Here is a 144,179-nt window from a genome sequence, read left to right on the forward strand (position 1 = left end):
GCGTATTGTTTCTGATTTCAGTGATCGACAGCCAACTGTGCCATTGTGGGGAAATGGTGATGAGGTCAAATACTGCAGCAGTTATCAAGCTTGGCTGTGTTAGACTTGGTAAGATAGTTGGGTTGTTTTTGTTTGTTTTGTTTTTTATAAAAGATTAAAATAAAATTATGGCTAAACACATTTTTTTTAAATTGAAAAAGATTGTAAGAAAGATTGGAATCAAGGTCTTAACTTCAAAATGCAACACAAAACTAAATTTGAATAATTTTAAGATATATAGCAGGATCAACACTGGAATGTTGATATCCAAATATTCAAATGTTAATTTATTACTTGAATGCTACTTTTAAATGTATTAACAAATATTCTCTGACTTTTGATAGTTATGATTAGTCTTCTCTGGGTATAACAGCTGTGGTATTTGGTGCCTTAATGATGAACCCTCTGTTACATTTTAAGTTTCTGAAAGAGAATTGTCAAATACACAAAAAAAAAAACAATTGAAAAATAGACCTTCATTCATTTTTTGTGAGGTTTAATGAGCTCCTACACTACCAAAAGATAGTTCACAGAAAACTAAAAGATTACCTAAACATGTATGGGTCAGAGGAGCCTGACTTTGTTGAAATAAGAAAGGGGGGATTTATCCGCAAGAGGCTTTTTTAATAAATATATCAGATTTCTTAAAAATTTTATATTTTGAGGGAAACTGTCATCAAGTATTTTCATGTAGTGAAATATGATTTTATAAATGGTTTATAAGAATAATTTCATAATGTAGATAAAAATAGTTTTTTGAAGGTTTATATTTAAGGGAATCTGACAAAGAACCCATAGCAGCTAGCTTGAGAAAGAGAACAGTTACAGAATATTACAATTCAGCAAAGCCTGGGCTGCTTAGAAATTGGTTGTTTTATTTTCTAATTGGTGTTGGAATAAATGAATATGCTGATATATAGTAAGGAGAGATCATGTATAATATTTCATTTTATGTCATTAATAAAGTATATAATTTATTGCATGTGAAGTACTAGTATGACAAACTGCCTATGAAACCAACTTCAGCTTTTTACTATGAGCATATGCCATGAGTGAAACAAATTTTTATAGTTATCTAGCTGTAATAAGCTCTAAATATATACCTCAGCTTAGTCTATACCACTAGCTATCTATTGGGAAAAAAATACCAATATCATTATAATCTGGTCTATTTGTTATAGCTGGATTATTTGTAAAAATGACTACTATCAACATACAGTAAAGGGTAAATACCATTTTATTTGTATTGCGATTATTAGTTGTACTTTATTAAGGTTTCTCTTTGCAGCACGCCAATGTTTAACAGTGCCAAGAGGTACCTATAATACCATAGATTTGGTGTCAGAAGAAAATCCTGTCAAACTATTTTTTTATTTTATTTAAATGGTCATGGATTTCTGGCACCTTGCCATCCTTGCATAGTATAATGAGGACATTTTGTGAATATAGTGAGCAGGGCAAGCATCCAGCATTGTAATTGATGTCTTAGAAAATGTATTCATTTATATTAATCTATATTACATTATACTTTATTTGATGTATTTTTATTCAAATTAAATATGCCTTCTATGAAATTAATTTCCATTTGTATATTTTTACTTTTCTGGGGAAAAAAACCTACTAAATATACCAATGCAACATTTAGAAATAGAATAATTGTTAATTTTATAGTTTAGTTTGTTTTCTTACAGTAGATATAGCAATCAATTATTGCTAATATCTCTATCTGCAATAAAGTGACATGGCATATCTACAATATCTCTATTTGCAATAAAAGTGACTTGGCATATCTACTCAAGAATTACATTAACAATAATTTGGAAATATCAATTTAATATATTTTTATGCATTGTTCCTTTCTATTTACACAAATGTCCCATTACTTAATATTTATGTCAAGAAAAATAATGAAAAATGCAGTAGATTCATTTAAATAATTAAACATAATAAAAATGTTTTTTGTTGTAAGGAGTCCCAGAATTTTTACATATTTTAGCATTCATTTACTTGTCTTTATTTAGTGATATCAGCAGATTTCAAAACATATTCTTAAATGTATATTTTATGCCAGTTCATAAATGATCAAATTCAACAAATTATTATTATTCAAAAATGATTTTAAAGGGACGAGATGGTAAAAAAAATGCATGAGCGCAGTTTTGAATAAGATCATTTTTGCCATATACTTCCATTTAATAAAATAGATTATAGTAAAAGCCATCACTGCAAAACTTTTTCTGCTCAAACTGAAATGTTCTCATGCATAACTTTTACCACTTCAACCATGTCTAACTAAGCTCACAGTAATGAACACTATGGGCGCCATGTACTAAGGCGTCAATTTTTTTCACACAGACCGTATCAAAATAACCCGCCGGCATTCGCACCATGCGGATGGCACTTCGTTACATGAATGTACTAAAAACCAAGCCGTAAAATTTTGCGTCTATTGTATGTCGAAGACAATCGGATTATTGATAACTTTGAAGCTTTGTTCGGCACGAAAGAGCAAAGTTAAGAAGCAGTCTGCAACCTGATTGGTTTAGTTCTTTACCCACGTGACGATCTCGGTGTCATAATCATCAGACAAGTGGCAACGTCTGGCTGCTGACATGTATAAGAATGTGCATTTTCCCAGAAATCTTAGAATATTGTTTATTTACTTTTCGGTATTCACTTTGACAAAATGGCTTGCTCCGGAGATTCTGCTACTTCTAAGAAGACTCGCAACCCTAACTTCTCGCATCAACAGAATGTTGTACTTGTTGATCTAGTACTCGAATATTATGACAATATTTATGGTAGTCGAGTCAAGCAAACCCCAGGCGCTCGTAAGAAGATTATTTGGGAGAAAATTAGTGACGTAGTGAGTGCTCAAGGACCCACTAAAAAAGATATCGAGTCCTGCAAAAAAAGGTTCAACGATATCAAGCGTCAAACAAAATCCCAAATTGCCAAAGAAAAGCAATATGCTCGAGATACTGGAGGCGGACAACTTTATGTCGCAGATTTGACAGACTTTGAAAGAAAAGTTTTACAGAGGCTTGGCACGGAGGTCATTGAGGGCATAACCGATGACTGTGATAGCGATATTCGTGGTAATTATAATTTATAAATTAATATTTATATTGTTTACTTGTCTGCTCCAAAATTGTTTCTCTTCCGTTCATGTTTTATTAAATTGGATTCTGTTAACGGAATCTTGATTGTACAATTTCTGGTTTACCGTTCCTTTAAAATAGATTTATGAATTAAATTACTTCTCTCTGTATCTATTTTTTTAAAGTTCCAGTGAACGAAAAATAAAGCATTCATGATGGAGCATGAAAAACATTTTCAATTATCTAATATACTCCATTTTTTTTCCTATTGCTTAATGTATTTTAAAAAAATAAGGCCTACATGGCACAGTAAAATGAAACCCAAATGTTTGATTTTGAAAGGGCATGCAATTTTAACCCACTTTTTTTTGTCTTTTTCATTATCTAAATTGCTTTATTTTGTATATATTCTTTGTTGAATAACATATATTGATATTGAAATACTCGGTAGCTGCTATTTCTTCAATAAAGGAGAACTAACGAATGAAGCAAATTAGATAATAGTAGTAAATTGTAATTTCTTTTTTAATGTATTCTCTATTGGAATCATTTGAGAAAGATGTTTTTAGAGACCTTTCAATTTGTGTATATTAAAGCAAGATACAAATCATAGGTAGAAAATTTTATAATGGGAGTACATTTAACTTTTAATTAGCATTTCATAAATTGCACATAAACTTTTAATTTTATTGATTGTATTAATTTCAATTTGTATTTACTAACTCCTAGGTGGTTCAGTTAGAGCGTCAACCTCTGCATCTGTCCATACCTCATCTACCTCTTCATCAGAGAGACCACATCCTTCAACTTCTCAGCCTCTGAACGTAAGACAACAACAACATGGGCAATATTTACGGTCAACTACAAATACCAGCCACAGCCTATCGTCTGCAGATACTATTCCAGATGTAAGGAGCAGTACACCAGATACAGCTGTTGGAAGAAGCTCTGGTATGTATCTTTAAACCACTTATATATACACCTTCTAAATTTTTGTTTATAAATTAGATATTAATGTTTAATTTTAATTTTTACAGCAGATGTTGGTTGTTTCTTCAGAGCCATGGTGACCGAATCAGCACCACTTTTCGATGGTAAGTTACTTTTTTAAAGTAAATATAGGATGACAAGACAAATAATTTTGTTAGAAACAAAATTTAACTTTTTAAACTTTGATAGTTATTCAAACTGTAATACTGTGAGATTGATGTATTTTATATGCAAACAGTTGTTGTAAGGAAGGCATTTAATCTTATTGTAAGATTCCAACATGACAGTATAACATGACACTATAAATTTCTCTTGTATAGTCACCCCTCTAACCATTAATGTTGGAATAAATTTCGATCTGCATCTTTTTTTTTTTTTAAATTAATGATAAATTGTTTTGGGGTTTTTTAGATATCGCTGAGGAGGATGATTCATCAAGAGAGGTGATTCTGAATCTTGTTCCAGTTCCAGCACCAGAGGGTAGATCGCCAGAAAGTGGAAGCCTGACTCCTGACCTAACACAGATGGCACAAGATCAGGATTTGGATATACATGAGCCTGTTATAAACCCTCGTAGTGATGAGGAAAATACAAATTCACCACCTGATCATGGAGTTCAAGCACAGGGAATTGAACCATTGGAACAACCACAAGCTATTGTCAAAGAGCAGGCACCTTTGGAAGATGCAGGTCTTAACGAAATGTTAAATCTTGCCAGAGGATATAGAGCAGACAGTAGACAGGTCCAGGAAATTTTGTCTGGACATTTAGAAAGATTTGACACTTATAACCAGCAACGGTTGGAACTGGACCGTGAAATCTTTAACTGGCAAAGAGAAATGGACAGGGAAAGGAACCTACATATAAACAGGGCCTTGACAATAGCTGAAAACAACATGCGAATGGCTCAAAATACTATGCAAACTTTGTTAGAATTGATTAGAGATAGACAGCAGAGCCAAGAGTCGCCAGATCCAAAAAGACCACGGTTTAATTAGTGCATTGTAATGGACAATTTTAAAGTTATTATTATTGTTTTTTGTTGACGAAGAATATATTGTTATTTGTACATAGTTTTATTAAACATTCCAAAATATGACAATTTTAGTGGCCTCAAATAAAAAAAATAAAAAAAACATTGTTTTTAATTAAAATGCAATCATTGATTATCTGTTTTCCACTACATAAGTATTGTAGAGATTCTGAACCTGTGTATTTAAATTCATCCATTATTTGTTTAATATCTTCACAGACAGAGGATTGAAGTTGTGATACAACTGGTACACTGGAATCTAGAGAAGGGACAAAAATTAGAAAATAAATTAAGGATTATGAGAACATGTTTAAAATAAAAACAGATTATTAATAAGCAGGTAACAAAATTGTATTACCAATTTGGTTAGAGGCGGAATTATCCATAGATGTACTTGTCTGTGTAGATTCTGTGTAGATCCTTTCAGGAGCATTATTTGCTTCATTGTCACTATCTATGAAAGATTAATAATGAATTCTATATAAAAAATTCTAAGTAGAAAAATGCTAATGGTACAAAATAGAAGAAAAATACCTTCTGTAGAAGATATTTGTATTATTCTTGTGAACCTTGTTTTCTTCTTTTTCATCACTCTTTTATTGGTTTCTGTAAATAACACAACAAGCTAATCATGATTAAATTTAACAGTTGTATAACTATAGTTATGTAAACCATGGTTCTATTGTACCTTGAGGTGTATGAACGACAGTTAGGCGCCTGACACCTCCTTTCTGTGGGGACAATTGTCTGTCAAGCAAAGACAGTGGCAAGGGTGGGGATCTAGCCTCACTTCTAGGTGTCAAATTTAGAATAGGCCTTGCATAACGTGGAGGAGGAGCACCACAAATATTTTCTTTCTTCTTATCTGAAATAGAAAATTTGTACATATGTTTGTTTAAAGTTTCTTAGTTTTAAAATGTGTTATATAATAAAGTTTTCAATTTTCGTGTGTTAGAATGTTTATAGTGTTTCAATTTGTTTTAAATTAGAATGGACATGAAAGTGATATGGTACACCTATTTATTCTTTCAGTTCTCATATTGATGATGAACTTTGCATAGAATTTATAATGAAAAGAATAACTAAATTATATAACAGTAAGAAACAGTATGGACATGAAAGTGATCACTATGGTACACTGAAACCTAATTATAATTTCAGATCTCATATTGATGATGAACTTTGCATAGAATTTATAATGTAAAAGAATAACTAAATTATATACCAGTAAGAAACAGTATGGACATGAAAGTGATCACTATGGTACACTGAAACCTAATTATAATTTCAGATCTCATATTGATGATGAACTTTGCAGAGAATTTATAATTTAAAAGAATAGCAATTTTATAAACTTACATGTCCTTAAAAGGCTCCTAATAGATTGGTAATATAGTGGTTCTCGACGTTAACATCACTGTATCGTCTCAAACATTGATGCCTGGTCCTTTTAATTTTTGATACACAATACATTCTGCACATGATTTCATAAATAGTTTTGTCCCTTTCATCTTGAATGACCCCCCCGGACACCCCCTAAGCGTTTGGGAAAATATCTATCCATTACATACACTAGAATTATCATTTCCCCAGATGTGAAAGGTGCAATTCTCTTCATCCTCCCTGGTCCCATAGCAACTTTCTAGATGGGTGTGTCAAATCCCAAAATGTTCTCAATATCGCGTTATTCACTGTCTCTATGCAACATTATTGTATATTTGATAAATTGTTAGAATTATTTGGATACAATTATAAAAAAGTTGTATTATTTATTGCCATTCTCAAGTAATGATAAATGTAAATGAAGTTTGATGTATATATTTTATTGTGTAATATAGTTATCAATAGTGTAGTGTAGGTTTTTTTTGTTATGTAGGACAGTCATATAATTATAGATCTTTATGATTATTTGGTTTATATAGTTATTGTGCAATATGTTGGTTTTAAATAAAAATTAAAGTTTTATTAAAAAACAATATCCAATGTGACCGTTTATTATAATTTGTTAACTTACAAAAATAAAAACAAATACAAAATCACACAAGTATATGATGAAAAAAAAAAAAAAATATTCAGAAAGTGAAAATTTATTTTTTTATTCAAAAGACCAAAAAATAGAAGTCCTGTGATTACAATCTTTTGTTGAAATCAATCCTTAAAATAGTGCTCTGCGACATAATTTTTGGCATTAATGGCCTGTCTTGTTGGTGCATCATTACAGATGACCTCAGGGAAGTTCTCAAATGATATTTCTTCTTCATTATCAATTTCAATTCCTCTTCTTATTGCAATGTTATGGAGAATGCAGCATACAAGAATAATTTTTGCAACCTTCTTGGGAGCATACTGCATGACACCACCTGAGTGGTCAAGACAACGAAAGTGCATTTTTAACAATCCAAATGCTCTCTCGATGATTCCTCGGGTGGATCTGTGTTCCTCGTTGAATTTCACCTCACATCTTCTTCGAGGATTGTTATAGGGTGTGAATAACCATTCTCTACTGAAATAACCAGCGTCCCCTATGAAAAAAAATTAAAAAGGATTAACATTTCAAAGATGATAAAGACGATAATTTCAATGAGAATTAACTCTGTTTTTTAGTTAAATCTATCATCACAATGCATGACATAAACTACGTTTGACAATTATATTAATACTGTAACATAACATCACAAAAATATAATTACCTAACAGCCATCCTTCAGGCATCTCTCCCTCCTCAAACTTCCGATATAACCCAGACTGACGCAAGATATACGAATCATGGCAGGATCCAGGGAAGTTGGAACGGACACTGATTATTTTCATGTTATGGTCACACACCATCTGAACATTGAGGGAATGGTACTGTTTTCTGTTCTGGAAAACTTCCTCACGTTCTCGGGATGGTTTGACTGCAACATGGGTGCAATCGATGGCTCCAAGTACATTGGGCATTCCGGCCATTCTATAAAAATTAGACTTCACAGATTGCCACTCTTCTGGAGTCGCTGGAAGGCACACGTACCTTGGAAAGACGACCATCAAAGCATCAATAACTTTGGTTAGGTGCCTCGAAAAAGCAGACTGGCTGATGCCAGTTATAACGCTAGACACAGCTTGGAATGAACCGGTGGCAAAAAAGTGTAAGGCTGCCAACAGTTTTAATAGTCCGGGTATGGCTTGTGAACGCGCTGTCATAGGTTCCAGGTATTCTGCTATTTCATTGTAAAGTTCCATAATAGCTTCTCTGTCCAAACGAAATCGCTGGATAATCTATCGATCAGAAATGCTTTCCAAACCCATACGTGGAAGGAAAACTCTAGGGACTCTGATTCTTCTACCTCTCCTTCTTTGCAAGTTGTCAACCGGTGCCTGTATAGCCCTTCTTCCTCGTAATTGAATTAATTGGAAAAGAAACATGTGTAAAAGTGTCTCCATCTTCATTCAGTGATCCAAAAACCAATAATGCTACAATAGTAGTCTAGTCCTTTCTCTTAAGTACTTCTACCTGGCGTCAGGTTGATACGCCCTATAGTTTTCTATTGTATTCGCTACCTAAATGGTCGCAAAGCAAATCACGCAAAGTTACAGTGAAAGTTGGAGCGGACGGATTAGTTGTAACATTCATAATTTCCGATTACAGCAAATTTACGTGCGATCGAACATGTAGTTAGTGGAAAAAGGCTTCGGAACGATCAGTTGCGTAAAATTACGATCGCTGATGAAAATAGTGGTTTTTCGACCAGATCGCAGATTGGTACATACGAGAAGCAGATCGTGAGCGAATTTTGACGCGGAAATACAGACGGACGGTCACTTCGAAGCTTAGTACATGGCGCCCTATGATGTGTTACCCTCCCTTCCAATGGGGGCCCTTTGTTTGTGTGAACAAGGAAGTTCCTGCTGATGCAGAGATTTCATTGCAAGTGAGTCTGCAGTTCGAGACGAGGGTTTAAAAACCCCTAGCTCAGTCATAATGAGGTGCTTGTTGTTCCATTTAAGCAACATTCTGAAAATCTTTTGGAAAAGTTGAGAAGATCAACTAGTTTAAGGATCACCTAGGAAGATATATGTGAGATTTTAAATGTAACTTTAGAGAATATAGTCTGTGAAGCAATGTCAGAAAATAGTTGCTGATATTAAGCATAACATTTTTTGTAAGAATGAATTTATATAGAAATGAAGGTTGACCTTAATAGAAAGTTAAAAAGGAAGAGTCATTATGGTCAACTTTCATTTCTGAGATATGAGGAAACATTTTTACAACTACTTAAAACAGACATTTTAGCATGTGGACCCTATCTCCCTTTATTCATTATTCTTCTCCATGCTTCCCCTTGACTTTAAATATTGTCACATCTCCTCAACGCAGTGATCAGGAAGAAATATGCCCACATGCTGCTGAAACTGCAGGTACTTTTGCATATAAATAGTGATGTCGCGAATAGTTCGCCGGCGGATGTCGCATGTTCGCGTTCGGCGTGGCGGGCGAACATATGCAATGTTCGATCCGCCCCCTATTCTTCATCATTGAGTAAACTTTGACCCTTTACCTCACAGTCAGAAGACACATTACAGCCAATCAGCAGCAGACACTCCCTCCCAGACCCTCCCACCTCCTGGACAGCATCCATTTTAGATTAATTTGGAAGCTGCATTCTTAGTGAGAGGAGGGACAGTGTAGCTGCTGCTGATTTAATGGGGAAATCGATAGCTAGGCTAGTGTATTCAGTGTCCACTACAGTCCTGAAGGACTCATCTGATCTCTGCTGTAAGGACAGCACCCCAAAAAGCCCTTTTTAGGGCTAGAACATCAGTCTGCTTTTTTTTTTTCCTGTGTAATCTAATTGCAGTTGCCTGCCTGCCAGCGTATGTGTCAGGCTCACAGCGTATACTGTGACCACTTGCCCAGTGCCACCACTCATATCTGGTGTAACAGTAGTGTAGATTTAAAAAAACAACACTTTTTTGACTGTGTTAAATAATAGCAGTCAGTTTCCTTCACACGTGTGCGTTTCAGGGCCTGCCTGCCAGGGCACAGTGTCACCCCAATGCAACTCATATCTGGTGTAACAGTAGTGTAGATTTAAAAATAAACAACACTTTTTGGACTGTGTTAAATAATAGCAGTCAGTTTCCTTCACACGTGTGCGTTTAAGGGCCTGCCTGCCAGGGCACAGTGTCACCCCAGTGCAACTCATATCTGGTGTAACAGTAGTGTAGATTTAAAAAAAAACAACACTTTTTTGACTGTGTTAAATAATAGCAGTCAGTTTCCTTCACACGTGTGCGTTTCAGGGCCTGCCTGCCAGGGCACAGTGTCACCCCAGTGCAACTCATATCTGGTGTAACAGTAGTGTAGATTTAAAAAAAACAACACTTTTTTGACTGTGTTAAAAAATAGCAGTCAGTTTCCTTCACACGTGTGCGTTTCAGGGCCTGCCTGCCAGGGCACAGTGTCACCCCAGTGCAACTCATATCTGGTGTAACAGTAGTGTAGATTTAAAAAAAAACAACACTTTTTTGACTGTGTTAAATAATAGCAGTCAGTTTCCTTCACACGTGTGCGTTTCAGGACCTGCCTGCTAGGGCACAGTGTCACCCCAGTGCAACTCATATCTGGTGTAACAGTAGTGTAGATTTAAAAAAAAAAACACTTTTTTGACTGTGTTAAATAATAGCAGTGAGTTTCCTTCACAAGTGTGCGTTTCAGTGCCTGCCAGGGCACAGTGTCACCCCAGTGCAACTCATATCTGGTGTAACAGTAGTGTAGATTTAAAAAAAAAACCACTTTTTTGACTGTGTTAAATAATAGCAGTCAGTTTCTTTCACACGTGTGCGTTTCAGGACCTGCCTGCTAGGGCACAGTGTCACCCCAGTGCAACTCATATCTGGTGTAACAGTAGTATAGATTTAAAAAAAACAACACTTTTTTGACTGTGTTAAATAATAGCAGTCAGTTTCCTTCACAAGTGTGCGTTTCAGTGCCTGCCAGGGCACAGTGTCACCCCAGTGCAACTCATATCTGGTGTAACAGTAGTGTAGATTTAAAAAAAAAAAAACACTTTTTTGACTGTGTTAAATAATAGCAGTCAGTTTCCTTCACATGTGTGCTTTTCAGTGCCTGCCTGCCAGGGCACAGTGTCACCCCAGTGCAACTCATATCTGGTGTAACAGTAGTGTAGATTTAAAAAAACAACAACACTTTTTTGACTGTGTTAAATAATAGCAGTCAGTTTCCTTCAAACGTGTGCGTTTCAGGGCCTGTCTGCCAGGGCACAGTGTCACCCCAGTGCAACTCATATCTGGTGTAACAGTAGTGTAGATTTAAAAAAACAACACTTTTTTGACTGTGTTAAATAATAGCAGTCAGTTTCCTTCACAAGTGTGCGTTACAGTGCCTGCCTGCCAAGGCACAGTGTCACCCCAGTGCAACCCATATCTGGTGTAACAGTAGTGTAGATTTTAAAAAAAACAACACTTTTTTGACTGTGTTAAATAATAGCAGTCAGTTTCCTTCACACGTGTGCGTTTCAGGACCTGCCTGCTAGGGCACAGTGTCACCCCAGTGCAACTCATATCTGGTGTAACAGTAGTGTAGATTTAAAAAAAACAACACTTTTTTGACTGTGTTAAATAATAGCAGTCAGTTTCCTTCACACGTGTGCGTTTCAGGACCTGCCTGCCAGGGCACAGTGTCACCGCAGTGTAACTCATATCTGGTGTAACAGTAGTGTGGATTAAAAAAAACAACAACACTTTTTTGACTGTGTTAAATAATAGCAGTCAGTTTCCTTCACACTTGTGCGTTTCAGTGCCTGCCTGCCAGGGCACAGTGTCACCTCAGAGCAACTCATATCTGGTGTAACAGTAGTGTACATTTAAAAAAACAACACTTTTTTGACTGTGTTAAATAATAGCAGTCAGTTTCTTTCACACGTGTGCGTTTCAGGGCCTGCCTGCCAGGGCACAGTGTCAACCCAGTGCAACTCATATCTGGTGTAACAGTAGTGTAGATTTAAAAAAACAACACTTTTTTGACTGTGTTAAATAATAGCAGTCAGTTTCCTTCACAAGTGTGCGTTTCAGTGCCTGCCTGCCAGGGCACAGTGTCACCCCAGTACAACTCATATCTGGTGTAACAGTAGTGTAGATTTAAAAAAAAAAAAACACTTTTTTGACTGTGTTAAATAATAGCAGTCAGTTTCCTTCACATGTGTGCGTTTCAGTGCCTGCCTGCCAGGGCACAGTGTCACCCCAGTGCAACTCATATCTGGTGTAACAGTAGTGTAGATTTAAAAAAAAAAACACTTTTTGGACTGTGTTAAATAATAGCAGTCAGTTTCCTTCACATGTGTGCGTTTCAGTGCCTGCCTGCCAGGGCACAGTGTCACCCCAGTGCAACCCATATCTGGTGTAACAGTAGTGTAGATTTTAAAAAAAACAACACTTTTTTGACTGTGTTAAATAATAGCAGTCAGTTTCCTTCACACGTGTGCGTTTCAGGACCTGCCTGCTAGGGCACAGTGTCACCCCAGTGCAACTCATATCTGGTGTAACAGTAGTGTAGATTTAAAAAAAACAACACTTTTTTGACTGTGTTAAATAATAGCAGTCAGTTTCCTTCACACGTGTGCGTTTCAGGACCTGCCTGCCAGGGCACAGTGTCACCGCAGTGTAACTCATATCTGGTGTAACAGTAGTGTGGATTAAAAAAAACAACAACACTTTTTTGACTGTGTTAAATAATAGCAGTCAGTTTCCTTCACACTTGTGCGTTTCAGTGCCTGCCTGCCAGGGCACAGTGTCACCTCAGAGCAACTCATATCTGGTGTAACAGTAGTGTACATTTAAAAAAACAACACTTTTTTGACTGTGTTAAATAATAGCAGTCAGTTTCTTTCACACGTGTGCGTTTCAGGGCCTGCCTGCCAGGGCACAGTGTCAACCCAGTGCAACTCATATCTGGTGTAACAGTAGTGTAGATTTAAAAAAACAACACTTTTTTGACTGTGTTAAATAATAGCAGTCAGTTTCCTTCACAAGTGTGCGTTTCAGTGCCTGCCTGCCAGGGCACAGTGTCACCCCAGTACAACTCATATCTGGTGTAACAGTAGTGTAGATTTAAAAAAAAACAAACACTTTTTTGACTGTGTTAAATAATAGCAGTCAGTTTCCTTCACATGTGTGCGTTTCAGTGCCTGCCTGCCAGGGCACAGTGTCACCCCAGTGCAACTCATATCTGGTGTAACAGTAGTGTAGATTTAAAAAAAAAAACACTTTTTGGACTGTGTTAAATAATAGCAGTCAGTTTTTTTCACACATGTGCGTTTCAGGGCCTGCATGCCAGGGCACAGTTTCACCCTAGTGCAACTCCTATCTGGTGTAACAGTAGTGTAGATTTAAAAAAAAAAACACTTTTTTGACTGTGTTAAATAATAGCAGTCAGTTTCTTTCACATGTGTGCTTTTCAGAGCCTGCCTGCCAGGGCACAGTGTCACCCCAGTGCAAGTCATATCTGGTGTAACAGTAGTGTAGATTTAAAAAAAAAAAACACTTTTTTGACTGTGTTAAATAATAGCAGTCAGTTTCCTTCACACGTGTGCGTTTCAGGGCCTGCCTGCCAGGGCACAGTGTCACCCCAGTGCAACTCATATCTGGTGTAACAGTAGTGTAGATTTATAAAAAAAAAACACTTTTTTGACTGTGTTAAATAATAGCAGTCAGTTTTCTTCACACGTGTGCGTTTCAGGGTCTACCTGCCAGGGCACAGTGTCACCCCAGTGCAACTCATATCTGGTGTAACAGTAGTGTAGATTTAAAAAAACAACAACACTTTTTTGATTGTGTTAAATAATAGCAGTAAGTTTCCTTCACAAGTGTGCGTTTCAGGGACTGCCTGCCAGGGCACAGTGTCACCCCAGGGCAACTCATATCTGGTGTAACAGTAGTGTAGATTTAAAAAAAAACAACACTTTTTTGACTGTGTTAAATAATAGCAGTCAGTTTCCTTCACATGTGTGCGTTTCAGTGCCTGCCTGCCAGGGCACAGTGTCACCCCAGTGCAACTCATATCTGGTTTAACAGTAGTGTAGATTTAAAAAAAAAAAAACACTTTTTGGACTGTGTTAAATAATAGCAGTCAGTTTTTTTCACACGTGTGCGTTTCAGGGCCTGCCTGCCAGGGCACAGTGTCACCCCAGTGCAACTCATATCTTATGTAACAGTAGTGTAGATTTAAAAAAAATAAACACTTTTTTGACTGTGTTAAATAATAGCAGTCAGTTTCCTTCACAAGTGTGCGTTTCAGTGCCTACCAGGGCACAGTGTCACCCCAGTGCAACTCATATCTGGTGTAACAGTAGTGTAGATTTAAAAAAAAAACAACACTTTTTTGACTGTGTTAAATAAAAGCAGTCAGTTTCCTTCACACGTGTGCGTTTCAGGGCCTGTCTGCCAGGGCACAGTGTCACCCCAGTGCAACTCATATCTGGTGTAACAGTAGTGTAGATTTAAAAAAACAACAACACTTTTTTGACTGTGTTAAATAATAGCAGTCAGTTTCCTTCACAAGTGTGCTTTTCAGTGCCTGCCTGCCAAGGCACAGTGTCACCCCAGTGCAACTCATATCTGGTGTAACAGTAGTGTAGATTTAAAAAAAAAACAACACTTTTTTGACTGTGTTAAATAATAGCAGTCAGTTTCCTTCACACGTGTGCGTTTCAGGACCTGCCTGCTAGGGCACAGTGTCACCCCAGTGCAACTCATATCTGGTGTAACAGTAGTGTAGATTTAAAAAAAAACACTTTTTGGACTGCGTTAAATAATAGCAGTCAGTTTCTTTCACACGTGTGCGTTTCAGGGCCTGCCTGCCTGCCAGGGCACAGTGTCACCCCAGTGCAACTCATATCTGGTGTAACAGTAGTGTAGATTTAAAAAAAATAAACACTTTTTTGACTGTGTTAAATAATAGCAGTCAGTTTCCTTCACAACTATGCGTTTCAGTGCCTGCCAGGGCACAGTGTCACCCCAGTGCAACTCATATCTGGTGTAACAGTAGTGTAGATTTAAAAAAACAAAACACTTTTTTGACTGTGTTAAATAATAGCAGTCAGTTTCCTTCACATGTGTGCGTTTCAGTGCCTGCCTGCCAGGGCACAGTGTCACCCCAGTGCAACTCATATCTGGTGTAACAGTAGTGTAGATTTAAAAAAAAAAACACTTTTTGGACTGTGTTAAATAATAGCAGTCAGTTTCTTTCACACGTGTGCGTTTCAGGGCCTGCCTGCCTGCCAGGGCACAGTGTCACCCCAGTGCAACTCATATCTGGTGAAACAGTAGTGTAGATTTAAAAAAAATAAACACTTTTTTGACTATGTTAAATAATAGCAGTCAGTTTCCATCACAAGTATGCGTTTCAGTCCCTGCCAGGGCACAGTGTCACCCCAGTGCAACTCATATCTGGTGTAACAGTAGTGTAGATTTTTAAAAAAAAAACACTTTTTTTGACTGTGTTAAATAATAGCAGTCAGTTTCCTTCACATGTGTGCGTTTCAGTGCCTGCCTGCCTGCCAGGGCACAGTGTCACCCCAGTGCAACTCATATCTGGTGTAACAGTAGTGTATATTTAAAAAAACAAAACACTTTTTTGACTGTGTTAAATAATAGCAGTCAGTTTCCTTCACACGTGTGCGTTTCAGGGCCTGCCTGCCAGGGCACAGTGTCACCCCAGTGCAACTCATATCTGGTGTAACAGTAGTGTAGATTTATAAAAAAAACACTTTTTTGACTGTGTTAAATAATAGCAGTCAGTTTTCTTCACACGTGTGCGTTTCAGGGTCTACCTGCCAGGGCACAGTGTCACCCCAGTGCAACTCATATCTGGTGTAACAGTAGTGTAGATTTAAAAAAACAACAACACTTTTTTGACTGTGTTAAATAATAGCAGTCAGTTTCCTTCACACGTGTGCGTTTCAGGGCCTGCCTACCAGGGTACAGTGTCACCCCAGTGCAACTCATATCTGGTGTAACAGTAGTGTAGATTTAAAAAAAAAAAACACTTTTTTGACTGTGTTAAATAATAGCAGTCAGTTTCCTTCACACGTGTGCGTTTCAGGGCCTGCCTGCCAGGGCACAGTGTCACCCCAGTGCAACTCATATCTGGTGTAACAGTAGTGTAGATTTAAAAAAAAAAAACACTTTTTTGACTGAGTTAAATAATAGCAGTCAGTTTCCTTCACAAGTGTGCGTTTCAGTGCCTGCCTGCCAGGGCACAGTGTCACCCCAGTGCAACTCATATCTGGTGTAACAGTAGTGTAGATTTAAAAAAAAAAAAAACACTTTTTTGACTGTGTTAAATAATAGCAGTCAGTTTCCTTCACATGTGTGCGTTTCAGTGCCTGCCTGCCAGGGCACAGTGTCACTCCAGTGCAACTCATATCTGGTTTAACAGTAGTGTAGATTAAAAAAAAAAAAACACTTTTTGGACTGTGTTAAATAATAGCAGTCAGTTTTTTTCACACGTGTGCGTTTCAGGGCCTGCCTGCCAGGGCACAGTGTCACCCCAGTGCAACTCATATCTTATGTAACAGTAGTGTAGATTTAAAAAAAATAAACACTTTTTTGACTGTGTTAAATAATAGCAGTCAGTTTCCTTCACAAGTGTGCGTTTCAGTGCCTGCCAGGGCACAGTGTCACCCCAGTGCAACTCATATCTGGTGTAACAGTAGTGTAGATTTTAAAAAAAAAAAACACTTTTTTGACTGTGTTAAATAATAGCAGTCAGTTTCCTTCACATGTGTGCTTTTCAGTGCCTGCCTGCCAGGGCACAGTGTCACCCCAGTGCAACTCATATCTGGTGTAACAGTAGTGTAGATTTAAAAAAAAAACAACACTTTTTTGACTGTGTTAAATAATAGCAGTCAGTTTCCTTCACACGTGTGCGTTTCAGGGCCTGTCTGCCAGGGCACAGTGTCACCCCAGTGCAACTCATATCTGGTGTAACAGTAGTGTAGATTTAAAAAAACAACACTTTTTTGACTGTGTTAAATAATAGCAGTCAGTTTCCTTCACAAGTGTGCGTTTCAGTGCCTGCCTGCCTGCCAGGGCACAGTGTCACCCCAGTGCAACTCATATCTGGTGTAACAGTAGTGTAGATTTAAAAAAAACAACACTTTTTTGACTGTGTTAAATAGTAGCAGTCAGTTTCTTCACACGTATGCGTTTCAGGGCCTGCCTGCCAGGGCACAGTGTCAACCCAGTGCAACTCATCTCTGGTGTAACAGTAGTGTAGATTTAAAAAAACAACACTTTTTTGACTGTGTTAAATAATAGCAGTCAGTTTCCTTCACAAGTGTGCGTTTCAGTGCCTGCCTGCCAGGGCACAGTGTCACCCCAGTGCAACTCATATCTGGTGTAACAGTAGTGTAGATTTAAAAAAAAAAAAAAAAAACACTTTTTTGACTGTGTTAAATAATAGCAGTCAGTTTTTTTCAAACGTGTGCGTTTCAGGGCCTGCCTGCCAGGGCACAGTGTCAACCCAGTGCAACTCATATCTGGTGTAACAGTAGTGTAGATTTAAAAAAAATAAACACTTTTTTGACTGTGTTAAATAATAGCAGTCAGTCTCCTTCACAAGTGTGCGTTTCAGTGCCTGCCAGGGCACAGTGTCAACCCAGTGCAACTCATATCTGGTGTAACAGTAGTGTAGATTTAAAAAAAACATCACTTTTTTGACTGTGTTAAATAATAGCAGTCAGTTTCTTTCACATGTGTGCTTTTCAGTGCCTGCCTGCCAGGGCACAGTGTCACCCCAGTGCAACTCATATCTGGTGTAACAGTAGTGTAGATTTAAAAAATAACAACACTTTTTTGACTGTGTTAAATAATAGCAGTCAGTTTCCTTCACACGTGTGCGTTTCAGGGCCTGCCTGCCAGGGCACAGTGTCACCCCAGTGCAACTCATATCTGGTGTAACAGTAGTGTAGATTTAAAAAACAACACTTTTTTGACTGTGTTAAATAATAGCAGTCAGTTTCCTTCACAAGTGTGCGTTTCAGTGCCTGCCTGCCTGCCTGCCAGGGCACAGTGTCACCCCAGTGCAACTCATATCTGGTGTAACAGTAGTGTAGATTTTAAAAAAAAAAACACTTTTTTGACTGTGTTAAATAATAGCAGTCAGTTTATTTCACACGTGTGCGTTTCAGGACCTGCCTTCCAGGGCACAGTGTCACCCCAGTGTAACTCATATCTGGTGTAACAGTAGTGTAGATTTAAAAAAACAACAACACTTTTTTGACTGTGTTAAATAATAGCAGTCAGTTTCTTTCACACGTGTGCGTTTCAGGACCTGCCTGCCAGGGCACAGTGTCACCCCAGTGCAACTCATATCTGGTGTAACAGTAGTGTAGATTTAAAAAAAACAACACTTTTTTGACTGTGTTAAATAATAGCAGTCAGTTTCCTTCACATGTGTGAGTTTCAGTGCGTGCCTGCCAAGGCACAGTGTCACCCCAGTGCAACTCATATCTGGTGTAACAGTAGTGTAGATTTTTTAAAAAAAACACTTTTTGGACTGTGTTAAATAATAGCAGTCAGTTTCTTTCACACGTGTGCGTTTCAGGGCCTGCCTGCCTGCCAGGGCACAGTGTCACCCCAGTGCAACTCATATCTGGTGTAACAGTAGTGTAGATTTAAAAAAAATAAACACTTTTTTGACTGTGTTAAATAATAGCAGTCAGTTTCCTTCACAAGTGTGCATTTCAGTGCCTGCCAGGGCACAGTGTCACCCCAGTGCAACTCATATCTGGTGTAACAGTAGTGTAGATTTAAAAAAACAACACTTTTTTGACTGTTTTAAATAATAGCAGTAAGTTTCCTTCACACGTGTGCGTTTCAGGGCCTGCCTGCCAGGACACAGTGTCACCCCAGTGCAACTCATATCTGGTGTAACAGTAGTGTAGATTTTTAAAAAAAAAAACACTTTTTTTGACTGTGTTAAATAATAGCAGTCAGTTTCCTTCACAAGTGTGCGTTTCAGTGCCTGCCTGCCTGCCAGGGCACAGTGTCACCCCAGTGCAACTCATATCTGGTGTAACAGTAGTGTAGATTTAAAAAAAAAACACTTTTTTGACTGTGTTAAATAATAGCAGTCAGTTTTCTTCACACGTGTGCGTTTCAGGGTCTACCTGCCAGGGCACAGTGTCACCCCAGTGCAACTCATATCTGGTGTAACAGTAGTGTAGATTTAAAAAAAAAAACAACACTTTTTTGACTGTGTTAAATAATAGCAGTCAGTTTCCTTCACACGTGTGCGTTTCAGGGCCTGCCTACCATGGTACAGTGTCACCCCAGTGCAACTCATATCTGGTGTAACAGTAGTGTAGATTTAAAAAAAAACAACACTTTTTTGACTGTGTTAAATAATAGCAGTCAGTTTCCTTCACACGTGTGCGTTTCAGGGCCTGCCTGCCAGGGCACAGTGTCACCCCAGTGCAACTCATATCTGGTGTAACAGTAGTGTAGATTTAAAAAAAAAACACTTTTTTGACTGTGTTAAATAATAGCAGTCAGTTTTCTTCACACGTGTGCGTTTCAGGGTCTACCTGCCAGGGCACAGTGTCACCCCAGTGCAATTCATATCTGGTGTAACAGTAGTGTAGATTTAAAAAAAAAAACAACACTTTTTTGACTGTGTTAAATAATAGCAGTCAGTTTCCTTCACACGTGTGCGTTTCAGGGCCTGCCTACCATGGTACAGTGTCACCCCAGTGCAACTCATATCTGGTGTAACAGTAGTGTAGATTTAAAAAAAAACAACACTTTTTTGACTGTGTTAAATAATAGCAGTCAGTTTCTTTCACACGTGTGCGTTTCAGGGCCTGCCTGCCAGGGCACAGTGTCAACCCAGTGCAACTCATATCTGGTGTAACAGTAGTGTAGATTTAAAAAAAAAACACTTTTTTGACTGTGTTAAATAATAGCAGTCAGTTTCCTTCACAAGTGTGCGTTTCAGTGCCTGCCTGCCAGGGCACAGTGTCACCCCAGTGCAACTCATATCTGGTGTAACAGTATTGTAGAATTAAAAAAAATAAACACTTTTTTGACTGTGTTAAATAATAGCAGTCAGTTTCCTTCACAAGTGTGCGTTTCAGTGCCTGCCAGGGCACAGTGTCACCCCAGTGCAACTCATATCTGGTGTAACAGTAGTGTAGATTTTAAAAAAACATCACTTTTTTGACTGTGTTAAATAATAGCAGTCAGTTTCTTTCGCATGTGTGCTTTTCAGTGCCTGCCTGCCAGGGCACAGTTTCACCCCAGTGCAACTCATATCTGGTGTAACAGTAGTGTAGATTTAAAAAAAAAACAACACTTTTTTGACTGTGTTAAATAATAGCAGTCAGTTTCCTTCACACGTGTGCGTTTCAGGGCCTGCCTGCCAGGGCACAGTGTCACCCCAGTGCAACTCATATCTGGTGTAACAGTAGTGTAGATTTAAAAAAACAACACTTTTTTGACTGTGTAAAATAATAGCAGTCAGTTTCCTTCACAAGTGTGCGTTTCAGTGCCTGCCTGCCTGCCAGGGCACAGTGTCACCCCAGTGCAACTCATATCTGGTTTAACAGTAGTGTAGATTTAAAAAAAAAACACTTTTTTGACTGTGTTAAATAATAGCAGTCAGTTTCTTTCACACGTGTGCGTTTCAGGACCTGCCTGCCAGGGCACAGTGTCACCCCAGTGTAACTCATATCTGGTGTAACAGTAGTGTGGATTTAAAAAAACAACAACACTTTTTTGACTGTGTTAAATAATAGCAGTCAGTTTCCTTCACATGTGTGCGTTTCAGTGCCTGCCTGCCAGGGCACAGTGTCACCCCAGTGCAACTCATATCTGGTGTAACAGTAGTGTAGATTTTTAAAAAAAAAACACTTTTTGGACTGTGTTAAATAATAGCAGTCAGTTTCCTTCACATGTGTGCGTTTCAGTGCCTGCCTGCCAGGGCACAGTGTCACCCCAGTGCAACTCATATCTGGTGTAACAGTAGTGTAGATTTTTAAAAAAAAAACACTTTTTGGACTGTGTTAAATAATAGCAGTCAGTTTCTTTCACACGTGTGCGTTTCAGGACCTGCCTGCCAGGGCACAGTGTCACCCCAGTGTAACTCATATCTGGTGTAACAGTAGTGTGGATTTAAAAAAACAACAACACTTTTTTGACTGTGTTAAATAATAGCAGTCAGTTTCCTTCACATGTGTGCGTTTCAGTGCCTGCCTGCCAGGGCACAGTGTCACCCCAGTGAAACTCATATCTAGTGTAACAGTAGTGTAGATTTAAAAAAAAGAAACACTTTTTTGACTGTGTTAAATAATAGCAGTCAGTTCCCTTCACAAGTGTGCGTTTCAGTTCCTGCCAGGGCACAGTGTCACCCCAGTGCAATTCATATCTGGTGTAACAGTAGTGTAGATTTAAAAAAACAACACTTTTTTGACTGTTTTAAATAATAGCAGTAAGTTTCCTTCACACGTGTGCGTTTCAGGGCCTGCCTGCCAAGACACAGTGTCACCCCAGTGCAACTCATATCTGGTGTAACAGTAGTGTAGATTTAAAAAAAAAACACTTTTTTGACTGTGTTAAATAATAGCAGTCAGTTTTCTTCACACGTGTGCGTTTCAGGGCCTGCCTACCATGGTACAGTGTCACCCCAGTGCAACTCATATCTGGTGTAACAGTAGTGTAGATTTAAAAAAAAACAACACTTTTTTGACTGTGTTAAATAATAGCAGTCAGTTTCCTTCACACGTGTGCGTTTCAGGGCCTGCCTGCCAGGGCACAGTGTCAACCCAGTGCAACTCATATCTGGTGTAACAGTAGTGTAGATTTAAAAAAAAAACACTTTTTTGACTGTGTTAAATAATAGCAGTCAGTTTCCTTCACAAGTGTGCGTTTCAGTGCCTGCCAGGGCACAGTGTCACCCCAGTGCAACTCATATCTGGTGTAACAGTATTGTAGAATTAAAAAAAATAAACACTTTTTTGACTGTGTTAAATAATAGCAGTCAGTTTCCTTCACAAGTGTGCGTTTCAGTGCCTGCCAGGGCACAGTGTCACCCCAGTGCAACTCATATCTGGTGTAACAGTAGTGTAGATTTTAAAAAAACATCACTTTTTTGACTGTGTTAAATAATAGCAGTCAGTTTCTTTCACATGTGTGCTTTTCAGTGCCTGCCTGCCAGGGCACAGTGTCACCCCAGTGCAACTCATATCTGGTGTAACAGTAGTGTAGATTTAAAAAAAAACAACACTTTTTTGACTGTGTTAAATAATAGCAGTCAGTTTCTTTCACACGTGTGCGTTTCAGGGCCTGCCTGCCAGGGCACAGTGTCACCCCAGTGCAACTCATATCTGGTGTAACAGTAGTGTAGATTTAAAAAAACAACACTTTTTTGACTGTGTAAAATAATAGCAGTCAGTTTCCTTCACAAGTGTGCGTTTCAGTGCCTGCCTGCCTGCCAGGGCACAGTGTCACCCCAGTGCAACTCATATCTGGTTTAACAGTAGTGGTTTGGAGGGGGGTGAATTTCTACAGTGTGGATGTCTTGCATAGGGGGATAATTTTCTATTATTCGCCTAGGTGCTAAGTTATGCTGGTTGTTAGTGGCCTGGTCTATAGCTGGGGAGGGAGGTGTTTCCTCAATTATTTGAGAAAGGGGGGTAATTTGGTCAGCCTCAGTAATACTTAGCTGCTGCTCTTGTAATCCACGCCTAGTAACAGGAACTTTTCCCTCCCTAAATCTCAGGGGAGGAGCGGATGATCTTCTGGAACGCCTCATGATGAAAGGATTGAAGAATGGAGAAGTAATCTGCTTCTGTGAAGAAGGATCAACTTGTCAGCTTCTTGTCCAAGGTCAAAGAGGAACAGGAAATGCAGTGAATCAGCATAAGAAAGGTAAGCCACTCCCTACACCTGCAACATTGTTGCAAACACCAGTAACTCCCTCTAACTTCACTCTCCCAGACAGCCTTAACCCTTATGTCGCTGCAAGCCTAATTGGCTCTACACTTACTTTTTTGACTGTGTTAAATAATAGCAGTCAGTTTCCTTCACAAGTGTGCGTTTCAGTGCCTGCCAGGGCACAGTGTCACCCCAGTGCAACTCATATCTGGTGTAACAGTAGTGTAGATTTTAAAAAAACATCGCTTTTTTGACTGTGTTAAATAATAGCAGTCAGTTTCTTTCACATGTGTGCTTTTCAGTGCCTGCCTGCCAGGGCACAGTGTCACCCCAGTGCAACTCATATCTGGTGTAACAGTAGTGTAGATTTAAAAAAAAACAACACTTTTTTGACTGTGTTAAATAATAGCAGTCAGTTTCTTTCACACGTGTGCGTTTCAGGGCCTGCCTGCCAGGGCACAGTGTCACCCCAGTGCAACTCATATCTGGTGTAACAGTAGTGTAGATTTAAAAAAAACAACACTTTTTTGACTGTGTAAAATAATAGCAGTCAGTTTCCTTCACAAGTGTGCGTTTCAGTGCCTGCCTGCCTGCCAGGGCACAGTGTCACCCCAGTGCAACTCATATCTGGTTTAACAGTAGTGTAGATTTAAAAAAAAAAACACCTTTTTGACTGTGTTAAATAATAGCAGTCAGTTTCTTTCACACGTGTGCGTTTCAGGACCTGCCTGCCAGGGCACAGTGTCACCCCAGTGTAACTCATATCTGGTGTAACAGTAGTGTGGATTTAAAAAAACAACAAAACTTTTTTGACTGTGTTAAATAATAGCAGTCAGTTTCCTTCACATGTGTGCGTTTCAGTGCCTGCCTGCCAGGGCACAGTGTCACCCCAGTGCAACTCATATCTGGTGTAACAGTAGTGTAGATTTAAAAAAAAAACACTTTTTTGACTGTGTTAAATAATAGCAGTCAGTTTCTTTCACACGTGTGCGTTTCAGGACCTGCCTGCCAGGGCACAGTGTCACCCCAGTGTAACTCATATCTGGTGTAACAGTAGTGTGGATTTAAAAAAACAACAACACTTTTTTGACTGTGTTAAATAATAGCAGTCAGTTTCCTTCACATGTGTGCGTTTCAGTGCCTGCCTGCCAGGGCACAGTGTCACCCCAGTGCAACTCATATCTGGTGTAACAGTAGTGTAGATTTTTAAAAAAAAAACACTTTTTGGACTGTGTTAAATAATAGCAGTCAGTTTCTTTCACACGTGTGCGTTTCAGGGCCTGCCTGCCTGCCTGCCAGGGCACAGTGTCACCCCAGTGAAACTCATATCTAGTGTAACAGTAGTGTAGATTTAAAAAAAAGAAACACTTTTTTGACTGTGTTAAATAATAGCAGTCAGTTCCCTTCACAAGTGTGCGTTTCAGTTCCTGCCAGGGCACAGTGTCACCCCAGTGCAATTCATATCTGGTGTAACAGTAGTGTAGATTTAAAAAAACAACACTTTTTTGACTGTTTTAAATAATAGCAGTAAGTTTCCTTCACACGTGTGCGTTTCAGGGCCTGCCTGCCAAGACACAGTGTCACCCCAGTTCAACTCATGTCTGGTGTAACAGTAGGGTAGATTTAAAAAAAAAACACTTTTTTGACTGTGTTAAATAATAGCAGTCAGTTTTCTTCACACGTGTGCGTTTCAGGGACTGCCTACCATGGTACAGTGTCACCCCAGTGCAACTCATATCTGGTGTAACAGTAGTGTAGATTTAAAAAAAAACAACACTTTTTTGACTGTGTTAAATAATAGCAGTCAGTTTCCTTCACACGTGTGCGTTTCAGGGCCTGCCTGCCAGGGCACAGTGTCAACCCAGTGCAACTCATATCTGGTGTAACAGTAGTGTAGATTTAAAAAAAAAAAACACTTTTTTGACTGTGTTAAATAATAGCAGTCAGTTTCCTTCACAAGTGTGCGTTTCAGTGCCTGCCAGGGCACAGTGTCACCCCAGTGCAACTCATATCTGGTGTAACAGTATTGTAGAATTAAAAAAAATAAACACTTTTTTGACTGTGTTAAATAATAGCAGTCAGTTTCCTTCACAAGTGTGCGTTTCAGTGCCTGCCAGGGCACAGTGTCACCCCAGTGCAACTCATATCTGGTGTAACAGTAGTGTAGATTTAAAAAAAACATCACTTTTTTGACTGTGTTAAATAATAGCAGTCAGTTTCTTTCACATGTGTGCTTTTCAGTGCCTGCCTGCCAGGGCACAGTGTCACCCCAGTGCAACTCATATCTGGTGTAACAGTAGTGTAGATTTAAAAAAAAACAACACTTTTTTGACTGTGTTAAATAATAGCAGTCAGTTTCTTTCACACGTGTGCGTTTCAGGGCCTGCCTGCCAGGGCACAGTGTCACCCCAGTGCAACTCATATCTGGTGTAACAGTAGTGTAGATTTAAAAAAACAACACTTTTTTGACTGTGTAAAATAATAGCAGTCAGTTTCCTTCACAAGTGTGCGTTTCAGTGCCTGCCTGCCTGCCAGGGCACAGTGTCACCCCAGTGCAACTCATATCTGGTTTAACAGTAGTGTAGATTTAAAAAAAAAACACCTTTTTGACTGTGTTAAATAATAGCAGTCAGTTTCTTTCACACGTGTGCGTTTCAGTGCCTGCCTGCCAGGGCACAGTGTCACCCCAGTGTAACTCATATCTGGTGTAACAGTAGTGTGGATTTAAAAAAACAACAACACTTTTTTGACTGTGTTAAATAATAGCAGTCAGTTTCCTTCACATGTGTGCGTTTCAGTGCCTGCCTGCCAGGGCACAGTGTCACCCCAGTGCAACTCATATCTGGTGTAACAGTAGTGTAGATTTTTAAAAAAAAAACACTTTTTGGACTGTGTTAAATAATAGCAGTCAGTTTCTTTCACACGTGTGCGTTTCAGGGCCTGCCTGCCTGCCTGCCAGGGCACAGTGTCACCCCAGTGAAACTCATATCTAGTGTAACAGTAGTGTAGATTTAAAAAAAAGAAACACTTTTTTGACTGTGTTAAATAATAGCAGTCAGTTCCCTTCACAAGTGTGCGTTTCAGTTCCTGCCAGGGCACAGTGTCACCCCAGTGCAATTCATATCTGGTGTAACAGTAGTGTAGATTTAAAAAAACAACACTTTTTTGACTGTTTTAAATAATAGCAGTAAGTTTCCTTCACACGTGTGCGTTTCAGGGCCTGCCTGCCAAGACACAGTGTCACCCCAGTGCAACTCATATCTGGTGTAACAGTAGTGTAGATTTTTAAAAAAAAACACTTTTTTTGACTGTGTTAAATAATAGCAGTCAGTTTCCATCACATGTGTGCGTTTCAGTGCCTGCCTGCCTGCCTGCCAGGGCACAGTGTCACCCCAGTGCAACTCATATCCGGTGTAACAGTAGTGTAGATTTTAAAAAAAACAACACTTTTTTTGAATGTGTTAAATAATAGCAGTCAGTTTCCTTCACACGTGTGCGTTTCAGGGCCTGCCTGCCAGGGCACAGTGTCACCCCAGTGCAACTCATATCTGGTGTAACAGTAGTGTAGATTTAAAAAAAAACAACACTTTTTTGACTGTGTTAAATAATAGCAGTCAGTTTTCTTCACACGTGTGCGTTTCAGGGTCTACCTGCCAGGGCACAGTGTCACCCCAGAGCAACTCATATCTGGTGTAACAGTAGTGTAGATTTAAAAAAACAACAACACTTTTTTGACTGTGTTACATAATAGCAGTCAGTTTCCTTCACACGTGTGCGTTTCAGGGCCTGCCTACCAGGGTACAGTGTCACCCCAGTGCAACTCATATCTGGTGTAACAGTAGTGTAGATTTAAAAAAAAACATCACTTTTTTGACTGTGTTAAATAATAGCAGTCAGTTTCCTTCACATGTGTGCTTTTCAGTGCCTGCCTGCCAGGGCACAGTGTCACCCCAGTGCAACTCATATCTGGTGTAACAGTAGTGTAGATTTAAAAAACAAAACAACACTTTTTTGACTGTGTTAAATAATAGCAGTCAGTTTCCTTCACACGTGTGCGTTTCAGGGCCTGCCTGCCAGGGCACAGTGTCACCCCAGTGCAACTCATATCTGGTGTAACAGTAGTGTAGATTTAAAAAAAAAAACATCACTTTTTTGACTGTGTTAAATAATAGCAGTCAGTTTCCTTCACATGTGTGCTTTTCAGGGCCTGCCTGCCAGGGCACAGTGTCACCCCAGTGCAACTCATATCTGGTGTAACAGTAGTGTAGATTTAAAAAAAACAACACTTTTTTGACTGTGTTAAATAATAGCAGTCAGTTTCCTTCACACTTGTGCGTTTCAGTGCCTGCCTGCCAGGGCACAGTGTCACCCCAGAGCAACTCATATCTGGTGTAACAGTAGTGTACATTTAAAAAAACAACACTTTTTTGACTGTGTTAAATAATAGCAGTCAATTTCTTTCACACGTGTGCGTTTCAGGGCCTGCCTGCCAGGGCACAGTGTCAACCCAGTGCAACTCATATCTGGTGTAACAGTAGTGTAGATTTAAAAAAACAACACTTTTTTGACTGTGTTAAATAATAGCAGTCAGTTTCCTTCACAAGTGTGCGTTTCAGTGCCTGCCTGCCAGGGCACAGTGTCACACCAGTACAACTCATATCTGGTGTAACAGTAGTGTAGATTTAAAAAAAAACAACACTTTTTTGACTGTGTTAAATAATAGCAGTCAGTTTCCTTCACATGTGTGCGTTTCAGTGCCTGCCTGCCAGGGCACAGTGTCACCCCAGTGCAACTCATATCTGGTGTAACAGTAGTGTAGATTTAAAAAAAAAAACACTTTTTGGACTGTGTTAAATAATAGCAGTCAGTTTTTTTCACACATGTGCGTTTCAGGGCCTGCATGCCAGGGCACAGTTTCACCCCAGTGCAACTCATATCTGGTGTAACAGTAGTGTAGATTTAAAAAAAATAAACACTTTTTTGACTGTGTTAAATAATAGCAGTCAGTTTCCTTCACACGTGTGCGTTTCAGGGCCTGCCTGCCAGGGCACAGTGTCACCCCAGTGCAACTCATATCTGGTGTAACAGTAGTGTAGATTTAAAAAAACAACAACACTTTTTTGACTGTGTTAAATAATAGCAGTCAGTTTCCATCACATGTGTGCGTTTCAGTGCCTGCCTGCCAGGGCACAGTGTCACCCCAATGCAACTCATATCTGGTGTAACAGTAGTGTAGATTTTAAAAAAAAACACTTTTTGGACTGTGTTAAATAATAGCAGTCAGTTTCTTTCACACGTGTGCGTTTCAGGGCCTGCCTGCCTGCCAGGGCATAGTGTCACCCTAGTGCAACTCATATCTGGTGTAACAGTAGTGTAGATTTAAAAAAAATAAACACTTTTTTGACTGTGTTAAATAATAGCAGTCAGTTTCCTTCACAAGTGTGCATTTCATTGCCTGCCAGGGCACAGTGTCACCCCAGTGCAACTCATATCTGGTGTAACAGTAGTGTAGATTTAAAAAAACAACCCTTTTTTGACTGTTTTAAATAATAGCAGTAAGTTTCCTTCACACGTGTGCGTTTCAGGGCCTGCCTGCCAGGACACAGTGTCACCCCAGTGCAACTCATATCTGGTGTAACAGTAGTGTAGATTTTTTAAAAAAAAACACTTTTTTTGACTGTGTTAAATAATAGCAGTCAGTTTCCTTCACATGTGTGCGTTTCAGTGCCTGCCTGCCTGCCAGGGCACAGTGTCACCCCAGTGCAACTCATATCTGGTGTAACAGTAGTGTAGATTTGTAGTAGTGTGAGATTGTGTTAAATAATAGCAGTCAGTTTCCTTCACATGTGTGCGTTTCAGGGCCTGCCTGCCAAGGCACAGTGTAAACCCAGTGCAACTCATATCTGGTGTAACAGTAGTGTAGATTTAAAAAAACAACACTTTTTTGACTGTGTTAAATAATAGCAGTCAGTTTCCTTCACAAGTGTGCGTTTCAGTGCCTGCCTGCCAGGGCACAGTGTCACCCCAGTGCAACTCATATCTGGTGTAACAGTAGTGTAGATTTAAAAAAAAAACACTTTTTGGACTGTGTTAAATAATAGCAGTCAGTTTTTTTCACACGTGTGCGTTTCAGGGCCTGCCTGCCAGGGCACAGTGTCACCCCAGGGCAAATCATATCTGGTGCAACAGTAGTGTAGAATTAAAAAAAATAAACACTTTTTTGACTGTGTTAAATAATAGCAGTCAGTTTCCTTCACAAGTGTGCGTTTCAGTGCCTGCCAGGGCACAGTGTCACCCCAGTGCAACTCATATCTGGTGTAACAGTAGTGTAGATTTAAAAAAAAACATCACTTTTTTGACTGTGTTAAATAATAGCAGTCAGTTTCTTTCACATGTGTGCTTTTCAGTGCCTGCCTGCCAGGGCACAGTGTCACCCCAGTGCAACTCATATCTGGTGTAACAGTAGTGTAGATTTAAAAAAAAAAAAACACTTTTTTGACTGTGTTAAATAATAGCAGTCAGTTTCCTTCACACGTGTGCGTTTCAGGGCCTGCCTGCCAGGGCACAGTGTCACCCCAGTGCAACTCATATCTGGTGTAACAGTAGTGTAGATTTAAAAAAACAACACTTTTTTGACTGTGTTAAATAATAGCAGTCAGTTTCTTTCACATGTGTGCTTTTCAGTGCCTGCCTGCCAGGGCACAGTGTCACCCCAGTGCAACTCATATCTGGTGTAACAGTAGTGTAGATTTTTAAAAAAAAAACACTTTTTTGACTGTGTTAAATAATAGCAGTCAGTTTCCATCACATGTGTGCGTTTCAGTGCCTGCCTGCCAGGGCACAGTGTCACCCCAATGCAACTCATATCTGGTGTAACAGTAGTGTAGATTTAAAAAAAAAACACTTTTTGGACTGTGTTAAATAATAGCAGTCAGTTTCTTTCACACGTGTGCGTTTCAGGGCCTGCCTGCCTGCCAGGGCATAGTGTCACCCTAGTGCAACTCATATCTGGTGTAACAGTAGTGTAGATTTAAAAAAAATAAACACTTTTTTGACTGTGTTAAATAATAGCAGTCAGTTTCCTTCACAAGTGTGCATTTCATTGCCTGCCAGGGCACAGTGTCACCCCAGTGCAACTCATATCTGGTGTAACAGTAGTGTAGATTTAAAAAAACAACCCTTTTTTGACTGTTTTAAATAATAGCAGTAAGTTTCCTTCACACGTGTGCGTTTCAGGGCCTGCCTGCCAGGACACAGTGTCACCCCAGTGCAACTCATATCTGGTGTAACAGTAGTGTAGATTTTTTAAAAAAAAACACTTTTTTTGACTGTGTTAAATAATAGCAGTAAGTTTCCTTCACACGTGTGCGTTTCAGGGCCTGCCTGCCAGGGCACAGTGTCACCCCAGTGCAACTCATATCTGGTGTAACAGTAGTGTAGATTTGTAGTAGTGTGAGATTGTGTTAAATAATAGCAGTCAGTTTCCTTCACATGTGTGCGTTTCAGGGCCTGCCTGCCAAGGCACAGTGTAAACCCAGTGCAACTCATATCTGGTGTAACAGTAGTGTAGATTTAAAAAAACAACACTTTTTTGACTGTGTTAAATAATAGCAGTCAGTTTCCTTCACAAGTGTGCGTTTCAGTGCCTGCCTGCCAGGGCACAGTGTCACCCCAGTGCAACTCATATCTGGTGTAACAGTAGTGTAGATTTAAAAAAAAAAACACTTTTTGGACTGTGTTAAATAATAGCAGTCAGTTTTTTTCACACGTGTGCGTTTCAGGGCCTGCCTGCCAGGGCACAGTGTCACCCCAGGGCAAATCATATCTGGTGCAACAGTAGTGTAGAATTAAAAAAAATAAACACTTTTTTGACTGTGTTAAATAATAGCAGTCAGTTTCCTTCACAAGTGTGCGTTTCAGTGCCTGCCAGGGCACAGTGTCACCCCAGTGCAACTCATATCTGGTGTAACAGTAGTGTAGATTTAAAAAAAAACATCACTTTTTTGACTGTGTTAAATAATAGCAGTCAGTTTCTTTCACATGTGTGCTTTTCAGTGCCTGCCTGCCAGGGCACAGTGTCACCCCAGTGCAACTCATATCTGGTGTAACAGTAGTGTAGATTTAAAAAAAAAACAACACTTTTTTGACTGTGTTAAATAATAGCAGTCAGTTTCCTTCACACGTGTGCGTTTCAGGGCCTGCCTGCCAGGGCACAGTGTCACCCCAGTGCAACTCATATCTGGTGTAACAGTAGTGTAGATTTAAAAAAACAACACTTTTTTGACTGTGTTAAATAATAGCAGTCAGTTTCTTTCACATGTGTGCTTTTCAGTGCCTGCCTGCCAGGGCACAGTGTCACCCCAGTGCAACTCATATCTGGTGTAACAGTAGTGTAGATTTTTAAAAAAAAACACTTTTTTTGACTGTGTTAAATAATAGCAGTCAGTTTCCATCACATGTGTGCGTTTCAGTGCCTGCCTGCCTGCCAGGGCACAGTGTCACCCCAGTGCAACTCATATCCGGTGTAACAGTAGTGTAGATTTTAAAAAAAACAACACTTTTTTTGACTGTGTTAAATAATAGCAGTCAGTTTCCTTCACACGTGTGCGTTTCAGGGCCTGCCTGCCAGGGCACAGTGTCACCCCAGTGCAACTCATATCTGGTGTAACAGTAGTGTAGATTTAAAAAAAAAAAAAACACTTTTTTGACTGTGTTATATAATAGCAGTCAGTTTTCTTCACACGTGTGCGTTTCAGGGTCTACCTGCCAGGGCACAGTGTCACCCCAGAGCAACTCATATCTGGTGTAACAGTAGTGTAGATTTAAAAAAACAACAACACTTTTTTGACTGTGTTAAATAATAGCAGTCAGTTTCCTTCACACGTGTGCGTTTCAGGGCCTGCCTACCATTGTACAGTGTCACCCCAGTGCAACTCATATCTGGTGTAACAGTAGTGTAGATTTAAAAAAAAAAAAACACTTTTTTGACTGTGTTAAATAATAGTAGTCAGTTTCCTTCACACGTGTGCGTTTCAGGGCCTGCCTGCCAGGGCACAGTGTCACCCCAGTGCAACTCATATCTGGTGTAACAGTAGTGTAGATTTAAAAAAAAAAAACATCACTTTTTTGACTGTGTTAAATAATAGCAGTCAGTTTCCTTCACATGTGTGCTTTTCAGGGCCTGCCTGCCAGGGCACAGTGTCACCCCAGTGCAACTCATATCTGGTGTAACAGTAGTGTAGATTTAAAAAAACAACACTTTTTTGACTGTGTTAAATAATAGCAGTCAGTTTCCTTCACACTTGTGCGTTTCAGTGCCTGCCTGCCAGGGCACAGTGTCACCCCAGAGCAACTCATATCTGGTGTAACAGTAGTGTACATTTAAAAAAACAACACTTTTTTGACTGTGTTAAATAATAGCAGTCAGTTTCTTTCACACGTGTGCGTTTCAGGGCCTGCCTGCCAGGGCACAGTGTCAACCCAGTGCAACTCATATCTGGTGTAACAGTAGTGTAGATTTAAAAAAACAACACTTTTTTGACTGTGTTAAATAATAGCAGTCAGTTTCCTTCACAAGTGTGCGTTTCAGTGCCTGCCTGCCAGGGCACAGTGTCACCCCAGTACAACTCATATCTGGTGTAACAGTAGTGTAGATTTAAAAAAAAACAACACTTTTTTGACTGTGTTAAATAATAGCAGTCAGTTTCCTTCACATGTGTGCGTTTCAGTGCCTGCCTGCCAGGGCACAGTGTCACCCCAGTGCAACTCATATCTGGTGTAACAGTAGTGTAGATTTAAAAAAAAAAAAAACTTTTTGGACTGTGTTAAATAATAGCAGTCAGTTTTTTTCACACATGTGCGTTTCAGGGCCTGCATGCCAGGGCACAGTTTCACCCCAGTGCAACTCATATCTGGTGTAACAGTAGTGTAGATTTAAAAAAAATAAACACTTTTTTGACTGTGTTAAATAATAGCAGTCAGTTTCTTTCACATGTGTGCTTTTCAGAGCCTGCCTGCCAGGGCACAGTGTCACCCCAGTGCAACTCATATCTGGTGTAACAGTAGTGTAGATTTAAAAAAAAAACAACACTTTTTTGACTGTGTTAAATAATAGCAGTCAGTTTCTTTCACACGTGTGCGTTTCAGGGCCTGCCTGCCAGGGCACAGTGTCAACCCAGTGCAACTCATATCTGGTGTAACAGTAGTGTAGATTTAAAAAAACAACACTTTTTTGACTGTGTTAAATAATAGCAGTCAGTTTCCTTCACAAGTGTGCGTTTCAGTGCCTGCCTGCCAGGGCACAGTGTCACCCCAGTACAACTCATATCTGGTGTAACAGTAGTGTAGATTTAAAAAAAAACAACACTTTTTTGACTGTGTTAAATAATAGCAGTCAGTTTCCTTCACATGTGTGCGTTTCAGTGCCTGCCTGCCAGGGCACAGTGTCACCCCAGTGCAACTCATATCTGGTGTAACAGTAGTGTAGATTTAAAAAAAAAAAACACTTTTTGGACTGTGTTAAATAATAGCAGTCAGTTTTTTTCACACATGTGCGTTTCAGGGCCTGCATGCCAGGGCACAGTTTCACCCCAGTGCAACTCATATCTGGTGTAACAGTAGTGTAGATTTAAAAAAAATAAACACTTTTTTGACTGTGTTAAATAATAGCAGTCAGTTTCTTTCACATGTGTGCTTTTCAGAGCCTGCCTGCCAGGGCACAGTGTCACCCCAGTGCAACTCATATCTGGTGTAACAGTAGTGTAGATTTAAAAAAAAAAAAACACTTTTTTGACTGTGTTAAATAATAGCAGTCAGTTTCCTTCACACGTGTGCGTTTCAGGGCCTGCCTGCCAGGGCACAGTGTCACCCCAGTGCAACTCATATCTGGTGTAACAGTAGTGTAGATTTAAAAAAACAACAACACTTTTTTGACTGTGTTAAATAATAGCAGTCAGTTTCCATCACATGTGTGCGTTTCAGTGCCTGCCTGCCAGGGCACAGTGTCACCCCAATGCAACTCATATCTGGTGTAACAGTAGTGTAGATTTTAAAAAAAAACACTTTTTGGACTGTGTTAAATAATAGCAGTCAGTTTCTTTCACACGTGTGCGTTTCAGGGCCTGCCTGCCTGCCAGGGCATAGTGTCACCCTAGTGCAACTCATATCTGATGTAACAGTAGTGTAGATTTAAAAAAAATAAACACTTTTTTGACTGTGTTAAATAATAGCAGTCAGTTTCCTTCACAAGTGTGCATTTCATTGCCTGCCAGGGCACAGTGTCACCCCAGTGCAACTCATATCTGGTGTAACAGTAGTGTAGATTTAAAAAAACAACCCTTTTTTGACTGTTTTAAATAATAGCAGTAAGTTTCCTTCACACGTGTGCGTTTCAGGGCCTGCCTGCCAGGACACAGTGTCACCCCAGTGCAACTCATATCTGGTGTAACAGTAGTGTAGATTTTTTTTAAAAAAACACTTTTTTTTGACTGTGTTAAATAATAGCAGTCAGTTTCCTTCACACGTGTGCGTTTCAGGGCCTGCCTGCCTGCCAGGGCACAGTGTCACCCCAGTGCAACTCATATCTGGTGTAACAGTAGTGTAGATTTTAAAAAAAAAAACACTTTTTTGACTGTGTTAAATAATAGCAGTCAGTTTCTTTCACACGTGTGTGTTTCAGGACCTGCCTGCCAGGGCACAGTGTCACCCCAGTGTAACTCATATCTGGTGTAACAGTAGTGTAGATTTAAAAAAACAACAACACTTTTTTGACTGTGTTAAATAATAGCAGTCAGTTTCCTTCACATGTGTGCGTTTCAGTGCCTGCCTGCCAGGGCACAGTGTCACCCCAATGCAACTCATATCTGGTGTAACAGTAGTGTAGATTTTTAAAAAAAACACTTTTTGGACTGTGTTAAATAATAGCAGTCAGTTTCTTTCACACGTGTGCGTTTCAGGGCCTGCCTGCCTGCCAGGGCACAGTGTCACCCCAGTGCAACTCATATCTGGTGTAACAGTAGTGTAGATTTAAAAAAAATAAACACTTTTTTGACTGTGTTAAATAATAGCAGTCAGTTTCCTTCACAAGTGTGCATTTCATTGCCTGCCAGGGCACAGTGTCACCCCAGTGCAACTCATATCTGGTGTAACAGTATGACACACACATTCGGCACTCTTCTTGTGAATCAATAACCAAACATGACAAAGTTTTGGGTACAAAAGGCCGCAGCCCGCATTTATTAAGCAAACAAGTGTTTACAAATAACACAACCACCTAACCAATGTGGTTACAAAAACTCTGGGGTGCTGTCCATCATCCACCACACGTGCCTTCCACTGGCTGTTGCCAGGCACGCCCCCTTTTCTTAAACTCTCCCCATCGTCCGATGAGGTACCATTACCACATAAAACTCGCCTGATAAGGCCAGCACCCGCCTTTATCTGCGACTTCCAAATTCTTAAAACAGGGAGGGAGGGAGGGAGCTTTTCCCGCTTCACAAGGGAAATGATGCTGGCTTCCGCCTCACAACCCTCAATATTTATACTCGCTCCTGCTCCTTAGAATTCTGCCTAGCAACCCACTGCTATTGGCCTGTAGTGTGGTCACATGCCCCTGCTCTCAATTCATTCCTTCCGGGGCTTCTTTGACACACACATTCGGCACTCTTCTTGTGAATCAATAACCAAACATGACAAAGTTTTGGGTACAAAAGGCCGCAGCCCGCATTTATTAAACAAACAAGTGTTTACAAATAACACAACCACCTAACCAATGTGGTTACAAAAACTCTGGGGTGCTGTCCATCATCCACCACATGTGCCTTCCACTGGCTGTTGCCAGGCACGCCCCCTTTTCTTAAACTCTCCCCATCGTCCGATGAGGTACCATTACTACATAAAACTCGCCTGATAAGGCCAGCACCCGCCACAGACCGACCTACCGTCGGACACCGCCCAACCGGGCTAAGGCCTTCTGTACCCCTTCTTTTAGGTTAAAATTAAATAAGTGCAACCCCACTTCATTGAGATGCACCCCATCCTTAATAAAAAAGCATCTGCCTGATTCCCCTTCGAATTCAACATGGCGAATGCCAAAACCCCCCAACTGAGCAACAAAACCTGATAGAGTCCTGTTAACCTTTCTCCTGGATAAATCCAGCCTCCTGACATCCCAAGCTGAGCGCCATTCCAACCTTGTCTCAATTTCTGACCACACAATTAACACCTTCGGGAACAAAACCTTCAACCTACGCATGCCACCCTTCAACTGGTCAATCAAATCTTTTTGAGCCATAAACCCTAAGTCATTTCCTCCAGCGTGTAACACCAAAACGTCAGGAGGCTTGTACAGCCTGGCAAACTTACTCACTGTACTCACTACCCCTTCCCATTTGAGACCTCTTACCCCAAACCACTTTACCCCAACCTGTTCCCGAGGAAGGCCCAACTGGATTCCCCCTTCCTTTGTTGCTGCAGCTTTTCTCGCCCAGTAAATGAAAGAATGTCCAACTATCCAACACTGAACTGGACCTGTTAAGAAAAACAAAACTATACTATCATGTTAGGACGAACATAACGCTTAAAACACCCCGACTTCCACCTTCCCACCTTTTTCACAACTTCCTCACTCAAACCCAATTCATGCGCTTCAGTTGCCGCGCCTATTCTAAACGAATGGCAACCAAAATCTTTAGGGTCCACCCCAGCCACGGACAAAGCCCTTTTAAGTACCGCCCCAAACTGATATTTTGACAATGCTCCTCCATCCTCGTGCCTCAAAAGAGGGCCCTCACCACAAGGCCTGATCCTAAGATAATCCACCAGAGAACCTACCGGGCAACAAACACCCCCGATAGCAAATAACTTGATTAAGCGGCCCATACCCTCCTGATCTGTCTTAGATTTTCTAAGCCAAATGGACACTTCCTCCCTTGATATCACCACATCACCAAACCCGATACCGCCATTGTCCTTTCTATTAGCCCCAACCAATTCCAACACTCTAAAAGCCCCGAAAAAGGCTAAAACAAAAGCCACCCGGAACAAATAATACTCAAACTTAGAATTGCACACCACCTCCAAAGCCCCAACTACCTTTAATAGTAAACTAAATACAAGTGGACGTCTTTTGTCCCCCCTAGCTCCACATCTACAAACACCTCTAACCGCCAATTTTACCCAAAACTCCTTTGTTAAATCAACCCATCCCATCAGCTTAAACAGAAAGGCTAACGCCGCCACCTGACGATTCACCATGGATTTTGACATCTTCGCCTCTTTCCATTCCTGCACCCAATCAACCAAGTACCACACCCAATCCTCTTTTGATAGCCTGATTCCATCCCTGTGCAGCCTACAAAACCACCGTTTCCATACTGGCACGTAAGCTCTTAACGTACTCTGGGCTAAAGCCCCTCTCGCCAATTTCAATCCTTTAAGAAGTCTATCTGCCACAAAGCCCTTGGGCATTCTTCCCCATCCAACTTCGCCTCCGGGGCTGCTTCCCGAAACTTCTGCCACTGCAACCGGGAAAGAGAGTCAGCAATCACATTTTGCTTCCCGGGTACATGCACCGCCCTAAAAAACACATTCCCGCTCAAGCATTCCAGGACAAACACTCGGAGAAGCCGAATCACCGGCCTCGACTTCGCTGACAACTTATTAATCGCAAATACCACTCCCAGATTGTCAGAGTGGAAAGTCACCTTCCTATCCCTCAGCTCACCATTCCAAACCATAACAGCCACCACCAACGGAAACAATTCTAGAAACACCAAGTTCTTGGTTAAACCTTGTTCCTTCCATTCCTCAGGCCATGTATCCACGCACCATCTGCCATCAAAATATGCCCCAAAGCCATGTGCTCCTGAAGCATCTGTGTATAGGTGCAACATCTCATCCGATACCGGCCCCTCCTGAATGAGCGACCGCCCATTGAACTCTTCCAGAAAAATCAACCACACTCTAAGATCCTCCTTCAACTCCTTTGAAAGCCGGATCCTGTGGTGTGGTTCCTTCACCCCAACCGTAGCCAATGCCAGGCGCCTTCCAAAAACCCTTCCAACTGGGATCACACGACAAGCAAAATTAAGCTTGCCCAGTAGCGATTGCACTTCTCGCAACGCCACTTTCCCCTTCCCAAGCATCTCAGTTATGACCTTTCTCAGATCTACCACCTTATCCCAAGGTAACGAGCACTCCATCAATACTGAGTCAATCTGGATCCCCAGAAAACTCAACTTAGTCACCGGCCCTTCCGTCTTTCCTGGTGCAATCGGAATCCCGAATTGCTCAGCCACTTCAACAAATGTTTTCAACAACATTTCACAAACTCCAGAACCAGCTTCCCCCACAAACAGGTAATCATCCAAATAATGGACCATCGATGACCTGCCCGCCTTTTTCTTCACCACCCATTCCACAAATGTACTAAATTTTTCAAAGTACGCACAGGATATGGAGCATCCCATGGGTAAACACAGATCAACGAAAAATTCCCCTTGAAATTGGCAACCCAATAAATGATGACACACCGGATGGACTGGTAAAAGCCGAAAGGCTGCCTCCACATCCACCTTTGCCAACAATGCTCCAATCCCCGCTCTCCTGACCACACTCACCGCCTTATCAAATGAAGCATAACGTACTGCCGTCAAAGACGGGTCAATCCCGTCGTTAACAGACGCGCCCTTAAGATGAGACAGGTGGTGAATCATTCTAAATTGTCCCTCCGTCTTCTTTGGGACCACCCCAAGTGGGGACACCCTCAAATTCGGGAATGGAGGGTCCTTGAAGGGGCCCGCCATTCTCCCCAGTGCCACCTCCTTTTCCAACTTAACTTGAACCACCTCTGGGAATTGCTCAGCCGATTTTAAATTCCCAGGAACTCCCGAACCCTTTGAACCCTCGAACGGGATACGAAATCCGGAACTAAATCCCGTCAGTAACAGCTCCGCATCCCCCGCTCTGCCCTTTGTCTTACCGTATTGGCTTAGCCACGGGGCCATCTCTCTTACCCTCACCGGGGTCCGAGCCCGTAGCAGCACCCTCACCTCCTTTACCATTCCCCTTTCCTTTTCGGAAACATTTTGCCCCAGAGTGCGCACCTCCGCATCCTGAGCACTCGTGCTTGTATTTGCACGCCCCTCCGAACCTACACACCCCTTCATTAAACTGGAAGCAGAGGCCTTTTTTAATTGCCACCGATGTGGCCCCCACTGTCGTTCCACTAGCCCCCGTTCCTCCACTCCGAAAGGACTGCCCCCTCAAAGGAGTCATTAACTCCAGCCACACCCCCATCTCTCTGTCGTCCCACCGCATCTCTGGTCGTACCGCCAGCCTCTGGCGGAACTGTTCATCGTACCGCCACCAGGCAAGACCCCCATATGTCCTCTGAGCCCCTGATATTTCATCAAAATAGCAAAACATAGTCGAGCTCTGCTCGGGGAATTTCTCCCCGATCACGCTGGCTAATATGCAAAAAGCCCTCGTCCAGTTTGAAAAAGTTTTAGGTAATTTCCTCCACTTTTTCTTTCTCTCCTCCTCTTACTTTTTGCCCTGTTCCCCTTTTGGATCTTCCTTTAACTCAATAAAGTGGTCCAACGGCAACAATGAAAAGATCTCTACAAACTCTCGTTTCCATATCTTTTCTTTAACCTCTTTACTCAGATGGATCCCAAGTGGTCCAATCGAGCACAAGCAAGGCCTACGCAAAGGCTTGATCTGCCACAATTAACACTTCACCGCTTGTAACCGGCACCGACCCTCCTTTTTCTACCCCACTCCCCGAAGGGGTTCCAACCATCGGTACACTACCCTCCTTCACTGCCGGTACCCATGCTCCTGCTACTGTTCCTACATCACCCCCAACTTTCCTTTTGTCTTCTAATTGAGCCACCAGCTCCTTCAGACCTTTCATCACCGTCTCATACACTCCCCCCGACTCTTCTTTTTCCTTCCCCCCCTGCAGGGAACCCGCCGTCTCACCTGGCGGCCTTGACTCAGGCTCCTGCACCACTATTGTATCCTCTCTTCTCCTTTCCGCCCTGTCACCTGCAGATCTTCTCCCCCTATCATCAATGTTATAAGACATAGAGCTTTCCCTCCTACGTGTGTGTTCTCGATCTCTATCCCGCCTGTCCCATGTGGGGGACGTATGCCTTTCCCGCTCCCTGTAGTCTATCCTTGGTGTCCGAGATCTCTCCCTCCGCCGTGTCCCTCTGCTCCTGCTCCTGTCCCTTCTGCTCTGACCACCTGAACCTCCACCTGATCTCTGTGGAGAATGATTAACATAATGTCTCTGCCTCCTAGTGTCTTCCTTCTCTCTTCCCCTGCCCCTCTCTCGTTCTTCCCTCATTCCCCCAATTTGTCCTTCACTCTGAGTTACGTGTCCCCCCCCAGGCACCAGAGAATTGAGCAGCTGCATTAAAGTAGCCATCTCTCCTACCTGTGCCTAACTCTCCGGTTCCGTCTGCTGTCCCAATTGCAATTCTTCACCAGCGAAGTCACTGTAAGATTCGTTCATCCACAGGACGTCCTCCTCCAGCTCCTGTAATGAAGACTGCACCGCAGGCAACCCCGGCCTTTCCACCGGGACGCCGTCCGACTCCTCCGGTTCTGAAACACAATCATTAACTTCCAAATTATTCCTTTTCTCAGTCCTTTTACCCCCACTCCTGTTCTCCCTGCCCCTCTCTGTCTCTGTACCCCTATTCTCCCCATCCCCCCTACCCCCTGTAACCCTATCCCTTTCCCTTATATCCTGTACCAAAACCTCAACGGCCTCTCCAATCCCACTTGATATCCCTCCTGCACTATGCCTGCCGTCCCTATTCGCCTCAGCTCCCCTTTCTCCACCTACCTCTTTTCCCTTTTTTCCTCTCGCCTTAGCTTGCCCCTTCCCAAAACCTCCTCTTCCCCTACCCAAACAACGTCCACTATTCTCCCTCATGTTCCCTCCAATTCCTCCGCTGCCACTCGCAGCACCTACAGTTACCTTATCCCTCCTCTCACTGCTCCTTAAGTTTACACCTGTTCCTCCAACGCCCCTACCGCTTCTCTCATTCCCACTCATCCCCTCCCCCCTTCTCCTTCTATCCACACTAGCTCCCTCAAAGCCCGAGCCATCCCCTCCCTTCTCAGCCCCCTGTTTACTTATACAGCTCCTGGCGACTGCCACCTCACCCTCCCTGCTCCCCGCACAAACCTCATGTGTCACCATTACTCCCCCCTCCACGCTGCCTACGCTCGTCCCCAGCAACCTAGGCCTCAGTGTTCCCCTCCTACTACCTGCTGACACTTGAGATGTACGCAGCTCCTCCATAGCCCTTCTCTTGCCTCCCGACTTTCCGCTAACCTCACCCCTGGCCGTATCAGGCCTCCCTTGACCCAAAGCTCCCCTCCTGTCATCCGGACTAAGCCGCACCGGCGGCTTCGTCCGCCTCACCGGCCGACCGCACCGCTCCTGACCTGATGTTCCTGCTGGCTCGACTGTCAACGACCCTGCACCAGAACCGCTGTCCTCTGAAAAGAGCCTCTGCTGGAGCCAGGTAACACCTTTTTCCGCTACCAAGGTTTTACCTGTTCCAGCAAAAGGCTCACACTCTCCATTCTGCCTGTCAGCTTTTCCCACTTCACAAGGGAAATGATGCTGGCTTCCGCCTCACAACCCTCAATATTTATACTCGCTCCTGCTCCTTAGAATTCTGCCTAGCAACCCACTGCTATTGGCCTGTAGTGTGGTCACATGCCCCTGCTCTCAATTCATTCCTTCCGGGGCTTCTTGTGTAGATTTAAAAAAACAACCCTTTTTTGACTGTTTTAAATAATAGCAGTAAGTTTCCTTCACACGTGTGCGTTTCAGGGCCTGCCTGCCAGGACACAGTGTCACCCCAGTGCAACTCATATCTGGTGTAACAGTAGTGTAGATTTTTTAAAAAAAAAACACTTTTTTTGACTGTGTTAAATAATAGCAGTCAGTTTCCTTCACATGTGTGCGTTTCAGTGCCTGCCTGCCTGCCAGGGCACAGTGTCACCCCAGTGCAACTCGTATCTGGTGTAACAGTAGTGTAGATTTAAAAAAAAAAAACACTTTTTTGACTGTGTTAAATAATAGCAGTCAGTTTCCTTCCCACGTGTGCGCTTCAGGGCCTGCCTTCCAGGGCACAGTGTCACCCCAGTGCAACTCATATCTGGTGTAACAGGAGTGTAGATTTAAAAAAAAACAACACTTTTTTGACTGTGTTAAATAATAGCAGTCAGTTTCCTTCACAAGTGTGCGTTTCAGTGCCTGCCTGCCAGGGCACAGTGTCACCCCAGTGCAACTCATATCTGGTGTAACAGTAGTGTAGATTTAAAAAAAAAACACTTTTTGGACTGTGTTAAATAATAGCAGTCAGTTTTTTTCACACGTGTGCGTTTCAGGGCCTGCCTGCCAGGGCACAGTGTCACCCCAGGGCAAATCATATCTGGTGCAACAGTAGTGTAGAATTAAAAAAAAAAAACACTTTTTTGACTGTGTTAAATAATAGCAGTCAGTTTCCTTCACAAGTGTGCGTTTCAGTGCCTGCCAGGGCACAGTGTCACCCCAGTGCAACTCATATCTGGTGTAACAGTAGTGTAGATTTAAAAAAAAACATCACTTTTTTGACTGTGTTAAATAATAGCAGTCAGTTTCTTTCACATGTGTGCTTTTCAGTGCCTGCCTGCCAGGGCACAGTGTCACCCCAGTGCAACTCATATCTGGTGTAACAGTAGTGTAGATTTAAAAAAAAAACAACACTTTTTGACTGTGTTAAATAATAGCAGTCAGTTTCCTTCACACGTGTGCGTTTCAGGGCCTGCCTGCCAGGGCACAGTTTCACCCAAGTGCAACTCATATCTGGTGTAACAGTAGTGTAGATTTAAAAAAAAAAACACTTTTTTGACTGTGTTAAATAATAGCAGTCAGTTTCCTTCACACGTGTGCGCTTCAGGGCCTGCCTGCCAGGGCACAGTGTCACCCCAGTGCAACTCATATCTGGTGTAACAGGAGTGTAGATTTAAAAAAAACCAACACTTTTTTGACTGTGTTAAATAATAGCAGTCAGTTTTCTTCACACGTGTGCATTTCAGGGTCTACCTGCCAGGGCACAGTGTCACCCCAGTGCAACTCATATCTGGTGTAACAGTAGTGTAGATTTAAAAAAAAAAACAACACTTTTTTGACTGTGTTAAATAATAGCAGTCAGTTTCCTTCACACGTGTGCGTTTCAGGGCCTGCCTACCAGGGTACAGTGTCACCCCAGTGCAACTCATATCTGGTGTAACAGTAGTGTAGATTTAAAAAAAAAAACAACACTTTTTTGACTGTGTTAAATAATAGCAGTCAGTTTCCTTCACACGTGTGCGTTTCAGGGCCTGCCTGCCAGGGCACAGTGTCAACCCAGTGCAACTCATATCTGGTGTAACCCAAACAATGTAATTGAAATCCAGCACTCAGACCCAAGGTGTGTGCAAGCTAGCATAGGATCACTGCAAGGATCCAAACAGTATCCAAAATCTTCAAAGAATGCAGCAGCACCACTTCTCATATAAAAAGTTCCTTTATTAAACACATAGTAGGAGCAGGTAAAATAGAACGACGTTTCGGGTGGTTATCCCTTAGTCATGTTCACATACTGTTTGTTAGACTTAATCACCTTTAAATAGCCATCAGTCAGGTGAGACCACACCTTTCACCTTAATTACTTAGATATACATTTTACTTAACCTCTATTGCCATCTAGTGGTCTAACCCATATCAAACATACAATTTTATTATATAAAAAAATATTTTTTAAAAAAAGAGAACAATCACATTTGTTGAAGAGCAGATATCAAAAATGTCAAAATTTAAAGTTATAAAATTAAATACCAGAAATGGAATTGTATAAAGATAAAGATATTATACTTTACAGGAATATACTTAAATCAAGTTCTCTATTCATACCATTGGGGATTAAGCAATCTAATTTATTAATCCAAAATGCCTCACGTTTTTTGAGAAGCAGTTCTCTATTGCCGCCACGCCTAGGGCTCTGTATATGATCTATTATTTGAAATCTTAGTTGTGCAATAGAGTGACCTTTACTCAAAAAATGGTGGGCAACTGGGGCCTTTAAATCTCCTGTCCTAATATTTGATTTATGTTGAATTATTCTATCTCTCACCCTCTGGGTCGTCTCTCCGATATAAATTAACCCACACGGACATTTAATTAGATATATAACAAAATTAGCATTACAATTGTAGTAGCCCTTTATTTTAAATTTCTGTCCCGTAAGGGGGTGGATGAATATATCAGATTTTATCATGTTATTGCAACTGGAGCAATTAAGACAAGGAAAACAGCCATTATTCTCTGAAGTAATGTACCCCAATTAGGATTTCTTACTAGAACCCACGTCAGCCTTAACAATTTTGTCTTTTAAACTAGGAAGTCTAGTATAGGCTGGCATAGGTGGTTGGCGGAATGCTAGTACTTCAGGATTACACTCACTCAAAACATGCCAGTGTTTCCTAATGATCCTTTGTATTTCTGAACTGCAAGAATTGTATTCAGACACAAATACCATCCTATCAGGGTCCTTTCTCTTATTGGTATTTCCAATATTAACCCTTTCGTCAGGTAGTTGTATCACCTTATCAATCGTCTCCTGGATCAAATCAGGGGGATACCCACGTTGCACAAATCTAATGCCCATCTCCTGTAGTCTTTGCAAAGCCAGAGTTTTGTCTTTCACTATTCGCTTTACTCTTAACATTTGGCTGTAAGGCAAAGATCTCACCAAAGCAGGTGAATGGGCACTAGAGAAGTGCAGGAGGCTATTCCTATCAGTGTCCTTTCTAAATATATCTGTTTTTAGAAGGGAACCATCTTTATAGATTTTTGTATCAAGGAAGTTAATAGATTCTTCACTCCAAGACATTGTAAATTTAATGCATCTTGATGCCCTGTTCAATTCACTCACAAATTGTTGTAGGGATCCAACGTCACCCCACCAAATGCCAAATATGTCATCTATGTAACGCCACCAGGTGGCGCCACATAGAATGAAGAGCTCATTTTCATATACAAATTTCTCCTCGAAAATATTCATAAAAATATTGGCATAGGTTGGGGCGACGTTGGACCCCATAGCAGTTCCTTGTTTTTGTAAGAAATAACAATCCTCAAAAAGGAAATAATTGCAGTGCAGAATAATTTCCATTAACTCTATGATAAATTGCTGTTGCATAGCAGTGAACCTATTACTTTTACCAATAACATATCTGATAGAATCTAAACCACTGCTATGTGGTATGGACGTATAGAGGCTAACAATGTCCAAGCTATACAAGATGCATCTATCCATATTCCCTGGCAAACCTTCAATCTTAGATAAAAAATCATTAGTGTCTTTAATAAAAGACATAGCCTGAGCTACAAATGGTCTCAACAGTCTGTCAAGATATATGGATATATGTGTAAAAATAGAGTCAGAACCCGCCACTATGGGACGTCCAGGGGGGGTCCCTAGATCCTTATGAACCTTTGGGAGAGTGTAAAGTACTGGTATAGTGTATTCCTCTTTAATTAAATAATTTTTGGTTTCATTATCAATAATTCCATTCTGGAATGCTCTCTGAATGCATCTTTTTATGTCTACTGCAATTTTAGATGTGGGGTCTGAGGTTAATAGCATATATACATCAGTGTTAGCTAATTGAGATTTAATTTCACCAATATAATACCCCCTATCTAAAATAACTGTGGCACCGCCCTTATCAGCTTGCTTGCAAATCAATTCTTTATTATTGCAAATTGCTTGTAGGGCTTGACTATCTTTTTTAGACATATTAGGCAAAAATCGTAATTTCTTCTTACAACATTTTTTCTTAAGGTTATCTAAATCAGACTTAACCAATTTCATGAAAACATCAACACTTGAATCATAGCAAGTTGGAACAAATGCACTCTTATTTTTGAGTCCAAGACTCTTAATAGCTAAATCATCAGGGGTAGAACCATTTTTCAATTGACTTTTAAACCCATCATAAGTCACCTGACTGATGGCTATTTAAAGGTGATTAAGTCTAACAAACAGTATGTGAACATGACTAAGGGATAACCACCCGAAACGTCGTTCTATTTTACCTGCTCCTACTATGTGTTTAATAAAGGAACTTTTTATATGAGAAGTGGTGCTGCTGCATTCTTTGAAGATTTTGCATATCTGGTGTAACAGTAGTGTAGATTTAAAAAAACAACACTTTTTTGACTGTGTTAAATAATAGCAGTCAGTTTCCTTCACAAGTGTGCGTTTCAGTGCCTGCCTGCCAGGGCACAGTGTCACCCCAGTGCAACTCATATCTGGTGTAACAGTAGTGTAGATTTTAAAAAAAAACACTTTTTGGACTGTGTTAAATAATAGCAGTCAGTTTTTTTCACACGTGTGCGTTTCAGGGCCTGCCTGCCAGGGCACAGTGTCACCCCAGGGCAAATCATATCTGGTGCAACAGTAGTGTAGAATTAAAAAAAATAAACACTTTTTTGACTGTGTTAAATTATAGCAGTCAGTTTCCTTCACAAGTGTGCATTTCAGTGCCTGCCAGGGCACAGTGTCACCCCAGTGCAACTCATATCTGGTGTAACAGTAGTGTAGATTTAAAAAAAACATCACTTTTTTGACTGTGTTAAATAATAGCAGTCAGTTTCTTTCACATGTGTGCTTTTCAGTGCCTGCCTGCCAGGGCACAGTGTCACCCCAGTGCAACTCATATCTGGTGTAACAGTAGTGTAGATTTAAAAAAAAAAAACACTTTTTGACTGTGTTAAATAATAGCAGTCAGTTTCCTTCACACGTGTGCGTTTCAGGGCCTTCCTGCCAGGGCACAGTGTCACCCCAGTGCAACTCATATCTGGTGTAACAGTAGTGTAGATTTAAAAAAACAACACTTTTTTGACTGTGTAAAATAATAGCAGTCAGTTTCCTACACAAGTGTGCGTTTCAGTGCCTGCCTGCCTGCCAGGGCACAGTGTCACCCCAGTGCAACTTATATCTGGTGTAACAGTAGTGTAGATTTAAAAAAAACATCACTTTTTTGACTGTGTTAAATAATAGCAGTCAGTTTCTTCACATGTGTGCTTTTCAGTGCCTGCCTGCCAGGGCACAGTGTCACCCCAGTGCAACTCATATCTGGTGTAACAGTAGTGTAGATTTAAAAAAAAAAAACACTTTTTGACTGTGTTAAATAATAGCAGTCAGTTTCCTACACAAGTGTGCGTTTCAGTGCCTGCCTGCCTGCCAGGGCACAGTGTCACCCCAGTGCAACTTATATCTGGTGTAACAGTAGTGTAGATTTAAAAAAAACATCACTTTTTTGACTGTGTTAAATAATAGCAGTCAGTTTCTTTCACATGTGTGCTTTTCAGGGCCTTCCTGCCAGGGCACAGTGTCACCCCAGTGCAACTCATATCTGGTGTAACAGTAGTGTAGATTTAAAAAAACAACACTTTTTTGACTGTGTAAAATAATAGCAGTCAGTTTCCTACACAAGTGTGCGTTTCAGTGCCTGCCTGCCTGCCTGCCAGGGCACAGTGTCACCCCAGTGCAACTTATATCTGGTGTAACAGTAGTGTAGATTTTAAAAAAACAACACTTTTTTGACTGTGTTAAATAATAGCAGTCAGTTTCTTTCACACGTGTGCGTTTCAGGACCTGCCTGCCAGGGCACAGTGTCACCCCAGTGTAACTCATATCTGGTGTAACAGTAGTGTGGATTTAAAAAAAAACAACAACACTTTTTTGACTGTGTTAAATAATAGCAGTCAGTTTCCTTCACATGTGTGCGTTTCAGTGCCTGCCTGCCAGGGCACAGTGTCACCCCAGTGCAACTCATATCTGGTGTAACAGTAGTGTAGATTTAAAAAAAAAACACTTTTTGGACTGTGTTAAATAATAGCAGTCAGTTTCTTTCACACGTGTGCGTTTCAGGGCCTGCCTGCCTGCCTGCCAGGGCACAGTGTCACCCCAGTGCAACTCATATCTGGTGTAACAGTAGTGTAGATTTAAAAAACAACACTTTTTTGACTGTGTAAAATAATAGCAGTCAGTTTCCTTCACAAGTGTGCGTTTCAGTGCCTGCCTGCCTGCCAGGGCACAGTGTCACCACAGTGCAACTTATATCTGGTGTAACAGTAGTGTAGATTTTAAAAAAACAACACTTTTTTGACTGTGTTAAATAATAGCAGTCAGTTTCTTTCACACGTGTGCGTTTCATGACCTGCCTGCCAGGGCACAGTGTCACCCCAGTGTAACTCATATCTGGTGTAACAGTAGTGTGGATTTAAAAAAAAACAACAACACTTTTTTGACTGTGTTAAATAATAGCAGTCAGTTTCCTTCACATGTGTGCGTTTCAGTGCCTGCCTGCCAGGGCACAGTGTCACCCCAGTGCAACTCATATCTGGTGTAACAGTAGTGTAGATTTTAAAAAAAAACACTTTTTTGACTGTGTTAAATAATAGCAGTCAGTTTCTTTCACACGTGTGCGTTTCAGGGCCTGCCTGCCTGCCTGCCAGGGCACAGTGTCACCCCAGTGAAACTCATATCTGGTGTAACAGTAGTGTAGATTTAAAAAAAAAAACACTTTTTTGACTGTGTTAAATAATAGCAGTCAGTTCCCTTCACAAGTGTGCGTTTCAGTTCCTGCCAGGGCACAGTGTCACCCCAGTGCAACTCATATCTGGTGTAACAGTAGTGTAGATTTAAAAAAACAACACTTTTTTGACTGTTTTAAATAATAGCAGTAAGTTTCCTTCACACGTGTGCGTTTCAGGGCCTGCCTGCCAGGACACAGTGTCACCCCAGTGCAACTCATATCTGGTGTAACAGTAGTGTAGATTTTTAAAAAAAAACACTTTTTTTTGACTGTGTTAAATAATAGCAGTCAGTTTCCTTCACATGTGTGCGTTTCAGTGCCTGCCTGCCTGCCTTCCAGGGCACAGTGTCACCCTAGTGCAACTCATATCCGGTGTAACAGTAGTGTAGATTTTAAAAAAAACAACACTTTTTTTGACTGTGTTAAATAATAGCAGTCAGTTTCCTTCACACGTGTGCGTTTCAGGGCCTGCCTGCCAGGGCACAGTGTCACCCCAGTGCAACTCATATCTGGTGTAACAGTAGTGTAGATTTAAAAAAAAAAAACTTTTTTGACTGTGTTAAATAATAACAGTCAGTTTTCTTCACACGTGTGCGTTTCAGGGTCTACCTGCCAGGGCACAGTGTCACCCCAGTGCAACTCATATCTGGTGTAACAGTAGTGTAGATTTAAAAAAAAAAACAACACTTTTTTGACTGTGTTACATAATAGCAGTCAGTTTCCTTCACACGTGTGCGTTTCAGGGCCTGCCTACCAGGGTACAGTGTCACCCCAGTGCAACTCATATCTGGTGTAACAGTAGTGTAGATTTAAAAAAAAACATCACTTTTTTGACTGTGTTAAATAATAGCAGTCAGCTTCCTTCACATGTGTGCTTTTCAGTGCCTGCCTGCCAGGGCACAGTGTCACCCCAGTGCAACTCATATCTGGTGTAACAGTAGTGTAGATTTAAAAAAAAACAACACTTTTTTGACTGTGTTAAATAATAGCAGTCAGTTTCCTTCACACGTGTGCGTTTCAGGGCCTGCCTGCCAGGGCACAGTGTCACCCCAGTGCAACTCATATCTGGTGTAACAGTAGTGTAGATTTAAAAAAAAAACATCACTTTTTTGACTGTGTTAAATAATAGCAGTCAGTTTCCTTCACATGTGTGCTTTTCAGTGCCTGCCTGCCAGGGCACAGTGTCACCCCAGTGCAACTCATATCTGGTGTAACAGTAGTGTAGATTTAAAAAAAAAACAACACTTTTTTGACTGTGTTAAATAATAGCAGTCAGTTTCCTTCACACGTGTGCGTTTCAGGGCCTGCCTGCCAGGGCACAGTGTCACCCCAGTGCAACTCATATCTGGTGTAACAGTAGTGTAGATTTAAAAAAACAACACTTTTTTGACTGTGTTAAATAATAGCAGTCAGTTTCCTTCACACGTGTGCGTTTCAGGGCCTGCCTGCCAGGGCACAGTGTCACCCCAGTGCAACTCATATCTGGTGTAACAGTAGTGTAGATTTAAAAAAAAACAACACTTTTTTGACTATGTTAAATAATAGCAGTCAGTTTCCTTCACACTTGTGCGTTTCAGTGCCTGCCTGCCAGGGCACAGTGTCACCCCAGTGCAACTCATATCTGGTGTAACAGTAGTGTAGATTTAAAAAAAACAACACTTTTTTGACTGTGTTAAATAATAGCAGTCAGTTTCCTTCACATGTGTGAGTTTCAGTGCGTGCCTGCCAGGGCACAGTGTCACCCCAGTGCAACTCATATCTGATGTAACAGTAGTGTAGATTAAAAAAAAAAAAAAACTTTTTGGACTGTGTTAAATAATAGCAGTCAGTTTCTTTCACACGTGTGCGTTTCAGGGCCTGCCTGCCTGCCAGGGCACAGTGTCACCCCAGTGCAACTCATATCTGGTGTAACAGTAGTGTAGATTTAAAAAAAATAAACACTTTTTTGACTATGTTAAATAATAGCAGTCAGTTTCCTTCACAAGTGTGCGTTTCAGTGCCTGCCAGGGCACAGTGTCACCCCAGTGCAACTCATATCTGGTGTAACAGTAGTGTAGATTTAAAAAAACAACACTTTTTGACTGTTTTAAATAATAGCAGTAAGTTTCCTTCACACGTGTGCGTTTCAGGGCCTGCCTGCCAGGACACAGTGTCACCCCAGTGCAACTCATATCTGGTGTAACAGTAGTGTAGATTTTTTAAAAAAAAAAACACTTTTTTTGACTGTGTTAAATAATAGCAGTCAGTTTCCTTCACATGTGTGCGTTTCAGTGCCTGCCTGCCTGCCTGCCAGGGCACAGTGTCACCACAGTGCAACTCATATCTGGTGTAACAGTAGTGTAGATTTAAAAAAAAAAAACACTTTTTTGACTGTGTTAAATAATAGCAGTCAGTTTCCTTCACACGTGTGCGTTTCAGTGCCTGCCAGGGCACAGTGTCACACCAGGGCAACTCATATCTGGTGTAAAAGGAGTGTACATTTAAAAAACAACACTTTTTTGACTGTGTGAAATAATAGCAGTCAGTTTCCTTCACAAGTGTGCGTTTCAGTGCCTGCCAGGGCACAGTGTCACCCCAGTGCAACTCATATCTGGTGTAACAGTAGTGTAGATTTAAAAAAAAACATCACTTTTTTGACTGTGTTAAATAATAGCAGTCAGTTTCCTTCACACGTGTGCGTTTCAGGGCCTGCCTGCCAGGGCACAGTGTCACCCCAGTGCAACTCATATCTGGTGAAACAGTAGCGTAGATTTAAAAAAAAAAAAAAACACTTTTTTGACTGTGTTAAATAATAGCAGTCAGTTTCCTTCACAAGTGTGCGTTTCAGTGCCTGCCAGGGCACAGTGTCACCCCAGTGCAACTCATATCTGGTGTAACAGTAGTGTAGATTTAAAAAAAACAACACTTTTTTGACTGTTTTAAATAATAGCAGTAAGTTTCCTTCACACGTGTGCGTTTCAGGGCCTGCCTGCCAGGACACAGTGTCACCCCAGTGCAACTCATATCTGGTGTAACAGTAGTGTAGATTTTTAAAAAAAAAACACTTTTTTTGACTGTGTTAAATAATAGCAGTCAGTTTCCTTCACATGTGTGCGTTTCAGTGCCTGCCTGCCTGCCTGCCTGCCAGGGCACAGTGTCACCCCAGTGCAACTCATATCTGGTGTAACAGTAGTGTAGATTTAAAAAAAACAAAACACTTTTTTGACTGTGTTAAATAATAGCAGTCAGTTTCCTTCACACGTATGCGTTTCAGGGCCTGCCTGCCAGGGCACAGTGTCACCCCAGTGCAACTCATATCTGGTGTAACAGTAGTGTAGATTTAAAAAAAAAAACAACACTTTTTTGACTGTGTTAAATAATAGCAGTCAGTTTCCTTCACACTTGTGCGTTTCAGTGCCTGCCTGCCAGGGCACAGTGTCACCCCAGAGCAACTCATATCTGGTGTAACAGTAGTGTACATTTAAAAAAACAACACTTTTTTGACTGTGTTAAATAATAGCAGTCAGTTTCTTTCACACGTGTGCGTTTCAGGACCTGCCTGCCAGGGCACAGTGTCACCCCAGTGCAACTCATATCTGGTGTAACAGTAGTGTAGATTCAAAAAAAACAACACTTTTTTGACTGTGTTAAATAATAGCAGTCAGTTTCCTTCACACGTGTGCGTTTCAGTGCCTGCCAGGGCACAGTGTCACACCAGGGCAACTCATATCTGGTGTAAAAGTAGTGTACATTTAAAAAACAACACTTTTTTGACTGTGTGAAATAATAGCAGTCAGTTTCCTTCACAAGTGTGCGTTTCAGTGCCTGCCAGGGCACAGTGTCACCCCAGTGCAACTCATATCTGGTGTAACAGTAGTGTAGATTTAAAAAAAACATCACTTTTTTGACTGTGTTAAATAATAGCAGTCAGTTTCCTTCACACGTGTGCGTTTCAGGGCCTGCCTGCCAGGGCACAGTGTCACCCCAGTGCAACTCATATCTGGTGAAACAGTAGCGTAGATTTAAAAAAAAACAAAAAACTTTTTTGACTGTGTTAAATAATAGCAGTCAGTTTCCTTCACAAGTGTGCGTTTCAGTGCCTGCCAGGGCACAGTGTCACCCCAGTGCAACTCATATCTGGTGTAACAGTAGTGTAGATTTAAAAAAAATAAACACTTTTTTGACTATGTTAAATAATAGCAGTCAGTTTCCTTCACACGTGTGCGTTTCAGGGCCTGCCTGCCAGGGCACAGTGTCACCCCAGTGCAACTCATATCTGGTGTAACAGTAGTGTAGATTTAAAAAAAAACAACACTTTTTTGACTGTGTTAAATAATAGCAGTCAGTTTCCTTCACATGTGTGAGTTTCAGTGCCTGCCTGCCAGGGCACAGTGTCACCCCAGTGCAACTCATATCTGATGTAACAGTAGTGTAGATTAAAAAAAAAAAAAAACTTTTTGGACTGTGTTAAATAATAGCAGTCAGTTTCCTTCACAAGTGTGCGTTTCAATGCCTGCCAGGGCACAGTGTCACCCCAGTGCAACTCATATCTGGTGTAACAGTAGTGTAGATTTAAAAAAACAACACTTTTTGACTGTTTTAAATAATAGCAGTAAGTTTCCTTCACACGTGTGCGTTTCAGGGCCTGCCTGCCAGGACACAGTGTCACCCCAGTGCAACTCATATCTGGTGTAACAGTAGTGTAGATTTTTTTAAAAAAACAACACTTTTTTGACTGTGTGAAATAATAGCAGTCAGTTTCCTTCACAAGTGTGCGTTTCAGTGCCTGCCTGCCAAGGCACAGTGTCACCCCAGTGCAACTCATATCTGATGTAACAGTAGTGTAGATTAAAAAAAAAAAAAAACTTTTTGGACTGTGTTAAATAATAGCAGTCAGTTTCTTTCACACGTGTGCGTTTCAGGGCCTGCCTGCCTGCCAGGGCACAGTGTCACCCCAGTGCAACTCATATCTGGTGTAACAGTAGTGTAGATTTAAAAAAAATAAACACTTTTTTGACTATGTTAAATAATAGCAGTCAGTTTCCTTCACAAGTGTGCGTTTCAGTGCCTGCCAGGGCACAGTGTCACCCCAGTGCAACTCATATCTGGTGTAACAGTAGTGTAGATTTAAAAAAAACAACACTTTTTGACTGTTTTAAATAATAGCAGTAAGTTTCCTTCACACGTGTGCGTTTCAGGGCCTGCCTGCCAGGACACAGTGTCACCCCAGTGCAACTCATATCTGGTGTAACAGTAGTGTAGATTTTTTTAAAAAAAAAACACTTTTTTTGACTGTGTTAAATAATAGCAGTCAGTTTCCTTCACATGTGTGCGTTTCAGTGCCTGCCTGCCTGCCTGCCAGGGCACAGTGTCACCACAGTGCAACTCATATCTGGTGTAACAGTAGTGTAGATTTAAAAAAAAAAAACACTTTTTTGACTGTGTTAAATAATAGCAGTCAGTTTCCTTCACATGTGTGCGTTTCAGTGCCTGCCAGGGCACAGTGTCACACCAGGGCAACTCATATCTGGTGTAAAAGTAGTGTACATTTAAAAAACAACACTTTTTTGACTGTGTGAAATAATAGCAGTCAGTTTCCTTCACAAGTGTGCGTTTCAGTGCCTGCCAGGGCACAGTGTCACCCCAGTGCAACTCATATCTGGTGTAACAGTAGTGTAGATTTAAAAAAAAACATCACTTTTTTGACTGTGTTAAGTAATAGCAGTCAGTTTCCTTCACACGTGTGCGTTTCAGGGCCTGCCTGCCAGGGCACAGTGTCACCCCAGTGCAACTCATATCTGGTGAAACAGTAGCGTAGATTTAAAAAAAAAAAAAACACTTTTTTGACTGTGTTAAATAATAGCAGTCAGTTTCCTTCACAAGTGTGCGTTTCAGTGCCTGCCAGGGCACAGTGTCACCCCAGTGCAACTCATATCTGGTGTAACAGTAGTGTAGTTTTAAAAAAAAAATCACTTTTTTGACTGTGTTAAATAATAGTAGTCAGTTTCCTTCACACGTGTGCGTTTCAGGGCCTGCCTGCCAGGGCACAGTGTCACCCCAGTGCAACTCATATCTGGTGTAACAGTAGTGTAGTTTTAAAAAAAAAAAAACACTTTTTTGACTGTGTTAAATAATAGCAGTCAGTTTCCTTCACACTTGTGCGTTTCAGTGCCTGCCTGCCAGGGCACAGTGTCACCCCAGAGCAACTCATATCTGGTGTAACAGTAGTGTACATTTAAAAAAACAACACTTTTTTGACTGTGTTAAATAATAGCAGTCAGTTTCTTTCACACGTGTGCGTTTCAGGACCTGCCTGCCAGGGCACAGTGTCACCCCAGTGCAACTCATATCTGGTGTAACAGTAGTGTAGATTCAAAAAAAACAACACTTTTTTGACTGTGTTAAATAATAGCAGTCAGTTTCCTTCACACGTGTGCGTTTCAGTGCCTGCCAGGGCACAGTGTCACACCAGGGCAACTCATATCTGGTGTAAAAGTAGTGTACATTTAAAAAACAACACTTTTTTGACTGTGTGAAATAATAGCAGTCAGTTTCCTTCACAAGTGTGCGTTTCAGTGCCTGCCTGCCAAGGCACAGTGTCACCCCAGTGCAACTCATATCTGATGTAACAGTAGTGTAGATTAAAAAAAAAAAAAAACTTTTTGGACTGTGTTAAATAATAGCAGTCAGTTTCTTTCACACGTGTGCATTTCAGGGCCTGCCTGCCTGCCAGGGCACAGTGTCACCCCAGTGAAACTCATATCTGGTGTAACAGTAGTGTAGATTTAAAAAAAATAAACACTTTTTTGACTATGTTAAATAATAGCAGTCAGTTTCCTTCACAAGTGTGCGTTTCAGTGCCTGCCAGGGCACAGTGTCACCCCAGTGCAACTCATATCTGGTGTAACAGTAGTGTAGATTTAAAAAAAACAACACTTTTTGACTGTTTTAAATAATAGCAGTAAGTTTCCTTCACACGTGTGCGTTTCAGGGCCTGCCTGCCAGGACACAGTGTCACCCCAGTGCAACTCATATCTGGTGTAACAGTAGTGTAGATTTTTTTTAAAAAAAAACACTTTTTTTGACTGTGTTAAATAATAGCAGTCAGTTTCCTTCACATGTGTGCGTTTCAGTGCCTGCCTGCCTGCCTGCCAGGGCACAGTGTCACCACAGTGCAACTCATATCTGGTGTAACAGTAGTGTAGATTTAAAAAAAAAAACACTTTTTTGACTGTGTTAAATAATAGCAGTCAGTTTCCTTCACATGTGTGCGTTTCAGTGCCTGCCAGGGCACAGTGTCACACCAGGGCAACTCATATCTGGTGTAAAAGTAGTGTACATTTAAAAAACAACACTTTTTTGACTGTGTGAAATAATAGCAGTCAGTTTCCTTCACAAGTGTGCGTTTCAGTGCCTGCCAGGGCACAGTGTCACCCCAGTGCAACTCATATCTGGTGTAACAGTAGTGTAGATTTAAAAAAAAACATCACTTTTTTGACTGTGTTAAGTAATAGCAGTCAGTTTCCTTCACACGTGTGCGTTTCAGGGCCTGCCTGCCAGGGCACAGTGTCACCCCAGTGCAACTCATATCTGGTGAAACAGTAGCGTAGATTTAAAAAAAAAAAAAACACTTTTTTGACTGTGTTAAATAATAGCAGTCAGTTTCCTTCACAAGTGTGCGTTTCAGTGCCTGCCAGGGCACAGTGTCACCCCAGTGCAACTCATATCTGGTGTAACAGTAGTGTAGTTTTAAAAAAAAAATCACTTTTTTGACTGTGTTAAATAATAGCAGTCAGTTTCCTTCACACGTGTGCGTTTCAGGGCCTGCCTGCCAGGGCACAGTGTCACCCCAGTGCAACTCATATCTGGTGTAACAGTAGTGTAGATTTAAAAAAAAAAAAACACTTTTTTGACTGTGTTAAATAATAGCAGTCAGTTTCCTTCACACTTGTGCGTTTCAGTGCCTGCCTGCCAGGGCACAGTGTCACCCCAGAGCAACTCATATCTGGTGTAACAGTAGTGTACATTTAAAAAATCAACACTTTTTTGACTGTGTTAAATAATAGCAGTCAGTTTCTTTCACACGTGTGCGTTTCAGGACCTGCCTGCCAGGGCACAGTGTCACCCCAGTGCAACTCATATCTGGTGTAACAGTAGTGTAGATTAAAAAAAAAAAACACTTTTTTGACTGTGTTAAATAATAGCAGTCAGTTTCCTTCACACGTGTGCGTTTCAGTGCCTGCCAGGGCACAGTGTCACACCAGGGCAACTCATATCTGGTGTAAAAGTAGTGTACATTTAAAAAACAACACTTTTTTGACTGTGTGAAATAATAGCAGTCAGTTTCCTTCACAAGTGTGCGTTTCAGTGCCTGCCAGGGCACAGTGTCACCCCAGTGCAACTCATATCTGGTGTAACAGTAGTGTAGATTTAAAAAAAACATCACTTTTTTGACTGTGTTAAATAATAGCAGTCAGTTTCCTTCACACGTGTGCGTTTCAGGGCCTGCCTGCCAGGGCACAGTGTCACCCCAGTGCAACTCATATCTGGTGAAACAGTAGCGTAGATTTAAAAAAAAAAAAAAAACACTTTTTTGACTGTGTTAAATAATAGCAGTCAGTTTCCTTCACAAGTGTGCGTTTCAGTGCCTGCCAGGGCACAGTGTCACCCCAGTGCAACTCATATCTGGTGTAACAGTAGTGTAGATTTAAAAAAAATAAACACTTTTTTGACTATGTTAAATAATAGCAGTCAGTTTCCTTCACAAGTGTGCGTTTCAGTGCCTGCCAGGGCACAGTGTCACCCCAGTGCAACTCATATCTGGTGCAACAGTAGTGTAGATTTAAAAAAAACAACACTTTTTTTACTGTTTTAAATAATAGCAGTAAGTTTCCTTCACACGTGTGCGTTTCAGGGCCTGCCTGCCAGGACACAGTGTCACCCCAGTGCAACTCATATCTGGTGTAACAGTAGTGTAGATTTTTAAAAAAAAAAAACTTTTTTTGACTGTGTTAAATAATAGCAGTCAGTTTCCTTCACATGTGTGCGTTTCAGTGCCTGCCTGCCTGCCTGCCAGGGCACAGTGTCACCCCAGTGCAACTCATATCTGGTGTAACAGTAGTGTAGATTTAAAAAAAAAAAAAACACTTTTTTGACTGTGTTAAATAATAGCAGTCAGTTTCCTTCACACGTATGCGTTTCAGGGCCTGCCTGCCAGGGCACAGTGTCACCCCAGTGCAACTCATATCTGGTGTAACAGTAGTGTAGATTTAAAAAAAACAAAACACTTTTTTGACTGTGTTAAATAATAGCAGTCAGTTTCCTTCACACGTGTGCGTTTCAGTGCCTGCCAGGGCACAGTGTCACACCAGTGCAACTTATATCTGGTGTAACAGTAGTGTACATTTAAAATTTTTTTTTGACTGTAATAGATTGAATAGCAGTTAGTTGTCTGCAAGCGTGTGTGTCAGGCCTACAGCGTCTACTCTGCCAACTTCTGCCAGTGCACAGTGCTACTCATATCTGTTGTCACAGTAGCTTGCATGCATAGTACCACCAATCGAAAAAAAATGACAGGTAGAGGCAGGCCACCCCGCAGGGGTCTTCATGTTCGTGGTGCTGTGATTCCCTTTGGCCCTAGAATAATGCCCAGTGTTCAGAGGCCACGTACCCCGAACTCGAACATTTCTGAGGACATAGTTGACTGGCTAACACAGGACACCCAATCTTCTACAGCTTCCGTTTGGAACCTTGACGCACCATCTTCCTCCAGCTTAGCTTCGGGCACCTCTCAAGTTACCACTCACCCGCCTGCCGCCACCACCAACACTAGCACCACAGCCGCTTCACTTGATCTGTCAGAGGAGTTATTTACACATCAGTTGGAAGAAATGGAAGATAACAGGGATATGTCTCAGTCAGGCAGCATTACACACATGGACGTACGGTGTGATGATGATGATGTTGTACCCGCTGCGGGAGTTTGGTCTGTCACTGTAAAGCGGGCGTAACCCTTACACTACCTGATCGATACAACATCATACCTGATGTTTGAAAGCACGTTATTCAAAACAATTTAGGAATGTTAGGTGATTTATGCCCTTTATGGCTTAAAACCAGACTCTGCATCAACTATGTAATTTTCCATGGGAGTTTTGCCATGGATCCCCCTCCAGTATGCCACAGTCCAGGTGTTAGTCCCCTTGAAACAACTTTCCCATCACTATTGTGGCCAGAAAGAGTGCCTGTGGGTTTTAAAATTCGACTGCCCATTGAAGTCTATGGCGGTTCGCCCGGTTCGCGAACTATTGGGGAAATTCGCGTTCGCTGTTCGCGAACCCAAATTTTTAGGTTCGCAACATCACTACATATAAATGTAGTATATTATATGTACTGTATATATATATATATATATATATATATATATATACAGGGAGTGCAGAATTATTAGGCAAGTTGTATTTTTGAGGATTAATTTTATTATTGAACAACAACCATGTTCTCAATGAACCCAAAAAACTCATTAATATCAAAGCTGAATAGTTTTGGAAGTAGTTTTTAGTTTGTTTTTATTTATAGCTATTTTAGGGGGATATCTGTATGTGCAGGTGACTATTACTGTGCATAATTATTAGGCAACTTAACAAAAAACAAATATATACCCATTTCAATTATTTATTTTTACCAGTGAAACCAATATAACATCTCAACATTCACAAATATACATTTCTGACATTCAAAAACAAAACAAAAACAAATCAGTGACCAATATAGCCACCTTTCTTTGCAAGGACACTCAAAAGCCTGCCATCCATGGATTCTGTCAGTGTTTTGATTTGTTCACCATTAACATTGCGTGCAGCAGCAACCACAGTCTCCCAGACACTGTTCAGAGTGGTGTACTGTTTTGCCTCCTTGTAAATCTCACATTTGATGATGGACCACAGGTTCTCAATGGGGTTCAGATCAGGTGAACAAGGAGGCCATCTCATTAGATTTTCTTCTTTTATACCCTTTCTTGCCAGCCACGCTGTGGAGTACTTGGACGCGTGTGATGGAGCATTGTCCTGCATGAAAATCATGTTTTTCTTGAAGGATGCAGACTTCTTCCTGTACCACTGCTTGAAGAAGGTGTCTTCTAGAAACTGGCAGTAGGACTGGGAGTTGAGCTTGACTCCATCCTCAACCCGAAAAGGTCCCACAAGCTCATCTTTGATGATACCAGCCCAAACCAGTACTCCACCTCCACCTTGCTGGCGTCTGAGTCAGACTGGAGCTCTCTGCCCTTTACCAATCCAGCCACGGGCCCATCCATCTGGCCCATCAAGACTCACTCTCATTTCATCAGTCCATAAAACCTTAGAAAAATCAATCTTGAGATATTTCTTGGCCCAGTTTTGACGTTTCAGCTTGTGTGTCTTGTTCAGTGGTGGTCGTCTTTCAGCCTTTCTTACCTTGGCCATGTCTCTGAGTATTGCACACCTTGTGCTTTTGGGCACTCCAGTGATGTTGCAGCTCTGAAATATGGCCAAACTGAAACTGGTGGCAAGTGGCATCTTGGCAGCTGCACGCTTGACTTTTCTCAGTTCATGGGCAGTTATTTTGCGCCTTGGTTTTTCCACACGCTTCTTGTGACCCTGTTGACTATTTTGAATGAAACGCTTGATTGTTCGATGATCACGCTTCAGAAGCTTTGCAATTTTAAGAGTGTTGCCTCCCTCTGCAAGATATCTCACTATTTTTGACTTTTCTGAGCCTGCCATGTCCTTCTTTTGACCCATTTTGCCAAAGGAAAGGAAGTTGCCTAATAATTATGCACCCCTGATATAGGGTGTTGATGTCATTAGATCACACCCCTTCTCATTACAGAGATGCACATCACCTAATATGCTTAATTGGTAGTAGGCTTTCGAGCCTATACAGCTTGGAGTAAGACAACATGCATAAAGAGGATGATGTGGTCAAAATACTCATTTGCCTAATAATTCTGCACTCCCTGTATATATACATATACATATATATGAACAAATACATACTATATATATATATATATATATATATATATATATATATATATATATACTGTATATACATATACATATATATATATATATATACACTCATATATTATTATTATTATTATTATTATTTATGCAAAATTCTAAACAGTTTTATCTTAAAAATGACTTGCTTAATCAAGCCCTTCTCTTCCCTTTGACTGCAGGTTCACACAAGAGAACCTGCGGTCAGGATTTATCAAGCAGTGGTCATCAGACCTTTGATTACTACCCTGTTCTCCACCTCTCATCCGACTGTGAAGATTGACAACTCCTGCCCTCACGTGATTGGCTGTGCACGGGCAAGGGGCGGGGTTGCATTCGAGCGCAAAGGAGTACTCGTGTGCAATGTTAAATTCAGGCAGCGGATTGCTGCTCACCAGAGGAGAGATCGGGCGGATAGTGGATAATAAATGTCTCTCTTTTTACAGGGTCATAAAGAGGTGTATATTATTTCTTTACCAAACGTTGAAGCTATATATTTATTTTCACATGGAAAACAATAATAGTGACATTATTTTTACAATTGAAGGATATCTTATTGAGATTCCAGAACATGAATAATACAATTAGAGATTATATACTTATGTGGTGAATGACAAATCTTTTCTAAAAAATATGCTATACCTACTACACTATTGCATTTGTTTTAGTAGATAACATACTTGTTAAAAGTAAAGGACTTACCTTTATTTTATATCTTATTATATTTAGAAAACAAGGATGAACCCCAAGCTATGCAAACTAATGAAGATATAGAGACAGAAAAGCTTGCAATTATTTTTATTTACATTTATGTTAAAATAAAATGTTGCAGCCAAAATGCATTACTAATAAATATAATACAATAATATATTTTCTATTTGAATCTGACATATAACTTCTGTAATTACAAAAATCAGCTATGAAAGAATTTTTTCAAGATATTACTGAACTATATAAAAGGTATATTTTTCTAATAAATTCTATAATATACTTATGTATTTATGGTCATGGTCTAAAATGTGCAGTTTATTACATAGTAATAGTATTTTTTTCTTCATATATTTATACAGATAACTTTGGCTTAGACATCAAGAAAGTGAAACAAAATAAAACAGGAGATAAAATTATCAATCACCTTATTTTATTAAGAAATTGCATGAAAGATCACAAAAAGAAAATAATTAAAAATCAAAGCAAGCAAAATGCATCCCAAATGCATTTTACTCTTTTTATTTTTATTTTTTATAAAAAAAAATGAATATATACATATTTACACACACACATATCTTTAGGTGGCCAAGTAATGTAGCCATCTTGCATTTTACGAAAATGTTTAAACATCTTCTCCTCTTAAACTGCTTAGTGCAATAAAGCTTGATTTTGCACATATGCTCCTGGCAAGGTCTTCTACCAAGTTTGTTCAAACTGCGATTTTTCCATAATCAACATGGCTGCTGTGATACATTAACCTTTTTATTGACATTTAATTGCGTAAATTGGCACTTTATGCATTAGTTTTACAATGTTTACCAATATTACAGAGGACCAGGAATAAGGCAAGTTCTGTTTTAATACTGAGTTTTATACACTGTTTGACTATTTTGTAAAAATGCTAAATATCTTCATATTCCTTCTTACCACCTTTTGTCTGTTTAACAAACTACTTTACTCAATTATTTCTTACCCCTCACCACCTGCACTGCTCATTAGCCCATCTCTCTTAACCTCACCTTACTTTTGTATTAATGAACTTCACACATTCCTAAAGACTCTCTCTCCCCCTTGCAACTCATCACAAAAACAGTCTCACTACTGCAAATACTAGCTGCTGGCGACATCTCCACTAATCCTGGTCCCCCACAAATTTAGCTTTTTTTGCCCCTGTTACAGAGGATGAAGTTTCTGCCCTTATAATATCTACCCTTACCCCTATACTCACACACATCTTCAACCTCTCCCTCAGCACTGGTATAGTTCCCACATCTCTTAAGCATGCATTAGACACACCTATCCTCAAAAATCCTTCTCTCGATCCAACCTCCCCATCCAACTACCGTCCTATTTCCCTACTACCTCTTGCCTCAAAGCTTCTTGAAAAGCTAGTATATGAACGTCAATCTCATTTCCTTACACTAAACTCCCTCCTTGACCCACTGCAATCTGGTATAGTTCCCACATCTCTTAAGCATGCATTAGTCACACCTATCCTCAAAAATCCTTCTCTCGATCCAACCTCCCCATCCAACTACCGCCCTATTTCCCTACTACCTCTTGCCTCAAATCTTCTTGAAAAGTTAGTATATGCACATCTATCCCATTTCCTTACACTAAACTCCCTCCTTGACCCACTGCAATCTGGATTTTGCCCCCTTCACTCAACAGAAACAGCAATTGTTAAGGTTACCAACAAACTACTTACAGCAAAATCAAAAGGCCACTTCTCTCTACTTATCCTCCTTGATCTGTCTGCAGCCTTTGATACTGTCAACCACCCTCTTTTGCTCCATACCCTCCAATCACAGCTCTCTCTTGGGTCACTTCCTATCTGTCTAATAGCACCTTTAGTGTAGCCTTCTCTGGGACATCCTCTGCCCCGTTACCTCTTTCTGTTGGGGTACCGCAAGGCTCTGTCCTCGGTCCCCTTCTCTTTTCAATCTACACGTCCTCACTAGGTTCCTTAATAAAATCCCATAGGTTTCATTATCATTTGTATGCCGACGACAGCCAAATCTACCTCTCTGCAGATAAATAAATAGGGGGCGCTCTAAGGAAAAGCACTCAGATAATCAAATAATGTAAAGGTAGCAAATAAAGACCACATCTTAGGTAGAACAAGATATATAATGAGACATAACAATATTGATATGAACGAAATAATAAAAAATGTAAGTCTATTGCTATAATCAGTCCCAATGGTAATCCAAACCAAGATTGATCACAAGAGATGTTCAGTGGATAGAAAGCAGCAGCAGCACTCTCCTCACATCAGCTGCGCAAGACGTCTATGCAGAAAAGAAAGAGAACAGAGAGAGGCGCTTGTGTGTACCAGTAGAAGCAATAGAAAGGAGTAAAAACACCCACAGCAGGGTACTCACATTTGGTAGAAGCACTCAGACAATGCTATTAGGTGCGGACTGGGTACTCAACAGCAACCCAGCTTGCTGATACTTCCAGCGTGTCACCAGGAACACCTTAGGATCTCCCTTCTTGAACTGGAAAAACAGACTGACCAAAACAGCAGCTTCACAGCTCAGGCAGGTGATGATGGTAATGTCAGGGACTCCCACACAGAGCAGAAACAATCCCAATGTAGATGGTTGGAAAGAGGTGGTGTGATTAGTAGAAATGATCAGTGACAGTTCCAATGTCAGATGAAAAGTAGGATTTATTAAAAAGTAAAAAAAAAAAAAAAACTGGAACAACAGGATAGGGCAAACATGCACCCTCCTATTAACATGCGACGCTTTTCTCAGCTGTAATGCTGTTTCATCAGGCATATATGGCAAACTGATCATAACTCTACTATATATACACACACACCAAACATATCCATTAAACAATATAACACCTGGGGTTCTCCATCAGGGGGAGGAACCACAGTTTATTAACCCTTCATCTATGGCATATACTTCACATTTTTGAAATAAACATAAATATTTATGTGCATGTATATGTTAAAAATCTAATATTATGAATTTGGGATGTTAAAGCCAAATTACAAGTGTACTTCAATTACATACCTTTGCAGGGTGATCAATGGTTATCATATATAAATATATATAAGATCGATTTAAAATTCAAACCAGTGTCATGAGGATGGGGAATAAAGTGCTTAAATAGATACTAAAAGAGTGTATCAAGTTGTATCGCAAGATGCTATATGCATGTGTATGTTTCCATCGGTATTAGAAAACATTAGTGCTCAACATGACGTAGGCGCTTCCCCTACCAATAGAATTCCTTTGCGTATAATACTAACTACAACAGATGACAAGGAAGTGCCTCCTACCAATAGCAATCCTTAGTGTAAGTCATCTTGGATGTCCTCTCACTACCTCAAGCTAAATCTCTCCAAAACTGAGCTCCTTATTTTCCCCCCTTCTTCAAAAATCTCCACACCCCATGTCTCTATAACTGTTGATAACTCCATCATTACAAGACAATGTGGAAATACTGGCGCTGAAGCTAGGGTATTGACTGAAATAAATTGAGGGTACTCACAAGGGAAACCCAATAAAATAAATAGGCTAAAATATCAAAATCGAATGATTAAAATGATAAAATGTACCGTACTATTATAAATAATATTAAGAAAATTTAAATAATTTAAAAAACATATTTATTGATACCACATAAAAAGGCAATATAGATATATAAAATCAAACACTGAATCGTTAAGAAATAATAAATAAATAAATAAAACCTAATTAGTAAAACTGAGCAAATCGGATACTAGAGGCTGTTAATAATATATATATAAAACTCACATGTACTTAATGATGCCCTTTGAGTTAGCTCGTAGAAAGCATATGTTTTTCATTAACACTAACACCCACCTTGTCTTCACCATACCAGGTTCACCGATCCGTCCTGGCTCCAAAATCTTTATCCAACCCAAGCGGGGGCTGGCGATCCATCTTCCGGCGGCTGAAGAGGTACAGAAGAGGCTCCAAAGTCTTCATCCTATCCGGGAAGAAGAGTAGATCCGGACCGGCAACCATCATCTTCCAAGCGGCATCTTCTATCTTCATCCGATGAGGACCAGCTCCATCCTGAAGACCTCCACCGCGGACCCATCTTTATATGCTTTCTACCAGCTAACTCAAAGGGCATCATTAAGTACATGTGAGTTTTATATATATATATATATATTATTAACAGCCTCTAGTATCCGATTTGCTCAGTTTTACTAATTAGGTTTTATTTATTTATTATTTCTTAACGATTCAGTGTTTGATTTTATATATCTATATTGCCTTTTTATGTGGTATCAATAAATATGTTTTTTAAGTTATTTAAATTTTCTTAATATTATTTATAATAGTACGGTACATTTTATCATTTTAATCATTCGATTTTGATATTTTAGCCTATTTATTTTATTGGGTTTCCCTTGTGAGTACCCTCAATTTATTTCAGTCAATACCCTAGCTTCAGCGCCAGTATTTCCAAATTGTCTTGTATCTTACTCCCTCAGGGTTTTCGAGAGAGGAACCCTTTTATACTTGGCATAGGGTTGGTATTAGCGCCAGTTCTCACCTTCCCTTCACAACTCCATCATTACCCCAACCTCACATGCCTGATGTCTTGGGGTCACACTGGACTCAGATCTTTCTTTCACTCCTCACATTCAGTCCTTGGCTAAAGCCTGCCGCTTCCACCTTAAAAACATTGCTAAAATTAGACATTTCCTTACACAAGACACAGCAAAGATTTGAATCCACTGTCTCATCCTTTCCCGCCTCGACTACTGCAACTCTATCCTCTCTGGTCTCTCTAGCTGCCGCCTAGTTCCTTTACAATCCATAATAAATGCCTCTGCCAGGCTCATCTTCCTTGCACGTCGCTCTTCATCTGCCGCACCTCTCTGCCATTCCCTTCACTGGCTTCCTCTTGCCTCCAGGATTAAACACAAAATTCTCACTCTGACACACAAAGCCCTCAATTGCAGTTTCCCCCTACATCTCACACCTTGTCTCCAGATACTCTCCCTCCCGTCCCCTTCACTCTGTTAATGATCTCCTACTCTCCTCCTCTCTTGTTACCTCCTCACATTCCCGTCTACAAGATTTCTCCAGATTGGCTCCCATCTTATGGAACTTTCTGCCTCGCTCCACAAGAATCTCCCCTAGTTTTAAAAGATTCAAGTGCTCCCTGAAGACTCTGCTATTCAGGGACGCTTACAACCTACACTAACCTTCCTATCTCCACTGCTATCCCCTAAAACCCCATAGCATGTAATCCTATGAACCCAGCTGTTTGTAGTTCAACCTGATAAGAGACGACTACAACAGTGCAACTCTCGGCAGGACCCTCTCTCCCCATTTGATACCTGTAATCATTTTTTTATATTCCACCTATGATAGGATTCTATCAGCCAATCAGAATTCAAGGGACACCATCTTGGATGACGTCATTAAAAGGACCAGTCATTCAGTCGTCGGCCGTCGGATGAAGAGGATGCTCTATGTCGGATGTCTTGAAGATGGACCCGCTCCGGAAGGATGAAGATAGAAGATGCCGTCTGGATGAAGCCTTCTGCCGGTCTGGATGTCCTCTTCTGGCCGGATAGGATGAAGACTTCGGGCCCTCTGTAGGACCACTTGTGCCCGGCTGGGTGAAGACAGCTCAAGGTAGGGTGATCTTCAAGGGGGTAGTGTTAGGTTTTTTTAAGGGGGGATTGGGTGGGTTTTAGAGTAGGGTTGGGTGGGTGGGTGGTGGGTTTTAATGTTGGGGGGTATTATATTTTTTTTTACAGGTGAAAGAGCTGATTACTTTGGGGCAATGCCCCGCAAAAGACCCTTTTAAGGGCTATTTGTAATTTAGTATAGGGTAGGAAATTTTATTATTTTTAATTTAATAGGGGGATTAGATAAGGTGTAATTAGTTTAAAATTATTGTTATTCTTTTTTTTCTGTAAATTTAGTGGGTTATTTTTCATAATTTAGTTTATTTAATTGTAATTAATTGTAGGTAGTTTAGGTAATTAGTTTAATTATAGTGTAGTGTTAGGTGTAATTGTAACTTAGGTTAGGGTTTATTTTACAGGTAATTTTGTACTTATTTTCGCAAGGTAGTTATTAAATAGTTAATAACTATTTAATAACTATTCTACCTAGTTAAAATAAATACAAAGTGGCCTGTAAAATAAATATAAAGCCTAAGCTAGCTACAATGTAACTATTAGTTATATTGTAGCTAGCTTAGGGTTTATTTTATCGGTAAGTATTTAGTTTTAAATAGGATTAATTTATTTAATTATGTTAAATTTATTTCATTTAATTTAAATTATATTTAAGTTAGGGGGGTTAGACTTAGGGTTAGGGGTTAATAAATTTAATATAGTAGCAGCGACGTTGGGGTCGGAAGATTAGGGGTTAATTAATGTAGGTAGGTGTCGGCGATGTTAGGGATGGCAGATTAGGGGTTAATAAAATTTAACTAGTGTTTGCGAGGTGGGAGTGCGGCGGTTTAGGGGTTAATATATTTATTAAAGTGGCGGCGATATCCGGTCGGCAGATTAGGGGTTAAACATTTTAGTTAAGTGTTTCCAATGTGGGGGGTTTAGGGGTTAATAGATAGTTTATGGGTGTTAGTGTACTTTTAGCACTTTAGTTAAGAGTTTTATGTTACGGCGTTAGCCCATAAAACTCCTAACTACTGACTTTTAAATGTGGTAGGAGTCTGGACAGGAGAGGGTCTACCGCTCACTTTTTCAGGCGATCGTAATACCGGCGTTAGGCAAATCCCATTAAAAAGATAGGATACGCAATTGACGTAAGGGGATTTGCGGTAAGCTAAAATCGTGGAAAAAAAGTAAGCGGTAGACCCTTTCCTTCCTGACTCATAATACCAGCGGGCGTTAAAAAGCAGCATTGGGACCCCTCAACGCTGCTTTTTAAGGCTAACGCAAGACTCGTAATCTAGCCGATTGTGAATTAGCTGCTATGCCATTGCAAAGACGATGCGCTTGACCACCTCTATTGCTGCTTGCATTTATATTTATTATTAATTAATATTTGTATTATTATTATTATGCCAAACTTATTCTATTGCCCAAAACTCTTGAACTGCTAATGCAAAGCTCTTGAAATCAAGTATGCTGGTACAGCCTATTGCTCTGCTACATCTCATGCAATATTGGGCTCATAGGTCACATGCTCTAACATCCATATTACTGTTTGCAACTAATTTTGACAAGCGCTTAAAAATTTTCAGCTCTTAAACTGCTTATGTTACAACTTTGAAACTTGCTGTGCTTAGTGCTACTAAGACCTAGATGTGCTATTGCTCAAGAGAAGTGCCTTGGTCACATGATGTGGCAACCATCTTGCATTTTGCAAAAATCTTCAAACATCTTCTCCTCTTAAACTGCTTTGTGCAATGAAGCGCAATTTTGCACATATGCTCCTTGCAAGGTCCTCTACCAAGTTTGTTCAAACTGCAATTTTTCCATAATCAACATGGCTGCCGCAAGACATTAACATTTTTATTGAATTTAATTGCGTAAATTTGCAAAGTATGCATTCGTTTTACAATATTTAACTATATTACAGTACAGTACACACATAATTATACATACAGACAAAAAAGAAACAGTTCTCCAAATATATAAATAAAGTTCAGGTGTATTTATATAAACTGTCAACACTGGATCAAAGCGTGTAGAGATAATGGGCATTCAGTTCTCACTGTGCCTGACTCACCACTACAAGGAAGCTTGCAAAACCCAGGCCAGCGGGAGACTGTGGCAAGTAGTCAACCCTACCCCTTACGCTCCGGTCTTTCGGGTCCAACTGTGATCATTGTGTTCAACCACAAACAGCGTTGAACCTTCTCTGAGGGTATACACCACGTGTGATTGTTGCTTCCGGGTGACATCATCAACCAATCGCTGGTTGGCTATCAGTGGTGTATACGCCTACTCTGTCTTCCTACTTTCAATGGATCCAGGATAAGAACTTTCACCCAAGGCTGATAGGTAGGTAGTATAGAGGATAGGAGGGCTCCTCTCCCCCCTACATAAAGTAGCAACAAATAATCCAAGACAAACCACCTCTTCAATTACGATAAAACCAAGGCTTTATTATGTTCAGATTAAAAAGTACAGGGGTACCAAGGCATAGGGAAAGAGAGTAGAAACGGTCTTATGCGTTTCGGCAATGCGCAGCCGTAATCATAGACCATAAATTCTTACAGGTGTCACACTTATTTAAACTATACATAAGTTACCCATTGGTGGATAAAAACACACACACACCCTTTCCTTCGCTCACATGATAAAGAAAACAGAGTTAACCCATTCAATGCACAGCTGTGGAAAAACCCAGCATCATGGATTTCATTTAAATTAAAATCATAGTAAAATACATATATACAAACTCATATATATACAGTACATAGAATAAGAGTTTATCAAATAGCAATATATACGTTTAAATAACAGGATTAACATATATCATTTTGGCTGATGATTATTCAATTGCATAAGTATAAACATTGACAACAATAAATCAAATTATGGCATGAAGTCCAAACAAGCCTCTTGTTAAAACACGTAGCACTTAATTTGTAAATCTTAAAAATAGTAAGGAGGAAATGGAGTTGAATCCATAATTAAGAGCCAGTAAACAGTCTGACTGGTTTCGGTCCCAGAGACCGTAATCATAGACTTAAACTAAACCATCTGTTCATACCTTATAAAAAAAAGAAACACTCTGATTGATTAAAAAACACATTAGCTCAATAATTACACAGAATTAAAGGGGAAAACCCCAGTTATAACACAGTATATGCTGGAAGTATAGTTGCAATTTAAACATGCTTAAAAATAACATGCAAACATAGTATAATATATGAATCAGTCTCCATGAGAATAAGATGATATAAATTTATAGCAGTCTAGCTAACCCAATTGATTAAAAATGGAGAACAAAAGGCCAGGGGGCCTAGTTATCAAGCCGTCAACCTCAAATACGCTGGAATTCCGCAGCGTATTTGTGGCGAGGCTGATTCGCCTTAGTTATCAAAGGCTAGAGACCGGCAAAAATAGAATTTTGTGACGTAAACTTCGATCTGCCGGACTCAGTCCGACACAGATCGATTCTTACGTCACTCCAGATGTTCCGCACACAAGTGAGGCACAATCTGACTACTTTTGCTAGTTATCAAAAAACTAGCAGGTACGCTCGGCACTTTTCCGGCCCAGCGTACCTGGTTTTCAATCCGCCACCCTGGAGGTGGCGGATCCCATAGGAATCAATGGGAGTCTGACCATAGCGAAAGTACAAGTTTGCTGCTCACAGACATCCCATTGATTCCTATGGCAGATGTCTACACCTAACACCCTAACATGTACCCCGAGTCTAAACACCCCTAATCTGTCCCCCCTACACTGCCGCAACTAAATAAAGTTATTACCCCCTAAACCGCCGCTCCCTGAGCCCACCGACACTATAATAAATATGTTAACCCCTAAACCGCCGCTCCCGGAGCCCACCGCAAGCTACTCTATACATATTAACCCCTAAACCGCCGCACCCGGAGCCCAACGCAAGCTACTCTATACATATTAACCCCTAAACCGCCGCTCCTGGAGCCCACCGCCACCTACATTATACCTAGTAACCCCTATCCTGCCCCCCTATACTGCCGCCCTCTATAATAAAGTTATTAACCCCTATCCTGCCGATCCCGCACCTCGCCGCAACTAAATAAATAGTTTAACCCCTAAACCGCTGCTCCCGGACCCCCGCAACCTATATTAAATTTATTAACCCCTATCCTGCCCCTTCTACACCGTCGCCACCTATAATACATTTATTAACCCCTATCCTCCCCCCCCCTACCCTGCCGCCACTGTAATAAATTTATTAAACCCTAAATCTAAGTCTAACACTAACCCTAACACCCCCTAACTTAAATATTAATTAAATAAATCTAAATAATATTTCTATTATTAACTAAATGAATCCTATTTAAAACTAAATACTTACCTTTAAAATAAACCCTAATATAGCTACAATATAAATAATAATTATATTGTAGCTATCTTAGGATTTATTTTTATTTTACAGGTAACTTTCAATTTATTTTAACTAGGTACAATAGCTATTAAATAGTTATTAACTATTTAATAGCTTACCTAGCTAAAATAAAGAGAAATTTACCTGTAAAATAAAAACTAACCTGTTACAATTACACCTAACACTACACTATACTTTAATAAATTATTCCTATTTAAAACTAAATACTTACCTGTAAAATAAACCCTAAGATAGCTACAATATAATTAATAATTACATTGTAGCTATTTTAGGATTTATATTCATTTTACTGGTAACTTTGTATTTATTTTAGCTAGTTAGAATAGTTATTAAATAGTTATTAACTATTTAATAACTACCTTGCTAAAAGAAATACAAAATTACCTGTATAAATAATAAATCCTAACCTAAGTTACAATTAAACCTAACACTACACTATCATTAAATACATTAAATAAATTACCTACAAATAACTACAATTAAATACAATTACATAAACTAACTAAAGTACAAAAAAAAAAAAAAGCTAAGTTACAAAAAATACCTATCCTACCTTTAGTCGTCTTCACTCAGCCGAGCAGCGATGGAACCGGAGAGGATATCTGGAGCGACAAAAGTCATCATCCAAGGGGCGCTGAAGAAATCTTCCATCCGATGAAGTGATCCTCCAGTCGGCGCTGAAAAAGCCTTCCATCCGGGCGATGTCATCTTCCAAGAGGCGCTGAAGAAGTCTTCTATCCGGGCGATGTCATCTTCCAAGCCGGGTCTTCAATCTTCATCCCGCCGATGCGGAACATCCTTCTTTACCGATGGACTACCGACGAATGAAGGCTCCTTTAAGGGACGTCATCCAAGATGGCGTCCCTTCAATTCCAATTGGCTGATAGGATTCTATCAGCCAATCGGAATTAAGGTAGGAAAAATCTGATTGAATCAGCCAATCAGATTCAAGTTCAATCCGATTGGCTGATCCAATCAGCCAATCAGATTGAGCTCGCATTCTATTGGCTGATCCGATCAGCCAATAGAATGCGAGCTCAATCTGATTGGCTGATTCAATCAGCCAAGCAGATTTTTCCTACCTTAATTCCGATTGGCTGATAGAATCCTATCAGCCAATCGGAATTGAAGGGACGCCATCTTGGATGACGTCCCTTAAAGGAGCCTTCATTCGTCGGTAGTCCGTCGGGAAAGAAGGATGTTCTGTGTCGGCGGGATGAAGATTGAAGACCCGGCTTGGAAGATGACACCGGATAGAAGACTTCTTCAGCGCCTCTTGGAAGATGACATCGCCCGGATGGAAGACTTTTTCAGCGCCGACTGGAGGATCACTTCATCGGATGGAAGATTTCTTCAGCGCCCCTTGGATGATGACTTCTGTCGCTCCGGATCTCCTCTTCGGTTCCATCGCTGCTCGGCTGAGTGAAGATGACTAAAGGTAGGAGGATCTTCAGGGGGGTAGTGTTAGGTTATTTTAAGGGGGGTTTGGGTTAGATTAGGGGTATGTGGGTGGTGGGTTGTAATGTTGGGGGGGTTATATTCTTCTTTTACAAGCAAAAGAGCTGAATTCTTTGGGGCATGCCCCCACAAAAGGCCCTTTTAAGGGCTGGTAAGATAAAAGAGCTTTGAACTTTTTTAATTTAGAATAGGGTAGGGCATTTTTTTATTTTGGGGGGCTTTGTTATTTTATTAGGGGGCTTAGATTATGTGTAAATAGCTTAAAATTGTTGTAATATTTTTAAAATGTTTGTAAGCTATTTTTTTTTATTTTTTGTAACTTAGCTTTTTTTTTTTTGTACTTTAGTTAGTTTATGTAATTGTATTTAATTGTAGTTATTTGTAGTTAATTTATTTAATTCATTTAATGATAGTGTAGTGTTAGGTTTAATTGTAACTTAGGTTAGGATTTATTTTACAGGTAATTTTATATTTCTTTTAGCTAGGTAGTTATTAAATAGTTAATAACTATTTAATAACTATTCTAACTAGCTAAAATAAATACAAAGTTACCTGTAAAATGAATATAAATCCTAAAATAGCTACAATGTAATTATTAATTATATTGTAGCTATCTTAGGGTTTATTTTACAGGTAAGTATTTAGTTTTAAATAGGAATACTTTATTAAAGTATAGTGTAGTGTTAGGTGTAATTGTAACTTAGGTTAGTTTTTATTTTACAGGTAAATTTCTCTTTATTTTAGCTAGGTAAGCTATTAAATAGTTAATAACTATTTAATAGCTATTGTACCTAGTTAAAATAAATTGAAAGTTACCTGTAAAATGAAAATAAATCCTAAGATAGCTACAATATAATTATTATTTATATTGTAGCTATATTAGGGTTTATTTTAAAGGTAAGTATTTAGTTTTAAATATGATTAATTTAGTTCATAATAGAAATATTATTTAGATTTATTTAATTAATATTTAAGTTAGGGGGTGTTAGGGTTAGTGTTAGACTTAGGTTTAGGGGTTAACAAATTTATTACAGTGGCGGCGGTGTAGTGGGGGGCAGGATAGGGGTTAATAAATTTATTATAGGTGGCGACGGTGTAGGGGGGGCAGATTAGGGGTTAATAAATTTAATATAGGTTGCGGCAGGGTCTGGGAGTGGCGATTTAGAGGTTAAACTATTTATTTAGTTGCGGTGAGGTGCGGCATCAGCAGGATAGGGATTAATAACTTAATTATAGAGGGCGACGGTATAGGGGGGCAGGATAGGGGTTACTAGGTATAATGTAGGTTGCAGCGGTGTCCGGGAGCGGCGGTTTAGGGGTTAATATATTTATCAGAGTTGCGGCAGGGTCTAGGAGCGGCGGTTTAGGGGTTAATACATTTATCAGAGTTGCGGCAGGGTCTAGGAGCGGCGGTTTAGGGGTTAGTAACTTTATTTAGATGCGGGGGGCTCCGGGGGCGCCGGTATAGGGGGTAGAACAGTGTAGTTTATTGTGAGTGCTTAGTGACAGGCTAGCAATAAAGCTGGGAAAAAGCCAAAGAGCAGCAAGATCGGATGAGTGATAACTCTCACAGTCCGCTGCTCATCGCCCCAAACTTGGTGCGCGGCTTTTTGACAGATTTATTTGATAACTTAGGCGAAATTTTTCAGGTCCGCGGCGGCGATGTGAGGCGAGCTTAGGCGGGCGTATTGGGCCGGCGAAGGCAGGAAAGTTGACACGTTGATAACTACCCCCCTATAACTTTAATAAAATTTAAATGTGGCCTAAAACCCAACATAAATATCAATTAGTATGGAGATTAAAAGGCATATATAGATATGTCTTAAAGGCATAGTTAGATAGTGCATTCCCAAATTCCTATAGTATTATCCTCCATAAGGTTAGCTAAGCAGAGGTAACATCCTACACCATTAGTTAGTATCTGCAAATGCTAGTCATAACCCATATTAGGTCATAGATAGCCTCTATTGGGTATATTAGGCATTAAGTTCATTCTGTCTGACATCACTCCACTCTAATTAAGGTATCTGCAATCAGATGAAGAAGTAGGGTGATATGTATACATGGACATGAAAAAGTGTGAAATAAGTACTCCTAATCTGGTTTGAGTAATTACAGGGGGTGTATAATGCCAAGTACTCTATTTGAAAGAAATTATATCATATCATTAAATACAATAATTCAAAAACTGGCACTACCTACCTGTGCCAGTAATTGATTATATCGTGTTCGGAATTGAAACCTACAGACGTTAAACAATTAAGTTTAAGTATCCAGTAGGTTTCTTGTCTGCAAAGGGTAAACAGTCTATCTCCACCATTCAATTTCCTAGGGACTTGTTCAATGGCTTGCCATTTAAAACTGGTCACATCCTGGTTGTGAACATCCAGGAAATGCCTTGACAACGTGGAGCAAGGCCTTTCACCTGATATGTATGACAAGTGTTCCCTGACTCGGGTTCCTACTTCCCTAATAGTTCTACCTACATAGGATTTTAAGCACAGGGTACATTATATCAGGTAGATAATATAGGTGCTCCTGCAGTTAATACATCCTTTGGTCTCAAAGGTGTCTCCAGTGTGATGAGACCTAAATGATCTACCAATCCTGACGTGGACACATGATGTACATGTACTTTACCACATTTGTATGTTCCACTGTGGTGTAACCATGAGCTTGATTTTTCTTCTCTAAGCATACTGGGAGAGAGTATGTTACCAAGGGACGCAGCCTGTTTGGCAACGAACATGCATCCTCCCTCTACCTTATCTCTCAATTTGGTATTACCCATAAGTATGGGAATTTTTTTCTCATAAATTCTACAGATCTCCCTGTATTGGTTGGAGTAGGAAGTTATAAACTTTGGTTTCATATGCTTCTCAGGGGACATACCCTAAAAGAGTAGTCCTCTCCTTCAGCCTATTTTTTAGATCACTACTCTCCTCTAGGAAAACAGCCTCTTGGGTGCAATTACATTGCACTCTCATGAATTTGCCTTTAGCAATACCACTAAACACATGTCTAGGGTGATTGCATTTGGCGTGTAACAGACTGTTGCCAGACATTGGCTTCCTATAGAGTGAGGAAACAACCCTACTCTCGTGGGGCAGGCCTTTAAGGGAGATGTCCAGAAAAGAGATGGCATCCCTGCACCACTCATAGGTGAAGTGAATTCCAACTTCATTGACATTAAGATCCTCAACGAATACTCTTGCCATCTCTTGGTCAGCTGACCATATCATAAGCAAATCCTCAATGTAGCAGATATACTTAATAATATATCCAGACAGATGGGTACCACTACCTCCATAGATGTGGGCCCTCTCCCACCACCCCATGAAGCGGTTGGCGTAGGAGGGGGCAAATTTGGCCCCCATAGCAGTCCCACGTCTCTGGAGGTAGTAGCGACCTTGAAACATGAAGAAGTTGTGCTCCAAAAGAAACTTAATTTAGCATACAATAAACTCCTACATAGCTGCTGTAAGGTCAGTACACAGATCCAAATAGTACTCTATGGCTTTCAGGCCATATCTATGTGGTATAGAGGAGTACAGTGAAACAACATCAACTGTTAACCAACTCATCTTTCCATGCCACTTTCTCCATCACACATATGGCCTGAGTAGCATCTCTTATATAGCTTGGTAGCCTGGGGACCAGTGGTTGCAGGAAGTGGTCTACCCATTTAGATAATGGTTCCATTAGGGAGCCAATTCCTGCAATGATTGGTCTACCCTTGACATTGGTTATGCTTTTATGCACCTTTGGGAGGTGGTGGAAGATAGGGATAACCGGATGTTTAACCACTAATTGATTTGCTGTCACATAATCTATCAACCCATCCTCCACCACCTCATCAATCAGGTGACATAATTCCCTTGAGAACCTAAAAGTAGGGTCCCCCGGGAGAAGAGAATATATGTCAGGGTCATTAAGCTGCCTGCAGGCCTCGGCTATATAGTTGTCTTTGTCCATGACAACGACGCTGCCACCTTTATCCGACTGTTTGATGACTATGTTGTCATTATGTTGTAAGTTAGTTAGTGCTAATCTCTCTTTTACTGTCAGATTATGTGGTTCAGCCCTTGTATCCATGGACAATTTAGTAAGATCTTCCACCACTCTCTGGTGGAAGACTTCAAGTGATTTACCTCTGGCATGAATGGGATAGAAAGACGATTTGGATTTTAGTTTAGGTATAGTCATAAAAGGGTATCCTGCTATATCCCCTCCTTCGTATTGTAGACTCTCTAAGGATATTGCAGCGCATGTATCTACTAAATCCAGATTGTTAAGCTCAACTGCATCCTGGGAGTTAGTATCACCATCCTGGTTAGAGTACCCTGAGTCAGAAAAATATTTACAGACTGTGAGGTCACAAACAAGTTTATTCACATCAACTATGGTCTGGAATAGGTCAAAATGTTTTGACTGTATAAATCCCAGACCATAGTTGAGTACTTTACGTTAAACCTCAGTTAACTGATACTTAGATATGTTAATTACCATATCTACTGATATTTGCTTTGTTTTCTATTTTCTCTCTTAGTGGATACCTTGTTTGTTCTTGATTTACCATCTGAGGGTTTGAGGTAGGTATGACTTTCTCCCCCCCCCCCACGAATTGATCCTGAGCCCCATGAAAAACCTAAGGTTTGAGTACCTGTGGAGTAGTAGACCCAGGTTTAACCTGATTACTGGAACTTTTCAGAATTCCTTTAGAAGAGCTACTGGTCTGTACAATATCATAAAGCTGATCTATTTGTTCATCTCCACTTGCTGTTAGTTCATCTCCTGAGGCCCCCTCAAAACCTGAGGCAAATCTGTCCTCATTAGAGGGCTCCACCTCTGAATCTGAAAAAGTAACCTTTTTGGTTTGCTCTGGCCTATTACCCCTATAGTGACGGTACTCTCTTCTCTTATTTTTATTTTTATTACTGTTTTTATTGTTATTGCCATTACTTGAAGGATTATCCTGGTTCCAAGAACTGAAGCAGGATTTATTCCTTTGGCGGCGACGCCACAGATAAACATTGCCTAATGTATAATCTTTTTGGTCACGCAAAATCTTTGCATGTTTGGTTTGTATGACCAATTTTTTAGATTCTTCTATAGTTTTTTTGAAAATAATTTCAAATCTCAAAAAGACTTCATACTTTCTGAATTTATCCATATAAGATTGTAAATTGGCAATTTTAGTTCTAACTTCTGTTAACAGCATATCTTTATATTAAAATAAAAGGGAAATTTAAGCAGTCCGTAAGGGCCTGATTCCAGTGTCTGATAAAGTCCTGATCTTTAACATCATATGTAGGGAACTTGTTCAGTCTCAACCCCTTAGGTACCATCTCGAGTTGTAGATATTTAGTCAAAATCCACTTATCCCACTTCAATTTCTGTTCTTTTAATTTCAGATTCTCAAATTCCTGAAATAAATCTCCAAGTTCAATCTTTGGTGAATCATTTTTAAATACATCTTCCAAATCCAGCAAGTCTAGATTATCCTTGTCAATATCTTTAAAAGGTGAAGATTCCATCTTCGGTATTACCTCCATAGATAGTATCAAACAACCACTAACAGATACTCTCTAAGAATATAAATTTGAAAAACAGCAAATAGAGAGTTAATTCAGTGCAGCATAAACTCAAATCACTTCCACCCTGAGTCCTTATGTTGAAATATATCTGTTCCACATTTAATGCATAGTTGTAAGCAAGGAAGGGATGAACAGAATACATGTGTAGGCAAAATATATCTGTGGCAAATATAATATTAGCACAATAGTCCGGTATATGGGGACCTTCAAGAGGTACAGTGGGGCAAAAAAGTATTTAGTCAGCCACCAATTGTGCAAGTTCTCCCACTTAAGAAGATGAGAGAGGCCTGTAATTTTCATCATAGGTATACCTCAACTATGAGAGAAAAAATGTGGAAACAAATCCAGACAATCACATTGTCTGATTTGGAAATAATTTATTTGCATATTATGGTGGAAAATAAGTATTTGGTCACCAACAAACAAGCAAGATTTCTGGCTCTCACAGACCTGTATCTTCTTCTTTAGGCGGCCCCTCTGTCCTCCACTTATTAACTGTATTAATGGCACCTGTTTGAACTTGTTATCAGTATAAAAGACACCTGTCCACAACCTCAAACAGTCACACTCCAAAGTCCACTATGGTGAAGACCAAAGAGCTGTCGAAGGACACCAGAAACAAAATTGTAGACCTGCACCAGGCTGGGAAGACTGAATCTGCAATAGGCAAGCAGCTTGGTGTGAAGAAATCAACTGTGGGAACAATAATAAGAAAATGGAAGACATACAAGACCACTGATAATCTCCCTCGATCTGGGGCCCCATGCAAGATCGCACCCCGTGGGGTCAAAATGATCACAAGATCGGTGAGAAAACATCACAGTACCACACGGGGGGACCTAGTGAATGACCTACAGAGAGCTGGGACCAATATAACAAAGGCTACCATCAGTAACACACTACGCCCCCAGGGACTCAGATCCTGCAGTGCCAGACGTGTCTCCCTGCTTAAGCCAGTACATGTCCGGGCCCGTCTGAAGTATGCTAGAGAGCATTTGGATGATCCAGAAGCGGATTGGGAGAATGTCATATGGTCAGATGAAACCAAAGTAGAACTGTTTGGTAGAAACACAACTCGTCGTGTTTGGAGGAGAGAAAATGCTGAGTTGCAAACAAAGAACACCATACCTACTGTGAAGCATGGGGGTGGCAACATTATGCTTTGGGGATGTTTCTCTGCAAAGGGAACAGGACGACTGATCCGTGTACATGAAAGAATGAATGGGGCCATGTATCGTGAGATTTTTAGTGCAAACCTCCTTCCATCAGCAAGGGCATTGAAGATGAAACGTGGCTGGGTCTTTCAGCATGACAATGATCCCAAACACACCGCCCGGGCAATGAAGGATTTCAAGGTCCTGGAAAGGCCTAGCCAGTCTCCAAATCTCAACCCCATAAAAAACCTTTGGAGGGAGTTGAAAGTCCATGTTGCCCAGCGACAGCCCCCAAAAATCACTGCTCGAGGAGATCTGCATGCAGGAATGGGCCAACATACCAGCAAGAGTGTGTGACAACCTTGTGAAGACTTACAGAAAACGTTTGACCTCTGTCATTGCCAACAAAGGATATATAACAAAGTATTAAGATGAACTTTTGATATTGACCAAATACTTATTTCTCTTGTTAAGTGTATCCAGTCCACGGATCATCCATTACTTATGGGATATTAACTCCTCCCCAACAGGAAGTGCAAGAGGATTCACCCAGCAGAGCTGCTATACAGCTCCTCCCCTAACTGCCATTACCAGTCATTCTCTTGCACCCAACGAATAGATAGGATGTGTGAGAGGACTGTGGTGATTATACTTAGTTTCATACCTTCAATCAAAAGTTTGTTGTTTTATAATAGCACCGGAGTGTGTTATTCCTTCTCTGGTAGAATTTGAAGAAGAATCTACCTGAGTTTTTCTATGATTTTAGCCGGAGTAGTTAAGATCATATTGCTGTTTCTCGGCCATCTGAGGAGAGGTAAACTTCAGATCAGGGGACAGCGGGCAGATTAATCTGCAAAGAGGTATGTAGCAGCTTATTATTTTCTGACAATGGAATTGATGAGAAAATTCTGCCATACCGATATAATGTAAACTCAGCCTTAAATGCAGTAGCAGCAACTGGTATCAGGCTGTCATGTATGTATATTTTACACTTCAGTATTCTGGGGAATGGCACTTCACTGGAATTATACTGTATGCATAAAACTTTAGCCTAATTTGCAGGGACTAGCAACAGGCTTTTTAATAACACTCAATTTATTAATGTTAAACGTTTTTTGCTGGCATGTAAAATCGTTTAATTTTCTGAGGTACTGGGTGAAAAAATGTTTTGGGCACTATTTTTTTCCACTTGGCAGTCGTTTTATTTAATTTATGACAATTTACTGATCTCTCTCACTGTTATGTGTGAGGGGGAGGGGCCTTTTTTGGCGCTTTTGCTACGCATCAAAAAATTCAGTCAGAAGTTTATTGTCTTCCCTGCATGATCCGGTTCATCTCTACAGAACTCAGGGGTCTTCAAAACTTGTTTGAGGGAGGTAATCACTCACAGCAGAGCTGTGAGATTGTAGTTGAATGTGATAAAAAAACGTTTATTTCTGGGTTTTTTTTTTTTTTTTTTCTGCTATCAGGGTTAGTTATCCTTTGCTAATGGGAGCAATCCTTTGCTAAAATTGTGTTTTTTACAAAGATTTGATGCTATAACTTTTCAGTTTATTAATTTTCAACTGTCATAACTTTTTCTGTGCTTCTTATAGGCACAGTACGTTTTCATATTATAGTAAATTACTTGAAAAGTATTTCCAAGTTGCTAGTTTATTTGCTAGTGTGTTAAACATGTCTGATTCAGAGGAAGATATCTGTGCTATATGTGCTAAAGCCAAAGTGGAGCCCAATAGAAATTTATGTACTAACTGTATTGATGCTACTTTAAATAAAAGTCAATCTGTACAAATTGAACATATTTCACCAAACAACGAGGGGAGAGTTATGCCGACTAACTCGCCTCACGTGTCAGTACCTGCATCTCCCGCTCGGGAGGTGTGTGATATTGTAGCGCCGAGTACATCTGGGCGGCCATTACAAATCACATTACAGGATATGGCTACTGTTATGACTGAAGTTTTGGCTAAATTACCAGAACTAAGAGGTAAGCGTGATCACTCTGGGGTGAGAACAGAGTGCGCTGATAATATTAGGGCCATGTCAGACACTGCGTCACAATTTGCAGAACATGAGGACGGAGAGCTTCATTCTGCGGGTGACGGTTCTGATCCAAACAAACTGGATTCAGATATTTCAAATTTTAAATTTAAGCTGGAAAACCTCCGTGTATTACTAGGGGAGGTGTTAGCGGCTCTGAATGATTGTAACACAGTTGCAATACCAGAGAAAATGTGTAGGTTGGATAAATATTTTGCGGTACCGGCGAGTACTGACGTTTTTCCTATACCTAAGAGACTTACTGAAATTGTTACTAAGGAGTGGGATAGACCCGGTGTGCCGTTCTCACCCCCTCCGATATTTAGAAAGATGTTTCCAATAGACGCCACCACACGGGACTTATGGCAAACGGTCCCTAAGGTGGAGGGAGCAGTTTCTACTTTAGCTAAGCGTACCACTATCCCGGTGGAGGATAGCTGTGCCTTTTCAGATCCAATGGATAAAAAGTTAGGGGGTTACCTTAAGAAAATGTTTGTTCAACAAGGTTTTATATTGCAACCTCTTGCATGCATTGCGCCTGTCACGGCTGCAGCAGCATTTTGGTTTGAGTCTCTGGAAGAGACACTTGAATCAGCTCCATTAGATGAGATTACACACAAGCTTAAAGCCCTTAAGTTAGCTAACTCATTTATTTCAGATGCCGTAGTACATTTAACTAAACTTACGGCTAAGAATTCCGGATTCGCCATTCAGGCACGCAGAGCACTGTGGCTAAAATCCTGGTCAGCTGACGTTACTTCTAAATCTAAATTGCTTAATATACCTTTCAAAGGGCAGACCTTATTCGGGCCCGGGTTGAAAGAAATTATCGCTGACATTACAGGAGGTAAAGGCCATGCCCTGCCTCAAGACAGAGCCAAACCTAAGGCTAGACAGTCTAATTTTCGTTCCTTTCGTAATTTCAAAGCAGGAGCAGCATCAACTTCCTCTGCACCAAAACAGGAAGGAGCTGTTGCTCGCTACAGACAAGGCTGGAGACCTAACCAGTCCTGGAACAAGGGCAAGCAGGCCAGGAAACCTGCTGCTGCCCCTAAGACAGCATGAATCGAGGGCCCCCGATCCAGGAACGGATCTAGTGGGGGGCAGACTTTCTCTCTTCGCCCAGGCTTGGGCAAGAGATGTCCAGGATCCCTGGGCGTTAGAGATCATATCTCAGGGATACCTTCTAGACTTCAAATTCTCTCCCCCAAGAGGGAGATTTCATCTGTCAAGGTTGTCAACAAACCAAATAAAGAAAGAGGCGTTTCTACGCTGCGTACAAGATCTTTTATTAATGGGAGTGATCCATCCGGTTCCGCGGTCGGAACAAGGACAAGGGTTTTACTCAAATCTGTTTGTGGTTCCCAAAAAAGAGGGAACTTTCAGGCCAATCTTGGATTTAAAGATCCTAAACAAATTCCTAAGAGTTCCATCGTTCAAAATGGAAACTATTCGGACAATTTTACCCATGATCCAAAAGGGTCAGTACATGACCACAGTGGATTTAAAGGATGCTTACCTTCACATACCGATTCACAAAGATCATTACCGGTATCTAAGGTTTGCCTTTCTAGACAGGCATTACCAGTTTGTAGCTCTTCCATTCGGATTGGCTACGGCTCCGAGAATCTTCACAAAGGTTCTGGGTGCTCTTCTGGCGGTACTAAGACCGCGAGGAATTGCGGTAGCTCCGTACCTAGACGACATTCTGATACAAGCTTCAAGCTTTCAAACTGCCAAGTCTCATACAGAGTTAGTACTGGCATTTCTAAGGTCGCATGGATGGAAGGTGAACGAAAAGAAGAGTTCTCTCTTTCCACTCACAAGAGTTCCCTTCTTGGGGACTCTTATAGATTCTGTAGAAATGAAGATTTACCTGACAGAAGACAGGTTAACAAAGCTTCAAAATGCATGCCGTGTCCTTCATTCCATTCAACACCCGTCAGTAGCTCAATGCATGGAGGTGATCGGCTTAATGGTAGCAGCAATGGACATAGTACCCTTTGCACGCCTACATCTCAGACCGCTGCAATTGTGCATGCTAAGTCAGTGGAATGGGGATTACTCAGACTTGTCCCCTACTCTGAATCTGGATCAAGAGACAAGAAATTCTCTTCTATGGTGGCTTTCTCGGCCACATCTGTCCAGGGTGATGCCATTCAGCAGGCCGGACTGGACAATTGTAACAACAGACGCCAGCCTACTAGGTTGGGGCGCTGTCTGGAATTCTCTGAAGGCTCAGGGACAATGGAATCAGGAGGAGTCTCCTACCAATAAACATTCTGGAATTGAGAGCAGTTCTCAATGCCCTTCTGGCTTGGCCCCAGTTAACAACTCGGGGGTTCATCAGGTTTCAGTCAGACAACATCACGACTGTAGCTTACATCAACCATCAGGGAGGGACAAGAAGCTCCCTAGCAATGATGGAAGTATCAAAGATAATTCGCTGGGCAGAGTCTCACTCTTGCCACCTGTCAGCAATCCACATCCCGGGAGTGGAGAACTGGGAGGCGGATTTCTTAAGTCGTCAGACTTTTCATCCGGGGGAGTGGGAACTTCATCCGGAGGTCTTTGCCCAAATACTTCGACGTTGGGGCAAACCAGAGATAGATCTCATGGCGTCTCGACAGAACGCCAAGCTTCCTCGTTACGGGTCCAGATCCAGGGATCCGGGAGCGGTTCTGATAGATGCTTTGACAGCACCTTGGACCTTCGGGATGGCTTATGTGTTTCCACCCTTCCCGATGCTTCCTCGATTGATTGCCAGAATCAAACAGGAGAGAGCATCAGTGATTCTAATAGCGCCTGCATGGCCACGCAGGACTTGGTATGCAGATCTAGTGGACATGTCATCCTGTCCACCTTGGTCGCTACCTCTGAAACAGGACCTTCTGATCCAGGGTCCCTTCAAACATCAAAATCTAATTTCTCTGAAGCTGACTGCTTGGAAATTGAACGCTTGATTTTATCAAAACGTGGTTTTTCTGAGTCAGTTATTGATACCTTAATACAGGCTAGGAAGCCTGTTACCAGAAAGATTTACCATAAGATATGGCGCAAATACTTATATTGGTGCGAATCCAAGAGTTACTCATGGAGTAAGGTTAGGATTCCGAGGATATTGTCTTTTCTACAAGAAGGTTTAGAAAAGGGTTTATCCGCTAGTTCCTTAAAGGGACAGATTTCAGCTCTGTCCATTCTTTTACACAAACGTCTGTCAGAAGTTCCGGACGTTCAAGCTTTTTGTCAGGCTTTAGCTAGGATCAAGCCTGTGTTTAAAACTGTTGCTCCACCATGGAGTTTGAACTTAGTTCTTAATGTTTTACAGGGGGTTCCGTTTGAACCCCTTCATTCCATTGATATCAAGTTGTTATCTTGGAAAGTTCTGTTTTTAATGGCGATTTCCTTGGCTCGAAGAGTCTCTGAGTTATCTGCCTTACATTGTGATTCTCCTTATCTGATTTTTCATTCAGACAAGGTAGTTCTGCGTACTAAACCTGGGTTCCTACCTAAGGTGGTCACTAACAGGAATATCAATCAAGAGATTGTGGTTCCATCTTTGTGTCCTAATCCTTCTTCGAAAAAGGAACGTCTGCTACACAATATAGATGTAGTCCGTGCCCTGAAATTATATCTACAGTCAACTAAGGATTTTCGACAAACGTCTTCCCTGTTTGTCGTTTATTCTGGTCAGAGGAGAGGTCAAAAAGCTTCGGCTACCTCTCTCTCCTTTTGGCTTCGTAGCATAATACGGTTAGCCTATGAGACTGCTGGACAGCAGCCTCCTGAAAGAATTACAGCACATTCTACTAGAGCTGTGGCTTCCACTTGGGCCTTTAAGAATGAGGCTTCTGTTGAACAGATTTGCAAGGCTGCAACTTGGTCTTCTCTTCATACTTTTTCCAAATTTTACAAATTTGACACTTTTGCTTCTTCGGAGGCTGTTTTTGGGAGAAAGGTTCTTCAGGCAGTGGTTCCTTCCGTATAAAGAGCCTGCCTGTCCCTCCCGTCATCCGTGTACTTTAGCTTTGGTATTGGTATCCCATAAGTAATGGATGATCCGTGGACTGGATACACTTAACAAGAGAAAACATAATTTATGCTTACCTGATAAATTTATTTCTCTTGTAGTGTATCCAGTCCACGGCCCGCCCTGTCACTTTAAGGCAGGTAATTTTTCCATTAAACTACAGTCACCACTGCACCCTATGGTTTTCCTTTCTCTGCATGTTTTCGGTCGAATGACTGGTAATGGCAGTTAGGGGAGGAGCTGTATAGCAGCTCTGCTGGGTGAATCCTCTTGCACTTCCTGTTGGGGAGGAGTTAATATCCCATAAGTAATGGATGATCCGTGGACTGGATACACTACAAGAGAAATAAATTTATCAGGTAAGCATAAATTATGTTTTTCCACCATAATTTGCAAATAAATTCTTTCCAAATCAGACAATGTTATTGTCTGGATTTGTTTCCACATTTTGTCTCTCATAGTTGAGGTATACCTATGATGAAAATTACAGGCCTCTCTCATCTTCTTAAGTGGGAGAACTTGCACAATTGGTGGCTGACTAAATACTTTTTTGCCCCACTGTACATACAGATACATATAAATGTGTTGATGTTGCACAGTATAATCCATCTAATTAATTTATATTTTATTAAAGATTTATTTTTGTCTTTATTCTTGTATTTCCTTTATCGCTTGCTCTGTAGGTGATTTCTTCATATTAATACATGAAAAGGCTTTGAATCAGTGCTTTGGTTGTTAGAAAAAATGTATAAATTTTAATTTTGCCATTAAAGGGACGTTAAACATTTTGAAATGGTAAAATAAAATGATAAATAATAAATATATATATAAATATATATATATATATATATATATATATATATATAAACGCAATATACGTTTATTATCTATTGTGTCCCCTTTTCCTGTAATTCCATTCTAAAATTGTGAGCTTTTCAGTTCCTATTAGAAATGGAAGTGCAGAACACTGTTATATTCCACACAGCAATTGGCTGCTCACTCTAACGACTTATTTATAACTGTTTAATTAGCCACAGCAAAGAAGGTATCCTAACTTACAACATGGCAGCTCCCATTGTTTTATAGACACTAAAATGTTACAATTATTTTGTCAATATTTAAATAGCGAATAAAACATTAAAAAACACATCTACATGTTATTCTCAGTCTAATCTTTTCTTTGATGGCATTATTCTGTCTAGCATGTATTTAGTGTTTAATGTCCCTTTAAAGAATATCAAACCAAGGAATTAGATTTATTTTTTATTTATGATCTGTTTTACTGTAGTTATTTTAGCCATTCACATAAAATCTTTGTTTTGTTTAGCATTGTTGTTTTTTTTACTTGAGATCTCTTAAAATAATTTTCTTGAAAAATACAATACTATAACTGGTGTTTTATTAATGGTTTTATTTAATTATTAGGAGCTGTCATAGCTTCAAAATATGTGAGAAGCCAGTGAGGCAATTTCAAGTTGTTTTTACACATCACCAGTGTTCCACTTTCTTTGGCTCTTCATATTCTGAGGAATAAAGGACATTTGGCTTTGATAAGACGAATAATTTCGCATTTAATAAGAATATTTATTTGGGGCATTTATTTTTGCTATAAAATCAACAGGAAAGGCAACTAATGAGGATATTGAAAAAGGTTTATTAGCCACAACATAGTCAACTACATTTAAACATATGTCATCCTACAGGTGTTAACAGAAGTGCAAAGTTACATTACCCATGGTCAAAACCTGAAATCTAACGTGTCTATCTTGAGTTTAGATGGAATTTTCCACTCCTAATCCAATTCATATGGTCCTAAAAGATCAAATCTGGGAAGATTTGTTCCAATAGGGTAGACATTTCTGTTATCTAAGCTTTTAAACATTTCTAAAAAGTTTGCTAGGTCAGATGTGAAAACCAAAGTAGACATTCATGGAAGGCTATAAAAAAAAAGAGTTGACCCTACAAGTTAGGAGATGTCTCCTATAGATAGTAATGGAGCATGCTGGAAAGGGAAACTGCACTAGAGAGTGTAGTTAGCAGGGGACACACTTAATAATTAAACCATAAAGCCAATGCAAATCAGATTACTATGCTTGCAGCATATGTATCTTGCAATCTGCTCAGTTTGAGTGTGCAGGTGTTTTTTCACAGTGACAGCCCTCAAGGAATTCTATAAAAAATGGGTTAACCCTACAAGTTAGAAGATGTCTCCTATAGATAGTAATGGAGTATGCTGGAATGGGAAACTTCCCTGGAGAGTGTAGTTAGCAGGGGACACACTGGATAATTAAATCATGCAGCCAATGCAAATCAGTTTCCTCTGCTAGCAGCATATGTATCTTGCAATCTGCTCAGTTTGAGTATGCAGGTGTTTTTCTATTATGTAATACATAGTTTGCGTATTTTGACACAATCTTGCCCGATTTTAGTTTGCAAGGAAAAACAGTGAGAACTGCAGGGGGTAAATGTTTATAAAATATGCCAGACCTGGCAGAGAAATTCTAGGTACACCCATGAAACGCTCCGGTTCAGAGCACTAGCAGTAACGAGGAAACTATTTTAACAAGAGTGCTTTGCATGTGCAGTCATTTCAAATTCTACTGTGCACCTTAAAACATTTTCCTGGACATTTTCAATACAAATTGTAATTTCTTTCATAAAATATGATTTTTGCACAACAAATTTGTTGTTTTTTTAATGCAATTAAACTATACAATTTTTATTCATATAAAAAATAAACTGATTTACAAAATCACAGAGCACTTCAGAAGAAAATTACTGAACAATCAACACTTCTCTGAAATATTGCAATTACTAGTCAATACTTCTTATTTGATCCAGGGCACATGATGGGGGGCCGCAGAACTGGGAAAAAGCTGTAGCAGGCTGATGGAATCAAGTGCCAAAAGAATTAAATAGCATTTTTGTAAAAGTCAAGTCTGTGGTTGCAGGTCAGTGTACAGCAGATTACAAAGAATTGTATCAATCTGTCAAAATATAATACAAAAAGAAAAGTGTTGGAAGCCTATAATAATATTAGCAATCCCTGTTTAGCTAGTTAAGTCACTAGAGAGGGCAAAAAACATTGTACAGCGCAGCATTTTAACCTTCTCTACTAGAGAAGTCACAGTGTATATGAGCCTGTCTCTAGTAGCCAAAAGTGTCTCACTTTTGTAAAACTGATAATACAGTTTTGTGATTATTATTTTCTTTTGTTTCTCCTTAAACTACCATTAAATACAGTAGAATTGCATATTTAGACTAGATTACAAATGAGGTGCAAACGTTTATGCCTAAACAATATCGTGTTTCAACAAGCATTTTTAATTGCGCTGATATTACAAGTTGAGCAAAATCGCGATTGCGCTGGCACAATTTAGTTTTGCGCTTCAATTCTTACCGAAATCTCAGAGCTGTGGTTAAATGTTATTCAAAACTAAAAAGTATCACGAAACACATCAAAAAAACATTACAAAGTTACACTCATAATAACACTGTCTAATAAAAATGATTCCCAGAAAATATTGCACAAAAATGTTATAAAGGGTCAAAGATATGAGATCTAGGGTGTTAGGGGAAAAAATCTGCAAAATGGGCTTTAACATTGAGATACACACAGATGCATTGGTAAAGATTAGTGATGTCGCGAACATAATATTTTCGGTTTGCGAACGGCGAATGCGAACTTCCGCAAAAGTTTGCGAACGGGCGAACCGGGCAAACCGCCATAGACTTCAATAGGCAGGCGAGTTTTAAAACCCACAGGGACTATTTCTGGCCACAATAGTGATGGAAAAGTTGTTTCAAGGGGACTAACACCTGGACTGTGGAATGCCGGAGGGGGATCCATGGCAAACTCCCATGGAAAATTACATAGTTGATGCAGAGTCTGGTTTTAATCCATAAAGGGCATAAATCACCTAACATTCCTAAATTGTTTGGAATAACGTGCTTTAAAACATCAGGTATGATGTTGTATCGATCAGGTAGTGTAATGGTTACGCCCGCTTCACAGTGACAGACCAAGCTCCCGCAGCGGGTACAACATCTAAATAGTTTCTAAATTTTGTCCTGAGTTTAGAAATATCCAATGTTAAAATGTTGTTTGTTTTTTTTGCAAGTTATAGGGAAATAAATACAAGAAGCACTTTGCTATTTCAAAACCACTTTTTTTTTTTTTTTTTTTATTCAATAGTTTTTATTGGTTTTTTTGTTTCAAAACATTACATTCGAAAAAGTTTACATTCAACATTTGAAACACTGTATAATTGCAAACTCAGTAATTATTAATCAATGACTTGTTTGTGAAAGACTGTCATACAGAATGAAAAGAAAACAATAAAAAACATAAGATTTAAGGAGAATGTGGTCAATCTTTGGTTGTTGATAAGCTGTCCGGTAATAATGTCCCTTATCTGAGGGGAAGTGGGGGGAGGAAGGGGGAGGGGAAGGAGAGGAAAAGGGAGGGCAGAAAAGGTAGAATGCCAAAAGAGTTAATAAGGAGTTCAGGAGTTTGGGGACACTTCTGGCCTATCACTAGCTTATGCTTTATGCTTCACTATCCTTGTTTAAGTTAGAGAGGCCCTGTTCCCAAATAAAAAACATGTCATTAAAAGAGTCTTGTTTTCCCACATAGTAGGAATGTTGTTTTTCTAGTTCCAGTATATGTCCTACTTCTGCTGCCCACTGTGTGTGTGTCGGAATGTTTTGTGTCTTCCACATTCTAGGTATCAATCTCTTTGCACATGCTAACATCAATTTGAGGAGTCTTATGCGATACATGCAATGTATTGGTGGGATCATATTAAGCAATACAAGTCTAGGGTTAAAGGTGATTTCCAGGCCTAGAATTTTATTAGTACAGCTCTCTATGTTTTGCCAGAATTCCGACAAGAGGGGGCAACTCCACCAAATGTGGGTCATGGTCCCCAGCCCTCCGCAACGCCTCCAACAGGTTGAAGAAGCAGTAGGGTAAATATATCTGAGACGCTGGGGCGTTAGATACCACCGGGCGAATATTTTGTAATTCAGTTCAGATATGAACAGCGAGGTTGAAGCAGAGTGTGTCATTGTGAAGCTAGTTCTCCAGTCCTCATCTATAAAATTGTCTAGTAATTCTGATTCCCATTTCATAATGAAAGAGGGACGCTGATCCGGGAAGGAGCTTCTTAACAATTTATAAGTTAGCGACAAATGAGCTTTTTTGCTCCCAGGCTTTGTACATAGCTTCTCGAAAGTGGTTAATGCTCTAAGTGTATTAGCTTTAAATGTGTTATCTGAGAGCGCATGTCTTATCTGCAGATATGAATACCAGCTATGGAAGGGTGGTCCTAGTTCCTCTTGTAATTTTAATCTATCCTTAATCTTCCCCGACTCCACCAAAAGGTAGATTGGTAAGTTATGTAAGTGTTCCTCTTTGTTCACATGGGAAAAAGAGGGATTCTGTAGGAAAATCTGGTTGTTCAATAGTGGGGAAAGGGGGGAAATAGGGGTGGAAATGCCTACAAAGTGTGTTATCACATGGTCCCACACATCTAAAGTGGCTTTAACATAGTTATTCCGATATGCCAGCTGAGGTCTATGAGATTTGGGCAACCATGCCACATCTCTCATAAATCTAGTCTCCAAAAGAGAGCTTTCGATTTGCACACATAGGGCAGAATCGGCGGAGTGGGTCCAAGAGATCACTCGGGATAAGTGCACAGCTCTATAGTAGTTTAGAAGATTTGGAACGTTGAGTCCGCCGTCTTCTTTGTGCATGTATAGTGTCTGTTGGGCGACTCTGGGTTTTTTGTAGGACCATATGAATGAGTTGATCATATTCTGTTGGGCTTTTAGGTATGAGACCGGCAGGGCCATCGGCAGTGTCTGGAATAAGAATAGGTATTTTGGTATTATCATCATTTTTACAGTATTAATTCTACCCATCCACGATAGATGACCCTGTCTGTGCCATCCTTCTAGTAGGGTGTTTACTAATTTTTGGAGGCCCAGATAATTAATTTGGAATAAATCTTGGTGATTGTGTGGTATCCATAGTCCTAGATATTTAAGTTTATCGACAATTCGAAATGATGTCTGCTGACTTACAAAGTCTATGTCACTGTGAGGAGAGTTTAATAGCATGATTCCCGACTTCTCCATGTTGACGGAGAAGTTAGACACCCGCCCATACTCTTTCAGGGTTTGTAACAAGGCGGGTAAGGTGGTAGAAGGGGCTCGGAGGGTGAGGATCACATCATCTGCAAATAGCAAACATTTCTGATGGATTTGATTAAATTGTAGGCCTAATATGTCTTTATTGTCTCTAATCTTGATAGCCAAATCTCTATGGTTATGGCAAACAATAGTGGGGATAGTGGGCACCCCTGGTGGGTTCCATTAGTAATTGGGAAGGGATGGGATATAGTTCCATTTACTCGGACTCTAGCTTGTGGATTAGAATATAACGCTTGGATCCTATCAACAAAGGTTTCAGAGAAGCCGAACTTTGACAGGGCCCCCCACATGAATTGCCAGCTGACCCTGTCGAAGGCCTTCTCGGCGTCAGTCGATAAGAGCGCCAAGGGGGTTTTGTTATCATGCGCAGCCTGTAAAAAGTGCAGAACTCTAATTGTATTATCCTTAGCTTCCCTACCCTTGACGAAGCCTACTTGATCTGGATGTATAATTTTTGGTAGGACTATATTAAGGCGATTAGCCAGAATTTTAGCATAAATCTTTATATCTGTATTTAGAAGTGATATGGGTCTATAGTTACCCGCCAGGGTGCCCACCTTGTCTGCCTTTGGGATTACAGTAATTGTAGCTTCTAGTAGAGAGTTGGAGAAAGCCTCTCCTTTGTCTATGGAGGTAAATAATGCATATAGGGGAGGGCACATTTGTGATTGGAACAGTTGATAAAATTTGGCCGTTAGCCCATCCGGTCCAGGGGATTTTCCATTAGGAAGTGCTTTAATGGTGTTGAGAATTTCTTGAGTTATAATAGGAGCGTCTAGGATATGGCTATCGTCTTCTGATATACTAGGGGTCTCCAAAGTGGTAAGGTAGTGTGTTATACTATCGTTAATATCGTGGGTTATGTTGGGGTTGAGGTTATATAATTTAGTGTAGTAGGATATGAATGTTTCCGCAATTTCTTCATGCTTGCTAACCATTTTGCCAGAGGGGTGTGAAATGGATCTGATAAACGAGTTATACTTATGCTTTTTGAGTGACCTCGCCAGCAGCCGCCCAGCTTTGTTGCTTTCTGCAAAGAATTTGGCCTTAGTAGTTAAGGCCCTTAGGTGGGCTTGTTGGGATAGAAATTTATTTAGGCTTTCTCTGGCTGAGATAAGGTCTGCTAGTTTTTGGGTTGAGGTCGGGTCGGTCTTATGTAACCTGTCTGCTGTGGTTAAGGTGTCAGTTAGGGATGTTGCCTGGGCCCTCATCATCTTTCGTATTTTAGCCGTATGTTTTATTAGGAATCCCCTAATATAACATTTGTATGTTTCCCAATTGTTTCCTGCAGATGTATCTTCCGGTTTGTTATTAAGAAAAAATTTGTCAGTCGCCTCTGTCAGCTTTTCCAACATTTCCTGGTTCATCAGGATGGTCTCATCCAGTCTCCAGTTTAGAGTGTTTATCGGTTTAGTAGACAACTGGAAAGTGGATAAGACCATGCTATGATCTGACCATGGGGTATGTGATATTTTAGATTGAACCAGGTTAGTTAGGAGTGTCTGGCTACATAGTATGTAGTCTAGCCTGGAGTAGGAATGTTGCGGGTGGGAAAAGAATGTGTAATCTTTCTGTGTGGGGTGCGCTATTCTCCAGGTGTCGAACAGAGAGATAGAGCATAAAGCAGCGCAATTGGCTTTTAGGATTTTGTTACTGAGGTATGACTTCCCTGTGGAGTTGTCTATGGAGGGGTGCATAGTGAAATTGAGGTCTCCTCCTAAAATAATTGGGCCTTTTGAAACATCTAGGATGGTATTTATGGCCGATTTATAGAACCTGGGTGTGGGTCTATTTGGGGCATAAACATTGGCCAAAGTGACTAAGGCGCCATAGCACAGTCCTACCAAAATTAACAGTCTCCCGTCTTTGTCTGAGTGTTTTTGTATTAATTCGAAGGGGACATTACGCTTAATTGATATGCATACGCCATTTTTCCTACTTAACCCTGAACTAAAAAAATGCTTGTCAAAGTAGCGCATAGCTAGGTGGGGTTCATTTTGTCTCTTAAAGTGTGTTTCTTGTAACATGGCTACGTCAATGCCCTTCTTATAAAGGTCGAAGTATGCTATAGAGCGTTTTTCGGCGGATAGAAATCCTTTTACATTTTGGCTTGCTATAGTCACAGTGTTCATTTTTACTGTAAAGGATCTGTGGGCTAGTTGAACGGATATAAGGATCTCTTCTCCTGAGCGTTTACGGGTAAAAAGGTGAGAGAAGGAAAGGAGGAAGGGGGGAAGAAGGAGGGAGCTTGGAGGGGGCAGGAACGTATAAGTAAACTGTAAACTGCGGACAGAGCTCAGTGCTTTACAGTGTCTATAAGTTTCACAAACAATAGTATAGAAATAGTTGTATATAATAAAAAATATAAACTTGAAAAACTTTCAACAGGTGAGGCAGGTTAACAAGCCTGGTGGCTACTTACGATGCACATCTTGTGTTCAGCTCAACATAAAAATAACAATAACAATTAAAAGTTAATTATAACTTAGGTACAGATTATACATTTATTAAAGACATTTCTAATTAGGAGGCATTTCCCTATGTTATGGTTGAACGTTTCGGGAGTGTACATTCCCTTACTGGTTTCTAATATTCAACACCGGAATTTCAATCTATCAGGGTCCATGTTTAGTTCTTAAAGGTGTATGAGATCATTCGTGCCCCTGCGCACCAACGGCGTCCCCCCCTCCACCTTCAGCCACAACTGGGCTGTGTTATAGTGAGATCGAATAGAGTAGAGCCGGTTCACCGTAGGGTGCCCAGGGGCGCGAGATAGTAGACATATGACACCAACAGCTAGCTATAATGCTAGCTCGCTAGCCCATGTCGGCCTAAAAGAAATAATATAAAATAAACAAGAACTTTAGGTAACTAGCTCCCAGACCACCAAGATTAAGCAGGCGGCTATAATTTGTTAAAGTGTGTTAGAAAAGTGAACCTACAACTGACATGAACCTAAAACAGAGAAAAAAAAAAAAAAAAAAGAACATCAATCTTAAACAGTTATTACATACATACAGCATCTTGTAAACAGTTCAGCAGGGCACCAACAAGGGATATACTTGCCACGTTACTCTGCAGCTGCTGCAGTATATCAAGTTTCAACCACCTAATGTTAATATCAAGTGGAGGCCAGACCCTGGCAGATAAGATCTAATTTGGCCAGATGTAATGGGCAAGGCCCATAGTAGGGTATTAAGTAGGAGATCCTTGTGTGGTCAGCTCGGTTGTATTAAGTCAGATTCCACGGGGCTGATCTGCTTCCTTTTAAGTTGGCTTGATGGCTTTGTCGGTCCAGGTGTTCTCTGCGGCTTAGGGGCCGATCTTCCTATCAATGGGTTTTGCGGAGGTGGTTCCAAATCTCCAGTTGGGGCTGGAATTGCCAGCATATGGCAGAATTTTTCAACGTCAGATAGGTATCAGCATTCAAACCTCTTCCCATTTTTCATGGAGATCACTGAGGTAGGAAATCCCCATCTGTAAGGGATCTTTAGCTGCCTAAGGTGAAGTGTTAAAGCCGAAAATTATCTCCTTTTTTGCAGTGTCCTTATGGATAAATCTTGGTAGATTTGTATACGGTGTCCTTGGTATGACACTGTTTGCTGTTTCCGGGACAGATCGTATATATCTTCACGATGTTGATAATTTTGGAACTTAACAATAATGTCTCTGGGTGGAGAGTCCTCATCAGGTTTAGGGCGCAAAGCTCTATGCGCTCTTTCTAGAATAACATTCGTCAGTTCCATATTTCCTGTCTCGGCCATTTCAGAAAAGAGACCTTGTAGAAATTCGCGTATCTCATTATTTTGTACTGTTTCAAAGATGCCTCGAAAGCGCAAATTGTTGCGCCTAGTGCGATTTTCGAGGTCATCCAGCTTGTCTTCCATGTCTGCGAAGCTTTGGTGGTGATGTGTGACTTTGGAGGTCAGTTCCGCCATCTTCTGAGAGAAGACGTATTCATGCTCCTCAAGTGAGTCAACTCTGCGGCTCAAGTCCAAAATGTCCTTTTTCAAGTCTGCACATTTCTCTTTTATGCAAACCTTAACCTGGTCTATCAAAGCTTTGATGGCCTTATAGGTAATAGGTGGATCAGCAGTTATTTCAGGTGCTTCAGGTGACGAGCCTCTTGAGCTGTCAGAGCAGCCCTCTCTTTCATCAGAGGCAGTTGAGTGCAGGGGAGCTGTATTGCTCTTGTGTTTGTTTTTATCCACTTGTTTAAAGAAGGTACTGACGGCCTCCTGTGATCTTTGAGGAGTTTTCTGCGGTTTATCTGACTTTACAAGCCTCCTTTACAACATTTTCTCAAGTATAGATATTTTCTTGGTGGCTATGAAAAAAGAAAAACTTGCAATAGATAAAGAAGCCTCACTCCCCAGGGGTGTTACTCTTGCAGAGCGATCTCGGGAAAGGGGGAGCGGATTTGACCCACTGACATTAAAGACAGCGGGAAATGGGAGGGGTCTGAGGCAAGACCTATAAGCTCTGTAAAACTGTACACTCTCCACAAGTCCTTATTTGTTATAGTTTTCATTTTAGGTTCAGATTGTGCTAAACCTTCACTTTCTGGTCTAAATGTTTAATAAAAGTGTCCAAGGGAGTCTCTAAGGGTTCTGGAAACAGATTTGCAGTGTTTGTGTATAGGCCGCGTGCCTAAAATTGAGCTCAGGGCTTAAAGAGCAGTTTGGGCCCTGTCAGATCCACAAGCGTTTCTTTCACGCACAGTTAGCAAAACAATTGCAGTAAGGGAGTGGCACCTTTTAAAGATTGGTACTTATTTAATAGAGTTCTTAAGCAATAATATGGAGCAACTCTTGCCAAACTTCAAGCAGCTTATGATATTGTGTACAAGGCCCTGCACCATTTGCAGATCCCATGAGCTTCTGTTAAAAGGAGTAATAAAGCATGCCCTTTTTGCAAAATGTCGTTATGGGCTTGTTATCTGTGTCATTGCAGGGTTGTTGTCACAGAGGCTGTGCTGATCAGTAATTGCTATTTGTGTCCTAAATGTGTGGTGCAGTCTTTCCAAGTAGCTAAATGCTGTTCTTTTATACAGAGGGCCCCCGCTGTTTTCCAAATTGATTTCAGAAATGTGTCATCTAGGCCCGCCTTAATGCACAGCTCCCGGTTAACATGTTATATCGCATCATTCCTACAGCTCATTAGGGTACTTAGTTTGCTCCCTTAGGGTATCTGTTGCCCATTAATCTGTGCGCTTACCGGTGACAGGAGCGGGCGTACCTCAGACTTTTCCTATGCTCCAGAGTGGGGTTCCGTCGCGCCAGAGTCACGGCTGCCCCAATCGTGTTCAAGGAGCACTCTCTCAGTGCCGCTACAGTCCGCGGTAATGCTTCATGCGTGGTAGGTGATGAGCCACAGCTACCCGGTGGTGATCGGGTAGGAGCTTAAGCCTCTGCTTACTCGGTCGTCGTCGGCTCGCTGCGTCACTGATATGAGGCCTCCGTGTCTCGGCGTATCTCGGATCTTTGTCAATGTGGGTCAGAAAATCTTTTGAAAGGTATCTACATGATCCTGCTTAGATCACATAGCTGGATGTGTCTTAGTAGTTAAGAGAGGAGCTGAATAGCATAAAATAATTTTGGTAGCTCCTGGCTTGTCTTTAGAGCCTTAGTGTTTGGCGGCCATCTTAACAGACCGCTCGCTCCGCCTCCTCTTCAAAACCACTTTTTTTCAAAATGAGCGCTAGTTACATTGGAACCCTGATATCTGTCAGGAATACCTGAATATCCCTTGACATGTATATATTTTTTTTTAGAAGACATCAAAAAGTATTGATCTAGGTCCATTTTGGTATATTTCATGCCACCATTTCACCGCCAAATGCGATCAAATAAAAACAATTGTTCATTTTTTCACAAACTTTTGGGTTCTCACAGAAATTATTTACAAACAACTTATGCAATTATGGCATAAATGGTTGTAAATGCTTCTCTGGGATCCCCTTTGTTCAGAAATAGCAGACTTATATGGCTTTGGCGTTGCTTTTTGGTAATTAGAAGGCTGCTAAATGCCACTGCGTACCACACTTGTTTTATGGCCAGCAGTGAAGGGGTTAATTAGTGATCATGTAGGGAGCTTGTAGAGTTAATTTTAGCTTAATTGTAGTGTAGTAGACAACCCAAAGTATTGATCTAGGCCCATTTTGGTATATTTAATGCCACCATTTCACCGCCAAATGCGATCAAATTTAATTTTTTTTTTTAATTTTTTCGCAATTTTAGGTTTCTCACTGAAATTTTTTACAAACAGCTTGTGCAATTATGGCACAAATGGTTGTAAATGCTTCTCTGGGATCCCCTTTGTTCAGAAATAGCAGACATATATGACTTTGGCGTTGCTTTCTGGTAATTAGAAGGCGCTAAATGCTGCTGTGCATCACACGTATATTATGGCTAGCAGTGAAGGGGTTAATTAGGTAGTTTGTAGGGAGCTTGCAGGGTTAATTTTAGCTTTAGTGTAGAGATCAGCCTCCCACCTGACACATCAGACCCCCTGATCCCTCCCAAACAGCTCCCTTCCCTCCCCCACCCCACAATTGTCCCCGCCATCTTAAGTACTGGCAGAAAGCACTAAAATAAAAGGTTTTTAATTTTTTAGCATATTTACATATGCTGTGGTGTAGCATCCCCCCTTAGCCCCCAACCTCCCTGATCCCCCCCAAAACAGATCTCTAACCATCCCCATCTGCCTTATCTGCGGCCATCTTGGGTACTGGCAGCTTTCTGCCAGTACCCATTTTGCAAAAAAAGTAGTTTTTTCTGTTTTTATTTTTTTTTCTGTAGTGTAGCTTCCCTCCCCACAGACCAACCCCCACCACCTGCCACACCAGATATGAGTGGTGGCACTGGGCAAGTGGGCACAGTATACGCTGGGAGCCTGACACACACGCTGGCAGGCAGGAAACTGCAATTAGATTACACAGAAAAAAAAAAAAAAGCAGACTGATGTTCTAGCCCTAAAAAGGGCTTTTTGGGGTGCTGTCCTTACAGCAGAGATCAGATGAGTCTTTCAGGACTGTAGTGGACACTGAATACACTAGCCTAGCTATCGATTTCCCTATTAAATCAGTAGCAGCTACACTGTCCCTCCTCTCACTAAGAATGCAGCTTCCAAATGAATCTTAAATTGATGCTGTCCAGGAGGTGGGAGGGTCTGGGAGGGAGGGTCTGCTGCTGATTGGCTGTAATGTGTCTGCTGACTGTGAGGTACAGGGTCAAAGTTTACTCAATGATGACAAATAGGGGGCGGATCGAACATTGCATATGTTCGCCCACCGCGGCGAACGCAAACAAGCTATGTTCACCAGGAACTATTCGCCGGCGAACTATTCGTGACATCACTACTAAAGATGTATATAAATGTATATATTTGGGTTAAACTGGTAATTTTCACATAAAATCTTTGTTTTGTTTAGCTTTGTTTTTTTTGTTTTTTACTTGAGATCTCTTTAAAGAATTTGCTTGAAAAATACAATGATATAACTGATGTTTTGTTAATGGTTTTATCATATTATTAGGAGCTGGCATAGCTTCAAAACATATGAGATGCCAGTGAGGCAATTTCAAGTTGTTTTTACACATTAACAGTGTTCCACTTTCTTTGGCTCTTCATATTCTGAGGAATAAAGGACATTTGACTGTGATAAGAAGAATCATTTTGCATTTAATAAGGATATTTATTTGGGACACTTAGTTTTGACATACAATCAACAAGAAAGGCAACCACCTGTATAATATGAGGATATTGAAAAAGGTTCATTAGCCACAACATAGTCAACTACAGGTATTAAAAAAAGTGCAAAGTTACATTACCCAAGGTCAAAACCTGAAATCCAACATGTCTATCTTGAGTTTAGATTTAATTTTCCACTCTTCATCTTAGCAGTCTACTTCATAAGGTCCTAAAGGTCAAATCTGGGAAGATTTGTTCCAAGAGGGTAGACATTTCTGTTATATACTTCACGGCGCTTTTAAAAACTTCTAAAAGGTTTGCTGTGTCAGATGTGAAAAACAAAAAAAAGTAGACACTCTATAAAAAAATGGGTTGACCCTACAAGTTAGGAGATGTCTCCTATAGATGGTAATGGAACATGCTGGAAATGGAAACTTCCCTAGAGAGTGTAGTTAGCAGGGGACACACTTAATAATTAAATCATACAGCGAATGCAAATCAGATTACTCTGCTAGCAGCATATGTATCTTGCAATCTGCTCAGTTTGAGTATGCAGGTGTATTTCTATTATGTAATACATGTTTTGCATATTTTGACACAATCTTGCCCCATTTTAGTTTGCAAGGAAAAACAGCGAGAACTGCAGGGGGTAAATGTTTATAAAATATGCCCGACCTGGCAGAGAAATTCTTGGTACACCCATGAAACGCCCCTGTTCAGGGCACTAGCAGTGACGAGAAAACTATTTTAACAAGAGTGCTTTGCATGTGCATGATAGTCATTTCAAATTCTACTGTGCACCTTAAATCAATTTCCTGCACATTTTCAAAACTAATTTAAATTTTTCATGAAATATGATTTTTGCACAACAAATTTAAGTTTTTTTAATGCAATTAAACTATACAATTTGTATGCATATTTTTATTTCAATGGTGTTGTTGTGGGGGTCTTATACCAGTGGCCACTTGAATATTGGAAGGGGTTCTGTGATGGGAGCATCATGTTAAATGTTTGCCGAATGGAGCTTGAGGGCCCGTGTTTCTGGCGAGCCTGCAGGCTCACCAGAAACAGCAGTTATGAAGCAGCGGTCACAAAGGCCGCGGCTCCATAACCTTGTCCACTTGCTCTGATGAGGCGGACAGGAATCGGCGGAAATCAACCCGATCGAGTACGATCGGGTTGATTGACACCCCCTGCTGGCGGCCGCGAGTCTGCAGGGGGTGGTGTTGCACCAGCAGCTCACAAGAGAGCGTATTGCTTTCCGCATTCAGCGATGTCTGTCGGACCTGATCCGCACTGTCGGATCAGGTCCGACAGATATTTGTTAAATATGCCTCGCAAAATTCCTTTCGTTTGCAGACTCCTCAATTATTTTTGCTTTTTGTTCTTCTTTTTATTTTTATTTTTATGTGAAGCATCCACAGAATGGAAGAAAACAAAACGGTAGCAGGCTGATGGAATCATGTGCCAAACAAATTAAATAGCATCATTACATTTTTGCAAAAGTCAAGTCTGTGGTTGCAGGTCAGTTTACAGCAGATTACAAAGGATTGTATCAATCTGTCAAAATATAATACAAAAAAAAGCTGAAATCCTAAAATAATATTAGCAATCCCTGTTTAGCTAGTTAAGTCACTAGAGAGGGTTTAAAACATTGTACAGTGCAGCATTTCAACCTTCTCTACTAGAGAAGTCACAGTGTATATCATTATGAGCCTGTCTCTAGTAGCCAAAAGTGTCTCACTTTTTTAAAGCTGATAATATAGTTTTGTGATTATTATTGTCTTTTGTTTCTTTTTAAACTACCATTAAATATAGTAGAATTGCTTAGGGCTAGAATACAAGTGAGGTGCAAACGTTTATGCACAAGCGATATCATGTTTCCACAAGCATTTTTAATTTTGTTGATATTACAAGTTAAACAAAATATATATATACTAGTACTAAAGCCTGTGTACACGGGCCATTTTTTGCAGTACAGCGGTCCCACCCCTTGCTCTCTCCCCTCTCTCTTTTGCTTTCTCTCCCCCCTCTCCTTTGCTCTCTCTCTCCCCTCTTTTGCTCTCTCTCTCCCCTCTTTTGCTCTCTCTCTCCCCTCTTTGGCTCTCTCCCTCCTTTCTTTTGCTCTCTCTCCCCCCTCTTTTGTTCTCTCCCCCCTCTTTGGCTCTCCCCCCCCCCCTCTTTGGGTCTCCTCCCCCCTCTTTGGCTCTCCCCCCCCCCCCTCTTTGGCTTTTCCCCCCCTCTTTGGCTCTCTCCCTTCTTTTGCTCTCTCTCCTCTTTGGCTCTCTCTCTCCCCCCTCTTTGGCTCTCTCCCCCCCCTTTGGCTCTCTCCCCCCCTTTGGCTCTCTCCCCCCCCTTTGGCTCTCCCCCCCCTTTGGCTCTCTCTCCCCCCTCTTTGGCTCTCTCCCCTCTTTTGCTCTCTCTCCTCTTTGGCTCTCTTTCCTCTTTGGCTCTCTCTCTCCCCCCTCTTTGGCTCTCCCCTCCCCTTTGCCCCCCCTCTTTTGCTCTCCCCCCCCCTCTTTTGTTCTCTCCCCCCTCTTTGGCTCTCTCCCCCCCTCTTTGGCTCTCCCTCCCCCTCTTTTGTTCTCTCCCCCCTCTTTGGCTCTCTCCCCCCCTCTGTGGCTCTCCCTCCCCCTCTTTGGCTCTGCCCCGCCCTCTTTGGCTCTGCCCCCCCTCTTTGGCTCTCCCCCCCTCTTTGGCTCTGCCCCCCCCCCCTCTTTGGCTCTCTCTCCCCTCTTTTGCTCTCCTCTTTGGCTCTCTTTCCTCTTTGGCTCTCTCTCTCCCCCCTCTTTGGCTCTCCCCCCCTTTAGCTCTCCCCCCCCCCTTTGACTCTCTCCCCCCCTCTTTGGCTCTCCCCCCCCTCTTTGGCTCCCCCCCCTCTTTGGCTCTCTCTCCCCCCTCTTTGGCTCTCTCTCCCCCCTCTTTGGCTCTCTCTCCTTTTTGACTCTTTTTCCTCTTTGACTCTCCCCCCCTTCTCTTTGGCTCTCCCCCCCGTCTCTTTGGCTCTCCCCCCCCTTCTCTTTGGCTCCCCCCCTTCTATTTGGCTCCCCCCCTTCTCTTTGGCTCCCCCCCTTCTCTTTGGCTCTCCCCCCCTTCTCTTTGGCTCTCCCCCCCCCTTTGGCTCTCTCTCCCCCCTTTGGTTCTCTCTCTCCCCCCTCTTTGGCCCTTCTCCCCCCCTCTCCTGCTCCCTCTCTGGCTCTGTCTTGAAGTCTTCGCATCGCGGGACCCCGCCCGACCACGCCCCATCGTGGTGGCACCCGCCCGGCCACGCCCATCGTGACGCCCGGCCACGCCCCCATCGCAACGCTCCCGTCGGCCACAAACAGCTGTGAGGTCTGGGGAGCGCGTGGCTGCTTCTCACGCAGCACACCTCACAGCTTTTGAGTAGATCGCGCTCCATATCTCTTGCCACAGGCTGTTTCAATCAGCTTACCTCGCATTCCCCAGACCTCACAGCTGTTTGTGTACCTCGCGCTCCCTATCTCTATGCTGTGTACCTCGCGCTCCCTATATCAAGGCCAAGTGTTTGTCTCTACTGCGCATGACGGCTTCAGACAAACACTTTTTATAATATAGGATGTGTGTGTCTACATATGTGTACATATGTATTTATATGTGTATATTTGTAAAAAAAATAAGGGAAATCCAAGGCAGTCCAGCTTCAGTAGAATGTAAAAAACAATAATTTTATTCATAATATTAAAAGCAGGCAAAATGCAACGTGGTAGCATCTGACTCCTTACAGGGAATGTTAAGCCATAGTAAGCACGGTCTGACCAGTTTCGGTCCTGGTGACCGTAATCATAGACCTGATAGTGTACAGGCTCAGGCGATTTAAAAAAGGGTAAAAACAATCCTATTTGCTGAAATTAACTAGCTTCAAAATTAGCCCCTTGTGAATCACAAATCTCAAAAGACAGGGGATTGGATAGAGAACTGTGATGATAAAACAATATATATACATATAGATATATTGATTTTATATGATTAATCATAACGATAGGGGGTGAGCTTCAGAGTAATTTGATAAAGGGGGAAAGACATATTGTAAAAACATATTTCCATCAATATTTCTTCACAGGTATTATAGTCAGCCAGTTTTACAATTAGGGCATTGACAACGAAGCTTATGGGCATTTGAATGGGTGCATACATATAAACAAAGATACATGGGGATAAATGCCCCCATAGACACACATGTGTGTTAAACTTAGCTATATGCCCTTTGATGGACAGATGTATATATGCATATATGGAAGCACACATGCACAATTGCCTTTGTATTATACAGTATACATGATGGTTGCATAGACTTTTGTCCTGTTATATAGTTACGTAGGCTTTGAACCTCAGGAGTGATCATAGAGTATGTCAACTAGGGAATCCACATTAGGATGTTGGGGGACTGGGCTCCTGTGCCAATAATCAACTCCTAAACCAAGTCCCAGAGCTAAATGCTATTAGAACACCCTGACCTCAGCCGTGACAAGAGGATATATATATATATATATAGCAAAGGAGCTGAATAATCCATTTCATAACCCCAATAAAAATAATCCCCTATATGGCTATATACCTAGATGTATGCTGAAGAATGAGTTAAACATATACATATCTCCTTTCAATTGGTGCATACACTGCCTCCCAAACTTACTAGAAACAAATTCTATACGGTCAATTCAAAAGCCAAATTAGATCAGTATGTCAGGTAGCGATATCATCTTTGCCAGTAATTGATGATATCAAACTCAAAGTTGAATCCCCTAGGTAGCAGGCTATCTAATTTGTAGATCCAATAGATCTCCTGTCGACTTAGGATCTGTAATTTGTCACCACCTCTTGGGGGTCTGGCTGTCTGCTTGATAGCCTGCCACCTAAAGGACCCAACATTACCTTGTTGTACATCCAAAAAATATTTTGATAGAGCTGAACATGCTCTCTCACTCGAAATATATGAGAGATGTTCCCTAATTCTTTTGCGCACCTCTCTGGTCGTTCTTCTGACATATTGCCTAGAACACGTGGTACATATGTGTATATGTGTATGTACAGACCAAATTATATATGTATAGTTAGTCCAATAAAAAAGTATCATTGCTCTATTCAACGCTCTTGCTATTTTGATATCTAAATGTCTAGACTAACACGGCTAATCCAATCAACATATAAACACATAAATATATAAGTACACATATATAGACATATATAGAAGTGCATTAGATCCCTTTACAGTTAAGTAGATGAAAAGTGTAATAACATATTTAGGCAATATTCATATTTAATATTAGTTTTAACTATGTTTTTACTGTAAATATTTCACATTCCGATGTTCTACACAAAGGGAAAAGTATTTATAAATAGATATTCCTATATATATATATATATATATATATATATATATATATATATATATATATATATATATATAATATATAGATATAAATATGTATTTGTTTAATAAACCATCAGATATATGTAGAAATATTCAATTATGAATAAACAGAACATATTCAGTTATGTAAAGAACATTGAAAAGTGAATATTCCTATATTCATGTCAGGTCAGCGCTAATGAGAATATTCTATGTTGTTTTCGCGATATTTAGGTGGGTTTTTTTTCAATTTTTTTTTTCTCCATTGATGTCTATGGAAAATGCGATAGTGGTTGCACGATCAAGGGGTGTTAAATTATGGGTGAATGCATAAATGTGATCGTGTTTTTCGGATTTTTAACTTATTCGTGATTTTGGTTACCGCTAGAGAAAAATTATTTACTTTCAACTTTTAATACCTGATTAGCGCAAAAATTAAAATCCTAGCTGAGTTTTCACAATAGCGATAACGCAAAATACCGCTCCACTTGTAGTCTAGCCCTTAATGAGTTCAATATAAAGCGACAATGCAATAGCACTTACTCTGAATTTTAAATAAACAGTAGAGTTTTTTCTGAAAAATTTCAGAATTGACATCAATTTGCCAGCCCACTCTATCATATGACAGGCTTCAGCCAATCATAGGCTCATATACACTGTGAACTTTTGCACATGCTTAAGAGTAGCTGGTGCCTTAGAAAGTGACCATACAAAAAGATTGTGCACAATTTAATAATGGAAATAAAATTGGAATTTCTCTTAAAACTTCATACTCTGGGGCATATGTATCAAGCTTCGAATGGAGCTTGATGCCCCGTGTTTCTGGCAAGTCATCAGACTCGCCACAAACAGCAGTTATGAAGCAGCTGTCACAAAGACCACTGCTCCTTAACCTGTCCGCCTGCTATGAGCAGGCGGACAGACATCGCTGGAAATCAACCCGATCTAGTACGATCGGCTTGATTGACACCCCCTGCTGGTGGCCTATTGGCCGGGAGTCTGCAGGGGGCAGCGTTGCACCAGAAGCTCTTGTGAGCTGCTGGTGCAATGCTGAATACAGCGAGCGTATTGCTCTCCGTATTCAGCAAGGTCTGGCGGACCTGATCTGCACTGTCGGATCAAGTCCGCCAGACCTTGATAACTATAGGCCAAAATCTGAATCATGAAAGTTAATTTTGACTTTAGTGTCCCTTTAACTGAATTTTAAAGTTTGTAGAGGGAGTTTTTTCATTTTAATTATTTTTTTCTATAATGTTTTAAAGCCCATTTTGTAAACCGGGCATCCTTCTCTATACGTTATATGTGGCAAAAAGTGAACAGTCACAAAATGAATGTGCCTCCATTAGTCATTTAACTCACAACTTGTAATTGTGAAGTTGGGAGGGTACAAATCTTCATGAATTACACAATATTCAAGTTGTGTGAATTGTTTTATTTAAGATATTAGTTTCATGAACAGATATTATTGAATATAGGCCATTAATAGACTGCTAACAGTGATATGCACTTTAACAAGAAAATAAATAGCTAGATACTGGAAATAACATATACCAACAAAATGAAATATTTAACCCCTTAATGACCACAGCACTTTTCCATTTTCTGTCCGTTTGGGACCAAGGCTATTTTTACATTTTTTCGGTGTTTGTTTTTAGCTGTAATTTTCCTCTTACTCATTTACTGTACCCACACATATTATATACTGTTTTTCTCGCCATTAAATGGACTTTCAAAAGATACCATATTTTTATCATATCTTATAATTTGCTATAAAAAAATACAAAATATGATGAAAACATGGAAAAAAACACACTTTTTCTAACTTTGACCTCCAAAATCTTTTACACATCTACAACCACCAAAAAACACCCATGCTACATAGTTTCTAAATTTTGTCCTGAGTTTAGAAATACCGAATGATTACATGTTCTTTGCTTTTTTTTGCAAGTTATAGGGCAATAAATACAAGTAGCACTTTGCTATTTCCAAACCACTTTTTTCAAAATTTGCACTAGTTACATTGGAACACTGATATCTTTTAGGAATCCCTGAATATCCCTTGACATGTATATATTTTCTTTAGAAGACAACCCAAAGTATTGATCTAGGCCCATTTTGGTATATTTCTAAATAGTTTCTAAATTTTGTCCTGAGTTTTGAAATACCCAATGATTACATGTTCTTTGCTTTTTTCGCAAGTTATAGGGCAATAAATACAAGTAGCACTTTGCTATTTCCAAACCTCTTTTTTTTCAGAATTTGTGCTAGTTACATTGGAACACTGATATCTTTCAGGAATCCCTGAATATCCCTTGACATGAATATATATTTTTTTTAGAAGACATCCCAAAGTATTGATCTAGGCCCATTTTGGTATATTTCATGCCACCATTTCACCGCCAAATGCGATCAAATTAAAAAAAATTGTTCACTTTTTCACACATTTTCTCACAAACTTTAGGTTTCTCACTGAAATTATTTACAAACAACTTATGCAATTATGGCATAAATGGTTGTAAATACTTCTCTGGGATCCCCTTTGTTCATAAATAGCAGACATATATGGCTTTGGCTTTGCTTTTTGGTAATTAAAAGGCTGCTAAATGCCACTGCGCACCACACGTGTATTATGCCCAGCAGTGAAGGGGTTAATTAGGGAGCATATAGGGAGCTTCTAGGGTTAATTTTAGCTTTAGTGTAGTGTAGTAGACAACCCCAAGTATTGATCTAGGCCCATTTTGGTATATTTCATGCCATCATTTCACCGCCAAATGCGATCAAATTAAAAAAAACGTTACAGTTTTCACAATTTTAGGTTTCTCACTGAAATTATTTACAAACAGCTTTTGCAATTATGACACAAATGATTGTAAATGCTTCTCTGGGATCCCCTTTGTTCAGAAATAGCAGACATATATGGCTTTGGCGTTGCTTTTTGGTAATTAGAAGGCCACTAAATGCAGCTGTGCACCACACGTGTATTATTCCCAACAGTGAAGGTGTTAATTAGGGAGCTTGTAGGGAGTTTGTAGGGTTAATTTTAGCTTTAGTGTAGTGTAGTAGACAACCCAAAATATTGATCTAGGCCCATTTTGGTATATTTCATGCCACCATTTCACTGCCAAAAGAGATCAAATAAAAAAAATTGTTCACTTTTTCACAAACTTTTTCACAAACTTTAGGTTTCTCACTGAAATTATTTACAAACAGCTTGTGCAATTATGGCACAAATCATTGTAAATGATTCTCTGGGATCCCCTTTGTTCAAAAATAGCAGACATATATGGCTTTGGTGTTGCTTTTTGGTAATTAGAAGGCTGCTAAATGCTGCTGCGCATCACACGTGTATTATGGCTAGCAGTGAATGGGGTTAATTAGGTAGTTTGTAGGGAGCTTGCAGGGTTAATTTTAGCTTTAGTGTAGAGATCAGCCTCACACCTGACACATCACACCCCCTGATCCCTCCCAAACAGCTCTCTTCCCTCCCCCATCCCACAATTGTCCCCGCCATCTTAAGAACTGGCAGAAAGTCTGCCAGTACTAAAATAAAAGGTATCTTTGAATGTATTTCTTTTTTTTAGCATATTTACATATGCTGCTGTGTAGGATCCCCCTTAGCCCCCAACCTCCCTGATCCACCCCCCCCCAAAAAAAAAAAACAGCTCTCTAACCCTCCCCCTCTGCCTTATTGAGGGCCATCTTGAGTACTGGCAGCTGTCTGTCCAGTTTTTTGTTTTTTTCTGTAGTGTAGCTCCCCCCCCCCACAGACCAACCCCCCACCCCCTGACTGATCTTTTTTTATACAATCTACCCCCCCCCCTTTTTCCCACTTTTAACACAAATTTTTCTGTAGTGTAGCGGTTCCCACCTGCTCCCTCCCCGTGCACGCGCCCGCTCCCCGCCCTGTTTACAAAGACCTTGTAAAATTCAGTATCTCTCAGTAGCCCAACTTAAGCAGAAGGGAGAGATCATGAGAAGGAGCCACAGGCAGCAGAGTTACTGAAGTAGGTCTCTTGATTATAGTATACAAATCCCAAGAATAGACTTCTAAGGACAGGGCAAGTGCTAAAATAGAAACATACTATTCGACTGCCTTAGGCCACTAGGGGAGGTGTTGCAAATGTGGTGCATAACATCATTTGTATATTTATTTTTGTTGACTAACTAACTGACTAACTAACTCTAACTTGGGCTTCAAAGTAGAGGTTATATGTGGTGGCATAATGGCTAGAATGGGAAGATACTCCCCTAAAACATAGGAAGACAGAGAGTGCAGGTTGGAAATTTTGCTGAAATATCTCACTGCACAGCCCCTCCATGTGCTCTCTGCAAAACTTTAGCATGTATATACTCCCAGCTGATGACTGGCATAAACCACAAAACAGCTGTCCTGGGATGGTCTGAATCACAGTACTAACCCTAGCTAAGCTTAAAAGCTGTGAATACAGTGATGCTATGGCTAGGGTTGCCACCCGTCCCTTAAAATACAGAACACTTACAAGTTACACATGCTGCAGGGTGTGCAGGGAGGAATATGTATAGTGCCTATGAATAGTGCTGTCCATAAACACAATACATGTTCCTTCCTGCACACCCTGCAGCATGTGTAACTCATAAGTGTCCAGGAAAACATGGCTGAGGTGGCAACCCTAGCTATGGCGTAAAGTGAGTCTGCAAAAAAGCAGACTAAAGTAAAAAAGTGAGTCATTGTGAACCTCATTTGCATATCTTACCCAGAATCCTTTGCTGCATTTGAAACAATGCATCCAGAGGTTGGGAAAAGAAATCATCCTGACTTGTTTAGAGTAGTTAATGAACTACACAATGAGTCATTTCCTTTACATTTTGTGCTTAGTGAAAGATTTTAAACTCAATTTTCACCTCCCCATAATTTTAAAAGTATATGCTGTATATATACTGTGTGTCTCTCTATCTAAAGATCTAAAGTCATAATTGTGCAGTACAACATATCTATCATCTGTCTACTCTACATAAAAAGCTATATTTAAAGTGTATAGATCATCATAATCATTAATCAGCAAATGTCAAATTTCATTGTATAAATACTTTGCATAATTATACAGTGAGCTGTGCTCATTTCCTATTTTTCTATGTATAAAAGTTTGCCGTCATTATGCAGCACAGAGTGTTTACCATAAGTGTAAAATTCACCTTTAAAGAAGGAGAACAAACAGGTGCCAAAGCATCCTTAGACACAGGGGCTAGCTGTTCCAAAAGGATTTGGCATTGACTGATGATCACCACCACAGAGCAGGAAGGTCAGGAGGAAAAATGGCAGCAGCAGCTGTAGCGAGGGAGATTTTTACTGCAACAGCAACATCAGATTCTAGGAGTGCAGCAGGAGGCATTGGTGATGTAGGATATGTCTTTTAAATACATCCACTTCACTGCAACATTAAGGGATATTGGAGCAGCAGCAGAGATACTGGAAAACATTTCGAAATCAATTTGTGTTAAAGCTTAGGACAGGGTAACCTAGCTTTGGAAGGTTGAATTTCAGAAATACCATTTGCTCCATGAGCTGCAGTGAAAGATGTTAGTTCTAAATATATTGCTAGTTAATGAAAACACTTGTTCACTTTGTACCATCAGTTTAATGCATTACTCTAGATGGTCCCACATACAACATTTCAGCTTCTCCTGCTATTAATGAAGCTGCCTTCCACTGCACTACAAGTAGCACTAGCCAAATCCTCATCAGATGTGCAGGGCTGTCAGCAGTGTGCCGTCAGGGAAAGAAAGGGATAAGAGCATTTGACAACTCTTCCTTCAACACGAAGGATGCACCAACAGCTGCCAGCTAAGCTATCATTTGGGTTATTTTTCTCAAAAAATCTCCCTAGAGTGAAACACCTTAAAAATGGTCTAGGGTGGGCTGAACATGTCGTGATGTAGAAGGTGGTACCTGGTGGTAGTGTTGCACTTAGTAGGTGACTTTGCCGGCTGTGCTAAGGATATTGTTGTACTGTCCCTGCTGCTGGCCCTGCTTTTGTTCCTCAATAACAGAGCATAGTGGTGAATGCAGAGATGCAGGTTCATTTTGGAGCTGGTGAGATGACCCAATATTCTCCCATGGCTAACTTCGTTGCCAAATAATTTGCATTTTGCCAAATGATAATGCTGAAAAAGGAGTCCTAAACCTTTAAGCAACCTGACAAATTCTGCCTCCCTTCTACTACAGAAGTCTAGTTGCTGCTTTTTACCACTATTTTTCTCTGTCCTCACTGGAACACCTTTCTCCTCTTCTACTGCTGGAAATGTAAGTGGTGGTGGTGATAGTGACAGCGGTGGAACAGCTAGAGCTGCTAGTACTGACAGAGATTGGGTAGTTGGTAAAGGCTAATGTGGTAAGTGCTTGCTCTACAACTGGAGATGATGGTGGCAAAGAGAGAATGCATTTAGAGACTGGTAACCAGGGAGGAAATTGTGTTGCTGACTACAATGCATGGCCTCTGTAGTGGACTCCTCCAACACTGCCTCCTCAGGTTAATAATCAAGTTCCAGAAACCATATTCGACATCCTCGCACTCAAAGAAACTGACTTTCATTTGAAAAGCAAATCAATCCTTCATTCCAAACATTAAAAGCATGTAAGTAGTAGTTTTTTGTTTTTTTTTAATAATCAAGTTCCTCCTGGTCTAGTGCTGAGAGTCAACCTTTCAGATTCTGAAATACCCACCTGGCAACTGCTTTAAAATATGGAGGGATTCAGGACAGTGCTAGCCATGGCAGTAATAGAACTGATGGTGTCACTGGGGCAAACACTGGTGCACATGGTTTTTGTGATCCCCTTCCAAACCTATTACTAGACGTGGGCCCAAATAGTGTGAATTCAACAGCTACACCTTTAGTTACCCTCACTGTTTACTTTACTTTTATGGATAGACTTAGACAACCTGTACTGCAACTGCTGCTGCTACTAGTCCTGGTAGTTGTGGGACCTGCATATCTCCTACTTATGGTGGACATGGGATTGCCTGCTACAACAGATGCTGATGAAGATGACCCTGCTGCTGCAGATGTTGCTCCTCTAGATGTTTGAGGCAGAGCAGCAAAGGCAACAGTGCTTGTCCAATTCTGCTCAATAGACAAGTAAAAGCAGACACCAGCATCTTCACTTGTAGTGACTGGCATCTTGAAAAATAGAGTCCATAAAATGCTGAAAAATGCAGAAGAAAAAAAGTTATATTTTTTTTATTTTCAAGAAAAAACAGACCACACACTGTCTCTACTAGCACTGGAAAAACTAAAATAAGTACAATATCAGATTGTATTTGAGGCAGTGACAAATAGCTCACAGATTCACCTAATGACTGCACTTTCCAACAGCTCAAGTCAAAGTGATTAAAGGGGCTTAGCTTCCCCTAGTCTACCACCTCCCTATGAGAGGTTAAAAGAGTATTGGACAAGCCTATATGGCATTAAATTTGGGAAACCTTGTTTGCACACACAATATTGTATTTGCCAAAGCAATTGCTGTACAAGCATTGTATGGGTGATTTTCCCTCTATCTACTCAAATCCGATTTTAACTTTTCCCATTATAAAATTAGTATCACTTGGATTGTGATAATTTAGAACATAAAAATCACAGATTGTGAGCTGAAAAAATGCCAATAATTGGGATCATAAAGACTGGAATTGACCCCTATATGCTCATCCTATTTACAGTGGTTAAACATGTATGGCTAGATTACAAGTTTTGCGTTATGGTGAAAAAGCATCGTTATGGCTCTTTTTCACTACAGCTGCTATGACGAGTCTTGCAGGTATATCTGTACCGCAAACTTTTTTGGCCGTAACGCAACGTAACTACCACATCTTTCAAAAAGTCTTTTTTCAATAGGACTTCCATAGCACCGGTATTACGAGTTTGTCTGTCCGGCCAAAAAGTGAGCGGTACAGCCTATACCATCAAGAAAGTCAGTAGTTATGGGTTTTACGCTACAAAGCAGTAACATAAAACTCATAACTAAAGTGCTAAAAAGTACGCTAACACCCATAAACTACCTATTAATCCCTAAACCGAGGCCCTCCCGCATCACAAACACTAAAATAAAATTATTAACCCCTAATCTGCCGCCCCGACATCGCCGCCATGATAATAAACATATTAACCCCTAGACCGCCGCACTCCCACTTCACAAACACTAGTTAAATATTATTAACCACTAATCTGCTGTCCCTAACATTGCCGCAAACTACATTACTGTTATTAACCCCTAATCTGCTGCCCCCAATATCGCCGCCACTATACTAAGTTATTAACAGCTAATCCTATCCCTAAGTCTAACCCTAACCCTAACACCCACTAACGTTAACATAATTAAAATAAATCTAAATAAAAATTACAATTTATACTTAAATAATTCCTATTTAAAACTAAATACGACAGAAGAGGATGCTCCACGCCGGATGTCTTGAAGATGGAGCCGCTCCGCGTCGGAAGGATGAAGATAGAAGATGCCGTCTGGATGAAGACTTCTGCCCCCCGTCTGGAGGACCACTTCTTGCCGCTTGGATGAAGGCTTCTCCCAGCTTCGTTGAGGACTTCTTGCCGCTTGGATGAAGACTTCTCCCAGCTTCGTTGAGGACTTCTTGCCACTTGGATGAAGACTTCTCCCGGCTTCGTTGAGGATAGATGTCCGGTCTTCAAAAACTGTAAGTGGATCTTCGGGGGTTAGTGTTAGGTTTTTTTTAAGGGTTTATTGGGTGGGTTTTATTTTTAGCTTAGGGTTTGGGTGGAAAAAGAGCTAAATGCCCTTTTAAGCGCAATGCCCATCCAAATGCCCTTTTCAGGGCAATGGGGAGCTTTGTTTTTTTTAGATAGGATTTTATTTGGGGGGTTTGGTTGTGTGGGTGGGGGGGGTTTACTGTTGGGGGGTTGTTTGTATTTTTTTTTTACAGGTAAAAGAGCTGTTTTCTTTGGGGCAATGCCCCGCAAAAGGCCCTTTTAAGGGTTATTGGCAGTTTAGTTTAGGCTAGAGTTTTTTTATTTTGCGGGTTCTTTTTTATTTTGATTGGGCTATTAGATTAGGTGTAATTATTTTAAATATTTGATATTTTCTTTTTTATTTTGTGTAATTTAGTGTTTTTTTTTTTTTTTGTAATTTATTTATTTATTTATTTTATTTATTTATAAAATATTTTACCAGGAAGGATACATTGAGATTTCTCTCGTTTTGTATGTATGTCCTGGGTCCACAAGACATTGCATTGATAACATAGGGTACAATAAAATACAAAAAACAATAATAATACACAATATATGAAAAAAAAAAAAAAAATTAACATAGAACAGGTATTTAATCAACCATGACAGATGCATTCTGTTTTGAGATATGTAGAGAGGGATCTCTTAAAGGATATTAGGCTTGGGGAAGGTTTGAAAGTGTGCGGGAGGTTGTTCCATAATTGTGGTGCTCTGTAGGAAAAGGAGGATCGAGCTGCTTTCTTTTTGTATTGAGGCAAGCTAAATAATGTGCTGGTATTGGATCGGAGGTTATAGGAGGTGGGAATAGCCGGGGAGAGCATTCTGCTCAGGTAGGGTGGGAGCTTCCCAGAAATGCTCTTAAACACAAGGCAAGAAAGATGGAGGGAGCGTCTGGATTCCAGCGACAGCCAGTTTAGTTCTTTTAGCATGTCACAATGGTGGGTCCTGTAGTTACATTGTAGCACAAAGCGGCAGAATGAGTTATATAACGTATTTAGTTTATTAAGGTGAGTTTACGGTGCAGGTGCATATACTACGTCCCCGTAATCCATGATAGGCATCATCATTTGCTGTACAATCTTTTCCTTTACTGTCGGGCTGAGGCAAGATTTGTTTCTGTACAGGGCACCTAGTTTTGGATAAAGTTTAGATGCAAGTTTTTCTATGTGGAGGCCAAAAGATAGATTGGGGTCTAACAACATACCCAAGTATTTGAAAGAGTGGACTGCAGTCAGTGTGCAATTGAATTTTGTTTTGATGCGTAGATGGGAATTTTGTAATTTGTGTAATTTAGGCCCTGTTCCAAAGATCATTGTGACAGTTTTGTCAGTGTTTAGGAAGAGTTTGTTTTTTGATATCCACTTTTCTACCTCTGTGAATTGGTCTTGGAGCACTGCTTCAAGCTGCGGCAGATCGGAATTGTTTACATAGATTACCGTGTCGTCTGCGTACATGTGTACAGTTGAGGATTTGCAGACATTAGGCAGATCATTTATAAATAATGTGAATAGCAGGGGGCCAAGAATGGATCCTTGGGGAACACCACACGTGACCGGGAGAGGGAGGGAGTCACTGTCTGAAATGGAGACATATTGTGATCGATCCGATACATATGATCGAAACCAGGTTAGCGGACGATCACCAATACCTGAGTTTTTTAGTTTGAGCAGTAGTATATCGTGGTCTACTGTGTCAAAGGCCTTTGCAAAGTCAAGAAAAATAGCTCCAGTTAGGTCTCCTTGTTCCATGCCAGTTTGGATGTCGTTGCAAACTTTTAGGAGGGCAGTTGTAGTGGAGTGATTCGGGTGAAAACCTGATTGATCAGGGGTCAGATAGTTAGATTGTTGGTAATACTCACAAAGTTGCGTATGGAAGCATTTTTCTAAAATTTTTGACAATACTGGGAGCAAAGATATGGGACGATAATTAGAAACCAAGGTTAACACCCCACTTTTATGGATAGGCACTACTCTTGCAGTTTTCCAAAGTTTGGGTATGTATCCAGACACCAAGGATTCGTTATTTAGGGTTGAGATGGGTTTAGCAATTGCCGGCGCACTGATCTTCAACAGCATTGCTGGGATTTGATCAGGTCCAGACTGTTTTTTCATTTTTAGATTATTAAGGTGTTTCTTAATTACATTGATGGGTACAGGTCTAAAATTGAACTTCTGTATATTGGGTCTTTGCTGATTTAGTGGGGCCTGATCCACATTTGTAGTTTCAGGATGCGCGTCATTTATTAGTTTGTCAATCAGGGTGGTGGATCATCCGACAAAATAACTATTAAAGGCATTTGCTACTTCTAAGGGGAGTTGCAGGGTTTGGTTATCCACATTGACAGTGCGGGGTTGGGAGTGGATTGGTGGATTTTGTAAGTTGTTTATGAGTTTCCAAAACTTTCTAGGGTTTGATATGTTATTGTTCAGATTTTCACAGAAATATTGGGCCTTGGCCAATTTTGTTTGTTTAGTGCATATATTTCGCCATTGTCTATATACACAGTGATCGTTCATAGAGCCTGTATGCTTGAACTTTGACCACAATGAATCCCGAAACTGGTACATTTGAATGAGGTCAGCTGTGATCCAATTTAAGTGTGCTCCTTTTACTCTCACCTTACGCAGCGGGGCATGCATATTCCAAACTTGTAGGAGTTCAGACTGGAAGAATTCTACTGCGGAATCTAGATCTGGGATTAGGTTTAATCTGTGCCAGGGGAGGTTCTTAATGTCATTTAGAAATGATTGAAGATTAAATTTTTTGAAGGACCTGGTGATTTTAACCTTGGGAGAGGATTTAGTTGCCTTTATTTTGCGCACGCAGTACACTAGGCAGTGGTCACTGAAATTGTTAGGGAGAACACCTGCCTCCTGGATTCGGTTGGGAGAAGTGGAGAGAATCCAGTCAAGCAGGGTGTGATTATGGCTTTTGATGTTTATGCGAGTTGGGGAGGAGATTAATTGCGTTAGCTGCAAAGATTTAAACAGTGAGTGACAACTATTATTTTTTAGATTCAGCCAATCAATATTAAAATCTCCAAAAACCAAAATTTCACTTTTTGGGTTTTGAGCTATGGTTTCACTAAGGAGATGTGCTATGTCAGAAAGGGAATGTACAGGGGAGCTAGGTGGGCGGTAGATCCCTGCAACAATTATTGATTTACTGCATGGGATTTCAATTTTGCCAGAAAGGAAATCAAAGGTGGCAGGAGAGCTAGATTTTTGTAAGGGGGTGAACTTTGTGGAATTGTCAACATAAATTACAATGCCGCCTCCTCTCTTTGCTCTATCATTTCTATGGCATGAATATCCATGTATTGCAATGGCAGAGTCAGGTATTTTTGCGGTTAGCCACGATTCAGAGATCACAATGATTTTGGGTTTGTATTGTAAACACCAAGCTTGCAGTGCATCAATTTTCGGTAGTAAGCTGCGGATATTACAGTGCACAAAGGAGAGGCCTTTCTTAGCTGGAAGGCTAGGAATGGAATTTGTTTAATTGTATTTAATTAATGTAATTTATTTAATTTTAGTGTAAGGTTAGGTTTTAGTGTAACTCAGGTTAGGTTTTATTTTACAGGTAACTTTGTATTTATTTTAACTAGGTAGTTAGTAAATAGTTAGTAACCTACATTACTGTTATTAACCCCTAATCTGCTGCCCCCTAACTATTTACTAACTATTCTACCTAGTTAAATGAATACAAACTTAGCTGTGAAATAAAAATAAAACCTAAGATAGCTACAATATAACTATTAGTTATATTGTAGCTAGCTTAGGGTTTATTTTACAGGTAAGTATTTAGTTTTAAATAGGAATTATTTAGGTAATAATAGTACGTTTTATTTAGATTTATTTTAATTATGTTAAAGTTAGTGGGTGTTAGGGTTAGGGTTACGTTTGGGTTAGGGTTAGACTTAGGGTTAGGTTTAGGGGTTAATAACTTTAGTATAGTGGCAGCGACATTGAGGGTGGCAGATTAGGGGTTAATAAGTGTAGGTAGGTGGTGGCGATGTCGGGTCAGCAAATTAGGGGTTAATAACTGTAATGTAGGTGGCGGCGACGACATTGGGGCGGCAGATTAGGGGTTAATAAGTGTAGGTAGGTGGCTGCGGTGTCGGGGTGGCAGATTAGGGGTTTATAAGTGTTATGTAGGTGGCGACGATGTTAGGGGCAGCAGATTAGGGGTTAATAAGTGTAGGTAGGTGGCGGCGACATTGGGGGTGGCAGATTAGGGGTTAATAAGTGTAGGTAGGTGGCTGCGGTGTCGGGGTGGCAGATAAGGGGTTAATAAGTGTAATGTAGGTGTCGGTAATGTCAGGGGCGGCAGATTAGGGGTTAATAAGTGTTATGTAGGTGGCGGCGATGTTAGGGGCAGCAGATTAGGGGTTAATAAGTGTAGGTAGGTGGCGGCGACATTGGGGGTGGCAGATTAGGGGTTAATAAGTGTAGGTAGGTGGCTGCGGTGTCGGGGTGGCAGATTAGGGGTTAATAAGTGTAATGTAGGTGTCGGTAATGTCGGGGGCGGCAGATTAGGGGTTAATAAGTGTTATGTAGGTGGCGGCGATGTTAGGGGCAGCAGATTAGGGGTTAATAAGTGTAGGTAGGTGGCGGCGACATTGGGGGTGGCAGATTAGGGGTTAATAAGTGTAATGTAGGTGTCGGCGACATCGGGGGCGGCAGATTAGGGGTGTTTAGACTCAGGGTTTATGTTAGGGTGTTAGGTGTAAACATACATTTTCTTTCCCCATAGGAATCAATGGGGCTGTGTTACGGAGCTTTAAGCTCCTTTATTGCAGGTGTTAGGCTTTTTTTTAGCCAGCTCTCCCCATTGATTTCTATGGGGAAATCGTGCACGAGCACGTAAAACCAGCTCAAAGCAGCGCTGGTATTTGAGTGCGGTATGGAGCTCAATTTTGCTCAACGCTGACATATTGCCTGCTAACGCCGGGTTTTTTTCAAACCTGTAATAGCAGCGCTATAGGGATTTGAGCGGTGGAAATAACTTGCAAGTTAGCACCGAGCCGCTCATAACGCAAAAATCGTAATCTAGCCGGTAGTTAGATACAAGCAATAGCTCAATAATTACATGTCTTAACACATTACATCATTTTCTTTTTGCAAGTTCATGTCCATTTATTAAAAAATATTAATGATTTAAACTATGGAAAAAAAAATAATAATTTGTTTTTCTCTACATTAGAGAGGGTTGAGAGGTAAATTGATTATAATATAATATATGAAAGATTCATATAGTAGTTGACAGAATTAATGTTTATATGAAGAAAATGGAATGTGATAGAGTATACTCCTTAGGGCTAAAAAAATATATTTTACCTTCAACAAAGAAAAGAGCCTAGTTAGCACATTCAAAATGAGAAAGTTGCTGCCCAAATAAATAATGACTGTAAATAACTTAAAAGATACAAACAGTGTTTATTTATTGCATGCAAAAATATTAGCCTTTGTAATTGATTGCTGTCAACTTATTTGTCAGGTGTTTCATTTGATCGGATGGCATTTGATGGATAACAGCATACATAAAAACTAAAAGAAAAAAAAAAAGAGATGAATAGGAAAACTAAAATGTGAAAAATAATGTCCACATTAATGTAGATAAAATAAGTAATGGAATGTTAAGGGCACCTAAAATAAAATGATTCTTATATAAACAGGGGATTTGGAAGTAATATTTATATATATATATATATATATATATATATATTGATGTATTATGTTACCAAACATAACATCTATACTATAATTTGGTTTGTAATGTCCGTCGCCGTCGGCAGTTGCGCACGCATCCTCAAAGGAATATTGGATGCTTGTGCAGCCACCTCGCGGTGATGAAACAGCTTCAGGAGCTCCAACCCTCAGCTGTAATATAACAGCTGAGACCTGGAACTTCTGAAGCTTCAGGCATCTGCCGCATATGGAGCCAGAGTGTGATTGGTGCTCCGCCTCCATACGAGGCCATATGCCTGATCGTTACAGACATTGACACTGTGTGTGTCACCATCTGTAATGATCTTCTGCTGGTGCTGGCGAGAGGTGATGGCGGGTGGGCAGCTCAGCAGGGAAGGGGAGGCAGTGGGAGTGCCCTAATTAAAAAAAAAAACCACAGGGGGAAAGAGAGCAAAAGAGAGGCTTAAGAGAGAGCAAAAAAAAATGGGAGAGAGAGAGAGAGTAAAAGAGAGGGGAGAGAGAGAGAGAGCAAAAGAGAAGGGGGGAGGGAGAGCAAAAGATAAGGGGGAGAGAGAACAAAAGAGAGGGGGAGAGAGCAAAAGAGGGGAGAGAGAGCAAAAGAGGGGAGAGAGAGCAAGGGATGGGATTAAGAGAGAGCAAATGAGAGGGGAGAGAGAGAGAGCAAATGAGAGGGGGGGAGAGAGAGAGAAAATGAGAGGGGGAGAGAGAGCAAAAGAGAGGGCAAAGAGAGAGCAAAAGAGAGGGGGGAGAGAGAGCAAAAGAGAGGGGGGAGAGAGAGCAAAAGAGAGGGGAGAGAGAGAGTAAAAGAGAGGGGGAGAGCAAAAGAGAGGGGGGAAAGAGAGTAAAAGAGAGGGGAGAGAGAGAGCAAAAGAGGGGGGAGAGAGAGCAAAAGATAGGGGGGAGAGGGAGAGCATAAGAGAGGGGGAGAGGGAGAGCAAAATAGAGGGGGGAGCAAAAGAGAGGTAGGAGACAGCAAAAGAGAGGGGGGAAAGCAAAAGAGAGGGGGGAAAGAGAGCACAAGAGAGGGGGGAAAGAGAGCACAAGAGAGGGCAGAGAGAGAGCAGAAGAGGGGGGAGGGAGAGCAGAAGAGAGGGGGGAGAGGGAGAGCATAAGAGAGGGGGAGAGGGAGAGCAAAAGAGAGGGGAGGAGAGAGCAAAAGAGAGGGGGGAGAGCAAAAGCACAGCTCCTTAGTGAATCCATAACTCAAAACCCAAAAAGTGAAATTTTGGTTTTTGGAGATTTTAACATCGATTGGCTGAATCCAAAAAATAACAGTTGTCGCTCGCTGTTTAAATCTTTGCAGCTAACGCAATTAATCTCCTCCCCAACTCGCATAAACATCAAAAGCCATAATCATACCCTGCTCGACTGGATTCTCTCCACTTCTCCCGACCGAATCCAGGAGGCAGGTGTTCTCCCTAACAATTTCAGTGGCCACTGCTTAGTGTACTGCGTGCGCAAAATAAAGGCAACTAAATCCTCTCCCAAGGTTAAAATCACCAGGTCCTTCAAAAAATTTAATCTTCAATCATTTCTAAATGACATCAAGAACCTCCCCTGGCACAGATTAAACCTAATCCCAGATCTAGACTCTGCAGTTGAATTCTTTCAGTCTGAACTCCTACAAGTTTGGAATTTACATGCACCGCTGCGTAAGGTGAGAGTAAAAGGAGCACACTTGAATTGGATCACAGCTGACCTCATTCAAATGTACCAATTTCGGGATTCATTGTGGTCAAAGTTCAAGCATACTGGCTCTATGAATGATCACTGTGTATATAGAAATTGGCAAAATATATGTACTAAACAAACAAAATTGGCTAAGGCACAATATTTCTGTGAAAATCTGAACAATAATATATGTAACCCTAGAAAGTTTTGGAAACTCATAAATAACTTACAAAATCCACCAATCCACTCCCAACCCTCCACTGTCAATGTGGATAACCAAAACCTGCAACTCCCCTTAGAAGTAGCAAATGCCTTTAACAATTATTTTGTAGGATGCTCCACCACCCTGATTGACAAACTAATAAATGGCACGCATCCTGAAGCTACAAATGTGGATCAGGCCCCACTAAAACAGCAAAGACCCAATATAGAAAAGTTCAATTTTAGACCTGTACCCTTCAATGTCATTAAGAAACACCTTGATAATCTAAAAATGAAAAACCAGTCAGGACCTGATCAAATCCCAGCAATGCTGTTGAAGCTCAGTGCGCCGGCAATTGCTAAGCCTGTTGCAACCCTAATTAACGAATCCTTGGTGTCTGGATACATACCCAAACTCTGGAAAACTGCAAGAGTAGTGCCTATTCATAAAAGTGGGGAGTTAACCTTGGTTTCTAACTATCGTCCTATATCACTGCTCCCTGTATTGTCAAAAATCCTAGAAAAATGCGTCCATACGCAATTATGCGACTATTATCAACTTTCTAACTATCTGACCCCTGATCAATCAGGTTTCAGACCGAATCACTCCACTACAACTGCCCTCCTAAAAGTTTGCAACGACATCCAAACTGCCATGGAACAAGGAGACCTAACTGGAGCTATTTTCCTTGATTTTGCAAAGGCTTTTGACACAGTGGACCATGACCTACTACTTCTCAAACTAAAAAACTCTGGTATTGCTGATCACCCGTTAACCTGGTTTAAATCATATGTATCGGATCGATCACAATATGTCTCTGTCTCTAACAGTGACTCCCTCCCTCTCCCAGTCACATGTGGTGTTCCCCAAGGTTCCATTCTCGGCCCCCTACTATTCACATTATTTATAAATGATTTGCCTAATGTCTGCAAATCCTCAACTGTACACATGTACGCAGACGAAACGGTAATCTATGCAAACAAATCTGATCTGCTGCAGCTTGAAACAGTGCTCCAAGACCAGTTCACAGAGGTAGAAAAGTGGATCTCGAAAAACAAACTCTTCCTAAACACTGACAAAACGGTCACAATGATCTTTGGAACGGGACCTAAAATACATAAATTACAAAATTCCCATCTTCGCATCAAAACAAAATCCAATTGCACGCTGACCGCAGTCCACTCTTTTAAATACTTAGGTATGTTGTTACACCCCAATCTATCTTTTGGACTCCACATAGAAAAAATTGCCTCTAAACTTTATCCAAAACTAGGTGCCCTGTACAGAAACAAATCTTGCCTCAGTCCTACAGTAAAGGAAAAGATTGTACAGCAAATGCTGATGCCTATCTTGGATTATGGGGACATAGTATATGCACCTGCTCCGCAAACTCACCTTAATAAACTAAATACGTTATATAACTCGCTCTGCCGCTTTGTGCTACAATGTAACTACAGGACCCACCATTGTGACATGCTAAAAGAACTAAACTGGCTGTCGCTGGAATCCAGACGCACCCTCCATCTTTCCTGCCTTGTCTTTAAGAGCCTTTCTGGGAAGCTCCCACCCTACCTGAGCAGAATGCTCTCCCCTGCTATTCCCACCTCCTATAACCTCCGATCCAATAACAGCACATTATTTAGCTTGCCTCAATACAAAAAAAAAGCAGCTCGGTCCTCCTTTTCCTACAGAGCGCCACAATTATGGAATGACCTCCCTCACACTTTAAAAACTTCCCCTAGCCCAAAATCTCAAAACAGAATGTGCCTGTCATGGTTGATTAAATATTTCATACCTGCTCTATGCTAAATGTTTGCATATAATGTGTATTTTTATTATTGTTTTTGTATTTTATTGTACCCTATTGTAACTATGCAATGTTTTGTGATCCCAGGACATACTTGAAAACGAGAGAAATCTCAATGTATCCTTCCTGGTAAAATATTTTATAAATAAATAAATAAATAAATAAAAGAGAGGGGGAGAGAGCAAAATAGAGGTGGGAGAGAGAGCAAAGGGGGTGGTGAAAGAATCCACCTGCATGCAGCTCTTTTCACTACCCTGCCATTTTCGGAATCCACCTGGATGGCAGGGTGGTTCCGTCACCACAATAGACTGCCCTTCCGAATATGTCAGGGTGGTTCCGTCACCACAATAGACTGCCTTTTGGGCAGGCTTTCCTACTAGTAACATAATAAAGCAATTTAAATTTATAAACTTATTGTGTCAGGAAAGTAATGATAAAATTTTACTGCAAACAGATTAAAAAGCAGAAAATATTATTTACTTTGAGATTGCATGACAACTTTATCTGCCATTTGAAAGTAAGAGAAATGTTGGATTGTGAATTCCAATGTGTGTATCTCAAGATAGGACATAACAGCTTTTATTTGGCTTTATATTTAATTTACTGCAAAACCAGTGTGTACAGAAATCATCTGTTATATTTCCTGCACAATTATAGAAGATTGAAAGTTTATCACACTTTGGACTAGATTACAAGTGGTGCAGTATTTTTTTTTACGATCACGAAAATTCTTTTTGTGTTAAGCTTTTTGCGCTAGTCGGGTTGCATTCGTATTACAAGTTCCCCAAAACGTATTTTGCCCTAGCGTTAAGCCGAATTGTGCAAAAAAACAAGCTAACACCCAAGATCACGAAAACACCATTGCATTTTTCCATTCCCCATAGAAGTCAATGGAGAAGAAAAAAATTGCTGAAAAAAGCACCCATCGCGCAAAAAAACATAACATATTCGCATTAGAAAATTTTAAATATTTACAGTAAATACATAGTTAAAATCTTTAATAAATATGAATATTGCATAAATATGCTTTATCATGTTTTCATCTACTTAACGGGACATTAAAGGGACACTGTACCCAAATTTTTTCTTTTGTAATTCAGAAAGAGCATGCAATTTTAAGCAACTTTCCAATTTACTCCTATTATCAATTTTTCTTCGTTCTCTTGCTATCATTATTTGAAAAAGAAGGCATCTAAGCTTTTTTTGGTTTCAGTACTCTGGACAGCACTTTTTTATTGGTGGATGAATTTATCCACCAATCAGCAAGGACAACCCAGGTTGTTCACCAAAAATGGGCCGGCATCTAAACTTACATTCTTGCATTTCAAATAAAGATACCAAGAGAATGAAGAAAATTTGATAATAGAAGTAAATTAGAAAGTTGCTTAAAATTTCATGCTCAATGTGAATCATGAAAGAAAAATTTTGGTTACAGTGTCCCTTTAAACCCCATTTTCTTTCTTTCATGATTCAGATAGAGAATACCATTTTAAACAACTTTCTAAATTACTTCTGTTATCTAATTTGCTTCATTCTCTTGATATTCCTTCCTGAAAAGCATATCTAGACTCAGTAGCTTCTGATTGGTGGCTGCACATATTTTCCTCATGTGATTGGCTCACCCATGTGCATTGCTATTTCCTTAACAAAGGATATCTAAAGAATGAAGCAAATTAGATAATAGAAGTGAATTGGAATGTTGTTTAAAATTGTATTCTCTGTCTGAATCATGACATAAAATGTTTGGGTTTAATGTCCCTTTAAAGGAATAGTCTAGTCAAAATTAAGCAACTTTCTAATGTAATCCTATTATCAATTTTTCTTTGTTCTCTTGGTATCTCTATTTGAAAAGCTAAAAAGGCTAAAATGACTAAAAGCAGTATAAATTTAATATGACAATTTCAATATACACAATATATAAAATACAATTACGCACATATACAGTGTCTAAAATCTACATGGATCCATGATATGTCTATAGAATTATGGTACACGTACTATACCAAGGTGATGATATACCAAATTATGATCACAGCAAAAATAAAACAAAGCAAAGGTAAAATTCAAATGTTGGTTAATAACCAAAAGCAAAAATAAAAATAAAATACAAATGAGGGTTAATAACCAATCCTGTGATATATGTGGCAAACAAAAATATCACAATATAAAAAGTGTGCAAAATAAACAAATTTGTGAAGTCCAAAGTGTCCAATGCTGATGTGTACCTTCAATGTGTCGTGGAGAAGTGGTAAATGTGTGATGTCAAAATGCAAAAATCGGGGGCGGAGCCAGCTATCATGCAGAGAGGATGTGTTTGAACATGGCTCCTGCAATAAATAATAAAAAAGTTATAAAATTTAGCTAATTCGCACAGCACAAGAGATGTACTCATTCTAAAGGAGCCCTACAATAGCTGAGGACCTCGCTGGCGATTTATAAGAAGGTTTTGGACGCCAGAGAGGAGCGACAGATTGAGGCCTTGCCGAGCTCGGGGTCTCCCTGAGAGACCTGTATACCACGTACCTTGCAGCAAGATAATAGTAAGAGGGCCCGAGCTGGCTTTTTGGAGCAGTGCCTGCTGGAGCGTGAGGACTCTGAGACCATGGAGGGGCTGTTAGCGGCATTGCACAACTGGCAGGAGGACTTCGAGTGCAAGATGGGCCGCAGATTTGACCGCCTCTTAACCATCATGGCGGATACCCATGCAGAAATTGCTACTGAAGTCTCGGATGTGGCACCCCATGCAGCTTTGAACGCACAGCGCAGTGACTCTCAGGAGGATACTGATCAACCCCCGGATAACTCACCGCTCACCGCAGAATCAGAGGCCTGTGTATTACCAGCGACCCGGTACAGGTCAGATCTCTTAATCCAGATACCCAGGGGAGACTGTGGGAGCTCCTACCATTGCGCTGCTACACTTCAGGAGGGTGCGCGCAGAAGACAATTCTACTCCGACATGACCAACAGCCTGAGGCTACATCGGATGGACATATCATGCTGGGAAACTCTGGATTTACTTGGCGTCTTGGTGAGACAACTGTTTGTAAAGACCGGTGTGGGCTGAGCATTCCTACTGTGGCTGTCATTTGTGCAGCTACCGCCATGTTCAGCAGGGTGCCTCTGTTCTAACATTGCAATCCCATATGACGACCGTTAGGTCTGAACTCACAGACTCAATTTTGTGAACATTTTATCTTGTGGCCCCAGCAATATTCATATTTGTCAGCTTACTGAACCTATATCCTCTCTGATTATTTGGCTAACTGTGGATCTAAATATGCAACTGATATGTCCCCTGTACTTGTAAATTACCACTGTCTGCCCTTTGCTCTTTTCTAATCTAATCTCTATCCATATATAGTGAACAGTTTATCCCTCTCATACCATTGCAGCCTCCTCCTGATGATATGTGTTATTGGGAAAGAGAATGCTAGTTTTCAGATATTACTTGGGTAGCAGGGTTTTTTTCAAGGAATGGGACCACAATACTTGTCTTAGATCCGCCTCTCTTCCCCCCCTCCCCCCCCCTCTTTCCTTCCTCCTTCCCCCCCTCTCCCCCCCCTTTTTCCCCCCTCTCCCCCCTTTTTTCCCCTCATCTCCCCCCCTTTTTTCCCCCCATCTCCCCCCCTTTCCCTCCTCCCTTCTCCCCTCTCCTACTCCCCTCCAACCTTCTTCTCCTCCCTTCCTCCTCCTCTCCTTCCCTCCTTTCCCCCCTCCCTTTCCCCTCCCTTTTCCCTTTCCCCCTTCCTCCCCCTCCCCCCCATTCCTCCCTCCCCCTTTTCCCTCACTCCCCCCCCTCTCCATCCTTTCACCTTCCTCTCCCCCTTCCTCCTCCCCTCCCTCCTTTCCTCACCTTTTTCTTCTCCCCCCCCCCTCCTTTTCCATTCCCTCCTTTTCTCCTTCCCCTCTTTCCTCATCCTTCCTGCTTCCTCCCCCTCTCACAATTGTGTAGTAAAGGGATAAATAATTTATCCTCTATGCTCCTATCTGGCAGAGTTATGAAGTCTCTGCCCTGTTCGTAGGGCCTCGGTTAGAAAATATACCCATATGAGTGTAAAAATTGGCTCTTCGAATGTCACTAATGTAACAATATATTATGAATGTCATGCATTGTTTATTATCTGCAAGCTGCGTCTCACTATTGGCTTTCTGTATTTGCAACCTCACTTATATATCTAATGCTTTTTCTAGAATTATTACTATGCTGCCTAAGGCTCAGAGATTCTAGGACGTCCAATGCTTATGTTTTCTTTCATATGCTACCCACCATGGTTGTATAAGCACTCACTAACCTTGTGGTGATTGATAATTCCTTTTGAGCCTGCAATTTTTGGTCTGTTAGTTTTCTAGCCTCAATGCTCTTCCCATATTTGTATCTTGGTGAACAACTACATTCCTTTATTTATCAGTATGTGAGCTTTTATGAGACGCAGCTTCTACAGTTTGTTTCTCTGACATAATATGAGATATTGAAATATTTAATGTTGTAATATCTGGTTATATCATCTCCTCCTATATTATTCTGAGCTTCTCGGACCTCACCAGAGTCCTATCTGCCATAGGGAGGAGCTATTCAGAGTAGGCCTTGATTGGGTCTGTGCTGCCTAAAAGCCCTCTGAATAGTACCCTTAATTCATAGAAGTCCAAAAGTGGCTTCAGTCATCTTTGAGGGAAAAGAGGGCGATTTTGAGTTTGCTCTCCAACTTCTATTCATTTGATGTATACTTTAACCTGAGAACATTTTGTGAATTTGACAGGAGATTTATCTCTATATCTGTTCTTCTACATTTATAATTGTCCACAATACTTGTTTTACTATATGATTTATACTATGTCCATGTTGGGGCAAACTGTCATTGTGTATTTGTAAGTGCAATTCCCTCAATAAAAACATATTTAATAATAAAAAAATAAAAAAAATGCAAAAATCCAAACATAAGCCAAAAATAGTCAATGCAAAATATTACAAAAAGTGGATCCTATCAGTGCAGTGATGGTCACAAGCAAAAGTGTAAAAAATGTATAAAAAATATAAAAAATATATATGTAAAAACAAAAACAACAAAAAAAATAGAGCAAAAATTAAGTCCAAAACAAATATATTCTGAACCTGCAATTAAACAAGAAAGAACAATAGTGCAATAACGTTTATACATTTAATAAAGTAATTGGATATAAGCTCACCAGTATGTCAACGTGTTTCTGCCTTTCCCAGGCCTTTCTCAAGACACGTTATTGCACTATTGTTCTTTCTTGTTTAATTGCAGGTTCAGAATATATATTTTTTTTGGACTTAATTTGTTTTAGACTTAATCTTTGCTCTATTTTTTTGTTGTTTTTATTTTTACATATATATTTTTTATATTTTTTTATATGTTATTTCCACTTTTGCTTGTGACCATCACTGCACTGATAGGATCCACTTTTTGTAATATTTTGCATTGACTATTTTTGGCTTATGATTGGATTTTTGCATTTTTACGTCACACATCTACCACTTCTCCATGACACATTGAAGGTACACATCAGCATTGGACACTTTGGACTTCATAAATTTGTTTATTTTGGACACTTTTTATATTGTGATATTTTTGTTTGCATATAGGAATAACAGAGCCAAGCCAATCCAGTATATTTAAAACATAGCATTTATTTCACCCTAAGGGTATTTAAAAGTTCATATAAAACCACCATAAAATTCACACAACAGTGTAACGTTCAAAAATCAGCTGTGTTAAGCATAGGCGTTTCAGCAAGAAGCCGTATTCATAGCTTAACCAAAACACACACAGGGCGCCATGTACTAAGGCGTCAATTTTTTCGCACAGACCGTATCGAAATAACCCGCCGGCATTCGCACCATGCAGATGGCACTTCGTTACATGAATGTACTAAAAACCAAGCCGTAAAATTTCGCGTCTATTGTGTGTCGAAGACAATCGGATTATTGATAACTTTGAAGCTTCGTTCGGCACGAAAGAGCAAAGTTAAGAAGCAGTCTGCGACCTGATTGGTTTAGTTCTTTACCCACGTGACGATCTAGGTGTCATAATCGCCAGACAAGCGGCAACGTCTGGCTGCTGACATGTATAAGAATGTGCATTTTCTCTAACTTTGGTTAGGTGCCTCGAAAAAGCAGACTGGCTGATGCCAATTATAACGCTAGACACAGCTTGGAATGAACCGGTGGCAAAAAAGTGTAAGGCTGCCAACAGTTTTAATAGTCCGGGTATGGCTTGTGAACGCGCTGTCATTGGTTCAAGGTATTCTGCTATTTCATTGTAAAGTTGCATAATAGCTTCTCTGTCCAAACGGAATCTCTGGATAATCTCTCGATCAGAAATGCTTTCCAAACCCATACATGGAAGGAAAACTCTAGGGACTCTAATTCTTCTACCTCTCCTTCTTTGCAAGTTGTTAACCGGTGCCTGTATAGCCCTTCTTCCTCGTAATTGAATTAATCGGAAAAGAAACATGTGTAAAAGTGTCTCCATCTTCATTCACTGATCCAAAAACCAATAATGCTACAATAGTAGTCTAGTCCTTTCACTTAAGTACTTCTACCTGGCGTCAGGTTGATACCCCCTATAGTTTTCTATTGTATTCGCTACCTAAATAGTCGCAAAGCAAATCACGCGAAGTTACAGTGAAAGTTGGAGCGGGCGGATTAGTTGTAACATTCATAATTTCCGATTACAGCGAATTTACGTGCGATCGAACATGTAGTAAGTGGAAAAAGGCTTCGGAACGATGAGTTGAGTAAAATTACGATCGCTGATGAAAATAGTGGTTTTTCGAGCAGATCGCAGATTGATACATACGAGAAGCAGATCGTGAGCGAATTTTGACGCGGAAATACAGACGGACGGTCACTTCGAAACTTAGTACATGGCGCCCACAGTCCTTAGTTTTATTACCACAATAACACAGCCATTGGATAAAACAATAATGGTCACAGCTGATTCAAACTAATTAGTAAATTGATTAAATGTACCCTCTGTTTTTTGCACTCCCTGTAAGGGAAGAGCCTGTGGTCCTCTAGCAAATTACTTATAAATAATCTTACTTCTAACTAAACCTCATTTCCACTTACACTGACAATTCTATCTAAACTATTATTTACACTTTATTGTATTGTATGAAAAAACTGTTATTATTAAATAAATCCAACCACATTCTCATAATAACTTGACAAATTTACATGTTATGGATAAATCATGCGTCTCAACAATGTGACAAAGAGAAAATTCATATAATATATGATAGATTATAGTTACTATCAGAGGAATCGAATCCTCAACCTCATGTCTGATGGTAAAGGAGACTACCACTAGTCTAAGAGGGGACAATGTTAGGATCTTGCATTATAACTGATCTAATAAAGCCATAATACACTAGACACATAAATGTGCCAAATCAAATTATGTATCTCTTTCCCATCATGGCATATTAATGAGATACGCTAGTATTATCTAAATTGAATTTGGGTAGATGAACCGTAATGATTGTCATGGCCGATACAATTGAGAAACATAATCTTACAATACATATAAAAAAACAAAAAAAATTATTCTTCCTTATGAAATTAAGTGATTCTAAATTAACATGTGTTATTTATATATATATACATATTCTTCTAACCACTGAATTAATTACATAAGTATATACTAAATACAGCGAAAAATGAATTGTGGTTATGGTTATGTGGGACTAGAGGGGAATTGAACTCTGATGGCTACAAGGCTAAGAGTTCAATTCCCCTCTAGTCCCACATAACCACAATTCATTTTTCGCTGTATTTAGTATATACTTATGTAATTAATTCAGTGGTTAGAAGAATATGTATATATATATAAATAACACATGTTAATTTAGGATCACTTAATTTCATAAGGAAGAATATATATATATATTTTTTTATATGTATTGTAAGATTATGTTTCTCAATTGTATCTGCCATGACAATCATTAGGGTTCATCTACGCAAATTCAATTTAGATAATACTAGCATATCTCATTAATATGCCATGATGGGAGATACATAATTTGATTTGGCACATTTATGTGTCTAGTGTATTATGGCTTTATTAGATCAGTTATAAAGCAAGATCCTAACATTGTCCCCTCTTAGACTAGTGGTAGTCTCCCTTACCCTCAGACATGAGGTTGAGGATTCGATTCCTCTGATAGTAACTATAATCTATCATATATTATATGAATTTTCTCTTTGTCACATTGTTGAGACGCATGATTTATCCATAACATGTAAATTTGTCAAGTTATTATGACAATGTGGTTGGATTTATTTAATAATAACTGTTTTTTCATACAATACAATAAAGTGTAAATAATAGTTTAGATAGAATTGTCAGTGTAAGTGGAAATGAGGTTTAGTTAGAAGTAAGATTATTTATAAGTAATTTGCTAGAGGGCCACAGGCTCTTCCCTTACAGGGAGTGCACAAAACAGAGGGTACATTTAATCAATTTACTAATTAGTTTGAATCAGCTGTGACCATTATTGTTTTATCCAATGGCTGTGTTATTGTGGTAATAAAACTAAGGACTGTGTATGTTTTGGTTAAGCTATGAATACGGCTTCTTGCTGAAACGCCTATGCTTAACACAGCTGATTTTTGAACGTTACACTGTTGTGTAAATTTTATGGTGGTTTGATATGAACTTTTAAATACCCTTAGGGTGAAATAAATGCTACGTTTTAAATATACTGGATTGGCTCGGCTCTGTTATTCCTATATTTTGATGATGTGTCCAGCATTCTGAGCCATCCACCCCTGCTACGAGTAGAGCCTTTTCTGTTGCCGGAGAGGATCGTCCTTGATTGGATCCTGAGACAAGCCTCCTGAAGCTGACCCATCGATTGGTGGAATACAGCAGGACTTCGACATGCCCACGTCTTGGCGTTATCGGGAACAAGTTTGAAGGCACCACTGTTTACCTGAATGTACTAACAAATGAGGGAACCACTTGGAAAGGAGAGTTACAGGTGAGAGGACCCGGTGTGATCCGCTTGGTCCCCCTACTCACACGAGAATTCTTGAGCCCTCAAGCTTGAATCTTACACAGTGATCATCTAAACTTCCCTGTCGGCAGTGAGCAGCCCATGTCTTGGCGGTATCTAAAGGGGACATCAGGACAGCTACAGGGTAAGCCAAGTGTGAACACTTTTGATACTGGCGGTTTTACACATTCACCGCCACAATTATAAAAAGTTCCACTTTAAACTCCGGCTATAGGCTCCTCTATTTAGTATTAATTCTACAATGCTGACTTTTATATGGGCCTGAATTTATAAATATCATTCTGGCCAAATCATTATCTCTGTTTCAACTTAACTCTATTTATTGTTGTATATTTTTGTTTGCCACATGTATCACAGGATTGGTTATTAACCCTTATTTGTATTATATTTTTATTTTTGCTTTTGGTTATTAACCCACATTTGAATTTTACCTTTGCTTTGTTTTATTTTTGCTGTGATCATAATTTGGTATATCATCACCTTGGTATAGTACGTGTACCATAATTCTATAGACATATCATGGATCCATGTAGGTTTTAGACACTGTATATGTGCGTAATTGTATTTTATATATTGTGTATATTGAAATTGTCATATTACATTTATACTGCTTTTAGTAATTTTAGCCTTTTTAGCTTTTGGCGCTCACTCTCTCACCCATTTTCATATGATATCTTCTAGTCCACTAGGGGACTTTTGTTAGTGAGCTTAATGCGTTTTTACTAGCGCTCGGTGTACTAGCTCCACCTTTTTAAAATAATTTTTCAACAGCTTTAGCACAGGTGTATAAAATGACAGGAGCAAATAGGTTAAATATATTAAACATGCATTAGAAAAATGAGGTATATTATAAATAGAAATAAGAAGCTAAAAAATGTAATTCATTGAGTATCTAATAAATTCGCTTTACACACAATCTAAAAAAGTCATCATTTATGTTTAATAGCTATGAGAGAACAAGCTAGCTATTAATCCATATAAAGTACTGGGAGATTAATTACTACAAATGTGTTTTGCCTTTATTATTTATAACACATATAAAAGTCCAGCCACTAAAATTATTTGAGAAAAAAATATAAAATGTATTGGTGGCTGGCAATATGTAGTAGCCCACGCTCAATTTATATGTTTATTCCAATAGACATGGAAAACAGTTTGTAGTTTAGCGGATGTTATAATGGGAAAGGTTTTGTGGAAAATGAATAATGCTGTGCTCCTAAAAGCTTTAGGTCATAAACCATTCCTGGTAAGGAAAACATTGTGGTTTATCAAATTTAAATATCTAAACAAATACAGATGAAATGATCTGTTATCTGTACTTTGTGTATAAGCTGTAGTTTTCAGCAACCCTCTTAGAAGACTAGTGATCTTTATACAAAAAAAAATATAATGCTTACATTTGTTAGAGCATATCATTTTAAAATTAGCAATTCGCCAAATCTATGTGTTTAACCCCCCAAAGACGTTAGATACATAGTTAAAGTACTGCTCAAAAGCCTCAGAGAACTGCTAGTCCGGAACAAAAACAGCCACACAATCACACAACTGACCCAATCCAATGCGACTTGCAATGCTGACTGGATTAGCGACAGTTTCCGCTCATTACCAGTAGTGCTCTGCTGCTCCTGGGTGGTTCTTTAACTATGTGTTTAACTGTTTTGCAGGAGTTAAAACACATACAATGGCAGGGTCCTTAGAATTAAAATAACATGCTTTAAAAAATAAGAGCATGTAATATTTTTATTGTAATGGCATTTAAGAATATGCCAAACATTTTTATTTTTGTTATTTTTATGACTAACAGGTAGATTACGAGTTGTGCGTTCATGTTTTAACGCTGAAAAAAATGGCCATTTCAGCGTTAAAAACAGTAACACAGCCATTACAAGTCTTGTCGGTATAGCTGTACCGCAAGCCTGTTAGCCTGTAACACAACGTCAGTCACGCACTCAATAAAAATTTACGTTTTTTCATGGGATTCCCCTAGCACTGCCATTACGAGTTTTGCTGTGAGGCTAAAAAGCTTGCGTTACACCCAAAAACGACACTATCCGTACCGCAATCTGAGACGAGTAGTTATGAGTTTTACGCAAAAAAACTGTTACATAAAACTCATAACTAAAGTGTTACAAAGTACACTCACACCCATAAACTACCTATTAACCCCTAAACCGAGGCCCTCCCACATCGCAAATACTATATTAAAGTTATTAACCCCTAATCTATCGCTCCCGACACCATCGCCACTAATAAAATGTATTAACCCATATTCCGCTGCTCCCCGACATCGTTGCCACTATACTAAAGTTATTAACCCCTATTCCCCCGCACCCCAACATTGCCCACACAATAATAAATATATTAACACCTATTCTGCCGCTCCCCGACATTGCCACCACTAAATAACATTATTAACCCCAAAACCTCTGGCCTCCCACATCACTACCACTAAATAAACCTATAAACCCCTAAACCACCAGCCCTACACATCGCCAAAAACTAAATTAAACTATTAACCCCTAAACCTAACAACCCCAAAACTTTACATTAAAATTACAAGATCCTATCTTAAAATAAATAAAAACTTACCTGTGAAATAAAATAAAAAACTAACGGCTAGATTTAGAGTTCTGCGGCCAAAGGGGTGCGTTAGCTACGCATGCTTTTTTCCCCCCGCACCTTTTAAATACCGCTGGTATTTAGAGTTCACAGAAGGGCTGCGTTAGGCTCCTAAAAAGGAGCGTAGAGCATATTTACCGCCACTGCAACTCTAGATACCAGCGTTGCTTACGGACGCGGCCAGCTTCAAAAACGTGCTCGTGCACGATTCCCCCATAGAAAACAATGGGGCTGTTTGAGCTGAAAAAAAAACCTAACACCTGCAAAAAAGCAGCGTTCAGCTCCTAACGCAGCCCCATTGTTTACTATGGGGAAACACTTCCTAAGTCTGCACCTAACACTCTAACATGTACCCCGAGTCTAAATACCCCTAACCTTACACTTATTAACCCCTAATCTGCCGTCCCCGCTATCGCTGATCCCTGCATATTATTATTAACCCCTAATCTGCCGCTCCGTATACCGCCGCAACATACATTATAGTTATGTACCCCTAATCTGCTGCCCCTAACACCGCCGACCCCTATATTATATTTATTAACCAATAATCTGCCCCCCACAACGTCGCCGCCAGCTACTTACACTTATTAACCCCTAATCTGCCGATCGGATCTCGCCGCTAGTCTAATAAATGGATTAACCCATAAAGCTAAATCTAACCCTAACACTAACACCCCCCTAAGTTAAATATAATTTAAATCTAACAAAAAAAATTAACTCTTATTAAATAACTTATTCCTATTTAAAGCTAAATACTTACCTGTAAAATAAACCCTAATATAGCTACAATATAAATTATAATTATATTGTAGCTATTTTAGGATTAATATTTATTTTACAGGCAACTTTTGTAATTATTTTAACCAGGTACAATAGCTATTAAATAGTTAATAACTATTTAATAGCTAAAATAGTTAAAATAATTACAAAATTACCTGTAAAATAAATCCTAACCTAAGTTACAATTAAACCTAACACTACACTATCAATAAATTAAATAAACTACCTACAATTACCTACAATTAAACCTAACACTACACTATCGGAACAGCCAATAGAATGCAAGCTCAATCTGATTGGCTGATTGGATCAGCCAATCGGATTGAACTTGAATCTGATTGGCTGATTCCATCAGCCAATCAGAATTTTCCTACCTTAATTCCGATTGGCTGATAGAATCCTATCAGCCAATCGGAATTCGAGGGACGCCATCTTGGATGAAGACCCTTAAAGGAACCTTCATTCGTCGTTAGTCCGTCGGTGAAGAAGGATGGCTCTGCGTCGGCTGTAAGATGATGGCTCTGGAAGAAAGAAGATTGAAGATGCTGCTTCATAGAAGACTTCATCCCGATGATGGACTTCTTCAGCCGCCGCTTGGATCCAGACTTCAGCCCGATGATGGATTTCTTCAGCCGCCGCTTGGATCCAGACTTCAGCCCGAGGATGGACGTCACTCTTCAGCCCCCCACTTGGGCTTGGATCAAGACTTCGGACCCTCTTCTGGACCGATCGGTGAACCTGGCATGGTGAAGACAAGGTAGGGAGATCTTCAGGGGCTTAGTGTTAGGTTTATTTAAGGGGGGTTTGGGTTAGATTAGGGGTATGTGGGTGGTGGGTTGTAATGTTGGGGGGGTATTGTATGTTTTTTTTTACAGACAAAAGAGCTGAATTCTTTGGGGCATGCCCCGCAAAGGGCCCTTTTCAGGGCTGGTAAGGTAAAAGAGCTTTGAACTTTTTTAATTTAGAATAGGGTAGGGCATTTTTTTATTTTGGGGGTCTTTGTTATTTTATTAGGGGGCTTAGAGTAGGTGTAATTAGTTTAAAATTGTTGTAATATTTTTCTAATGTTGGTAAATATTTTTTTATTTTTTGTAACAGTTCTTTTTTATTTTTTGTACTTTAGTTAGTTTATTTCATTGTATTTATTTGTAGGTATTGTATTTAATTAATTTATTGATAGTGTAGTGTTAGATTTAATTGTAGATAATTGTAGGTAGTTTATTTAATTAATTTATTGATAGTGTAGTGTTAGGTTTAATTGTAACTTAGGTTAGGATTTATTTTACAGGTAATTTTGTAATTATTTTAACTATTTTAGCTATTAAATAGTTATTAACTATTTAATAGCTATTGTACCTGTTTAAAATAATTACAAAGTTGCCTGTAAAATAAATATTAATCCTAAAATAGCTACAATATAATTATAATTTATATTTTAGCTATATTAGGGTTTATTTTACAGGTAAGTATTTAGCTTTAAATAGGAATAATTTATATAATAAGAGTTAATTTATTTAGTTAGATTTAAATTATATTTAACTTAGGGGGGTGTTAGTGTTAGGGTTAGACTTAGCTTTAGGGGTTAAAAAATTTATTAGAATTATTTCCTACCTTAATTCCGATTGGCTGATAGGATTCTATCAGCCAATCGGAATTCAAGGGACGCCATCTTGGATGAAGTCCCTTAAAGGAACCTTCATTCGTCGTTAGTCCGTCGGTGAAGAAGGATGGCTCTGCGTCGGCTGGAAGATGATGGCTCCGGAAGAAAGAAGATTGAAGATGCTGCTTCATAGAAGACTTCATCCCGATGATGGACTTCTTCAGCCGCCGCTTGGATCCAGACTTCAGCCCGATGATGGATTTCTTCAGCCGCCGCTTGGATCCAGACTTCAGCCCGAGGATGGACGTCACTCTTCAGCCCCCCACTTGGGCTTGGATCAAGACTTCGGACCCTCTTCTGGACCGATCGGTGAACCTGGCATGGTGAAGACAAGGTAGGGAGATCTTCAGGGGCTTAGTGTTAGGTTTATTTAAGGGGGGTTTGGGTTAGATTAGGGGTATGTGGGTGGTGGGTTGTAATGTTGGGGGGGTATTGTATGTTTTTTTTTACAGACAAAAGAGCTGAATTCTTTGGGGCATGCCCCGCAAAGGGCCCTTTTCAGGGCTGGTAAGGTAAAAGAGCTTTGAACTTTTTTAATTTAGAATAGGGTAGGGCATTTTTTTATTTTGGGGGTCTTTGTTATTTTATTAGGGGGCTTAGAGTAGGTGTAATTAGTTTAAAATTGTTGTAATATTTTTCTAATGTTGGTAAATATTTTTTTATTTTTTGTAACAGTTCTTTTTTATTTTTTGTACTTTAGTTAGTTTATTTCATTGTATTTATTTGTAGGTATTGTATTTAATTAATTTATTGATAGTGTAGTGTTAGATTTAATTGTAGATAATTGTAGGTAGTTTATTTAATTAATTTATTGATAGTGTAGTGTTAGGTTTAATTGTAACTTAGGTTAGGATTTATTTTACAGGTAATTTTGTAATTATTTTAACTATTTTAGCTATTAAATAGTTATTAACTATTTAATAGCTATTGTACCTGTTTAAAATAATTACAAAGTTGCCTGTAAAATAAATATTAATCCTAAAATAGCTACAATATAATTATAATTTATATTTTAGCTATATTAGGGTTTATTTTACAGGTAAGTATTTAGCTTTAAATAGGAATAATTTATATAATAAGAGTTAATTTATTTAGTTAGATTTAAATTATATTTAACTTAGGGGGGTGTTAGTGTTAGGGTTAGACTTAGCTTTAGGGGTTAAAAAATTTATTAGAATTATTTCCTACCTTAATTCCGATTGGCTGATAGAATCCTATCAGCCAATCGGAATTCAAGGGACGCCATCTTGGATGAAGTCCCTTAAAGGAACCTTCATTCGTCGTTAGTCCGTCGGTGAAGAAGGATGGCTCTGCGTCGGCTGGAAGATGATGGCTCCGGAAGAAAGAAGATTGAAGATGCTGCTTCATAGAAGACTTCATCCCGATGATGGACTTCTTCAGCCGCCGCTTGGATCCAGACTTCAGCCCGATGATGGATTTCTTCAGCCGCCGCTTGGATCCAGACTTCAGCCCGAGGATGGACGTCACTCTTCAGACCCCCGCTTGGGCTTGGATCAAGACTTCGGACCCTCTTCTGGACCGATCGGTGAACCTGGCATGGTGAAGACAAGGTAGGGAGATCTTCAGGGGCTTAGTGTTAGGTTTATTTAAGGGGGGTTTGGGTTAGATTAGGGGTATGTGGGTGGTGGGTTGTAATGTTGGGGGGGGTATTGTATGTTTTTTTTTACAGGCAAAAGAGCTGAATTCTTTGGGGCATGCCCCGCAAAGGGCCCTTTTCAGGGCTGGTAAGGTAAAAGAGCTTTGAACTTTTTTAATTTAGAATAGGGTAGGGCATTTTTTTATTTTGGGGGTCTTTGTTATTTTATTAGGGGGCTTAGAGTAGGTGTAATTAGTTTAAAATTGTTGTAATATTTTTCTAATGTTGGTAAATATTTATTTATTTTTTGTAACAGTTCTTTTTTATTTTTTGTACTTTAGTTAGTTTATTTCATTGTATTTAATTGTAGGTATTGTATTTAATTAATTTATTGATAGTGTAGTGTTAGATTTAATTGTAGATAATTGTAGGTAGTTTATTTAATTAATTTATTGATAGTGTAGTGTTAGGTTTAATTGTAACTTAGGTTAGGATTTATTTTACAGGTAATTTTGTAATTATTTTAACTATTTTAGCTATTTAATAGTTATTAACTATTTAATAGCTATTGTACCTGTTTAAAATAATTACAAAGTTGCCTGTAAAATAAATATTAATCCTAAAATAGCTACAATATAATTATAATTTATATTGTAGCTATATTAGGGTTTATTTTACAGGTAAGTATTTAGCTTTAAATAGGAATAATTTATATAATAAGAGTTAATTTATTTCGTTAGATTTAAATTATATTTAACTTAGGGGGGTGTTAGTGTTAGGGTTAGACTTAGCTTTAGGGGTTAAAAAATGTATTAGAATTATTTCCTACCTTAATTCCGATTGGCTGATAGAATCCTATCAGCCAATCGGAATTCAAGGGACGCCATCTTGGATGAAGTCCCTTAAAGGAACCTTCATTCGTCGTTAGTCCGTCGGTGAAGAAGGATGGCTCTGCGTCGGCTGGAAGATGATGGCTCCGGAAGAAAGAAGATTGAAGATGCTGCTTCATAGAAGACTTCATCCCGATGATGGACTTCTTCAGCCGCCGCTTGGATCCAGACTTCAGCCCGATGATGGATTTCTTCAGCCGCCGCTTGGATCCAGACTTCAGCCCGAGGATGGACGTCAATCTTCAGACCCCCGCTTGGGCTTGGATCAAGACTTCAGACCCTCTTCTGGACCGATCGGTGAACCTGGCATGGTGAAGACAAGGTAGGGAGATCTTCAGGGGCTTAGTGTTAGGTTTATTTAAGGGGGGTTTGGGTTAGATTAGGGGTATGTGGGTGGTGGGTTGTAATGTTGGGGGGGGTATTGTATGTTTTTTTTTTACAGGCAAAAGAGCTGAATTCTTTGGGGCATGCCCCGCAAAGGGCCCTTTTCAGGGCTGGTAAGGTAAAAGAGCTTTGATCTTTTTTATTTAGAATAGGGTAGGGCATTTTTTTTATTTTGGGGGTCTTTGTTATTTTATTAGGGGGCTTAGAGTAGGTGTAATTAGTTTAAAATTGTTGTAATATTTTTCTAATGTTGGTAAATATTTTTTTATTTTTTGTAACAGTTCTTTTTTATTTTTTGTACTTTAGTTATTTTATTTCATTGTATTTATTTGTAGGTATTGTATTTAATTAATTTATTGATAGTGTAGTGTTAGATTTAATTGTAGATAATTGTAGGTAGTTTATTTAATTAATTTATTGATAGTGTAGTGTTAGGTTTAATTGTAACTTAGGTTAGGATTTATTTTACAGGTAATTTTGTAATTATTTTAACTATTTTAGCTATGAAATAGTTATTAACTATTTAATAGCTATTGTACCTGTTTAAAATAATTACAAAGTTGCCTGTAAAATAAATATTAATCCTAAAATAGCTACAATATAATTATAATTTATATTGTAGCTATATTAGGGTTTATTTTACAGGTAAGTATTTAGCTTTAAATAGGAATAATTTATATAATAAGAGTTAATTTATTTTGTTAGATTTAAATTATATTTAACTTAGGGGGGTGTTAGTGTTAGGGTTAGACTTAGCTTTAGGGGGTTAAAAAATTTATTAGAATAGCGGTGAGCTCCGGTCGGCAGATTAGGGGTTAATGTTTGAAGTTAGGTGTCGGCGATGTTAGGGAGGGCAGATTAGGGGTTAATACTATTTATTATAGGGTTATTGAGGCGGGAGTGAGGCGGATTAGGGGTTAATACATTTATTATAGTAGCTGTGCGGTTCGGTCGGCAGATTAGGGGTTAATAAGTGTAGGTAAGGTAGCGGCAACGTTGGGGGGGCAGATTAGGGGTTAATAAATATAATTTAGGGGTCGGCGATGTTAGGGGCAGCAGATTAGGGGTACATAGGGATAATGTAGCTGGCGGCGGTGTATGGAGTGGCAGATTAGGGGTTAAAAAATTTAATAGAGTGGCGGCGGTGTGGGGGGGCTTCTGTTTAGGGGTACATAGGTAGTTTATGGGTGTTAGTGTACTTTAGAGCACAGTAGTTAAGAGCTTTATAAACCAGCGTTAGCCCAGAAAGCTCTTAACTACTGACTTTTTTCTGCGGCTGGAGTTTTGTCGTTAGATTTCTAACGCTCACTTCAGCCAAGACTCTAAATACCGGTGTTAGAAAGATCCCATTGAAAAGATAGGATACGCAAATGGCGTAGGGGGATCTGCGGTATGGAAAAGTCACGGCTGCAAAGTGAGCATTAGACCCTTTCCTGACTGACTCCAAATACCAGAGGGCGGTAAAAACCAGCGTTAGGAGCCTCTATCGCTGGTTTTCACGGCTACCGCCCAACTCTAAATCTAGCCGTAAGTTTAAATTATAAATTAAACTAACATTACTATTAGACTAAAATTAAAATAACTATCAATTAAATAAATTACATTACTTATTAAAAAAACTAACACTACTAAAAAAAATTAAATCTACAGTTCAAAAAATTAAAAATACTAAATTACAAAAAATAAAAAAATACTAAATTGCAAAAAAATAAATGAAATTATCCAAAATAAAAAAATACACCTAATCTAATAGCTCCCCCCCCCCCCCCATTAAAAAAAACCCCAGCCTGCAATAAACTACCAATAGCCCTTAAAAGGGCCTTTTGTAGGACATTACCCTAAAGAAATCAGCCCTTTTTCTACAAAAGAAAAACAAACACCCCCTAACAGTATTACAAACCCCCAAACCCACAAAATAAAAATATAGTTAAACCTAGTCAACCCATTTCCCGTTTAAGGGCCCTTGGTAGTTTATTATAGATTAGGGCTTTTTATTTTGGGGTGTTTTAAACAGGGTGTTAGAATAAGAATAATATTTATTGTTTTGGATAATTTCGTTTGTTATTTTTTGTAATGATAGTTTTTTTTATTTTTTGTAATTTTAGTGTTTTTTATTTTTGTAATGGTAGTTTTTTTTGTAATGTTAGGTTTTAGAGTAAGGTAGCTTAGGTTTTACTTTTTTAATTTCACAGGTAAGTTTGTATTTATTTTAACTAGGTAGTTAGTAAATAGTTAATAACTATTTACTAACTAGTCTACCTAGTTAAAATGAATACAAACTTACCTGTGATATAAAAACCTAAGCTAGCTACAATATAACTATTAGTTATATTGTAGCTAGCTAAGGTTTTATTTTTATTTCACAGGTAAGTTTGTATTTATTTTTAAAAAAGTATTATTTAGGTAATAATTGTAACTTTAATTTAGCACTATTTTTATTATGTTAAAGTTAGGGGGTGTTAGGTTTAGGGTTTAATAGTTTAATTTAGGTTGTTGCGTATATTGGGGCTGATGGTTTAGGGGTTAATAGGTTTATTTAGTGGTAGTGATGTGGGAGGCCAGAGGTTTAGGGGTTAATAACTTTATTTAGTGGCGGAAATGTCAGGGAGCGGTGGAATAGGGGTTAATATCTTTATTATAGTGTGGACGATGTTGGGGTGCAGGGGAACAGGGGTTTATAACTTTAGTATAGTGTGGGCGATGTCGGGGAGCGGCAGATTAGGGGTTAATAACTTTATTTTGGTGGCGGCGATATCGGGAGCGGCAGATTAGGGGTTAATAACAATATGTAGGTGTCAGCAATGTCAGGGGCAGCAAATTAGGGGTGTTTAGATGTGGGGTTTATGTTAGGGTGTTAAGTTTAAACGTCATTTTTTTTCCCCATAGACATCAATGGGCTGCGTTACAGAGCTTTTCATTCCGCAATCGCAGGTGTTAGGTTTTTTCTGACACTCTCTCCCTATTGATGTCTATGGGAAAAGCATGCACGAGCATGTCAAAGCGGTGCTTGTATTTTGTGCGGTATGCAGCTCAACGACCCAATATTGCAGGCACAAGGCAGCTTTTTCAAAACTCCTAATGTCAGCGCTATGGAGGGTGACATAACGCAACTTTTGTTGTGTTCATTTCGAATCCTCTATAGCGCAAAACTCATAACCTACTCGATTGTTGATAAACAACATATGACTAATTTTTCGGAGTTTCAGATGGATGATGTATCCTCTATACATACCCCATGGAAGTCCTACGACCACAACATTGAATATGGATTTTTTTTAGTAATTCTTTTAACTCACTGAAAAGAATCTCAATTCAAGAACCAGCACCTGTTTTTTTAGTTAACTTGGATACAAGATCAATTTTTTTTTTCTTTATGTAGTGGGTTTACAAACATTACATCTATGAACCCTACTCTGCCAAAGAGTAACCTTTTTTGTCTTAATCTCCCACTTTCATAACTCCCCCTCTCACCGTCTCTTCACATCTGTCTCCCCCTCTGCTTTTCCCTCAGATATTTTTGCATATTTAACTAATCATAAGCAAACTAATGCCAATAACTTGTAAACATTGTAATTCAAGTTTACAATTTGAATCAGTAGGTATTCAATAGATTGAATGGCAAAATAATGAAGCAAATTATCATGTGTTTCTCTTCTTTTGCTTCTAAATTAGAATTTTATTTGTTAATCTACCTTTTTAATGAATAGGATATAACTAAAAATCTGTATTCCTTATACTTTGATTTGGTAAGCATGTTAAAAAAAACATTATTAAAAGATTTTTATCAAGTTTACATACGGCTAGATTACGAGTTTTTGTCGGTAATGGTGTGCGGTGCTAACGCTCCTTTTTTTCTTATCACTCACTTAAGACAACGCTGGTATTTTTCCTACCTTAACGCTAGAATTTTTCCTACCTTAATTCCAATTGACTGATAGGATTCTATAAGCCAATCGGAATTGAAGGGACGCCATCTTGGA

The sequence above is a fragment of the Bombina bombina genome, chromosome 3 (assembly GCF_027579735.1).
Source record: "Bombina bombina isolate aBomBom1 chromosome 3, aBomBom1.pri, whole genome shotgun sequence".
NCBI lineage: Eukaryota > Metazoa > Chordata > Amphibia > Anura > Bombinatoridae > Bombina > Bombina bombina.